Genomic DNA, 144179 nt, shown 5'->3' with positions numbered 1-144179 from the left:
ATCTATGACAAAAAAGAGAGCAGGGCACTGATTGGCTGGGCTCCGGCAGAGGCTGCTTAAAAACATAGCCTCTATTGAGCGGTATTGGCCGCACTAACTAACTTCAACTAAGAGACTTAAGCCACTGGGTGGCAGTCTCTAGCGGGCCTTCTTTTCAATGCTCCTAAGACATCCATATTGCGCAAAGGAGGGGGAGCGACTTACAGCTTCTCCTTCTTTGCACAATATGGATATGGAATCTTGCTATGCTGCTATAGTTAAGTTTATGTTTGCATGGTGGCGGTGGGGGGGGGATGGGGGGGGTACCTTTGGATAAAATATATATATATATATATATATATATATAAACGTAATTTTTTTTTTTAAACATTATGTAAAAAGTGTAATTATACACATAGGACAGGGGAGGCGCTGCCTCACCTGCCTCCTATGACAGCACGTCACTCACTGTACTCCAATGGCATCCACAGTCACCAGATCTTAATCCAATAGAGAATATGGTGGAACGGGAAATTTGCATCATGGATGTGCAGCCGAAAACTCTGCAGCAACTGCGTGATGCTATCATGTCAATATGGACCAAAATCTCTGAGGAATGTTTCCATTACCTTGTTGAATCTATGCCACAAATAATTAAGGCAGTTCTGAAAGCACTGCAATTGCTTTTTTTACCAACTGCAGAGTAAAAAATGTATGAAAATTAGCTTTTAAGGCTTATTTGTGAACATTGAAGCTCTGATTTTGTGTTTTGAAGCCACAACCTAATAAAATGGGTTGAGCTTGTAGGTATAATCAGATCTCATTACTGTATCACATTGTGCACATATACCTGCTTCTTTATCTTATATCTGTCCTTAAAACAATCACCAGTACTTTGAGAGAACAGTGGAAAATCAACATTGTATTACCTTATCTCTGCTATATCCCACTGGGAGTGTAATTTCTTCTGCTGGCTGTGTTTACAAAGCTTATCTATAGCTGGTACGCGCGGCCACAAACTTTCAGAATAGGTGGGGATACCACATGCTAAATCAACAATTTCAAATGCCAATATAAGGCTAAAGGAGCTACTTGTAAACAATTTAATACACTCCAGCAGGTAAAGTGGATCATTGGGAACAAATTAAAGGGGAGAACATTTTTGAGTAAACTGTCCATTTAAGCCTGTACTGAAGAATGGATGCATCTCTTGAAGGTAGCTGCATGGCAGATTACCTTCTTTACAAATTATTGAATTATAGAATACCTACAGATCGATTTTTTAAGCTTAAACCCCACCAAGTTAACAGGGCTTTATTCTTTTTAAATTAACTCTCATCTCTAACAGAGAGCAGGAAAAACTGATGCCTTATTACTTATAAATTACTTATAAATGACTATTATTCATTCAGCACCCCTGGTTCAATAACACTAGCTAGTAGTGATGTCGCAAATAGTTTGCTGGCGAATAGTTCCCTGCGAACATAGCATGTTCGCGTTCGCCGCGGCGGGCGAACATATGCGATGTTTGATCCGTCCCCTATTCGTCATCATTGAGTAATACTTTGACCCTGTACCTCACAGTCAGAAGACACATTCCAGCCAATCAACAGCAGACACTCCCTCCCAGACCCTCCTACCGCCTGAACAGCATCCATTTTAGATTCATTTGGAAGCTGCATTCTTAGTGAGAGGAGGGACAGTGTAGCTGTTGCTGATTTAATAGGGAAATTGATAGCTAGGCTAGTGTATTCAGTGTCCACTACAGTCCTGAAGGACTCATCTGATCTCTGCTGTAAGGACAGCACCCCAAAAAGCCCTTTTTAGAGCTAGAACACCAGTCTGCTTTTTTTTTTTTCCCTGTGTAATCTAATTGCAGTTGCCTGCCTGCCAGCGTGTGTGTCAGGCTCACAGCGTATACTATGCCCACTTGCCCAGTGCCACCACTCATATCTGGTGTAACAGTAGTGTAGATTTTAAAAAAAACAACACTTTTTTGACTGTGTTAAATAATAGCAGTTTCCTTCACACGTGTGCGTTTCAGTGCCTGCCTGCCAGGGCACAGTGTCACCCCAGTGCAACTCATATCTGGTGTAACAGTAGTGTAGATTTAAAAAAAAACAACACTTTTTTGACTGTGTTAAATAATAGCAGTCAGTTTCCTTCATACGTGTGCGTTTCAGAGCCTGCCTGCCAGGGCACAGTGTCACCCCAGTGCAACTCATATCTGGTGTAACAGTAGTGTAGATTAAAAAAAAACAACACTTTTTGACTGTGTTAAATAATAGCAGTCAGTTTCCTTCACACGTGTGCGTTTCAGAGCCTGCCTGCCAGGGCACAGTGTCACCCCAGTGCAACTCATATCTGGTGTAACAGTAGTGTAGATTTAAAAAAAACAAAAAACTTTTTTGACTGTGTTAAATAATAGCAGTCAGTTTCCTTCACACGTGTGCGTTTCAGTGCCTGCCTGCCAGGGCACAGTGTCACCCCAGTGCAACTCATATCTGGTGTAACAGTAGTGAAGATTTAAAAAAACAACACTTTTTTGACTGTGTTAAATAATAGCATTCAGTTTCCTTCACACGTGTGCGTTTCAGTGCCTGCCTGCCAGGGCACAGTGTCACCCCAGTGCAGCTCATATCTGGTGTAACAGTAGTGTAGATTTAAAAAAACAACACTTTTTTGACTGTGTTAAAAAATAGCAGTCAGTTTCCTTCACACGTGTGCGTTTCAGTGCCTGCCTGCCAGGGCACAGTGTCACCCCAGTGCAACTCATATCTGGCGTAACAGTAGTGTAGATTTAAAAAAAAAAAAACACTTTTTTGACTGTGTTAAATAATAGCAGTCAGTTTCCTTCACACGTGTGCGTTTCAGAGCCTGCCTGCCTGCCAGGGCACAGTGTCACCCCAGTGCAACTCATATCTGGTGTAACAGTAGTGTAGATTTAAAAAAAACAACACTTTTTTGACTGTGTTAAATAATAGCAGTCAGTTTCTTTCACACGTGTGAGTTTCAGTGCCTGCCTGCCAGGGCACAGTGTCACCCCAGTGCAACTCATATCTGGTGTAACAGTAGTGTAGATTTAAAAAAACAAAACACTTTTTTGACTGTGTTAAATAATAGCAGTCAGTTTCCTTCACACGTGTGCGTTTCAGGGCCTGCCTGCCAGGGCACAGTGTCACTCCAGTGCAACTCATATCTGGTGTAACAGTAGTGTAGATTTAAAAAAAACAAACACTTTTTTGACTGTGTTAAATAATAGCAGACAGTTTCCTTCACACGTGTGCGTTTCAGGGCCTGCCTGCCAGGGCACAGTGTCACCCCAGTGCAACTCATATCTGGTGTAACAGTAGTGTAGATCTAAAAAAACAACACTTTTTTGACTGTGTTAAATAATAGCATTCAGTTTCCATCACACGTGTGCGTTTCAGGGCCTGCCTGTAAGGGCACAGTGTCACCCCAGTGACACTGGGGTGACGCTACCTAATCGATACAACATCATACCTGATGTTTTAAAGCACGTTATTCCAAACAATATAGGAATGTTAGGTGATTTATGCCCTTTATGGCTTAAAACCAGACTCTGCATCAACTATGTAATTTTCCATGGGAGTTTTGCCATGGATCCCCCTCCGGCATGCCACAGTCCAGGTGTTAGTCCCCTTGAAACAACTTTTCCATCACCATTGTGGCCAGAAAGAGTCCCTGTGGGTTTAAAAATTCGCCTGCCCATTGAAGTCAACGGGGGTTCGCCCGTTCGCGAACTTTTGGGGAATTTCGCGTTCGCTGTTCGCAAACCCAAATTTTTAGGTTTGCGACATCACTACTAGCTAGCCTATGTCTAGAAGACCTACTCTTTAAATTTCAGAGTGGATAAAATATTTAATTTTTCATCCTACCTTCTATAAAGTGGGATGCATTTTTAATTTGTGCATTGTCCAAATCAGTCCTTACCTGCCTCCAATTGATTTCACCAAGTCTTTAATATATCTTTTTAAACCACTGATCCTTCCTAGTCCTTTTCTTGATATCCTTTCTAATATATATGTTGAAGGTAAAAAAGAGATGGAGGTAGAGTCAATCCTCTGCTTCAGCAGATATTTGAAGTAATTTATAATATTTAGTCAAAGGGGGTTGAGATGGAAATTATTCACATACTCGCTTAGACTCTCGGGCCTCAAGGTTCTAAAGCTCTCCACTTTGGCAGTATCATCTAAGTCTAAGGAGTAGATTCAGGTCCGCCTGAAACTTAAGTTGAGAAGCAGCGACCATAATGATTGGAATGATTGACACCACCTGCTAGCGTCCAATTGGCCGCGAATGTGCAGGGGGCGGCATTGCACAATGTTAAATGCCGGCAGCGTCCGCCTGACATATGATAAATCTACCCCCTATTCTTGTCAGTACTATGAGATTCCTCAAATAATTTTAGAAAGGAAAATGTTAGCTTGGGTTGTTTTATCTAGCTATGCAGGATTCTGGATGTGAAGGAGAAACACACACATTATAATATTATGCACAAAAACAGCCCCCAAAGATTTTGTACAGTTTCTCTCCATGCCGGCATTTTTTTGGCATTAGGCACTAGGCCATGTCTGGGGGCAATTATCAGTGATCTGATCTGTTTCTCATGGGTGTCTTGAATTGCATGGCACTCTTTTTCACTGTTGGCTTATGCATGCTAAATACACATAAAACACCTCTGAATTTGTCAAATGTGCCTTCTTACAAGAGCTATAAAGCTGCTTAGTTTCATATTTACTGAACTAGTCTGCATATTTAGATCCTTCATCTCCTGTCCTCCTTTCTTGACTAGATAAGGATTTTGATGACACCCTGCCTCTTGCTCTTAAATTAAAGATACATTTCTCCTTAGAGACATTAGACCCATACTTCAGGGGGGCTTCTTCACTAGCTTTAAAATGATATAAAACTAAAGATTTTGCTTTCATGATACAGATAGAGAATGCAATTTTAAACAACATTCTAATTTACTTCTATTATCAGTTTTTCTTCATTCTCTTCACATCTTTTGTTGAAAAGCAATGACATGTGCTTAGGAGCTGGCCCATTACTGGGGCACTATATTGCAGCAGTTTTGCAAGAATATTATTCATGTGCAAGAGCACTATTTGACAGCACTATTTCCTGCCATGTAGTGCTCCAGATGCCTACCTACAAATCTCTTCAACACTTACAGGCCCATATTTATCAAGCTCCGTACGGAGCTTGAAGGGCCGTGTTTCTGGCGAGTCTTCAGACTCGCCAGAAACACAACTTATGAAGCAGCGGTCTAAAAACCGCTGCTCCATAACCCTGTCCGCCTGCTCTGAGCAGGCGGACAGGAATCGCCGGAAATCAACCCGATCGAATACGATTGGGTTGATTGACACCTCCCTGCCGGCGGCCGATTGGCCGTGAGTCAACAGGGGGCGGCGTTGCACCAGCAGCTCTTGTGAGCTGCTGGTGCAATGTTAAATGCGGAGAGCGTATTGCTCTCTGCATTTAGCGAGGTCTTGCGGACCTGATCCGCAGTGTCGGATCAGGTCCGCAAGACCTTTGGTAAATTGGGGCCATAATGTCATTGCAACAAAGCAAATTTGAAAAATAGAAGAAAATGGGAAGCCTTTTTAAAATGGTATGCTCTGTCTGAATAACAAAAGAAAATGTTTGGGCTTCATATCCCTTCAAGGTGGAATTTAAAAAATTGACATCCTGTCGGATACCTTTGTATTGAACTTAAGTCTGGCAATTTTCTAAGCTTTTGTATTATTCCTGAGTGCTGATTTCTGTTTTGGTTTATCTGGTAAAGACCTTGATTTGTTCATAAACTCTGCATACTTTAAATGTCCTGCACATTTGGTTCTAGACAGCAAACAAGGTAAACCACTTATTGCCAGGGCCGTTTCTAGAGAATCTAGCTCTCAGGGCAAAATTTCAAAATGCGCCCCCTCACAGATTCTAAAGTCCCCCTCCTAGACCTTGCATGTCACTCTGTCATTTAGAGATCAGCTCCAAAGCAGCAGTGCACTACTGGGACCTAGCTGAACACACCTGGTGAGCAAATGACAAGAGACAAATGTGTGTTGCGTTCAACCACCAGTTAGCTCCTAGTAGTGCATTGGTGCTGCTAAGGATATGTACATATGCCTTTCAACAATGGATACCAAGAGAACAAGAATATTAGAACTGTCTTAAAATTTGTTGGTGTATCCTGAATTATGAAAGTTTAATTTTGACTTTCCTATCCCTTTAAATATGTGCTTTTTCTACTACAATGTTTTTTTTTCCAAATATATTAATATTATCTAAAAATATCTTTATATCTTTTACTAATTGCCATTATATTTATACTTTTCTTGTAGCTATGCATATTTATTTGTTTAATGCATATCAATCCCTTTAAATTCTTATTCAAAATGTATCTATAAAACTTTCAATAGACTTTAAAGTTGACCTTTGCAACAAAGTCATTAGGTAAGATTTTCTAAAGGATTGCAATATGTCACTTGGTGTATTTGTAAAATATTTAGGGGTCTATTACAATTATTTAGAAAAGATATAACAATTTTTTTTTTTTACAAAATTCACTATTAAAGTCTATGAGATTTTTGCACATAAATAATTTGATAAAGAACTCTAATAGCTGTTTATTTTTCAAATATATTATACACACAGGCAGTAATAGACAGAGACATGCACTCACAGACAGTAATAGACAGATACATGCACACACAGACAGTAATAGATAGACATGCACTTACAGGCAGTAATAGACAGAGACATGCACTCACAGGCAGTAACAGACAGAGATATGCACACACAGACAGTAATAGACAGCGACATGCACTCACAGACCTTAATAGACAGAGACATGCACTCACAGGCAGTAATAGACAGAGACATGCACTCACAGGCAGTAATAGACAGATACATGCACACACAGGCAGTAACAGACAGAGATATGCACACACAGTCAGTAATAGACAGCGACATGCACTCACAGACCTTAATAGACATAGACATGCACTCACAGGCAGTAATAGACAGAGACATGCACTCACAGACAGTAATAGACACATACATGCACACACAGGCAGTAACAGACAGAGATATGCACACGCAAACAAAATAGACAGCGACATGCACTCACAGACCTTAATAGACAGAGACATGCACTCACAGGCAGTAATAGACAGAGGCATGCACTCACAGGCAGTAACAGACAGAGATATGCACACACAGACAGTAATAGACAGCGACATGCACTTACAGACCTTAATAGACATAGACATGCACTCACAGACAGTAATAGACAGACATGCACTCACAGGCAGTAATAGACAGAGATATGCACACACAGACAGTAAGTAATAGACAGAGACGTGCACACATAGACAGTAATAGACAGAGACAAGCACTCACAGGCAGTAAAAGACAGACATTAACACACAGGCAGTAATAGACAGAGACTACCAAACACAGGCAGTAATAGACAGAGACATGCACTCACAGCAGTGGCATCACTAGGGTTGGTGTCACCCGGTGCAGTAAGTTATAGTGTCACCTCCCCCCAGAAAGCAGACACACACAAACACAAAAACACAGACACACATACAAATACTCAGACACACTTAAAAACACACTCAGACACACACACAAAAACACACACACAAAAACACTCAGACACACACACAAAAACACTCAGACACACACAGAAACACTCAGGCACACACACAAAAACACTCAGGCACACACACACACACAAAAACACTCAGGCACACACACAAAAACACTCAGACACACACACACACAAACACTCTGGCACACACACAAAAACACTCTGACAAACACACACACAAAAACACTCTGACACACACACACACACACAAAAACACTCTGACACACACACACACTCACAAACACTCTGACACACACACAAAAACACTGACGCACACACACACACACACACTCAAAAACACTCTGATACACGCACACACAAAAAAACACTGACACACAAACACTCTGACACACACACACAAAAACACTCTGAAACACACACAAAAACACTCTGACACACACAGACAAAACATTCTGACACACACACACACACACACACACAAACACTCTGACACACACACACAAAAACACTCTGACACAGACACACACACAAAAACACTCTGACACACACACAAAAACACTCTGACGCACACACACACACACACTCAAAAACACTCTGATACACACACACACATAAAAAACTGTGACACACACACACAAAAACACTCTGACACACAGACAAAAACACTCTGACACACACACAAAAACACTCTGACACACACACACTCAGGCACACACACAAAATCACTCAGGCACACACACACAAAAACATTCAGACACACACACATACAAAATATGTAAACTGCACTGCATTAATTATAAAGCTCATATCTAGAGCTGCTCCCTGACTCAGCAGCGCATCAAATGAAAGATAAACAGAGCACTCTAAAAATAAATCACTAAAGAAAAGGTTTAGGCACGCAAACTATGAAAATTCTGGTCTCTGACTCTGTTCCAAGTCTGTCAGTGCACAGCCCCGGGCCGCGTGCCAATCACCTCTGCACTCTGCCCACCCCCAGACCCTCGTCTGCCCTCCCCTCCTACCTCTTCAGTGTGAACTTAGTGTACCGTAACCGTACCTGTCTGGTGGGCATCATACGTGGCTCCTTCACTTTAGAGACAGTGTCAGACAGTAATGCGGTCAGGTGCCAGGCATCCCCCTCATGATTTCCCAGTTCCCGTTTAGAAAGACAGCACAGCAGTGAGTGACTCCACTGCTCCACACGTCACTGAGCAGTGAGCACAGATAGGCAGGCAGGTTTAGGCTAGCAGCGCAACTTTCGCAAGCCCCACAGCATGACCACAACATTCATAGTGAAATTGGGCAGGGGAGTAGCAAAGTACAAACAAGCAAAAGCAGCCGGGAAAACTATTTGTGGAAATTGCAGAACTGGCTCAAGGGGCAAATAAATTAAGTGTCTACAACTGCTGGCCCCTCTAATAAAAAAATCTATGCATCTCTACATTGTATTTCTTTGAATTTCAATAAAATTTAAAAAAATTAAAAAAAAATTATATATTTTTTTTAGTGGTGTCACCCCCTGGAGGGTGTTACCCGGGTGCGGCCCGCACCCCCCGCACCCCCTAGTGACATCACTGTCTGAAAATCCTCTCTTGGCTAAGACTAGGAATTCAATCTTCACGCAGTCAGCCTCAGAGAATCTAGATTTCAATGTTGAAAGGGGCCCTGTGACAGCAGATCTCTGCGACAGGGTAACCTACCTTTGAAGAGGATGACATCCCCACCAGATCCGCAAACCACGTCCTCTGCGGCCATGAAGGAGCAATCAGAATGGCTGGGGCCCGCTCCTGTTTTATGCGTGCCACTACGCGAGGTAGAAGTGGTAACGGTGGAAAAATGTAAGTTAGGCTGAATCCCCAAGGAACCACTAAGGCATCTATCAGCTCTGCCTGGGGATCCCTGGAACTCGACCCGTATCGAGGTAGCTTGCAATTGAGTTTGGACGCCATGAGATCTATCTCTGGCGCTCCCCATCTGTGACAAATCTCCGCAAACACTTTGGGGTGAAGAGACCATTCCCCCGGATGGAAGGATTGTCTGCTGAGAAAGTCCGCTTCTCAGTTGTCCACACCTGGAATGTGAATCACTGAGAGCGAAAAGTCGTGGGACTCCGCCCACTCCAGAATCCGAGACACCTTCCTCATCGCGAGGAAGTTCCTCGTACCCCCCTGATGGTTGATGTAAGCCACCGAGTTAATGTTGTCTGTCTGGAATCTGATGAAACTGACCGACTCTAGAGAAGGCCAAGCCTTCAGAGCATTGTAAATCACTTGTAGTTCTAGGATGTTGATCTGAAGGAGAGACTCCTCTCTGGACCAATTTCCTTGTGCCATCATGGCCCCCCTAAAAGCTCCCCATCCTGTCAGACTGGTGTCCATGGTCACAATCTCCCAGGACGGTCGCAAGAAGGAGGTCCCCATGGACAGTTGCTCAAGACAAATCCACCAAGAGAGGGAGTTCCGAGTCCGAACATCCATGGATATCAGCTGTGATAGATCTGAATGATCACCGTTCCACTGTCTCAACATGCACAATTGAAGAGATCTGAGATGGAACCTGGCGAATGGGATGACAACTATGCTTGACACCATGAGACCTATCACCTCCATACATTGAGCCACCAACGGCCTTGTGGAGGACTGAAGGGCAAGACAGGTGGACACAAGCTTCCTGCACCGCTGATCTGTGAGAAATATCTTCATGGACATAGAGTCTATTATCCTGCCCAGGAACTCCACCCTGTTGCTGGGAACCAGGGAACTCTTTCCTGCGTTGATCTTCCAACAGTGAGATTGGAGCAGAAGAAGAGGCCTCGAATGATCCTCTGCGAGGCCGAGCGACGGCGCCTGAACTAGGATGTCGTCCAGGTAAGGTGCCACTGCAGTGCCCCTGGACCTCAAACAGTGCCCCCAGAACCTTCGTGAAGACTCTCTGGGCCCTCACCAGACCAAAAGGAAGGGACACAAACTGGAAGTGTTGGTCCAGAAGTGCAAATCTTAGGAACCTGTGAATTAGCACATGAAGGTAAGCGTCCTTCAAGTCTACAGTCATCATGAACTGTCTCTCTTGAACTAGGGGCAGAATAGATCTGATTGTTTCCATTTTGAAATATGGAACACTCAGAAACTTGTTTAAACACTTTAGGTCCAGAATTGGGCGGAACGTGCCCTCCTTCTTTGGAACCACAAAAAGATTGGAATAGTACCCTAGACCCCTTTCTGCTAGGGGTACTGGTATAATAACCCAGAGAGAGGCGAGAACTCTCACACACTCTAGAAAGGCTTCTCTCTTCTATGGTCTTGAAGACAGGTTTGACAGGAGGAATCTGCCCTTGAGCGGATGGGATCTGAACCCTATCTTGTAACCCTGGGAGACCACCTCTAGAACCCAAGGGTCTTAAACATCCTGCAACCAAGCATCTGAGAATAGAGATAATCTGCCCCCTACGTGATTCAGAGACTGGATGGGGGCCGCCCCTTCATGACGATTTAGTCTCGGCTGGCTTCTTGCTCTGCTTAGACTTGTTCCAAGATTGAGCCAGCTTCCAAGATCCCTTGGACTGGTCCGCTTTTGTGGTGGGTTGCTGGCGCTGGGCCTTGTCCGCACGAAAGGGACAAAAACTAGATCCTTTAGGCTTAGCCTTCTTATCCTGCGGTAGAAAAGCTCCCTTGCCTCCCGTAACCGTGGATACGATCGAATCCAATTCTGGACCGAACAGGATCTTTCCTTGAAAAGGCAGGGACAACAGCCTCACCTTAGAGGTCATGTTCGCAGACCAAGATTTTAGTCACAGAGCCCTGCACGCTAAAACAGAAAAACCTGACACCTTAGCATTCAGGCAAATAAATTGCATATTGGCATCACAGATGAAATAATTGGCAATCTTCAGCACCTTAATTTTCTCCTGTATCTCGTTGATGGATGTCTCCCCCTCGACCATTTCACACAGGGATTCACACCAATATGTTGTAGCTCAAGCAACCGCCACAACGGCCGCTGCTGGCTGAAAAACAAACCCTGTGTGCTGAAACATCTTTCTCAACATGTTTTCAAGCTTTTTGTCCATGGGCTCCTTAAAGGACGAACTATCCTCAAGGGGAATAGTCGTCTGCTTCGCGAGCGTAGAGATAGCCCCATCCACCTTAGGGATGGTCCCCAACAGCTCAAGCTGAGAGTCCAGAATGGGGAACAGTTTTTTAAAGAAAGCAGGGGAAAAGAAAGAACCTAATCGCTCCCATTAGTTCTTAATAATATTAGCCATCTTAACGGGAACCGGGAAAGACTAAGGTACTACTCTGTCCTCTTATACCTTGTCAAGCTTAGGAATCGCAGGTTCCTCCGGTATTTTAGGTTCCAGAACCTCCAGAGTAGCAAGCACCTGCTGAAGCAGAAAGCGCAAATTCTCCATCCTAAACCTTTAACCAGGCTCCTCTGCCGCCGGAGGTTTAGATGACATGGACTCCGACCCAGAAAGGTCCTCCTCCGAAGAATCGTAGTGGGCCTCATCATTGTATAGAGCCTCTGGATCTTCCATCAGCGAGGACAAACCCTGGGCCGGGCCGCTAAGATAAACCCTACGCTTGCGCTTAGCAGAACGGGGTAAGGCATGGATCATTTTCGAAACCGCCGATTCCAGTCTGACGGCCAAAGAATCTCTCCCGAAGGACTAACGGTTGGACCCCAGGGCGCTGCATGTGCAATCGGAGATGAATCAAGGGAACACACTTCCCTTGACGAAGAACCCTCAGAGGTGGACAGCTCAGTAGTACTAGACATCCGTGTACATTTAGCTGTTGTAACTTTATCAAGGCATGTGGAACATAGTTGAGCAGGCTGATCTACCAGAACCTCCTCACAATAAACCCAGGAATGAGGCTTTATTAAGGAAGGAGAGCATTCCAACGCGTCAGAGTCCTCCATCGCTTGCGCGTTTGGATAGACTAACTTTATTTATTAAAAAGGCACCTTTATACCATCAATGGCTGGGGCACTCCTCACCTCCTAGGACCTGGACTACAGAAACCGCTACGTCTCCTGCACCACAGATCAACAGGAAGGATAGATAGCCACACCCAGGCACATGGAATGCCTGGCAGGATCCCCCCTGCACTAGGGAAAAACGCACCAAAAAAAGGCTACGCAAAGTTTCTGCAAGTAACCTGAAAGTTCCACACATTGCCAGAGCCTCATCACGCACATAATGCAGCAATGACACAATAAACAATATCATGTATAAACCCCCCCTGTTCAATAATCCCCCTTCCAGGAATAGTAACCCTCGATTCTGTAAAGATAAAAAGGCACCACACTGTGACCCTGTCTTCTATGTTATTGTTATTAAGAAAAAACGATCTTACCAGAATCTACACCGTGGAACAGGAACATGGCCCTTCAAGTGTGACAGGTTAGTAGCCTCGCTCCTGACATGGACTTGAGTGAAGAAAGCAGGCATCGAAACTCGTCAACGCTGATTACTTATGGAGCTGTTAATATGAGTCGGGATGGTTTCGCAGAAAGACTCTCCCTGCATCTTGTTCGCCCAGGCTCTAAAAGGCTGACAGGACTACTTAAAACTCCAGTCCCACTGCTAAGAGTAGTATCCTCCATAAGAGACTACTCTGAAACTCCAGCACTCCTCTGCCATCCTCCTCTGATGAAAGATAAAGAATGACTGGGGGATGAGGGAAGTGGGGGAGGTATTTAAGCCTTTGGCTGGGGTGTCTTTGCCTCCTCCTGGTGGCCAGGTTCTAAATTCCCAATAGTAATGAAAGAAGCCGTGGACTCTCTTCCCCTTTAGATGGAAAGTACATCTGTGAAAGACATTTTCTTTCCACTCACCTTGATGAACTAATTAATAGTATTTTAATATAGGTGGTCTACTCTTCACATTTTTAAAGATATTATTTTAAATAGTTTAGAATATGTTTTTATTCATGCCAAATATGTTTTTTTAAAGGAGATGCACAAATTGTGTTACATAAGTTTTTATTTGAGAAATACAAAGGAGACAGTGCAATCCTCAATTCAAGGTAATATTTATTCAAGTTGTATATATGTCACGCAAGTAGTATCATACTCACTAGACAGTTAAAAACATAAAGCCCATAGATAATTGTGGATCTAAATGGAATACAGGGTGATCGTACAAGTGATGTCTTCTGGTTAGGCACGGCAAGATGGCTCTGTTTCAAAATCCCCGCCGGCAGCAATTGCAGTGTAGCTGACGTCACACCAACACCTTCCTACGGATCCTCAACAAGGACAAAAGTAGACTCAATGCATTTCGCCGGTAAAACGCCCCGGCTTTCTCAAAATCTCTTTTTGTTCTTATCCATAAGTTTTTATTTATATCATTAATAGATGAAGTTAATGTGACAAGCCCGGAGGGATCCATCACCAATCCAGACCTGCCTTTGCAGGATGATGGTAAGTCCATTTACTCATTCATTCGTCATGAAAGGTGTATTAACAAACATTTTTCAGATCATGATTATGATGGAGCATTCCATTTGAATAAACCTTATAATGCATTCCTCTAATTATAAATATTTTTTGGATTAGTTTAAAATTAAAGTCTACACCTTTGTGCTTCAGAACATGGATAGCACACGGTGATATTTTGTAAAAATGTAGACAACAACAATCATCAAGCAATACACGCTTAATAAGCATTAAATGTTCCATGTACTATGCTTTTTTTCATGATATACAAAATTCATACGATTACATTTAAATCTTAATCATCGAGAAATATATATTTGATTTCAATTGCATGCTCCATATAAATTATGAAATGCATTACTTTTGTTCAGTATCTTTTTAATGCAACATTAATGTGTTTCCTTGAGCACCAGTATCACATGTTTTAAGATTTTATTTTAGCGTATACACAACATATTATGTTTTACAGATCTGGATGTTGTATGTATGACTGAGGAGAAGGATGTTCCTTTGGAGTCTGATGGTAAGTCAAATATATCTAACAACATGTTTATAATGTGTATTGATTCAAAATCTTATTTTGGAATCCAAAGAAAGTCTACAGCTTGGTCCTGTTCAAAAATATTATCGCATTAAGTTTCCAATACACTACTGCCCCCTTTCTATATCATGAAGCATGAACATAGAAATTAAGAATATATTTGCTTATTTATGTATAAATTGTCATGAATGACATCATGATATCACATGCATATTACATCCAATCACACAATAATCATCTTATAACAGAATTGTACAGACAGTCAATGCTAATCATCTGAGTGCCTAGATGCAGACCATCTCATTATGTCATCTTTGTTCTGAGCTTATCAGACATTTCTAAGCATACATAGAACATAATCATGTTGAAATTCCACAATTTAATTTAATGATGTATGATCTGTCAAGAGATTTTAACATGACTTATGTGTAGACTGTCCATTTCACAAAGACAAACATTAACATTCCTCTAACCTAAACAGTTTAATTATGAATGTGTCTATTAATATTGTGATGACATACATTTAATCCTAATATAAAAGATAGATTCATAAAACATACTCTGATATACAGGGAGTGCAGAATTATTAGGCAAATGAGTATTTTGACCACATCATCCTCTTTATGCATGTTGTCTTACTCCAAGCTGTATAGGCTCGAAAGCCTACTACCAATTAAGCATATTAGGTGATGTGCATCTCTGTAATGAGAAGGGGTGTGGTCTAATGACATCAACACCTTATATCAGGTGTGCATAATTATTAGGCAACTTCCTTTCCTTTGGCAAAATGGGTCAAAAGAAGGACTTGACAGGCTCAGAAAAGTCAAAAATAGTGAGATATCTTGCAGAGGGATGCAGCACTCTTAAAATTGCAAAGCTTCTGAAGCGTGATCATCGAACAATCAAGCGTTTCATTCAAAATAGTCAACAGGGTCGCAAGAAGCGTGTGGAAAAACCAAGGCGCAAAATAACTGCCCATGAACTGAGAAAAGTCAAGCGTGCAGCTGTCAAGATGCCACTTGCCACCAGTTTGGCCATATTTCAGAGCTGCAACATCACTGGAGTGCCCAAAAGCACAAGGTGTGCAATACTCAGAGACATGGCCAAGGTAAGAAAGGCTGAAAGACGACCACCACTGAACAAGACACACAAGCTGAAACGTCAAGACTGGGCCAAGAAATATCCCAAGACTGATTTTTCTAAGGTTTTATGGACTGATAAAATGAGAGTGAGTCTTGATGGGCCAGATGGATGGGCCCGTGGCTGGATTAGTAAAGGGCAGAGAGCTCCAGTCCGACTCAGACGCCAGCAAGGAGGAGGTGGAGTACTGGTTTGGGCTGGTATCATCAAAGATGAGCTTGTGGGGCCTTTTCGGGTTGAGGATGGAGTCAAGCTCAACTCCCAGTCCTACTGCCAGTTTCTGGAAGACACCTTCTTCAAGCAGTGGTACAGGAAGAAGTCTGCATCCTTCAAGAAAAACATGATTTTCATGCAGGACAATGCTCCATCACACGCGTCCAAGTACTCCACAGCGTGGCTGGCAAGAAAGGGTATAAAAGAAGAAAATCTAATGACATGGCCTCCTTGTTCACCTGTTCTGAACCCCATTGAGAACCTGTGGTCCATCATCAAATGTGAGATTTACAAGGAGGGAAAACAGTACACCTCTCTGAACAGTGTCTGGGAGGCTGTGGTTGCTGCTGCACGCAATGTTGATGGTGAACAGATCAAAACACTGACAGAATCCATGGATGGCAGGCTTTTGAGTGTCCTTGCAAAGAAAGGTGGCTATATTGGTCACTGATTTGTTTTTGTTTTGTTTTTGAATGTCAGAAATGTATATTTGTGAATGTTGAGATGTTATATTGGTTTCACTGGTAAAAATAAATAATTGAAATGGGTATATATTTGTTTTTTGTTAAGTTGCCTAATAATTATGCACAGTAATAGTCACCTGCACACACAGATATCCCCCTAAAATAGCTAAAACTAAAAACAAACTAAAAACTACTTCCAAAAATATTCAGCTTTGATATTAATGAGTTTTTTGGGTTCATTGAGAACATGGTTGTTGTTCAATAATAAAATTAATCCTCAAAAATACAACTTGCCTAATAATTATGCACTCCCTGTAGTAATGTCAGATACCATTATATTCTTAATAGTTAATGTGAAAGGTAGTATCTACTGTGTATATATTTTGAATAGTAATTGAATAAGATTTTATAAATGATATGTAAGATTACAAAGGCAATCATCTTAATCTATTTTTATATCAGTGATTACTTTTTTTCAAAGCCTATGTGGAGTGGCCATTTATAATAATTCATATTACACACTCTCATATTATCCAATTGGTGGACTCTCCAAAGTCAGATTAGCACATAATGTTGACATGAAACATGCTTTTAAATGTATTTATCAAACGTTCCATAACAAATACCAGTGAGCAAACAGAGTTTCAAGAATCAATTAAAAAAGATTCAAAATTTGACTTGATTCAAATCAATTAACACCTTTAAACATAGTCATTATTGTGACTTTTTTTCTAAATATTGTGAAACATCAAAATTTACAGATTTTAAATGATGCTATATATTAATGTTATGTTTAAATACAATGTTTTCATATAATATAAATATTTAAACAATTGTATTATATTTTTCAGATGGACCTTCCACTTCTGGGCATCACCCTGCTCCAACTTCCCAAACTCCGCCCCCCCCCTTGATCCCCCTCGCTGCTCTTCCCATCCTGCCCCTTCCCAAACCTACATCCCTGCCCCCCCTTGCCGCTCTCCCCGTCTTGTCCATCCTGTTCCACCTGCCCAAGCCCAACCTGTGCAGGCCCCACCGGAGCAGGACCCCCTTGAGCCACCTCCCCCACCTGAGCAGGCCCCAGCTTCCCCACCTGCACAGGTCACCCCACCTTGTCACCTTCCTCCTCCCCAACCACACCTTTTCCCTGATCCCCACCTTCCTTGTCCTGGGTTTCCTGTGCTCCTTCCTAGCCACCGATGTAAGTATCATTACAAATCAACATATGAACATACATTCTTAAAGGGACATTATACTGATCTAATTATTAATGCTTTTTTTTAAATATAAAATGTTATTCATAACAATTTTCTTTATTTTATTAATGTCAATGTTTAATGTTTACATTCTTTTAAATTATCATCCTCATTTCTTTATCTAAATTATATTGGCTAAATGTTGGATATCAGTTATGTAAATATGCTTATTTATGTTTTATTTTTAATCACAGCCCCTTTCTCTGTGTGTCATAAACCAAAAAAATGATTAGTCGTTAGGGTTTTTATTTTATTTAATATCTTAATGGTTTATCTATGAAGAATATATTTCATGTGTAATTATTCTTCTATATAGCATATTTTATTCTAATCCTGATTTGTATTTAAATTAGTACAATGTCCCTTTGCTATATTTTGATTCTGTTCTGTAATTAATATTAATTTTGAATTAATCATTTTTGTTTAGGTTGTGACGCTAGAGGCTCTAGCGCGATTAGAGCGAACCATGCTGGGTTGCCATCAGTTGCTGGCATGGATGCAGGACTCCATGGTTCTGCAGCTGTGGCTTAATCACCTCATGCTAACCCACCTCATCTGTATAGATGCAAGGCATCAAGCCGCAGCCTCAGAACCTCAGGCCGAGGAGGATGCCCCAGGAAGTGGAGGGTCCGGAGATGAATAATAATTCCTCCGTCCCTATAACATGTTTGTTTTGTTGCCTTTTTTGTTGTTGTTATGATTATTGTTGTGCCTGTTGCACTTTGTTTGCCCTTGTCAGATGTCCCCAAAGGGGCTTTGTTTACCCTTGTCAACTCCCTGAAATGACTGTGATTCACTATGTCACCTTGTCAGATGGCTCCTATGTTAAACCCTGATGCTTCCTAAATATTTCCTAATCTTACTATTCTAATGAAATATATATTTATTAACAACAATGGATTATATTTCACATATCACAGTATTATGTTATCTAGTGTTACATTATGTGAAGTAGTGCATTACATAAAACAAACACGCTTGCTAGTTAACAATATAGCACATGCTAGTTTTTGAAATAGAAATACATTTGTTATTGACATTCAAAGCTGTAAAATCCGTCATTTGATTGGATTACGTTTTTCTGCGATATTGGATGCGCTATGTTGTGTAAGACGTCACATTAAAAGGTGTAAAATCCGTCATTTGATTGGATTTTGTTGTTCCGCGATATTGGATGCACCATTTTGCGTAAGACCCACATGCAAAGGTGTAAAATCCGTCATTTGATTGGATTATGTTGTTCCGCGATATTAGGTGCGTCATGTTGCGTAAAACGTCACATGCAAAGGTGTAAAATCCGTCTGTCAGAAAAATGTTCATGTTTGCTGAGTCTATCAGAGTTCCCAGGAATGGAACTCTTGTCTGTGGAACTAGTGAACTTTTCCCTACATTCACTTTCCAACCGTGAGTTCTCAGAAATGACAGCACGATGTCTGTGTGAGATTTGGACAGATGATAAGTTGACGCCTGGATCAAGATATCGTCCAGATAAGGCGCCACCGTTATGCCTTGCGGTCTGAGAACCGCTAGAAGAGACCCTAGAACCTTTGTGAAGATCCTGGGAGCCGTGGCCAATCCGAAGGGAAGGGCCACAAACTGATAATGTCTGTCCTGAAATGCAAATCGCAGGAACTGATGATGGTTCTTGTGGATAGGGATGTGAAGATACGCATCCTTCAGGTCCACCGTGGTCATGTATTGACCCTCCTGGATCATAGGCAGAATTGCATGAATGGTCTCCATCTTGAACAATGGGATTCTGAGAAACTTGTTTAGACACTTGAGATCTAAAATCGGTCTGAAGGTTCCCTTTTTTTTGGGAACCATGAATAGGTTTGAAGAGAACCCCTGCCCTTGTTCCCGATCTGGAACTGGGCAAATTACACCCATGGTGTAGAGGTCTTTTACACAGCGTAAGAACGCCTCTACTTTTGTCTGGTCTACAGACAATCGTGAAAGATGAAATCTTCCCCTTGGGGGGGAAGTCCTTGAATTCCAACTGATACCCCTGGGTCACAATTTCCAATGCCCAGGGATCCTGTACATCCCTTGGCCAAGCCTGAGCAAAGAAAGATAGTCTGCCCCCTACTAGATCCGGTCCCAGATCGGGGGCTGCCCCTTCATGCTGTCTTGGTAGCAGCAGTAGGCTTTTTGACTTGTTTACCTTTATTCCAGGCCTGGTTAGGTCTCCAGACCGCCTTGGACTGCGCAAAGTTCCCTTCCTGCTTAGTGGAGGAAGAGGAAGCAGAGGATGTTCCTTTAAAATTTCGAAAGGAACGAAAATTATTCTGTTTACTCCTCATCTTGAGGGGCTTGTCCTGAGGTAGGGTGTGACCCTTACCTCCAGTAATGTCAGAGATTATTTCCTTTAGTTTAGGCCTGAATAGGGTCTTACCCTTGAAGGGAATAGTCAAAAGCTTAGATTTAGATGATACATCAGCCGACCATGATTTTAGCCATAATGCTCTATGCGCTACAATGGCAAAGCCTGCATTTTTCGCTGCTAATTTAGCAAGTTGAAAAGCAGCATCAGTCATAAAAGAATTTGCTAGTTTAAGAGCCTTAATTCTGTCTAAGATGTCCTCTAAAGGTGTCTCGACCTTCAGAGACTCTTCCAGGGCGTCAAACCAAAAGGCCACTGCAGTAGTTACTGGAACCATGCAAGCTATAGGCTGTAATAGAAAACCCTGGTGAACAAAAATTTTCTTTAGAAGACCCTCCAATTTTTTATCCATAGGTTCTTTAAACGCACAACTGTCCTCAATGGGTATAGTTGTACGTTTAGCTAAAGTAGAAATAGCTCCCTCCACCTTGGGAATTAATTGCCAAAAATCCTGCATGGAGTCAGATATGGGAAACATTTTCTTAAAATTAGGAGGGGGAGAAAATGGTATACCTGGTCTATCCCATTCCTTCTTAACAATTTCCGAAATTCTCTTAGGAACCGGAAAAACATCCGTGTAAGTAGGTACTTCCAAATATTTGTCCATTTTACACAATTTTTCTGGAGGAATCGTGATCGGGTCACAATCATCCAGAGTTGCCAGAACCTTCATGAGCAATAAGTGGAGGTGTTCTAATTTAAATTTAAACGACACAAAGTCTGAATCTGTCTGAGGTACTAAATTTCCTGACTCTGAAAGTTCTCCCTCAGACATGAAATCCCTAACCCCCAAATCAGAGCATTGGGAGTTTACATCGGAAATAGCCACTAAGGCATCAGAGGGTCCAGTATTTGCATTAATATCTGACCTATGGCGTTTACCCTGCAAACCTGGCAGTTTAGACAACACCTCTGTAAGGGTAGTAGACATGACTGCGGCCATATCTTGCAAAGTAAAAGAAGTAGACGCACTAGAAGTACTTGGCGTCGCTTGCGTGGGCGTTAAAAGGTTGTGACACTTGGGGAGAATAAAATGGCATATCCTGATTCTCTGCAGACTGAGAATCCTCCTGAGGCCCACTTTCTTTATTTAAAATGTGATCCTTACAGCTTAAGGCCCTTTCAGTACAAGAAGGGCACAATGTAAGAGGGGGTTCCACCATGGCTTCTAAACACATAGAACACTGACTTCCCATGTCAGACATGTTGTACAGACTAGTAATAACAGCACAAGTCTTTCCCAATCTTTATTATATGTGAAAAACAATTCAGCACAAAAACGGTTACTGCGCCTTTAAGAATAAAAAGTGTACACTGTTTTTGCAAAGTCGTTAAAACGATAATCAAAAAGAACAATTTTGTTGTTTTTAGAGCCTAATGTGACATCGGATGTTGCACCACAAGCAAAAGGACAATTTTTAACTTAATGACTTCTGCACCTCGCCACAGCTCTGCTGTGGCGCCTACCTGCCAAAACGATCCGGTCCCACTCCAAAGTACAGCCTCACAGTCTGGTTCCAACCGGAGCTAATGGCTGCTACCTCTCCAGAAAACTAACTGCGCACTGAAGCGTGAAATTAGGCCCTGCCCATCATGTCTGATGAGCCAAAACTAGAGAAAACCGCATGGGAAGCGTTTTTCAAATAACATATGTACACACTGCTTCATTTTGCAATAAAAATGCCATGTGAACCCCACATAAATTATTAAACACAGCCTCAATAAACCCCATAATCGTCTACCATAGGTTTCCTAGGCTGCCCCAGTGTCTAACCACATAGCCCATAAATATCCCATGTTATTTAGAATGGGATAATAATACACAGGTTACCACAGTACCACCCTGTAATAAGGAATACTGCTTACCCTTGCCCCACATGGGGAATATGTCAGCCAAGTTCTGATATATCATGTCTCCTCAGAATGTAAATGACTGCACATACCTTGAAATTGCTTGCAGCAATAAATCGTTCCCCCATACCGAAGACTTCTCCTGTACTTCCTCAGCAACACTTGTGGGAACAAACATCAATCTTAGTTACTACTGCTAAGATAATAGACTCAAGGCATTATTCTTCTTCTATATCATGCCAGAGTAAAAACAGTACACACCGGTACCATTTAAAATAAAAAAATCTTGATTGAAGAAAAACTAAACTATCTTTTTATCACCACATAAACTTTACCCTTCCTATTGCTATGCATAGGCAAAGAGAATGACTGGGGGGAGGAGTTATATAGCAGCTCTGCTGTGGTGCTCTTTGCCACTTCCAGTTAGCAGGAGGAATATATCCCACAAGTAAAGGATGAAATCCGTGGACTCGGTATATCTTGTAAAAGAAAAGGATACCAAAAGAACAAAGCAAATCAAATACTAGAAATTAATTTGAAAGTTGTTTATGACGCTTTCAATCTAATTTAAAAAATGTGACTTTACTATCCCTATCTATAAGCAACTAAAATTAGAGAAAACACTTTGTGAATTAGTGTTTTAATATCTTCTTAAAAAGGAGATTAAAATAGGTCTATTTTTCACCAACATGAGTATAACATTGTTGCAGTATGTTACTGATTAAAACCAAGCCTCAAATAAACATAATTCATTTCACTTGAATTGTCCAAGGAAGGCAAAACATATGTCAACAAGTGTAGCAGAGGGTTGCTTGGTGTGTCCATTGTCGCACCCCACTAAACACAATTTAAAAATGGCTTATGCTTAGATATGAGGAGCAAACATCTGGGGCACATCTGCCTCATTACCTCTATCCATATGCCTCTAAATAAACTCTGTACAATAGATAAATTCATTTGGCACTCTGGCAATAGCAACAGATATGCATGAAATCAAACATTTCTAGATGGTATGTAATTTATTTTGGATGATTACGATTCTGGTCCCCAGACCCCATAATATAAAAACAAAAAAACAAAAATGGTGCACTTCTTAGGAACATAATGACAAGAATTGAAGGAAAAAAACAACAAATGACACCCAAGCTGCTATTCACTACCGAACATTACATTGTAATTAACAAAGAACAGAAATCTTCCGCCCAGTTGTGAAATCAAAACTAAACAGTCTCACTAGCGGCTGTGGGCGGGACTTTTAGCCGTCAATCGGGAGTGCTGGCGGCGTATGCAGTCTTCAGAAGTCTGCTGATTGGTAGTTGAAGGTAACAGGAAGAAGCTGTGTAGCATTTGTTTTTGATTGGGTAGCTGGGTGCGTCCGTCTCTCCAGGGCTGTGGGCACTTCCGGATTTCTGGTGTTGGCTCTACGGGAGGGTTGCTGAAATGTTGCAGAATGGGAGTTTCTGAGTAGCTGTGCCCCCCGGGGTATACCCAGCGGCGGGCAGAAAGCCTAAGAGTGCGTAGGGGAACTGACTTTAGGCAGAACGAAGCCGCAGGTTCCCAGACACACCCGGTAAGCGCTGCCTGCTCAGCTGTTCTCCCATTGGGTTATGCTGCAGCATCAGAATCCCATATACACACACACACACACATACTGTGACCTGCTGACCTGGCTTATCACTTCCCGTTGGCCACTTGTTGCTGTATTAGACCCTTCAGGTGAAACCTGAGTTTAGCGTTCTACAGTCTTTTCTGAGACAATTATTATTATTCAAATTTAGTATGTGCTTTAAAGAGACAGTATTCGGTAACCACCCCCCCCCTTAATGTGTTCCCATTGGTCTATTTTACCTGCCGGCATGTATTACATTGGTTTCAAATAACCTTTTTATTTTGTTATCTAAATTAACTATTTTTGCTTGTTGAACCCCCAAATATTCTTAAATGTATTTCCCTTAATGTATAACCAATGGCTTTTTATGCCAACTGCAGAGTATAAAATGTATGATAAATTAACATTTTGTTTAGTTATCTCTTCTACACCCCATTGGGAGTGTATTTTCTTCTGCTGGCTATTTTTACACAGCTTGTCAATAGCCTATACTTAAAGGGACAGTCTAGTCAAAATTAAACTTTCACGATTCCAATAGGGCATGTCATTTTTAAACAACTTTCCAATTTACTTTTATCATCAAATTTGTTTTGCTCTCTTGGTATTCTTTATGGAAAGCTAAACCTAGGTAGGCTCATATGCTAATTTCTAAATGCATTATGACAGTTTTTCACAGTTATACACTGCTAGTTCATATGTGTCATATAGATAACTGTGCTCACTCCTGTGGGGTTATTTGAGTCAGCACTGGCTGGCTAAAAAGCATGCCTGTCATAAGAACCAAGATAAGGGTACAGTCTGCAGAGGCTTAGAAACAAAGTAATCTCAGATATAAAACGTATGCTAATATAACAGTGTTGGTTATACAAAACTGGGGAATGGGCAATAAAGGGATTATCTATCTTTTTAAACAATAAACATTCTGGTGTAGTCTGTCCCTTTTTAAGTATAGACACTTTTAGTATAAGTAGGGATACTACAGGTTAAATCAGCTATTTCAGTTGTTGAAACAAGAGTAAAGGAGCTACTTTTAAATAATTTAATACATTCTATCAGGTAAAATGGATCATTGGGAACAAATTAAAGGGGAGAACAATTTGGGTAAACTGTTCCTTTTTGTACTGGTTATAGAAAAGCTATCTAAACTAGTAACTTCCAAAGAATGTACACTCCCAGTGTCCATGGGATATTTTCTACTCTTTTTACAGCTATGCTGCACCATTTTCAATTGATTTAACATGTGGGTACATTTGGTTTAGGGTTGAAAATACATTTTAACTGCTTAGATAAATCCTTAAACACGATTTGAATGACAGTGTGTGTTCGACAAAGGCTATGTAAAGGGAAAAAAACTTAAAACCCCACGTTTTTACCTATTTATTGCTCCTGTAAGAAATCACTGAAATATAATTCATATTATATGGGGGTGTTTGTGACCCCTAAAAGTTGTCTCCATTTAAATTGTTTGCTGTTTCATTTAGCAAAAATAATTATTTTGTAAAAGGAAAAAAACAAAAAACCATAAAGGGACAGTTCACCCCAAAAAATGCTCCCATTTAAATTTTTCCCATTGATCCATTTTACCTGCTGGTGTGTGTTTAATTGTTCACAAGTGGCTCCTTTACCCCTATTTTGGCCTTTGAAATAGCTGATTTAGCTTGTGGTATCGCAACCTATACTAAAAATTTTTTATACTGGAGTCTCAGCTTTTGAATAGCCTTAGTAAACACAGCCAGCAGAATAAATTAAACTCAGTGGGGTGCAGGATAGTTAAGTAATGATAATTTTCCATTGTTCTCTCTATGTATGGAGCTTTAGTTTTCCAGACAAATATAAGATAAGGGAGCAAGTGTGTGTACACAAAGTGATAACATCATGAGGCATGATATTAACTGAAACTCAACCCATTGTAATAGGCAGTGGTTTAAAAGTACAAAACCAGCTACTTCATATAAACAAATAATGAAAACTCAATTTCTCATACATTTTATACTCTGCAGCTGGTATAACAAGGCATTAAAAAGGCATTTAATATAAAACAATTTTACAGTGTGCTGTCCCTTTTTTAAAGAAGCAATTTCCCATTCATTTATATATTCTGCAGCTGGTATATAACGTCTCAGGATTGAGGACTGAAATACTGTATTGATTTGCCGTCACGGGCAAGAGGGAGCAATGTTTTTGGGTTTAAAAGCCATTTTCTACCATAAACCTTCTCTAGGCAACAACATTGATAACTTGTTTCTAATGTTTGAAGAAAAAAAGTAGATTATTAATGTTTGTAACAATGTAATAAGGGGATATGAAATCTTTAGAGCAGGGCTCGACAAACCCAGGAGCCTGGGAGCCACTGGCTCCTAGAATTTTACCCATGGCTCCTAACTTTTTGGGTTATTCTCCATATATCTATATACAAATCCAACTGTCTGGCTCCTAAATATTCTTACTGGCTCCTAATTTTTGAACATATTTATCAAGCACTGCTTTAGAGCGATTCAGACAGAAATTTGCTTTCTTCCCATAGTACTCTTTGTTGAACAGATACCTAAGTAGGTGGCTTGAGCACTACATGGCAGGAAATAGTGCTGCGATCTAGTGCTCTTGCAAATGGGTAACATTGCAAAACTGCTTCCATATAGTGATCCAGCATGCTCCTGAGCTTACGTCAATGCTTTTCAACAATAAATACCAAGAGAACAAACATTTTTATAATAGAAGTACATTAGGAAGTTGTTTAAAATTGTATGCCCTATATCAATCATAAATGAAAACATTTGGGTTTAATGTCCCTTTAACATATATCTGATAATGTGATTTGTACAGCACCATTGAAGTTGCTACCTGAATCTAAAGGGAGAATAGCGCTTTTGCACCCCAATATTACTTCCCTTTTTGTCATTGGGGAGGCAAACATAACAGTAACAGTGCTAAATCAAACCTCCATACCATTTTTTGAGAAACTAATTTAGAAATCTAAATTGAAAATTCAGGTTGTATTTCTTAATTCTCTTTCCTCATAAATTTGTCATTGAAGTGTTTGTCACCAGGGATTTTACTAAAAAAACTTGCATATCCACTTCTTGATGTCTAACTTGGGCTGATATTTAGTTTAAGCAAAAATAAACCTATATGGAAGTGAATATAGGAGAGAGCTGTGCTGCCAACCAGGATGCTTGCAAAAGATCTACATAAAAATAAATGCTGTAAAACTGTGTTCACATTATAATTCAGTAAGCTAAAGTTGCAGTTTTGCAGTCAGACACACACCCCTTGAGAACTTTGCTGTTCCTGCTCATTTATCTTGCTCAGCTTATTTCTTATTGACTTGTTCTTTGTCACATAGTGACTTTGTTTTTTTTTTTCCTTTGAAGGATTTAAAGGGACAGTCTAGTCAGAAATAAACTTTTATGATTTAATAAAGGGAATGTAATTTTAAACAACTTTCCAGCTTATTTTTAATCAATTTTCTTTGTTGATATTCTTAGTTGAAAGCTAAACCTCGGTAGGCTCATAAGAAAATAGACGATTTTCTTAGCCTTTTGTGGGCCGCCTCTTATCTGAATACATTTTGAAATTTTTTCACAACTAGAGGGTGTTAGTTTGTGTGCCATATAAATAACATTGTGCTTATGCACGTGGAGTTACCAAGGAGTCAACACTGATTGGCATGGGCAATAAAACTCAGGAATGGGTAATAAAGGGATTATCTATCTTTTTATACAATAACAATTCTGGTGTAGACTGTCCCTTTTGATGGAAAATATAAAAAGCCTGTCTTGCAATAAAATCCAAACTGCTTCAAAGTCAATGTTTTCAGTGTTAAACATTCTTACTATGTTTGTTTTTTTACTTTTTTTTTTTTTTTCTTCTTCTCTATATATTTTTAAATAACGTGTGTGTGTGTGTATATATATATATATATATATATATATATATATATATATATATATATATATATACACACACACTATAAAAAGTCTACACACCCCTGTTAAAATGTCAGGTTTCTGTGATGTAAAAAAAAAATAGACAAAGATGAATCATTTCAGAACTTTTTCCACCTTTAATGTAACCTATAAACTACACAACTCAAACTGAAATTTTTAAGGTGGAGGGAAGTAAACGAAAACAAAAAAATGTGTTTGCATAAGTGTGCACACCCTCTTATAACTGGGGATGTAACTGTGTTCAGAATTAAGCAATCACATTCAAAACCATGTTAAATAAGTCATCACACACCTGCCATAATTTAAAGGCATTAGATATACCATGGAACACAGTGAAGACAGTCATCATCAAGTGAAGAATATATGGCACAACCATGACATTACCAAGAACTGGATGTCCCTCCAAAATTGATGAAAAGACGAGAAGAAAACTGGTCTGGGAGGCTACCAAGAGGCCTACAGCAACATTAAAGGAGCTGCAGGAATATCTGGCAAGTACTGGCTGTGTAGTACATGTGACAACAATCTCCCGTATTCTTCATATGTTTGGGCTTTGGGGTAGACGGCAAGAAGGAAGCCTTTTCTTGCGAAGAAAAACATCCAAGCCCAGCTAAATTGAGCAAAAACACATCTGAAGTCTCCCAAAAGCATGTGAGAAAAGGTGTTATGGTCTGATGAAACCAAGATTGAACTTTTTGGCAATAATTCCAAAAGATATGTTTGGCGCAAAAACAACACTGCATATCACCAAAAGAACACCATACCCACAGTGAAGCATGGTGGTGGCAGCATCATGCTTTGGGGCTGTTTTTCTTCAGCTGGAACTGGGGCCTTATTCAAGGTAGAGGGAATTCTGAACAGTTCTAAATACCAGTCAATATTGGCACGAAACCTTCAGGCTTCTGCTAGAAAGCTGAACATGAAGAGGAACTTCATCTTTCAGCATGACAAGGACCCAAAGCATACATCCAAATCAACAAAGGAATGGCTTCGCCAGAAGAAGATTAAAGTTTTGGAATGGCCCAGCCAGAGCCCAGACCTGAATCCAATCGAAAATCTGTGGGGTGATCTGAAGAGGGCTGTGCACAGGAGATGCCCTCGCAATCTGACATATTTGGAGTGGTTTTGCAAAGATGAGTGGGCAAATCTTGCCAAGTCAAAATGTGCCATGCTGAAAAACTCATACCCAAAAAGACTGATTGCTGTAATAAAATCAAAAGGTGCTCCAACAAAGTATTAGTTTAAGGGTGTGCACACTTATGCAACCATATTTTTTTTATTATTTTTACTTCCCTTCACCTAAAAGATTTCAGTTTGTTTTTCAATCAAGTTGTACAGTTTATAGGTCACATTAAAGGGGGAAAAAGTTCTGAAATGATTTATCTTTGTCTCATTTTTTTACATCACAGAAACCTGACATTTTAACAGGGGTGTGTAGACTTTTTATATCCACTGTATATAATTTTATTATATATATATATATATATATATATATATATATATATATATATATATATATATATATATATAATTTTTTTAATTTTTTTTTAATGTTAATAGTTTATCAATGCAAAGTGAGTAAACAGAAGAAAAATCTAAATCAAATCAATATTTGGTGTGACCACCCTTTGCCTTCAAAACGGCATAAATTCTTCTAGTTACACTTGCTCACAGATTTTTAAGAAACTCAGCATGTAGGTTGGAGGGCTAACCTCTGTGGATTTAGGGAGCCTCCGTTGCTTCTGTCTTTTCATGTAATCCCAGACAGATTTGAAGATGTTGAGATCAGGGCTCAGTGGGTAGTGGTACTATTCCAGCACTTCTTATTCTTCTTTACGCTGAGGGTAGTTATTAATGTCTTTGGCTTTATGTTTGGTGGTGGTGGTGTTATGCTATAAAATAAATTTGGGGCCACTTTGTGTGTGTGTGTGTGTGACAGGTAGATTTGCAGGATAGGTGAAATAGAGCACAAGTGAAATAATCATCTGATAAGTAACCATGGCTGTTAACTTCCTGTCAGCTGAGGAAATCCTGACATTCTGACCTGTTAGTGTGCCCTGAGGACTAGCATTGAGAAAACTGATACAGAAGACGCTTACCACATTGTTACATCCAAGGAAATGCTCACATTGAGATGCTTATGACCTAATGGGCTGTGTTTTTATAAACATTCTATTTTCCCTTTTATTCTTCTCTTTTTTTTTTTTTTTTTTTTTTTTTTTTTTTTTTTTTAGCTGGCTGTATCTGTGCAGGCAAAATGACTGAATACAAACTTGTGGTGGTTGGTGCTGGAGGCGTTGGGAAAAGTGCATTAACCATCCAGCTTATACAAAACCACTTTGTGGATGAGTACGACCCTACCATAGAGGTTGGTACATACAACACAGGCTTAACATAAACATATTATGGTCCAATATTCTATATGTAGAATTTTTAGTTTTAAGGCGATTGTTGTATTTTGCATTTTATTTTTTGTTTCACTTTATTGTTCTATGACTGTAGGATTCTTACAGGAAGCAAGTTGTGATAGATGGTGAAACGTGTCTCCTAGACATTTTGGATACTGCAGGTCAAGAGGAGTACAGTGCCATGAGGGATCAATACATGAGAACTGGAGAAGGATTTCTTTGTGTCTTTGCTATTAATAATACAAAGTCATTTGAAGATGTCCATCATTACAGGTCAGAATGTATTATCTTGGAGAACCTTTACGTTTTAACATTTTTTTTTATTTTTTTTTTATTTATTTTTTTACAATGTTTTAAGGACTGGGCATTTTCAGACTGAATCTTCCCCAAAAGACCAGAGCATGTTTGCCATCACTACATTTTAACAGAGATGGAGCCTTTTTTTATATTTACCTTTCAAAACTATATATTTTCTTTTAGTAGACAACCCAAAGTATTGATCTAGGCCTATTTTGGTATATTTCATGCCACCATTTCACCGCCAAATGCGATCAAATAATAAAAAAAAAAAAAGTTAACTTTTTCACAAACCTTAGGTTTGTCACTGAAATTATTTACACACAACTACTAAAGTCATAAGACAATTGGTTGTAAAAACTTCTCTGGGATCCCCTTTGTTCAGAAATAGCAGACCTATATGGCATTGCCATTGCTTTTTGGTAATTAGAAGGCCGCCAATTGCAACTGCGCACCACACTTTTATTATTCCCAGCAGTGAATGGGTTAATTAGGTAGACTGTAAGGTTAATTTTAACTTTAGTGTAGAGATCAGCCTCCCCCCTGATCGCTCTCTTCCCTCCCCCACCCCTCAATGGTCACCCCATCTTAAGTACTGGCATACAGTCTGCCAGTATGCAGTATTAGACTATTTAATTTTTTTTGTTATTATTATAATTATGTTCTTCAGTGTAGGATTATCCCCTTACCTTTCCATCTCCCTGATCTCCGCCCCCCCTCTAGCTAATTACCACCATCTTAGGTAGTGGCAGCTGTCTGCCAGTACCCAGTTTTCCAAAATTTGCCAACTTTAGTAAATAAAATAGTAGTGAAGCTTTCCCCCACCTCATTTACCCCCTCCCAGATCGATTTTCCCCCTCTCCCTGGTCCTGCCCCCTCCAGCGATGGGCCGCCCTCCCACGCCACCAACCGCTGCCTGATGCGTACTTCTGCCTATTTCTGCACTGCCCCACATGTGGGACATGCAGAAATAGTGCAATCTCGCTACTTTTAGTGAGATCGCGGCAGAGAGGCCAAGGGTATGGCGCTGGTCGTTAAGGGGTTAATAATTTTTCACAATAGAAACACTCAGCCAGGAAGTGGGCAATACCTAAGTATTGTAGCTTGCCCTTTGGTAAGTCACTACCCAAAGACTTTTTTAGCCCACTTTTTCTTTTCACAGGGGTAAACTTATCTGAAGTATTTAAGTCTGACCATGCCTATAAAGGGACTGTCTGAGACCAAATATCAGACATGCCATGATATATTATATTTGTATTATGTATTTATTTTGCGATTAGGTTTCCTATGTGTTCTAATTGTGTGTGTGTCTATATAGTGACTTAAATTTTTAAATATTCTACTGGACACCACTGCAGGCGACAGCACCATACAGATCTCAATATCTGGGACTAAAATGTCCCCAAACATCTTTCCACACCACTACTCTAGCCATGACTTGATTTATTTTTCCAACTGTTTGCTTCTTCAGAGTATGGTCAAAATATATCAAAATAAGGAACCTTTATATCTCTCACCTAACACTGCTTATTTTATCAACAAAGAAAATGATAGGCTTATATTTTCCCTGTCTTATTATATTGAAAAAAAATGTATGCTTACCAGATAAATTCCTTTCTTTCCTGGCAGGGAGATTCCACGACTTCATTTATTACTGTTGGGAATATCAACACCTGGCCACCAGGAGGAGGCAAAGACACCCCAGCCAAAGGCTACAAATATCCCTCCCACTTCCCCCATCCCACCAGTCATTCGTCCGAGGGAACAAGGAAAAGCAAGAGAAACATTAGGGTATAGAGGTACCAGAAAAAAAAATAACAGGGAAGCTGCCTAAAAAAATATGGACGGGGTCGTGGACTCTCCCTGCCAGGAAAGAAAGGAATTTATCTGGTAAGCATACATTTTGTTTACTTTCCAAAGGCAGGGAGAGTCCACAACTCCATTCATTACTGTTGGGAACCAATACCCAAGCTCCAGAGGACACTGAATGAATAAAACGGGAGGGCAAAAAGGAAAGGCGGACCCTAATCTGAAGGCACCACAGCCTGTAACACTTTTTTCTCCCCTGTCCATGGGATCTCTGAAAGAGGAACTATCCTCTAGACGGTCTAGAGGGATAATAGTACGCTTGGCAAGAGTAGAAATGGCCCTGTCTACCTTAGGGATAGAGTGCCATAACTCTAAATGAGTTTCAGGAACCAGAAACGGCTTCTTAACCCCTTAATGACCACAACACTTTTCCATTTTCTGTCCGTTTGGGACCAAGGCTATTTTTACATTTCTGCGGTGTTTGTGTTTAGCTGTAATTTTCCTCTTACTCATTTACTTTACCCACACATATTATATACCGTTTTTAAGTGGACTTTCTAAAGATGTCATTATTTTCATCATATCTTATAATTTACTCTAAATTTTTTTTTTTAGAAAATGAGGAAAAAAATGGAAAACCCCCCACACTTTTTCTAACTTTGACCCCCAAAATCTGTTATACATCTACAACCACCAAAACACACCCATGCTAAATAGTTTCTAAATTTTGTCCTGAGTTTAGAAATACCCAATGTTTACATGTTCTTTGCAAGTTATAGGGCAATAAATACAAGTAGCACTTTATTTCCAAACCACTTTTTTTCAAAATTAGCGCTAGTTACTTTGGGACATTTATATCTTTCAGGAATCCCTGAATATCCCTTGATATGTGTATATATATTTTTTTTTAGAAGACAATCCAAAGTATTGATCTAGGCCCATTTTGGTATATTTCATGCCACCATTTCACCACCAAATGCGATCAAATAAAAAAATTGTTCACTTTTTCACAATTTTTTTTCACAAACTTTAGGTTTCTCACTGAAATTATTTACAAACAACTTGTGCAATTATGGCATAAATGGTTTAAAATGCTCCTCTGGGGTCCCCTTTGTTCAGAAATAGCAGATATATATGATAGCAGACCTATATGGCTTTGGAGTTGCTTTTTGGTAATTAGAAGGCTGCGAAACACGTGTATTATGCCCAGCAGTGAAGGGGTTAATTAGGGAGCATGTAGGGAGCTTCTAGGGTTAATTTTAGCTGTAGTGTAGTAGACAACCCAAAGTATTGATCTAGGCCCATTGTGGTATATTTAATGCCACCATTTCACCGCCAAATGCGATCAAATAAAAAACAAATCGTTCACTTTTTCACAAACTTTAGGTTTCTCTCTGAAATTATTTACAAACAGCTTGTGCAATTATGGCACAAATGGTTGTAAATGCTTCTCTGGGATCCCCTTTGTTCAGAAATAGCAGACATATATGGCTTTGGCGTTGCTTTTTGGTAATTAGAAGGCTGCTAAATGCTGCTGCACATCACAGGTGTATTATGCCCAGCAGTGCAGGGGTTAAAGGGACACTGAACCCAATTTTCTTTTCTTTCGTGATTCAGATATAGCATGCAATTTTAAGCAACCTTCTAATTTACTCCTTTGATCAATTTTTTTTTCATTCTCTTGCTATCTTTATTTAAAAAAGAAGGCATCTAAGCTTTTTTATTAGTTCAGGACTCTAAACAGCACTTTTATATTGGTGGATTAATTTATCCACCAATCAGCAAGAACAACCCAGGTTGTTCACCAAAAATGGGCCGGCATCTAAACTTACATTCTTGCATGTCAAATAAAGATAACAAGAGAATGAAGAAAATTTGATAATAGGAGTGAGAAAGTTGCTTAAAATTTCATGCTCTATCTGAATAAAATTTGGGTTCAGTGTCCCTTTAATTAGGTAGCTTGTAGGGAGCTTGCAGGGTTCATTTTAGCTTTAGTGTAGAGATCAGCCTCCCACCTGACACATCACACCCCCTGATCCCTCCCAAACAGCTCTTTTCCCTCCCCCACACCACAATTGTCCCCGCCATCTTAAGTACTTACATATGCTGCTGTGTAGGCCCCCCCCCCAAAAAAAAACCAGCTCTCTAACACTCTACCTTATTGGGAGCCATCTTGGGTACTAGCAGCTGCCTGCCAGTACCCAGTTTACCAAAAGGTGGATTTTTTTTTTTTTTTTTACTTTTGCCGTAGTGTAGCTTCCCACCCCCCCCCCCCCCCCAGATCACGTAGATTTTATTTTCATCAATTCCCTCCCCCTCTCTCCCACTTCCTGCAAGTAAACTTTTCCGTACTGTAGCGGTTCCCACCCGTGCGTGCGTGCCTCCGGCGACCCGCCCCCCTCTTACTGTTTCAAACCATCGATGGCTGCCCACCCTCCTCCCACACCAGCTCCCACCCAGCAACGATACCGGCCATCGATGTCCGGTGCCTGCAGCGAACTCTTTGTGTTGATTGCTACGCAGGAACAAACTTCCGACCAGCCTGAGATGGAAACTGCGCCCTAGATATCGCCCCCAGCTAAGAGAAAACCGTGTGAAGCTGAATAACAGCTGTGCAATGGGATAAAAGGCCTCAGTGAGAAATATTTCCCAAACTTTCCTACAACGTCTGTCTGTGAATGTATGAGCCCAAAGAAAAAGAAACCCTTACACATGTGCTCCGGTTGGCAAGGAGCTAAGCCGCACACAAATTACTCCAACTGCTCAATAAATTAACCTCTTCATTATCAAAGGTATTAAATGTCCCCCTATCCTGAAGATAAGAAAAGTATCACACTGTGAGCTATGTTTTCAATGTCCCCATACCCTACTAGGCATAATCCATCAAATTAATATAAAGGACTTACCCTCCAGGATCAAAGCTGTGGAGCAGACACAGTGCCTCAAGGTCTGACAGTCTCACCAAACACATCTGACAGGGACCTGAAGATAAGGAGAAAACAGTGTAAAACAAGAACACTGATTTCCCAGAAGGTGATAGCTTTGTCTATATAGTGGTCAGAGATCGTTCCCTGCGACATCTAGAGCCAGCGCTCACCACAACTCTCACTGAGGATTACATGGTTACTCACACACCTCAGTCTACACTTGAAGGTAACATACCCATTAATGGACTAAAACTTCTCTGCGATCCTCCTTTAGTGCCGAAAGGCAAAGAATGACTGGGGGGGATGGGGGAAGTGGGACGGATATTTGTAGCCTTTGGCTGGGGTGTCTTTGCCTCCTCCTGGTGGCCAGGTGTTGATACTCTTAACGGTAGTGAATTAAGTCGTGGACTCTCCCTGCCTTTGGAAAGAAAAGTAAATTTTAAAAAAAGTTTTTTAACACAATACACTGTAATTACAATGGATAGCCTTGTTTTTTTTAGTAAGGACTCTGGATTATAATTAAAGGGACACTGAACCCAAAAATTTTCTTTTGTGATTCAGATAGAGCATACAATTTTAAAGGAACACTCAAGTCAAAATTAAACTTTAATTATTCAGACAGAGCAGCAATTTTAAACAACTTTCCAATTTACTTCCATAAAAAAAAAGTGCAGTCTTTTTATATCTAAACTTTTTCAGTCACCAGCTCCAAGAATTCACAGAATAAGCGTATATGCATTTGTGATTGGCTGATGACTGTCACATGGTACAGGGGGAGTGGAAATAGTCTGAACTTCAAATGAATAGTAGATTTTTTTTTCTGACAATTTTAAGTTATGTCTAAATGCTATTGCATTGTCTTATCTTGCATTTGATTATGCAAATCTACTGTTTTGCCTGGTCCGTTAAGCAACTTTCTAATTTACGCCTATTATCAAATTTTCTTCATTCTCTTGGTATCTTTATTTGAAAAGCAAGAATGTAAGTTTAGATGCCAACCCATTTTTGGTGAACAACCTGGGTTGTTCTTGCTGATTGGTGGATAAATTCACCCAGCAATAAACAAGTGCTGTCCAGGGTCTGAACCAAAAATTGTCTGGTTCCTTATCTTAGATGCCTTCTTTTTTAAATAAAGATAGCAAGAATTGATAATAGGAGTAAATTAGAAAGGTTCTTAAAATTGCATGCTCTATCTGAATCACGAAAGAAAAAAATTTAGGTTCAGTGTCCCTTTTAAAGTGGTGGAGGAGGTCGATCATTGAAAAGCAAGTGCGGCAAAAAGGTGTGTGTGGTTTTTTTTTTTTTAGAAAAGAAAAAAAAAACACACCCAGCTGGTATGTTTATTTAATTCAATTCTGCAGTTAAACACTTCTGAAATTACATGGTGTTTTATGGCACTTAACCTCAAAAACACTCAACCAGTTTACTTGGTTTTCAGCCTTTTTAGGGTGTCTACATAACTGCCATTTTCAATGAAAAGTTAATCCGATTCTAAGTTCATGAAAACCAAGGTTTAATAAATGTACTGTGTGTATGTATATTTAAAATTTGACGTGCATTCAGCGGGCAAGATTACGTATGCGGCGTTGCCAGCTTTTGCTGTTTTGGTATCACATATACAGTTCCGCATATAAATGCAGCACGTATATTTCACCCGTCACCCGCAATTTTTACTCCCGTAAGCTAAATTATAGAACCGCATTGCAAATCAGTATCACATATTCAGCGCAAGGACTTAGGCAGCGAAAATGAAGAAATTTTACTCAATTTTCTCTTCGCCACTCATAGGCAGGTGCAGCAAGCCTTGCGCTGAGTATGTGAGCACCGTAACTCTAACTGCCTGAAAATATTAACTAACACTTAACGCATGCCCAATATCTATCTACCTGTCAACCGCAATCCCCCACCACAGTAACTAATAAAGTATATGAACCCCTAATTCGCCATTAACCCACATCGCAATAAACCTAATAAAACTATTAACCCCTAATCCGCCAAACCCCCACAATGCAATGAAACCCCCACAATGCAATGATCCTAATAAAACTATTAACCCCTAAACGCAAATAACTAAATTACTAAGGCCCCTAACCTAACACCCCCTAAATTAACCCCAATTACCTAAATTAAAAAATACTAAGTTACAATTAAAATAAAAAAAGCTAACATTACTAAAAAATAATAATAATAAAAAAAATTAAATTAACATTACAAAAATAAAGTCTAACATTACATTAAATAATAAACCAAATTATCAAAAATAAACCTAATCCCTATGAAAATAAAAAAGCCCCCCAAAATAAAAACACCCCCTAATCTAATGCAAAACTACCAATAGCCCTTAAAAGCGCCTTTTGTAGGGCATTGCCATAAGTTAAACAGCTCTTTTCCTTAAAAAAATACTAAGTCCCCCCCTCTAACAGTAAAAACCCCCACCCCCCCAAACTAAAAAAAAAAACCTAAAACTAGTTTAGCCTTAGATTAGGGGGTGTTTTTATTTTGGGGGGCTTTTTATTTTCATAGGGATTAGGTTTAATTTTTTTATTTTTGATAATTGGGTTTATTTTACAGGGAGTGCAGAATTATTAGGCAAATTAGTATTTTGACTACATCATCCTCTTTATGCATGTTGTCTTACTCCAAGCTGTATAGGCTTGAAAGCCTACTACCAATTAAGCATATTAGGTGATGTGCATCTCTGTAATGAGAAGGGGTGTGGTCTAATGACATCAACACCCTATATCAGGTGTGCATAATTATTAGGCAACTTCCTTTCCTTTGGCAAAATGGGTCAAAAGAAGGACTTGACAGGCTCAGAAAAGTAAAAAATAGTGAGATATCTTGCAGAGGGATGCAGCACTCTTAAAATTGCAAAGCTTCTGAAGCGTGATCATCGAACAATCAAGCGTTTCATTCAAAATAGTCAACAGGGTCTCAAGAAGCGTGTGGAAAAACCAAGGCGCAAAATAACTGCCCATGAACTGAGAAAAGTCAAGCGTGCAGCTGCCAAGATGCCACTTGCCACCAGTTTGGCCATATTTCAGAGCTGCAACATCACTGGAGTGCCCAAAAGCACAAGGTGTGCAATACTCGGAGACATGGCCAAGGTAAGAAAGGCTGAAAGACAACCACCACTGAACAAGACACACAAGCTGAAACGTCAAGACTGGGCCAAGAAATATCTCAAGACTGATTTTTCTAAGGTTTTATGGACTGATGAAATGAGAGTGAGTCTTGATGGGCCAGATGGATGGGCCCGTGGCTGGATTGGTAAAGGGCAGAGAGCTCCAGTCCGACTCAGACGCCAGCAAGGTGGAGGTGGAGTACTGGTTTGGGCTGGTATCATCAAAGATGAGCTTGTGGGGCCTTTTCGGGTTGAGGATGGAGTCAAGCTCAACACCCAGTCCTACTGCCAGTTTCTGGAAGACACCTTCTTCAAGCAGTGGTACAGGAAGAAGTCTGCATCCTTCAAGAAAAACATGATTTTCATGCAGGACAATGCTCCATCACACGCGTCCAAGTACTCCACAGCGTGGCTGGCAAGAAAGGGTATAAAAGAAGAAAATCTAATGACATGGCCTCCTTGTTCACCTGATCTGAACCCCATTGAGAACCTGTGGTCCATCATCAAATGTGGGAGATTTACAAGGAGGGAAAACAGTACACCTCTCTGAACAGTGTCTGGGAGGCTGTGGTTGCTGCTGCACGCAATGTTGATGGTGAACAGATCAAAACACTGACAGAATCCATGGATGGCAGGCTTTTGAGTGTCCTTGCAAAGAAAGGTGGCTATATTGGTCACTGATTTGTTTTTGTTTTGTTTTTGAATGTCAGAAATGTATATTTGTGAATGTTGAGATGTTATATTGGTTTCACTGGTAAAAATAAATAATTGAAATGGGTATATATTTGTTTTTTGTTAAGTTGCCTAATAATTATGCACAGTAATAGTCACCTGCACACACAGATATCCCCCTAAAATAGCTATAACTAAAAACAAACTAAAAACTACTTCCAAAACTATTCAGCTTTGATATTAATGAGTTTTTTGGGTTCATTGAGAACATGGTTGTTGTTCAATAATAAAATTAATCCTCAAAAATACAACTTGCCTAATAATTCTGCACTCCCTGTATGTAATGTTAGACTTTTTTTTTGGAATCTTAGATTAATTTAAATTTTTTTTTTTATTTTTAAGTAATGTTAGCTTTTTTATTGCTGTAATTTTCCACTTTCTAAACATACCATTATTTTCATCATATCTTATAATTTATTATAAAAAAATATGCTGGAAAAAAAAAACCTTTTTCTAACTTTGACCCCCAAAATCTGTTACACATCTACAACCACCAAAAAACACCCAAGCTAAATAGTTCCTTCATTTTGTCCTGAGTTTAGAAATACCCTATGTTTACATGTTTGCTTTTTTTGCAAGTTATAGGGCAATAAGTACAAGTAGCACTTTGCTATTTCTAAACCATTTTTCCCCTCAAAATTAGCGATAATTACATTGGAACACTGATATCTGTCAGGAATCCCTGAATATCCCTGTAGATGTGTATGTATATGTGTGTGTGTGTGTGTGTGTGTATATATGTATATATATGTATGTATATATATGTATATATATATATATATATATATATATATATATATATATATATATATATATATATATATATATATATATATATATATATATATATATATATATATATATTAGTAGACAACCCAAAGTATTGATCTAGGCACATTTTGGTAAATTTAATGCCACCATTTTACCACCAAATGCGATCAAATAAAAAAAAAATTGTTCACTTTTTCACAAACTTTAGGTTTCTCACTGACATTATTTACAAACCACTTGTGCTCTTATGGTAAAAATGGTTGTAAATGCTTCTCTGGGATCCCCTTTGTTCAGAAATAGCAGACATTTATGGCTTTGGCATTACTTTTTAGAAATTAGAAGGCCGCTAAATGCAGCTGCGCACCACACTTATATTATGCCCAGCAGTGAAGGGGCTAATTTAGGTAGCTTGTAGGGTTAATTTTAGCTTTAGTGTAGAGATCAGCCTCCCACCTGACACACCCCACCCCCTGATCGCTCCCTGACTCCCGCCTCAAACAGCTCTCTTCCCTCCCACACCTCACAATTGTCACTGCCATCTTTAGTACTGGCAGAAAGTCTGCCAGTACTAACCCCCCCCCTTTTTTTTAATCTATAATGCAGTTTTAAATTTCCAGCCCCCCCCCCCAACAGCTCTCTAAGCCTCGACCTATTGGCCATCATCTCTGTCTGTCAGTACCCAGTTTACAAAAAAACAGAATTTATGCTTACCTGATAAATTACTTTCTCGTACGGTGTATCCAGTCCACGGATTCATCCTTACTTGTGGGATATTCTCAATCTTTACAGGAAGTGGCAAAGAGAGCACACAGCAGAGCTGTCCATATAGCTCCCCTCAGGCTCCGCCCCCCCAGTCATTCGACCGACTGTTAGGAGAAAAAGGAGAAACTATAGGGTGCAGTGGTGACTGTAGTTTTACAAAAATAAATTTGAACCTGACTTAATTGCCAGGGCGGGCCGTGGACTGGATACACCGTAATAGAAAGTAATTTATCAGGTAAGCATATATTCTGTTTTCTCTTACATGGTGTATCCAGTCCACAGATTCATCCTTACTTATGGGATACCAATACCAAAGTTTTAGGACACGGATGAAGGGAGGGAACAAGACAGGTACCTTAAACGGAAGGCACCACTGCTTGCAAAACCTTTCTCCCAAAAATAGCCTCCGAAGAAGCAAAAGTATAGAATTTGTAAAATTTGGCAAATGTATGCAGTGAAGACCAAGTCGCTGCCCTACAAATCTGTTCAACAGAAGCCTCATTCTTGAAAGCCCATGTGGAAGCCACAGCCCTAGTGGAATGAGCTGTAATTCGTTCAGGAGGCTGCTGTCCAGCAGTCTCATAAGCCAATCGGATGATGCTTTTCAGCCAGAAGGAAAGAGAGGTAGCAGTCGCCTTCTGACCTCTCCTCTTACCAGAATAGACAACAAACAAAGATGTTTGTCTGAAATCTTTAGTTGCCTTTAAATAGAATTTTAAGGCCCGAAGATTGTGTAACAGTCGTTCCTTCTTAGAAACTGGATTAGGACACAGAGAAGGAACAATAATTTCCTGGTTAATATTCTTATTAGAAACCACTTTTGGAAGGAAACCAGGTTTGGTACGCAAAACAACCTTATCTGCATGGAACACCAGATAGGTTGAATTACACTGCAAAGCAGACCATTCAGAAACTCTTCTAGCAGAAGAAATAGCTTCCAAGATAATAACTTAATATCTATGGAATGTAAAGGTTCAAACGGAACCCCTTGAAGAACTGAAAGAACTAAGTTTAGACTCCATGGAGGAGCCACTGGTTTGTAAACAGGCTTGATTCTAACTAAGGCCTGCACAAACGCCTGAACGTCTGGTACAGCTGCCAGACACTTGTGTAACAGGATAGACAGAGCAGATATCTGTCCCTTTAAGGAACTAGCTGACAAACCTTTCTCCAATCCTTCTTGGAGAAAAGACAATATCCTTGGAATCCTAACCTTACTCCACGAGTAACCCTTGGATTCACACCAACAAAGATATTTCCGCCATATCTTATGGTAAATTTTCCTGGTGACAGGCTTTCTGGCCTGGATCAGAGTATCTATCACTGATTCAGAGAACCCATGCTTAGCTAGAATTAAGCATTCAATCTCCAAGCAGTCAGTTGCAGAGAAACTAGATTTGGATGCTTGAATGGACCTTGAATTAGAAGATCCTGCCTCGATGGCAGTCTCCATGGTGGAACCGATGACATGTCCACTAGGTCTGCATACCAAGTCCTGCGTGGCCACGCATGCACTATCAGAATTACTGAAGCCTTCTCCTGTTTGATTCTGGCTACTAGCCGAGGGAGAAGAGGAAACGGTGGAAAGACATAAGCTAGACTGAATGACCAAGGCGCTACTAAAGCATCTATCAATGCCGCCTTGGGATCCCTGGATCTGGATCCGTAAAGGGGAAGTTTGGTGTTCTGACGGGACGCCATCAGATCAAATTCTGGAATGCCCCATAGCTGGGTCAGCTGAGCAAAAACCTCCGGGTGGAGTTCCCACTCCCCCAGATGAAAAGTCTGACGACTCAGAAAATCCGCCTCCCAGTTGTCTACTCCTGGGATGTGAATTGCAGATAGATGGCAGGAGTGATCCTCCGCCCAATTGATGATCTTGGTTACTTCCTTCATCGCTAGGGAACTCTTTGTTCCTCCCTGATGATTGATGTACGCTACAGTCGTGATGTTGTCCGACTGGAATCTGATGAATTTGGCCTCCGCTAGTTGAGGCCACGCCTGGAGCGTATTGAATATCGCTCTCAGTTCCAAAATGTTTATCGGGAGAAGAGATTCTTCCCGAGACCATAGACCCTGAGCTTTCAGGGAGTGCCAGACCGCACCCCAGCCTAACAGACTGGCATCGGTCGTGACAATGATCCACTACGGTCTGCGGAAACTCATTCCCTGGGACAGGTGATCCTGAGACAACCACCAGAGAAGAGAGTCTCTGGTTTTCTGGTCCATTTGTATTTGAGGAGACAAATCTGCGTAATCCCCATTCCACTGTTTGAGCATGCACAGTTGCAGTGGTCTTAGATGAATTCGGGCAAAAGGGACTACGTTCATTGCCGCAACCATCAAACCAATTACCTCCATGCACTGAGCCACAGAAGGCCGAGGAATGGAATGAAAAACTCGGCAAGTATTCAAAAGCTTTGACTTCCTGACCTCTGTCAGAAAGATTTTCATTTCTACCGAGTCTATTAGTGTTCCCAGGAAGGGAACCCTTGTGAGCGGGGACAGAGAACTTTTTTCTACGTTCACCTTCCACCCGTGAGACCTTAGAAAGGCCAGAACAATGTCCGTATGAGCCTTTGGCTCTGTGAAAAGACTCCTGTATTAAGATGTCGTCTAGGTAAGGTGCTACTGCAATGCCCCGCGGTCTTAGTACCGCTAGAAGGGACCCTAGCACCTTTGTAAAAATTCTGGGAGCGGTGGCCAACCCGAAAGGAAGGGCCACGAACTGGTAATGCGTGTCCAGAAAGGCGAACCTTAGGAACTGATGATGATCTTTGTGGATAGTACTATGTAAGTACGCATCCTTTAGATCCACGTTAGTCATATATTAACCTTCCTGGATCATCGGCAAGATTGTCCGAATGGTTTCCATTTTGAAAGATGGAACTTTGAGGAATTTGTTTAGAATTTTTAGATCCAGGATTGGCCTGAAAGTTCCTTCCTTTTTGGGAACTACAAACAGGTTTGAGTAAAATCCCAGTCCTTGTTCTGCAATTGGAACTGGGTGTATCACTCCCATCTTTAGAAGATCTTCGACACAGCGTAAGAACGCCTGTTTCTTTGTCTGGTCTGAAGACAAACGAGAAATGTGGAACCTTCCCGTTGGGGGAGAGTCCTTGAATTCTAGAAGATACCCCTGAGCAACAATTTCTAATGCCCAGGGATCTGGAACGTCTCTTGCCCAAGCCTGAGCAAAGAGAGAAAGTCTGCCCCCTACTAGATCCGGTCCCGGATCTGGGGCTACCCCTTCATGCTGTCTTGGCAGCAGGCGCAGGCTTCTTGGCCTGTTTACCCTTATTCCAGCCCTGCAAGGGTTTCCAGGTTGCTTTAGGCTGGGAAGCGTTACCCTCTTGCTTAGCGGCAGCAGATGTTGAAGCAGGTCCGCTCCTGAAGTTGCGAAAGGAGCGAAAATTAGCCTTGTTTTTGGCCTTAAACGGTCTATCCTGCGGGAGGGCATGACCCTTCCCCCCAGTTATATCCGCGATAATTTCTTTCAACTCTGGACCAAAAAGGGTCTTTCCCTTGAAAGGAATGTTTAGTAATTTTGTTTTGGACGACACGTCAGCCGACCATGATTTGAGCCAAAGCGCTCTTCGCGCCATAATGGCAAAACCTGAATTTTTCGCCGCTAACTTCGCTAATTGGAAAGCGGCATCAGTGATAAAAGAATTAGCCAGCTTTAAAGCGTGAATTCTATCCATGACTTTGTCATATGAAGTCTCCCTCTGGAGCGACTCCTCCAGCGCCTCAAACCAAAAGGCCGCTGCAGTAGTTACAGGAATAATGCAGGCAATTGGCTGGAGAAGGAAACCTTGCTGAACAAACATTTTCTTCAGCAAACCTTCCAATTTTTTATCCATAGGGTCTTTAAAAGCACAACTGTCTTCTATTGGTACAGTTGTACGCTTAGCAAGTGTTGAAACTGCTCCCTCCACCTTAGGGACCGTCTGCCACGCGTCCCGCCTGGGGTCATTTATGGGGAACAAAAGGTACACCCGGTCTCTCCCACTCCTTAGTTACAATATCCGCCACCCTCTTTGGGATCGGAAACGCATCAGTGTATACAGGGACCTCTAAAAATCTGTCCATTTTACACAATTTTTCTGGGACCACCATGGGGTCACAATCATCTAGCGTAGCTAAAACCTCCTTAAGCAGGACGCGGAGGTGTTCCAGCTTAAATTTAAACGCTAATGAATCTGACTCTGCCCGCTGAGAAATTTTTCCTGTGTCAGAAATGTCTCCCTCGGACAGACCATCCCTCACTGCCACTTCAGAGTGTTGTGAGGGTACTACAGATAAATCATCCAAAGCTTCTGATTGCTCATCCTCCGTTCTTAAAACTGAGCTATCACGCTTTTTTGGAAAAACTGGCAGTTTGGATAGAAATGCCGCAAGGGAATTATCCATGACTGCTGCTAATTGTTGTAATGTAATAGGGCACAATGTGCTAGAGGTACTAGGTAACGCTTGCGCGGGTGTAACTGGTGTAGACACATGGGGAGAGGAAGGAGGACTATCCTCATTACCTTCCGTTAAAGAATCATCTTGGGCTACATTTTTAAGTGTCACTGCATGGTCATTAAAATGTTTAGATACCTTAGCACACTTTAAACACAAATGCAATGGGGCTACCGCCATGGCTTTCAAACACATAGAACAAGGTCTATCTGTAGGCTTAGATAGCACTTAAATACAAAAAAATACACTTTTTTTAAAAAACGTTACTGTGCCTTTAAATAATAAAAACCACCCACTTTTTTACCAAATCTCAAAAAAATATCCGATCTTTATGAAATTTACACCACATGATCCTAATGCTTTGAAAAGATTGCACACCAAGTTTCAAGCCAATTAACCCCTTATTGCCCAAACTGGAGCAAATTGAAGCTGCCACTGGTTTAACACACTACAGCACAATGCCACAGTCTCTGCTGTGGCCCTACCTTCCTTGGGGATTAGTTTTGGAACGAAAACAAGCCTCCCTGAAGTCCTTCTGCAATCTCTGGACTCTACATGTGAAGCTGCATGAAGCTGACTTGCAAAACAACTGCGCAACTGAGGCGCGAAAATTAGGCCCCCTCCCTCTTCACTCCGAAGTTGTGGGGCCTTCCTGAGTCAATTTAGGTGTCCACCAGTGATTTAAGCCCTTTTAACTAAGCCATCCTTCTATACTGAGTCTGAGAATATGGCTTACCTTCCCACATGGGGATTTCTGTCAGTCTTCTAGCATTACCAAGTCTTGTTAGAAAAAAAGTGACTGAGCATACCTTAAGCAGTTAAGCCTGCAAACTGTTCCCCCGAACTGAAGTTCTCCGGTACTCAACAGTCCTGTGTGGGAACAGCAATGGATTTTAGTTACAACATGCTAAAATCTTTTTCCTCTCAGCAGAAATCTTCATCACTTTCTGCCTCAGAGTAAATAGTACAAACCGGCACTATTTTGAAATAACAAACTCTTGATTGAAGAAATAAAAACTACAAATCTAACACCACATACTCTTTACCCTCCCGTGGAGATGCTACTTGTTAGAGCGGCAAAGAGAATGACTGGGGGGGTGGAGCCTGAGGGGAGCTATATGGACAGCTCTGCTATGTGCTCTCTTTGCCACTTCCTGTAGGGATTGAGAATATCCCACAAGTAAGGATGAATCCGTGGACTGGATACACCATGTAAGAGAAATTTGCCCCTCTTTTATAATAAATAAATACAAAAAAATTAGTGTAGCTTTCCCCCTCCCGGATCCCTGTCCATAACATGTTTCCCTTTCCCCTCTCCATCCTTCAGCTAAATATTCACATCACTGTGTGATCTGACCATGCGCGCACACGCGCGCTCCTGCCTACGTGCATGATCACGGACAGGATCAGGAAGTCGCAATCGCGATGGGCCGCCCACCTGCCTCCCTGCTATAGCTCCCACCCACCAACGATCGGCACCACCACTGCTGGTCCTTAATGGCATAACGACCAGCGTTGTATAGGGTACAACGCTGGTCGTTAAGGGGTTAATTTAGGTAATTAGGGTTAATTTAGGGGGTGTTAGGTTAGGGGGCTTAGTAATTTAATTAGTTATTTGCGTTGTGTGGGTTTGGCGGTTAGTGGTTAATAGTTTTATTAGGTTTATTGCGATGTGGGTTAATGGCAGATTAGGGGTTGATAGTTTAGGCTTATTGCGTTGTGGGGGGTTGTCGGTTTAGGGGTTAATACTCTTGTTATAAGTTTCGATGTGGATTTGATGGCGGATGTAGGGGTTTTACGAGTCTGGTTTATTTTTGGGAGGCGGGTTAGACTTTTTACGGGAGATTTGACTTTTTTTTTTTTTTTCTTAGGCGCCAGCAGTTTCTAAAGTGCCGTAAGCAAATGGCGACTCCAGAAATTTGTATATATGCTCATTTCTGGACATCGCTAATTTATCCGACTTATGGCACTTTATGAACTGCCGGCGGGGTTTATATAATACCCCAATGTGCAAGGTGAAATTATGGGCGGCGTGGGTTTCAGCAGTTGCGCTGAAGCTTGCGGCGTATATGTAATCTCGGCCAGCGTCTTTTTTTTTTTTTTTTTTTTTTTTTTTAGACAAACGAATGACGAATCTTGCAGCAGTTAACAGCATTTGGCTTTTTTCAGAGCCAGATTTATTCATGTGGAAGTGCAGCACATGCAGATCTGGATGCCTCCCCTTTTGGTTTTTATACATATTCTCTCCATCTCTATTTTATTATGCTTTAAACATAATCTACTTTTTTTTACCTTCAACATTTTAGCTTGTTTTGCTTGCGTACAAAATCTTAGATCTTAATTTTTTGTAGTGTACTTTCTGTGTACCTCAGATTATGATTTGCTATCTTAGATATTTTTTATTTGTCTTAATTATTTAGAGAACAGATCAACAGAGTAAAAGATTCGGATGATGTCCCAATGGTTTTAGTTGGCAACAAATGTGATCTTCCATCAAGAACCGTAGATACAAAACAAGCACAAGAGCTGGCAAAAAGCTATGGCATTCCATTCATTGAGACATCTGCCAAAACAAGACAGGTTAGTGTTTTGTTATTTATGTATTCATTCACTGGCCACTTTATTAGGTACACCTTGCTAGTACCGGGTTGGACCCTATTTTGCCTTCAGAACTGCCTTAATTCTTCGTGGTATAGATTCAACAATGTGTTGGAGACATTCCTAAGAGATTTTGGTCCATTTTGACATGATAGCATCACGCAGTTGCTGCAGATTTGTTGCCTGCACTTCCATGATGCCAATCTCCCGTTCCACCACATACCAAAGGTGCTCTATTGCAGGGTTCTTCAAACCACGGGTCGGGACCCATTACTGGGTCGCAACACCATGTTTACTGGATCGCGACTTGTGTGTGTATTATAGAAGAGTGTGTTGTGTATGTGTGTGTGTGTGTTGTATGAGTGTGTGGTGTATGTGTTATATAATTTTAGTGATGAGTGTGTGTGTTGTATGATTGTGTAGGATTTGTGTGGATGTGTGTGTGTAGTATGAGAGTGCATGTGGTGTGCGTTTGGTGTGTAGTATGAGAGTGCATGTGGTGTGCGTTTGGTGTGTCGTATGAGAGTGTATGGTGTGTGTATTGTATGAGAGTGTGTGATGTTTGTGTTGTGTGTGGTGTATGTGTGAATGTGTGTGTTGTATGAGAGTGTGCGTGTGTTATTACCTTTTACAACACTTTCAAGTTTGACTACAATCAGGAATAAAAGTACGCACACATTTTAGTCACTTTGCCAAAACTTGCAGCTATTTTGTTGTATGTTACTTCAGAAATTTTCAGACTAAGCATAAGAATAGGACCGCAAATGTATGTGGCATCAGTGCTATGGGTCTTGGAAAAAAAAGTTTGAAGAACCCTGCTCTATTGGATTGAGAGCTGGTGAATGTGGAGGCCAATGGAGTACAGTGAACTCATCGTCATGTTCAAGAAACTGTTTTGAGATGATTTGAACTTTGTGATATGGTGCATTATCCTGCTGGAAGTAGCCATCAAAAGATGGGTACACTTTAGTCATAAAGGGATGGACATGGTCAGCAGCAATACTCAGGTAGGCCGTGGCATTTAAACGATGCTCAATTTAGTACTAAGGGGCCCAAAGTGTGCCAAGAAAATACCCCCCACATCATTACACCACCAGCCTGAACCGTTGATACAAGGCAGGATGGATCCATGCTTTTATGTTGTTTATACCAAAGTTTGACCCTACCATCTCAATGTCGAGAATCATCAGACCAGGCAACGTTTTTCCAATCTTCTTTTGTCCCATTTTGGGGAGCCTGTGCAAATTTTAGCCTCAGTTTCCTGTTCTTAGCTGACAGGAGTGGTACACAGTGTGGTCGTCTGCTGCTGTAGCCCATCTGCTTCAAGGCATGACATGTTGTGCGCTCAGAGATATTCTGCATACCTTGGTTGTAACGAGTGGTTATTTGAGTGACTGTTGCCTTTCAATCATCTCGAACCAGTCTGCTCATTCTCCTCTGACATCAACAAGGCATTGTTGTCCACACATCTGCCGCTCACTGTATATTTTCTCTTTTTCGGACCATTCTCTGTAAACCCTAGAGATGGTTGTGTGTGAAAATCCCAGTAGATCAGCAGTTTTTTAAATACTCAGACCAGCCCGTCTGGCACCAACAACCATGCCACGTTCAAAGTCATTCTAAACCCCTTTCTTTCCCATTCTGATGCTTGGTTTAAACTTCAGCAAATCGTCTTCACCACATCTAGATGCCTAAATGCCATTGAGTTGCTGTCATGTGATTGGCTGATTAGCAATTTGTGTTACCAAGCAATTGAACAGGTGTACCTAACAAAGTGTCCGGTGTGTATATGTATGTATGTATATTTATTATTATTATTACAGTTATTATGATTATTATTATTTGTTTTTACTTGTACTTTTGGAAACACTTTTGTAGCAAGCAGGTTACAGTGTGGTGATGTAATTTTATTTATTTTTAGATGTTCTATACATAATTAAAGATACAGCTATAGGGATCTAGCCAGTTGTGTACATGTTAAACAGGCATGAAAAAGCAGGGCAATTACTGGGTGCAGCTTTTATTTTTTAAAAATTCATTTAGAAATTTGAGTTCATTAAGCCCTATATAATTTGTGCAAGTAGAGAAACAACTGCATCTTTTTATACAAGAGCTTCATTTAGCAGAAGGTTCAAAATGTTTTAGATGGAACACAGTTTGCTTTGAATTTCCATTGACACAGCTAAAACCAGGCATTTCAAATTAAAGTTAGACATTAAAGAGGCATGAAACTGCTGAGCACAACTACAATATAATATATACTCCACACCATGTTATGTTATTTCCTTCTGTGCATCCAGTTCTCTTTTCGAAATAGTTCTCCTATTTCAAAAGATAAGTGTCTGATTCTGAAGCTCCGTCTCTTCATACTGGGTCACCGCCATCTTGAAGCTTGGGTATTTTCACACACTGTGACATAAGCAGTGCATATTCACACATCGGTGATGTTGCTGGCTTTCTGTCAGGGATATCATTTGCTTTGGGTTAGTGTGCAGAATACAGTGAGTTTTAAATTTACAAGAAAATAATTAAAACATTTTTATATATATTACTGTGCAAAAGTCTTAGGCCACCATTAGATTTATTGTTTTATCAATGGTTTAATGACAATATATAATTATTTCTCAGTCTCTATTAGAATACAATCAGAAAATACAGAATATTTGCATGCAGTATTAAACAAACAAATCAGAAAAAAACTGCTTCTATTGGCTAAAGTGGCAAGTATTTAGTTTGACCTCCCCTTACACTTGAGCAATAGCAGCAACCTGGCTCTTGCAAACCTAAATGAAATGGAAACCTAACTAATGTAATTGCTAACAACTGTATCTGTGCTACTATTTCATGTCAAAATAACTGCTGTGAAAAAGGTCTATTACACCAGGTTTGTGCAAGACATGCTTGAGCATTACATACACATGTGGTATGAGTTTAATTCATTGGAAGCTTGCTAATAAGACCAACTTTCAATCAAATCATTCCATTCAAAATGCCAAAGATCACCGAATTTGACAGACATAAAATCATACTTTTGCATCAGCGAGACCACTCTCAAAGGGAAATCGGCAAACAAACTAGATACTCAAGATGTGGTATTCAAGTTGTTATATGAAATTTGAAGAATTAGGAGAGGTCAAGGACAAAAAAGGACTGGTATGCCAAGAAAATTTTCAAAATCTGATGAGTAGTTTCTTCTTTGCGAGACCGGAAGAAGTCCAGCAAGGACCTGGCTCAGCATCTGGCAGTTTCATCGGGATGCCAAGTTGATCCTTCCACAGTTTGATCAGGAATGGCCTTTGTGGAAGGGTAGCAGCCAAGAAACTATTTTTTTGGCAGGTGACAAGGCTAAAATATGCTAAATGTTGCAAAAATGGGAATGAAAATCAGTGGAAAAGAGTATTATGGAGTGACAAATCAAAGTTTTAATTTTTTGGGTCCGATCGTTGACAATATGTGAGAAGAAGAGTTGGAGAGAGATGGAAGAATGAGTGCTTGTGGCCTTCAGTGAAACATGTCCTGGTTTGGGGCTGCATTTCTGCCAGTGGTGTTGATGTTGTCCGAATTGATGGGATAATGAATGTTGAAAAGACACAGGTTTTAATTCATCATAACATTACTTCTGGAAAGCGTCTGGTTGGGAATGTTTTTATTTTTCAGCATGTTAACGATCCCAAGCACACTGCTAATGCAGTGAAATCCTATTTGGAGAGAAAAACAGCTGATAAAACAGACAGGCATGGGCTGGTCTCCACAGATAGTAATAATTAATAGTATAGAGGCAGCATGGGATCACCTGGATAGAGAGAGAAATAAAAGAACCTAAATCTGGTATGAACTTGGGAGGAGTTCCGGGGGAGGAGTGGAAGAGTAAGGTCACGTGATCTTTCTCTCTGACTCCCAGCAAGAGCCATTGGCAGAGAATACCCGTGCCTAGAATCCCTGACCTGGGGAGGCTAGCTAAGCATACACCTGTGCTACCGGTGCTCTACCAGTGCCTGATACAACGCACTGAGCTGCTTGTTGCAGCAACCTTGAGGGACTGTTTTGACAACTCCTATTACGGCTTATGAGAAACTTAAGCCGGGTAAAGAACTTATCTGAATACAAGCGGAAAAAGCCAAACACCGCTAGACTCCTTACACCTTCCCCCCCTCCCACTGGTGCTGCGAGAGGGGGGTGAATTATTTGCTTGTCGGATTGGAAATCTGGCTCACGATTAAGGCACACAAATTTTACAGCCTTATACCTACTTTGCTACTTTGGACGTCGCTGCTGGAGGCTCAGGAAATCCCGGCCCCCGGGAGGCTGGGTGTGGGGAGGATCGTACTGGCTTTCCAAGTCACCGGCGTCCTGGGATCAGTTGGTTCAGCTGAGCAGCAGTGTGGCGCTGGAGGCTCTATCGGGTGGAGGTATCGCCCGCTTTCTTCAGCTTACTCCCCTCCCACCGATGCTGCGAGAGGGGGGCGACGGCTCCTTCTTCTGGCTGAGAGCATACAGAGGCTGTACTGTCAGACGTCTTGGGGCAGCTGGGTCGCGACTGGAACTTTCGGCAGGTACTGTGCTCTGTGAACATGAGCTGAAGCTTACATGCTATGAGTGTAAAAGGGATCTGGCCACGCCATATCTGACATTTTGTTTGCTTTCACATCAAGTATTGGAACTTAGACTCTTCCTACGGCCAAAGTCATAAAACCTTGGCGATTTTGTAATAAGAATCATAAGTATCCAGCTTGCAAGCACAGTAACAGGATCATTAACCTTTTGGTTGCTTGTCTCTTTTTAGCCTGTTTGGATTTTTTTTTTTTTTTTTTTTGTACATATCAGGCTGCATTCTGTTTTCTCTATTTAACCGTGATAATATGTGAAGATTATGTATCTAAAGCTACATTTTACTTTGGAAAACTAAAAATTTATACTTGTAGGTTGCTCTATTGAATTACCAATATTTTTCTACAGGTAGGGGGCATGAGGTTTCCCTTTTCAAATCTTTTGTAAAAGTTAACAGAATAGAATCGCTTAGTAGGGGTGGACATAAGAAAGGGGTCTTTCTATTACTAGCCCCCCTAAGGTGCTACTAAGAAGAGAGGTACCTTGACATGGATTTAACTTTGGTTCCCTTAATAATCAGGCAGCTGCCTAAATCTTATAAATAAGTGAACTTACTAAGGGTTAGGTTAAGTGGTATATAAGGTACCTACTGGTAGGAGGTGACTCAGTAAGTATCAATTCCCTTTGCTCCTTGAACATAGGGAACAACTGTGGGTAGGGTCAATAAGAGTACTGACTCTCCATCGTGTTTTATGCTGGGGTTTGTACCCACATCCTGAATTCACTCTCTGGTAGATAATACACTGGGTGAATTAAGATTATCTTTTTGTCAGCCACCATAACTGACCTCATACAGTGCCACGCACTCCATCACTTCCCTTCCCCCCGTGTGGTTCACTTTTTTCCTTTTTTTTCTCTTTTCCACTCACTTTATTTAATTACACAATTCTCCTGATCAGCACCAAGGTGCCCAATCTTTTATTCAAAAGGGAAAAGGGAGGGAGGAAACAGAGAAAGTTGTTTTTTACTCCGTTTTCCCCCTATGGGGGTTTCTTCATTGCTATCACTATTATAGCTCACTTTCACTTCACACGTAGTATTCGCCACTTTTTGGTCCACTTGCACATGGATAAATTCATCAACACGCAACCTTAAACTTCACCCTCGGCTATGGCGGTTCGACAAAGAGACAGGAAAAATAAGACCACCTTGGAGACCTCTGCGGAGGTACACCCAGCTGTTACTAATCCTTCACCATTAAGTGAGCCGCTTGATACCCATGTTTTGGTAGCAAGCATATCTGAAGCATTGGTTCCTAAATTTGATAGCCTTAGGAATGAAATTAAGCAAGACATATCACTACTAACTAATGAATTCAGACAATTTTCAAGCAGATTATCGGAGGCAGAGCAAAGGATATCGGACCTAGAGGATCTTATTCTAGGTCAAAACACTAAATTGGAAGCCTCTCTATCTTACCTTTTAAAAATTCAAGAAAAATTAGAAGACCTAGAAAATCGCTCTAGGAGGAACAATATTAGAGTGATTGGGGTACCAGAGGAGAAGCAGTTTGAGGACTTTAACAAATTTCTAACTATTACCCTACCACAGCTTCTACAAATACAGCAGTCTCAGCCCCAGATTGTGTTGGAGAGGGCCCACAGGTTAGGGTGGCCTTCAGCTGGTAAAGAATCAACTAGACCTAGACCAATTATCGCCATAATACTAAACTTTCAAGACAAAGTTATGTTATTGCAAATTTTCCCAAAAAATTAACCAATTTATATTGGAGACACACAGATTATGCTGTTCCAAGATTTTTCAGCTGAAACAGCTGCAAAGAGGAGGAATTTAGCTCCATTATGTGTGAAGCTAATTAACCAGGGACTTCGTGCCACCCTTATTTACCCTGCTAGGCTAAAGATTTGGATGGATAGTAAGGTATACTTATTTGATTCTGTAGCGGAAGCAGACAACTTTTTGGCCCAGTCAGGCTTTACAGCTTCTCAGAAAAGCTAGCTGTGTAAGATGAAGTGTATGCATTAGCTATCTTGCCTTTTTTATGTGTTTATTGATGTATATTAGGTATTATGTTCTCTATCTTTCCTTTTTAACTGCTAAAACAATTAAAACAGCCCTTGGAAAGGTTGGGGTTATGCCCCGTGGGTTTTTGTGGGTCAACCTGGGGAAGGGTATCAACGATACGTGTTGGGGGAGGGGGAAACTCCCCTTCTTTTTATCTTGGGTCCCACTTTTTTTTTTTTGTTCTTTCTCTGTACATCCTATTTACCTAAATGATTAATACGGCAGGCAGATACAAATTGGTATCGTGGAACATAGGAGGTATTACATCCCGTATTAAGCGGAAGCTAATATCTCATTTGAGGAAACTAAATACAAGTATTGCCTTCTTACAAGAAACACATCTAAAACCAGAAGAAGTGCTAAAACTTAAGTGTGCATGGGTCAAGGAAGTGGTTGCATCCCCCAGTGTAGAAAGGAAAGGTGGAGTAGCAATACTGCTAGGGAAAAAGATAAATTATGAAATAATACACATTAACACGGACACAGAGGGGAGATTCCTAATGGTTAAAATTAAACTGGAAAAAACTCTCTATACACTTTGCAATATCTATGCTCCAAATAGATTTAATCATGAGTTCTGGGAATCGCTACAAGCCAAAATACTTTCATATGCTGAGGGCTATATAATATTAGGAGGGGACTTCAACATGGCTCCGCAATACCCATTGGATAGATGTCGACAGAATTTTTCTGCTCCCAAAACCAAAAGAGACAATCTAGAAACTAAAATGTTTAAAAAGTTATATCGGAACCTCAGGTTTAGGGACATATGGAGAGTACAGAATCCGGATAGCAGCGAATTTACTTTTCTCTCCATGGCACATAAGACTCTCTCCAGGATTGACCTCTTTCTCTTAGACGAAAGATTTGCTAAGCAAAGAGTAGCATCAGGCATACTGCCTATTTGCATATCCGATCACGCCCCTATATTTTTGGATCTGCAGTTGGGGGACTTATACTTTGACAAGAGACGATTTCACTTTCCTATTTACTTAGCATCAGATTATAAATTTAAAAACTGGCTTAACCTTAAATACGAGGAATATTCCCATCTTAACCACGAACATTTAAATCAATCGGAGATCTTTTGGGAAGCCGCCAAGGCGGTCCTTAGGGGGGAAATTTTAGCCTATAGCATTTACAGAACTAAGAATTATAAATTACGAGAAAAGGAAGTGTTGAGTGCCGTATCTAGTGCATATAATCGTTATCTATTACAGAGATCAGAAGCTAAGAAGGAAAGGGACACTTTCCTCATTCATAGGACCACACAGAAAGAATTCAAATTTCAGGCCAAGATGTACAGATACGGCAATAAAACAGGGAAACTCCTTGCAAATCTCATCAAAAGGGACAAAGGGTCATCCATGATTGACTCCATCCAAAGAGGAGAAAAAATGGTTTCATCAGCAGAGGAGCTCTCAAAAGCTTTTACAGAATATTTTCAAGAGTTATATTCTTTTAAGAACTCAAACGTTGATCAACGTGAAGACTTCTGGGGTAAAATAGTGTTCCCAGTCTTAACACCTGAATTATTGGACATTCTGAATTCCCCCATTTCTGAGGAGGAAGTCACCAGAGCTATTAAGCATCTCCCTCTAAACAAAGCCCCGGGTCCGGATGCCCTCCCTAACGAATTTTTTATAAAATTTTGTCTCCACGACTTGCTCCACATTTAACTAGGCTTTTTAGCGACATCTATATTCAGGGCAAAACGATCTCCCCTAATTTTGCTGCTTCATATACTTCTCTTATATTAAAGCAGGGGAAGGATCCTGATCAAAAAGAATCTTACAGACCGATAGCCTTACTGAATACAGACTATAAAATACTTCTATCCTAGCACAAAGACTACAAATGCTTCTTCCAGGCATTATTCATAAGGACCAAGCGGGATTCCTGTTTAAGAGAAATTCCTCAGAAAAAATAAGAGAAGTATATGTCACAATAGACTATTTCAAAACATTAGAGAAATGGGGCAGCGGGGATAAGGAGGGCACTCCTGACTTAGCAATTGTTGCGATTGACACCGAAAAGGCATTTGATTCAGTCCACTTTGATCATTTGTTATTCTCCCTCGCCCAATTTGGATTCAGAGACAAGTTTCCTAAATTTATTCATAACTTATATAGTAAAGCCTCTACGAAATTAATAGTTAATGGTATGCTCTCTGCAGATATTGGATTAAAGAGGGGAACAAGACAGGGGTGCCCTCTTTCGCCTCTTTTGTTCGATGTAGCTATTGAACCCCTGGCCATCCTAATAAGACAGCAGCTGGAAGGTATTAAGATTGGTAAAAAAGAGCTCAAAATTGCTCTTTACGCCGACGATATTCTGATTTATATAAGGAACACCAGAACAAATGTACCAAAGCTTTTGGCAATTATCAAACAATTTGGATCCTTCTCGGGGTATAAGATAAATTCTTCAAAGTCTGAGCTTATATGGATTAAACAAACTAAAGAATTACTCGAGAAACTACCTTTTAGAGAAGTATCTCAGTCATTTAAATGTTTGGGTATGTCAATCTCCTCCAACCCTGACTCATGGTATAGTTTAAATATACTTCCAGTCTTAAACAAAGTCAGAGACAACTTGCTCAATTGGAAAAATCTTCAGATATCTATCTCGGGTCGTATAGCCCTCTATAAAATGATTTTTCTCCCTAAAGTACTTTATGTCCTTCAAAATATCCCATTAATTCTGAAGGGAAAAGATATTAGGTTACTTAACATGGCATTAAGAAACTTTATTTGGCAGTATAAAAAAACCTAGCATTGCATTATCTAAATTGTCGCTTCCTAGGAAATATGGGGGCATGGCTTTGCCAGACCTCCGAATCTATAACTATGTTTTCCTTGCACGCATAGTTACTGATTGGATACACTCTAGGGATTATGTTACAAATAATGACCTAGATCAAAATGTTACCTATCCCTTCTCTCCCACAGCAGTGAAAAAATATAGGTCTATTGTCAACCCGATTCATGCTTGGTGGCGGGTTTGTAAACTTATGGCGGTAGAAGGTAGGGTTTCCAAATACTTGCCATTAGTGGGAAATCCCCAGTTTCCAGCAGGGCTACAGTCAGCACTTTTTCTGAGGTGGCATAATTCGGGTCTAGATAACCTGTCCCTTTTGCTAGACAAGGAGAGGAAGTGTGTCAACTTTTGGTTCATTAAGGGGAGAATTCAATCTTCTTCAAAAAGACTTCTTTGCTTATTGGCAAGGGAGACATTTTGCATTAGAATTAACGAATGATTTTGGATGGAATTGGTCCCTTGGGAGCTTAGAAAATTGGTTGATATTAGTGAAGAACGGCTGCATGTCGATATCCTCAGTATACCAAAGCCTTACCACACTTAATGGCCCTCTTAATTTGGAAAAGATATCCTCTAAATGGCTTGTAGCGATCTCACACAGTAATGTTAATCCTGATCTTATCCAACAGTCCATTTATAAGGTTATGCGAACCACACTCTCTTCCTCATGGAGAGAATCACATATTAAACTATTGTTCATGATATACTACACCCCAGATAAAGGCTTTAGGTTTCGAAATCCTAATTTCAATAAATGTCCCGAGTGTTCGTTCCCTTCAGCAAACATGGTGATCTGGGACTGCCCAAAGATAAAACCCCTATGGCAAAGGTTAGAATATTGGATTAACAATACATTGGAAATCTCCCCCGTGGCCCTAACATTAAGATATATAGTGTTTCTTCAGTCTGACTCAAAACAAGCACAGATCAATAGTAAAATGATCAATCTGTCCATCCTTGCAAACCGGTATCTACTTTTTAAAAAATGGAAAGGAAAAGCGACACCTAGCATACCAGAGATTAAGAATTGTTTAAAGATACAATATATTCTAGAACAGACAGATATAAATCTCTATGAGGAGGAGGAGGATGTAAGGAAGTTATTTCAGAAATGGTCAGTATTTATTAAATCCTTCCCGCCTACAGAGAGAGATCATTTAATTTATCCTTTTAGGAATACAGACATTGTGGTTCTAGACTCCTGGTAACTTTTTCATTTAGATAAAAAAATCTCCCCCCCTCCCCCTTTTTTTTTTTCTTCTCTCCTCCTTTTTTCCCCTCCCTTTCTCGCCTTAGTTATTATTTAAAGCAATACTTTTTCAGGAAGTTGAACCCCCCCAAAAAATGGTGGATCATTATCTACATAGCTAGAATCATAAATAAATTATAATCAATATCGATCATTTATGTTGAATCTGGTTAGATTCGTAGGCCGGTCCGGTTTACAAATTTGAATTAGTTTTTTGAGCTGTGTACAAACTTTGTATTATCCTTTGCTCTTATTCTTTTGTTTTTTCTTCTCTTTGGCCTTACATGGCATGGATTATGTACTTGGATTAGTCCACCAGCTATAAATAAAAGAATAAAAAAAAAAAAAAAAAAAAAAAAAAGACAACCTAAATCTAAACAAGAACTCTGAAGTGCTGAAAGAAGCCTGGTGTATACCAGAAGATTACTTCAGGATAGTTTCCCCAAGAAAGTTCAAGATGTGCTTAGTGCCAAGGGAGGTCACGCTAAATACTTACTTTTGCCTGAAGTAGCCATTTTTTGTGTACGTATTTCCTGTATTTTCTATTTTGTATCTTAAAAGGGCCAGTAAACCCACCAAATAATGTTATATAATTCTACACATAGTGCAGACTTATATAACATTAGCCAAGCGCCATTTTACAGACCGCCGCTCCTTGCTCTACTGAGCGGGTCTGTTTCTTTCCTAAGCGCATCTGGGCATGCTGTCTAGTCACAGCCGGCCCAAACGCGTCATTAAACTAAATGTAGCTCGCTACCAGACCAGAGCAGGAGCGAGCTACATTTAGTTTAATGGCGCGATCGGGCCGGCTGTGACTAGACAGCATGCCCAGATGCGCTTAGGAAAGAAACAGACCTGCAAAGTAGCGCAAGGAGCGGCGGTCTGTAAAATTAGTTTCTTTCATGTAATTAACAAGAGTCCATGAGCTAGTGACGTATGGGATATACATTCCTACCAGGAGGGGCAAAGTTTCCCAAACCTTAAAATGCCTATAAATACACCCCTCACCACACCCACAAATCAGTTTTACAAACTTTGCCTCCAAGGGAGGTGGTGAAGTAAGTTTGTGCTAGATTCTACGTTGATATGCGCTCCGCAGCAAGTTGGAGCCCGGTTTTCCTCTCAGCGTGCAGTGAATGTCAGAGGGATGTGAAGAGAGTATTGCCTATTGAATGCAGTGATCTCCTTCTACGGGGTCTATTTCATAAGGTTCTCTGTTATCGGTCGTAGAGATTCATCTCTTACCTCCCTTTTCAGATCGACGATATACTCTTATATTTACCATTTCCTCTACTGATTCTCGTTTCAGTACTGGTTTGGCTTTCTACAAACATGTAGATGAGTGTCCTGGGGTAAGTAAGTCTTATTTTCTGTGACACTCTAAGCTATGGTTGGGCACTTTATTTATAAAGTTCTAAATATATGTATTCAAACATTTATTTGCCTTGACTCAGAATGTTCAACTTTCCTTATTTCCAGACAGTCAGTTTCATATTTGGGATTATGCATTGAATTATCATATTTTTTCTTACCTCAAAAATTTGACTTTTTTCCCTGTGGGCTGTTAGGCTCGCGGGGGCTGAAAATGCTTAATTTTATTGCGTCATTCTTGGCGCGGACTTTTTTGGCGCAAAAATTCTTTTCCGTTTCCGGCGTCATACGTGTCGCCGGAAGTTGCGTCATTTTTTGACGTTATTTTGCGTCAAGGATGTCGGCGTTCCGGATGTGGCGTCATTTTTGGCGCCAAAAGCATTTAGGCGCCAAATAATGTGGGCGTCTTTTTTGGCGCTAAAAAATATGGGCGTCATTTTTGTCTCCACATTATTTAAGTCTCATTATTTATTGCTTCTGGTTGCTAGAAGCTTGTTCACTGGCATTTTTTTCCCATTCCTGAAACTGTCATTTAAGGAATTTGATCAATTTTGCTTTATATGTTGTTTTTTTCTTTTACATATTGCAAGATGTTCCACGTTGCAACTGAGTCAGAAGATACTACAGGAAAATCTCTGCACAGTGCTGGAGCTACCAAGCTAAGTCTGCTATAAACTTTTGGTATCTGTTTTCTCCAGCTGTTATTTGTATTGCATGTCATGTCAAACTTATTAATGCAGATAAAATTTCCTTTAGTTCTGTTACATTACCTGTTGCTGTCCGTCAACATCTAATTTTCAGAGTGTTCCTGATAACATAAGAGATTTTATTTTTTAAATCCATTAAGAAGGCTATGTCTGTTATTTCTCCTTCTAGTATACATAAAAGTCTTTTAAAACTTCTCTTTTTTTCAGATGAATTTTTAAATGAACATCATCATTCTGATACTGATAATGGTTCTTCTGGTTCAGAGGTTTCTGTCTCAGAGGTTGATGCTGATAAATCTTTGTATTAGTTCAAGATGGAATTTATTCGTTCTTTACTTAAAGAAGTGTTATTTGCATTAGAAATAGAGGATTCTGGTCCTCTTGATACTAAATGTAAACGTTTACATAAGGTTTTTAAATCTCCTGTAGTTATTCCAGAAGTGTTTTTTCTCCCTGATGCTATTTCTGAAGTAATTTCCAGGGAATGGAATAATTTGGGTAATTTATTTACTCCTTCTAGACGTTTAAGCAAATTATATCCTGTGCCATCTGACAGATTAGAGTTTTTTGGGACAAAAATCCCTAAGGTTATGGGGCTGTCTCTACTCCTGCTAATGTACTACTATTCCTATGGTAGATAGTACTTCATTTAAGGATCCTTTAGATAGGAAAATTGAATCTTTTCTAAGAAAAGCTTACTTATGTTCAGGTAATCTTCTTAGACCTGCTATATTTTTAGCGGATGTTGCTGCAGCTTCAACTTTTTGGTTAGAAGCTTTAGCGCAACAAGTAACAGATCATAATTTTATAGCATTATTATTATTCTATAACATGCTAATAATTTTATTGGTGATACCATCTTTTGATATCATTAGAGTTGATGTCAGGTATATGTCTCTAGCTATTTTAGCTAGAAAAGCTTTATGGATTAAACTTGGAATGCTGACATGTCTTCTAAGTCAACTTTGCTTTCCCTTTCTTTCCAGGGTAAATAATCATTTCGTTCCTTTCCTCACAACAAGGAACAAAAGCCTGATCCTTCATCCTCAGGAGCGGTATCAGTTTGGAAACTATTTCCAGTTTGGAATATATCCAAGCCTTATAGAAACCTATAGCCAGCTCCTAAGTATCTATGAAGGTGCGGCCCTTATTCCAGCTCAGCTGGTATGGGGCAGATTACGTTTTCTTCAAAGAAATTTGGATCAATTCCGTTCTTAATTTCTGGTTTCAGAAACATTGTTTCAGAAAGGTACAGAATTGGCTTCAAGTTAAGGCCTCCTGCTAAGAGATTCTTTTCTTTCCCGTGTCCCAGTTGACACAGCAAGGCTCAGCATTTCTGAAATGTGTTTCAGATCTAGAGTTGGCTGGAGTATTTATGCCAGTTCCAGTTCTGGAACAGGGGCTGGGGTTTTATTTTATCTCTTCATTGTACCAAAGAAGGTCAATTCCTTCAGACCAGTTCTGGATCTATCATTATTGAATCGTTATGTTAGGATACCAACATTCAAGATGGCTACTGTAGGACTATCCTGCCTTTTGTTTAGCAAGGGCATTATATGTCTACAATAGATTTACAGGATGTGTATCTGCATATTCCGATTCATCCAGATCACTTTTAGTGTCTGAGATTCTCTTTTTAGACAAGCATTACCAGTTTTGTGGCTCTACTGTTTGGCCTAGCCTCAGTTCCAAGAATTTTTTTCAAAGGTTCTCGGTGCCCTTCTTTCTGTAATCAGAGAATAGGGTTTTGGTATTTCCTTATTTGGACGATATCTTGGTACTTGCTCAGTCTTCTCATTTTCGAAGAATCTCATACGAATCGACTTGTGTTGTTTCTTCAAGTTCATGGTTGGAGGATCAATTTACCAATCAGTTCATTGATTCCTCAGACAAGGGTAACCTTTTTAGGTTTCTAGATAAATTCAGTGTCTATGACTCTGTCCTTGTCAGACAAGAGAAGTTTAACATTGATATTAGCTTGTCAAAACCTTCAGTCACGATCATTCCCTTTGGTAGCCTTATGCATGGAAATGTTGGGTCTTAGGACTGCCGCATCAGATGCGATCTCCTTTGCTCGTTTTCACATGCGACCTCTTCAGCTCTGTATGCTGAACCAATGGTGCAGGGATTACTCAAAGATATCTCAATTAATATCTTTAAACCGATTTTACGACACTCTCTGACATGGTGGACAGATCACCATCGTTTAGTTCAGGGGGCTTCTTTGTTCTTCCGACCTGGACTATAATCTCAACAGATACAAGTCTTACAGGTTGGGGAGCTGTGTGGGGGTATCTGACGGCACAAGGGGTTTGGGAATCTCAGGAGGTGAGATTTCCGTTCAATATTTTGGAACTCCGTGCAATTTTCAGAGCTCTTCAGTCTTGGCCTCTTCCGAAGAGAGAGTTGTTCATTGTTTTCAGATAAGACAATGTCACAACTGTGGCATACATCAATCATCAAGGAGGGACTCACAGTCCTCTGGCTATGAAAGAAGTATCTCGAATTTTGGTTTGGGCGGAATCCAGCTCCTGTCTAATCTCTGCGGTTTTTATCTCAGGTATGGACAATTGGAAAGCGGATTATCTCAGTCGCCAAACGTTGCATCCGGGCGAATGGTCTCTTCACCCAGAGGTATTTCTTCAGATTGTTCAAATGTGGGAACTTCCAGAAATAAATCTGATGGCTTCTCATCTAAACAAGAAACTTCCCAGGTATCTGTCCAGATCCCGGGATCCTCAGGCGGAGGCAGTGGATGCATTTTCACTTCCTTGGAAGTATCATCCTGCCTATATCTTTCCGCCTCTAGTTCTTCTTCCAAGAGTAATCTCCAAGATTCTGAAGGAATGCTAGTTTGTTCTGCTGGTAGCTCCGGCATGGCCTCACAGGTTTTGGTATGCGGATCCTGTCCGGATGGCCTCTTGCCAACCGTGGACTATTCCGTTAAGACCAGACCTTTTGTCTCAAGGTCCTTTTTTCCATCAGGATCTGAAATCCTTAAATTTAAAGGTATGGAGATTGAACGCTTGATTCTTGGTCAAAGAGGTTTCTCTGACTCTGTGATTAATACTATGTTACAGGCTCGTAAATCTGTATCCAGAGAGATATATTATAGAGTCTGGAAGACTTATATTTCTTGGTGTCTTTCTCATCATTTTAGAATACCGAGAATATTACAATTTCTTCAGGATGGTTTAGATAAGGGTTTGTCCGCAAGTTCCTTGAAAGGTCAAATCTCTGCTCTTTCTGTTCTTTTTCACAGAAAGATTGCTATTCTTCCTGATATTCATTGTTTTGTACAAGCTTTGGTTCGTATAAAGCCTGTCATTAAGTCAATTTCTCCTCCTTGGAGTTTGAATTTGGTTCTGGGGGCTCTTCAAGCTCCTCCATTTTTGAACCTATGCATTCATTGGATATTAAATTACTTTTTTGGAAAGTTTTGTTCCTTTTGGCCATCTCTTCTGCCAGAAGAGTTTCTGAATTATCTGCTCTTTCTTGTGAGTCTCTTTTTCTGATTCTTCATCAGGATAAGGCGGTGTTGCGAACTTCTTTTGAATTTTTACCTAAAGTTGTGAATTCCAACAACATTGGTAGAGAAATTGTGGTTCCTTCATTATGTCCTAATCCTAAGAATTCTAAGGAGAAATCGTTGCATTCTTTGGATGTTGTTAGAGCTTTGAAATATTATGTTGAAGCTACGAAATCTTTCTGTAAGACTTCTAGTCTATTTGTTATCTTTTCCGGTTCTAGGAAAGGCCAGAAAGCTTCTGCCATTTCTTTTGCATCTTGGTTGAAATCTTTAATTCATCTTGCCTATGTTGAGTCGGGTAAAATTCCGCCTCAGAGAATTACAGCTCATTCTACTAGGTCAGTATCTACTTCCTGGGCGTTTAGGAATGAAGCTTCGGTTGACCAGATCTGCAAAGCAGCAACTTGGTCCTCTTTGCATACTTTTACTAAATTCTACCATTTTGATGTATTTTCTTCTTCTGAAGCAGTTTTTGGTAGAAAAGTTCTTCAGGCAGCGGTTTCAGTTTGAATCTTCTGCTTATGTTTTTTGTTAAACTTTATTTTGGGTGTGGATTATTTTCAGCAGGAATTGGCTGTCTTTATTTTATCCCTCCCTCTCTAGTGACTCTTGTGTGGAAAGATCCACATCTTGGGTAGTCATTATCCCATACGTCACTAGCTCATGGACTCTTGTTAATTACATGAAAGAAAACATAATTTATGTAAGAACTTACCTGATAAATTCATTTCTTTCATATTAACAAGAGTCCATGAGGCCCACCCTTTTTTGTGGTGGTTATGATTTTTTTGTATAAAGCACAATTATTCCAATTCCTTATTTTATATGCTTCGCACTTTTTTTCTTATCACCCCACTTCTTGGCTATTCGTTAAACTGATTTGTGGGTGTGGTGAGGGGTGTATTTATAGGCATTTTAAGGTTTGGGAAACTTTGCCCCTCCTGGTAGGAATGTATATCCCATACGTCACTAGCTCATGGACTCTTGTTAATATGAAAGAAATGAATTTATCAGGTAAGTTCTTACATAAATTATGTTTTTCGTAGGTAAATATTTCTGAAATACTTTTATTTAGAAAGCTGGCGCTAGGCTAATGTTATATAATTCTGCACATAGTGCAGAATTATATAACATTAATTGGTGGGTTTACTGGCCCTTTTAATAGAGAGACTGAAAAATAAATATGGATGGTCATTAAAACTTTGCTAAAACAACAAAGCTTGTGCACAGTACTCTGTGTGTGTGTGTGTGTGTGTGTGTGTGTGTTTTACTTCTTTTACCAGATATGCATAATTCTCTTGATATCCTTTGTTAAGAGAGCAGCAATGTACTACTGGGAGCTAGTTGAACACATTGGGTTACCATGAGGAGGCATATATATACTGTATATGTAGTCACTAATCAGAATTGCTGCTCCTGGGCCTACTTAAGTATGCATTTCAACAAAAGATACCAACAGAACAAAGTAAATTAAAAAAGTTGTAGTTTATCTTTAAATCATAAAATGCAGTATCAATTGTAGATTAACTATTTCTTATTTCTTTTTTTCGGAATATGTTAAAGGGGGTGGAAGATGCTTTCTACACTCTTGTTCGTGAAATCCGTAAACATAAAGAGAAGATCAGCAATGGGAAAAAGAAAAAATCATCCAAAAGGAAATGCGTTATTCTTTAGAGTGAGTGCCACACTAGGGGTTTTGAATTACAAGAACCTTTAATGCCATCCCATCAGCAATGTGTTCAATGCCAGCTTTTTTTTTTTTCTTGGACTTTTTTTTAATGCGCCGTTTAGAAAATTTACCATGAAATTGAAGATTTGTCATTTATTGTTTTTAACCAAGCAAATAACAGACTGAGGAGAAAGGATCTTCAGTTTCAGAGAACTTCTGTCATAATGTACAAATGGTTATGCAAAGGAGATTAATGAACACCCATGCAGTCATTTTCTTTTAAATGACACAAGTTCTAACCTTCCCTGTGTTTCTCTTCCTAGAAAGAGAAGTTTACTGTTGCTGAGTGAAATTTGCCTTGCCTTTCACTTACAAAACAATTTATATAAAGGTTTTAAGCATTCATCAGTATTTTTAAAGCCCTATTATAAAGAATGAAGAACTGCTTAAGGGTGTGTTTAAGGAAACCGTTGTTGTGGGTATTATCTGGAAATGAGAAACATACTAGAAATAAAGTAAAATTAAAAAGAAGGCTGTTTTTTATGTTTTATTAAATGTCGTACATCTTTTGAAAATTAGATTTGGACCACGTTAAAATACAGCATCTTGCATGTGGTTTGAAGTACAAAGATCTCTTCCAGAAATGTGACTAGGATTCTGCTGCTCACGTGTAAACTATGACGACAGTCATAACGTGCTGTGATGGTACATTGCAGCAAACACCACTGTGCTAAAATGTACAATAAATATTGTATCAACCTTTTAAGAGATTATTATATCATGACTCATTTTGTCTATTTGTTTTAACCACCAAATGCTTTCTTAAAAAAAGAAGATAGCAAACTAATTGAAAAGAGCAATTCTGAATGTTTTGTAACAGTTGGAGAAACCTATAATTCGATTATAGGCTAAATACATCACAACATAAAATCTGTCACATGCTATCATATTTAAAATAAACTAATTGGTTACATGTTTTGTATGTATCTGATCTATTTGTAGTTGAATATTTTATCAAATTAGCGTATAACTTTTTAAACATGTTTTAATTCTACATTTTAATATTTAAACCTAGGATTTGAAGAATGGATATATGTTCATAATACTAAATGTAATAATTTATTATTGAAAGGGACATTGTACTGTAAAATTGGCTCCTCTTTATGTGTTTCAAATTACTTGTTCCAGCTGCCAGGTATAAAATATCAAATTTCTCCTTTATGATTGTTTTACCTGAAACAGCAGGTTTTGCTAATTGAAAATGCAAAACATTTAAATGGTCTGGACTTGCAGAAAGAACAGATATCCATATCTCTCTACATACTCCGTATCATATATCTTTGTTTGTCTATAAAGGCTGATCCTGAGAGAGAGCAATTGAAAATTAACATATTATTAGTATTGGTATCTCCCCACCTTGGTTGCTGCAGATTCTTTTTTTCATATTCTTTTTTTAAAGAATACAACAGTATTCATATGTTTCATACAGGTGGTTGTTTTAATAGGAAAAAATAAAGGTAAACCAAGTTATTTGTGAACAATTGAATACTCTCCAGGAGGTAAAAAGGATCATTGGAAACATTGAAGGGGATACAATTTTACAGTATAATGTCCCTTGAAATAGTTACTTATTAAACAAGCTATGGAAATCCACTTAATACTGACAGTACTATTGTATATAATGGTATGGAAACATTTTAAATAAGTGGTTGAGTATTTTTAAATACATTTAGATTTTGTTTCTACTAATTTGCAGCAAAGAAATAAGGTATAAACTGGGAGGGTGAAGGATGTGGGGTTTTGGGCTAAGAAATATATTTCTGATGCAAACTAGGGCCTTTATAATGATAAAACTGTTGCTAAACAAATACTAAATATAAAAATGTACCGGAATCGCCTGTCTTACTTTAGCTAGGTTAAATGGTAGACACCATTTACAAACTAATCAGCTGATTTATGTTAATTATGTAAACCATTGTAAATGGTGTATATTGCTAGATTAACAGTTCTAGACTAATTTCTATTCTATGTATTCATTTAAAAAATTATTTAACTTAACAAATATCTTCGGTTTATAAATACTGAGCCAAACGCATTTATTACTTGGTAAAATCTGGTCATTGTTTCCCCTTTTATGTAGATCTTTTTGTATTGTATGGTTTTTAAACAGGCGGAGGCTTTAGATAATGCAACTGGAGGTGAGGCCACAAAATTTCCTTCAGAACTGTCCAGAAATGCTCCCCTGACCATATGGGGCAGAATAGAAGGGTGGCAAAAATAAGTATTAGGAGTAATCTAAACAATGAGAAGAGTTGTCTGAGCTGCGTCCAGAAGAGGTGCAAATGGCAGCCAATATCTCTGCAGAACCTAAAAAGAATAGGAATTATGAATACTGTAGTTAATCCGTGGGTAATAATAGTATTTTTTGTAATCTACACAATGTATTAAATCATGTGAAGGTTTGTATTAGAATGGCTGCTTTCTTTTGCCAGTTTATTTGTAGAACAGGGCTACAGCAGTTGTTTTAGATTCAGTTATGTAAAAATTATAGGCCATAAAATACCACCTTTTTTGAGTAATTTTAAAGGGACAGGAAACCTATTTCTTCTTTCAGGATTCAGATAGAACATACCGTTCTTAAACAACTCTCCAATTTACTTCTATTATCAATTTGCTTCATTCCCTTGATATCATTTGCAGAAGGAGCAGCAGTGCATTACTGAGAGCTAGCTAAATACATTGTCAGCCAATCACAAGAGACACTTTACAGTGTCTAGTTAAAATTAAAATTTCATGATTCAGATAGGGCGTGCAATTTTAAACAACTTTCTAATTCACTTTTAGCATCACATTTGCTTTGTTCTCTTGGTATTCATTGTTGAAAACTAAACCTAGCTAGGCTTCTTTGCTAATTTATAAGCCCTTGAAGGCTGCCTCTTATCTCAGGGTGTCTTTACAGCTAGACAGCGCTAGTTCATGTGTGAATATAACGTGCTCACTTCCGTGGAGAAAGAACTGAAATAAGGGGGCAGTCTGCAGAGGCTTAGATACAAGGTAATCACAGAGGTAAAAGGTGTATTAATATAACCGTGTTGGTTATGAAAAACTGGGGAATGGGTAATAAAAGGCATTATTTAGCAATAACAATTCTGGTGTAGACTGTCCCTTTTAAAGTAGTTTAGCACTGATTCAGCTTAGTTAATTAATACATTTAAAAAAATAAACATTTAACAAGTATTTAAATAGACATAATCCTTTTTAATCTTTATCCAATATCTAAATATAAATAAATAAAACTGTGTGCAGGTACCAATCACCAGCTAGCTTACACTAATGTAGGATATGTAAATATTTCAACTACAGATACCAAGAGAAACAAGTACATTTGAAAACAGAATTGAATTTAAGTGTTTTAAAATAGCATTCTCCATCTGAATCGTTCATGTTTAATTTTGGCTTTCCTACCCCTTTAAAGGATGTAATTTCTGTACTTTTTTCAGTTTGCTGGCTTTCAACAGTAGTATTTAACCCCTTCACTGCTAAGCCTTTTTCCCCACCCCTCTGATAAGCAGTTTTAAACTTCTTTTTCTTTTTTGCATGCCAACTCATTATGTGCATTGAAAAGGTTTAATTAGTTCTTAAATCAGTCTTCAAAAAAAATAATAATAAATTATATATATATATATATATATATATATATATATATATATATATATATATATATATATATATATTTTTAATTCCATTGAACTTTTTCTGTTCCAGGGCAACTTCACCCAGTGTCCTTCATTGACTTTAACCTTTTCCCGCCGTTAGGACGTTCCATGCCGTCCTAATTTCACTAAGCTTTAGCTCCATTAGGACGGCATGGAATGTCCTAGCTGTTTGGCTGTCCTGAAGCCATAGCTGCTTCCTAAATGGGATTGCGGGCTAGAGGGAGTGCCTAGCGCCATAGGCACTCCCCCTGAGCCGATCCCATTGTTTAAAACACACGATCGCATGAAAGATTGCGTGATTTACATTTTTACTTATTTGCTTACATCAGAACTTTGTTCCTATGTAGACTAATAAGTCCCAGCAGGAAGGGGTTAAGCGGAAGCACTACAGAAAAAAAGAAGTTGAGAGCAGGAGGGAAGGAGAGGGGATCCAAGTGGATGGAGATTTTGGCCCATGTACACAGGCTTTAGGACTAGTATATTTATATTTAGATATTGGATAAAGATTAAAAGGAATATGTATATTTAAATACTTGTTAAATGTTTATTTCTTTCATGTAATTGGCAAGAGTCCATGAGCTAGTGACGTATGGAATATACAATCCTACCAGGAGGGGCAAAGTTTCCCAAACCTCAAAATGCCTATAAATACACCCCTCACCACACCCACAATTCAGTTTTACAAACTTTGCCTCCTATGGAGGTGGTGAAGTAAGTTTGTGCTAAGATTTCTACGTTGACATGCGCTTCTCAGCATTTTGAAGCCCGATTCCTCTCAGAGTACAGCAAATGTCATAGGGACGTGGAGAGTATCACCTATTGAATGCAATGATTTTCCTAATGGGGGTCTTTTTCATAGGTTCTCTGTTATCGGTCGTAGAGATTCATCTCCTACCTCCCTTTTCAGATCAACAATATACTCTCATATACCATTACCTCTACTGATAACTGTTTCAGTACTGGTTTGGCTATCTGCTATATGTGGATGGGTGTCTTTTTTGGTAAGTATGTTTTTATTACTTAAGACCCCTCAGCTATGGTTTGGCACTTTATGCATTTATATATAGTTCTAAATATATGTATTGTACTTATATTTGCCATGAGTCAGGTTCATGTATTTCCTTTTGCAGATTGTCAGTTTCATGTTTGGGGAAAGTTAATATTAAAGGGACACTGAACCCAAATTTTTTCTTTTGTAATTCAGAAAGAACATGCAATTTTAAGCAACTTTCTAATTTTACTCCTATTTTCTCCTGTTAAGTGTGGTCAGTCCACGGGTCATCATTACTTCTGGGATATTATCTCCTCCCCTACAGGAAGTGCAAGAGGATTCACCCAGCAGAGCTGCTATATAGCTCCTCCCCTCTACGTCACCCCCAGTCATTCTCTTGCACCCAACGAATAGATAGGATGTGTGAGAGGACTGTGGTGATTTAATTAGTTTATTACCTTCAATCAAAAGTTTGTTATTTTATAATAGCACCGGAGTGTGTTATTCATTCTCTGGTAGAATTTGAAGAAGAATCTACCTGAGTTTTTTCTATGATTTTAGCCGGAGTAGTTAAGATCATATTGCTGTTTCTCGGCCATCTGAGGAGAGGTAAACTTCAGATCAGGGGACAGCGGGCAGATTAATCTGCAAAGAGGTATGTAGCAGTTTGTTATTTTCTGACATGGAATTGATGAGAAAATCCTGCCATACCATTATAATGTAAACTCAGCCTTAAATGCAGTAGATGTAGCTGGTATCAGGCTGTCATGTATGTATATTTTACACTTCAGTATTCTGGGGAATGGTACTTCACTGGTTTTATACTGTATGCATAGATTTTACCTAATTTGCAGGGACTTGCAATAGGTTTTAAATAACAATTGATTTATTGAGGTTAAACGTTTTTTTGCTGGCATGTAAAAACGTTTATTTCTCTGAGGTACTGGGTGAAAAAAATGTTGTGGGCACTATTTTTTCCACTTGGCAATAGTTTTGTTTAATCTAAAGCAGTTCACTGATCTCTCTCACTGTTATGTGTGAGGGGGAGGGGCCATTTTTGGCGCTTTTACTACGCATCAAAAAATTCAGTCAGAGGTTCATTTTCTTCCTGCATGATCCGGTTCATCTCTTCAGAACTCAGGGATCTTCAAAGCCTTTTTTTGAGGGAGGTAATCATCACAGCAGAGCTGTGAAGAGTGTAGCTGACTGTGATAAAAAACGTTTATTTGTGTATTTTTTTCTGCTGACAGGGTTAGTTATCCTTTGCTAATGGGAACAATCCTTTGCTAAAATTGTATATTTCTTACAAAGATTTGATGCTATAACTTAATTATTTTCAACTGTCATAATTTTTTTCTGTGCTTCTTATAGGCACAGTTCGTTTTCATACAATTGTAAATTACTTGAAAAAGCATTTCCAAGTTGCTAGTTAATTGCTAGTGTGTTAAACATGTCTGATTCAGAGGAAGATACATGTGTTATATGTACTAATGCCAAAGTGGAGCCCAATAGAAGTTTATGTACTAACTGTATTGATGCTACTTTAAATAAAAGTCAATCTGTACAAATTGAACATATTTCTCCAGACAACGAGGGGAGAGTTATGCCGACTAACTCGCCTCACGTGTCAGTACCTGCATCTCCCGCTCGGGAGGTGCGTGATATTGTAGCGCCGAGTACATCTGGGCGGCCATTTCAAATCACATTACAGGATATGGCTACTGTTATGACTGAAGTTTTGGCTAAATTACCAGAACTTAGAGGCAAGCGTGATCACTCTGGGGTGAGAACAGAGTGCGCTGATAATATTAGGGCCATGTCAGACACTGCGTCACAGGCGGCAGAACATGAGGACGGAGAACTTCATTCTGTGGGTGACGGTTCTGATCCAAATAGATTGGATTCAGATATTTCAAATTTTAAATTTAAGCTGGAAAACCTCCGTGTATTACTAGGGGAGGTGTTAGCGGCTCTGAATGATTGTAACACAGTTGCAATACCAGAAAAAATGTGTAGGTTGGATAAATATTTTGCGGTACCGGCGAGTACTGATGTTTTTCCTATACCTAAGAGACTTACTGAAATTGTTACTAAGGAGTGGGATAGACCCGGTGTGCCGTTCTCACCCCCTCCGATATTTAGAAAAATGTTTCCAATAGACGCCACCACACGGGACTTATGGCAAACGGTCCCTAAGGTGGAGGGAGCAGTTTCTACTTTAGCTAAGCGTACCACTATCCCGGTGGAGGATAGCTGTGCCTTTTCAGATCCAATGGATAAAAAATTAGAGGGTTACCTTAAGAAAATGTTTGTTCAACAAGGTTTTATATTGCAACCTCTTGCATGTATTGCGCCTGTCACGGCTGCAGCAGCATTTTGGTTTGAGTCTCTGGAAGAGACACTTCAATCATCTACACTAGATGAGATTACAGACAAACTTAAAGCCCTTAAGTTAGCTAACTCATTTATTTCAGATGCCGTAGTACATTTAACTAAACTTACGGCTAAGAATTCCGGATTTGCCATTCAGGCACGCAGAGCACTGTGGCTAAAATCCTGGTCAGCTGATGTTACTTCTAAATCTAAATTGCTTAATATACCTTTCAAAGGGCAAACCTTATTCGGGCCCGGGTTGAAGGAGATTATCGCTGACATTACAGGAGGTAAAGGCCATGCCCTGCCTCAGGACAAAGCCAAACCTAGGGCTAGACAGTCTAATTTTCGTTCCTTTCGTAATTTCAAATCAGGAACAGCATCAACCTCCTCTGCACCAAAACAGGAAGGAGCTGTTGCTCGCTACAGACAAGGCTGGAAACCTAACCAGTCCTGGAACAAGGGCAAGCAGGCCAGGAAACCTGCTGCTGCCCCTAAGACAGCATGAATCGAGGGCCCCCGATCCGGGAACGGATCTAGTGGGGGGCAGACTTTCTCTCTTCGCCCAGGCTTGGGCAAGAGATGTTCAGGATCCCTGGGCGTTAGAGATCATATCTCAGGGATACCTTCTGGACTTCAAATCCTCTCCCCCAAGAGGGAGATTTCATCTGTCAAGGTTATCAACAAACCAAATAAAGAAAGAAGCGTTCCTACGCTGCGTACAAGATCTTTTATTAATGGGAGTGATCCATCCAGTTCCGCGGTCGGAACAAGGACAAGGGTTTTACTCAAATCTGTTTGTAGTTCCCAAAAAAGAGGGAACTTTCAGGCCAATCTTGGATTTAAAGATCCTAAACAAATTCTTAAGAGTTCCATCGTTCAAGATGGAAACGATTCGAACAATTTTGCCCATGATCCAAGAGGGTCAGTACATGACCACAGTGGATTTAAAGGATGCTTACCTTCACATACCGATTCACAGAAATCATTACCGGTATCTAAGGTTTGCCTTTCTAGACAGGCATTACCAGTTTGTAGCTCTTCCATTCGGACTGGCTACGGCTCCAAGAATCTTCACAAAGGTTCTGGGTACTCTTCTGGCGGTACTAAGACCGCGAGGAATTTCGGTAGCTCCGTACCTAGACGACATTCTGATACAAGCTTCAAGCTTTCAAACTGCCAAGTCTCATACAGAGTTAGTACTGGCATTTCTAAGGTCGCATGGATGGAAGGTGAACGAAAAGAAGAGTTCTCTCTTTCCACTCACAAGAGTTCCCTTCTTGGGGACTCTGATAGATTCTGTAGAAATGAAGATTTACCTGACAGAAGACAGGTTAACAAAGCTTCAAAATGCATGCCGGGTCCTTCATTCCATTCAACACCCGTCAGTAGCTCAATGCATGGAGGTGATCGGCTTAATGGTAGCGGCAATGGACGTAGTACCTTTTGCACGCCTACATCTCAGACCGCTGCAATTGTGCATGCTAAGTCAGTGGAATGGGGATTACTCAGATTTGTCCCCCACTCTGAATCTGAATCAAGAGACCAGAAATTCTCTTCTATGGTGGCTTTATCGGCCACACCTGTCCAGGGGGATGCCATTCAAATTCTCTGAAGGCTCAGGGACTATGGAATCAGGAGGAGAGTCTCCTTCCAATAAACATTCTGGAATTGAGAGTAGTTCTCAATGCCCTTCTGGCTTGGCCCCAGTTAACAACTCGGGGGTTCATCAGGTTTCAGTCGGACAACATCACGACTGTAGCTTACATCAACCATCAGGGAGGGACAAGAAGCTCCCTAGCAATGATGGAAGTATCAAAGATAATTCGCTGGGCAGAGTCTCACTCTTGCCACCTGTCTGCAATCCACATCCCGGGAGTGGAGAACTGGGAGGCGGATTTCTTAAGTCGTCAGACTTTTCATCCGGGGGAGTGGGAATTCATCCGGAGGTCTTTGCCCAGATACTTCGACGTTGGGGCAAACCAGAGATAGATCTCATGGCGTCTCGTCAGAACGCCAAGCTTCCTCGCTACGGGTCCAGATCCAGGGATCCGGGAGCGGTTCTGATAGATGCTTTGACAGCACCTTGGACCTTCGGGATGGCTTATGTGTTTACACCCTTCCCGATGCTTCCTCGATTGATTGCCAGAATCAAACAGGAGAGAGCATCAGTGATTCTAATAGCACCTGCATGGCCACGCAGGACTTGGTATGCAGATCTAGTGGACATGTCATCCTGTCCGCCTTGGTCTCTACCTCTGAAACAGGACCTTCTGATCCAGGGTCCATTCAAACATCAAAATCTAACTTCTCTGAAGCTGACTGCTTGGAAATTGAACGCTTGATTTTATCAAAACGTGGGTTTTCTGAGCCAGTTATTGATACCTTAATACAGGCTAGGAAGCCTGTTACCAGAAGGATTTACCATAAAATATGGCGTAAATACTTATATTGGTGCGAATCCAAGAGTTACTCATGGAGTAAGGTTAGGATTCCAAGGATATTGTCTTTTCTACAAGAGGGTTTAGAAAAGGGGTTATCCGCTAGTTCTTTAAAGGGACAGATTTCAGCTCTGTCCATTCTTTTACACAAACGTCTGTCAGAAGTTCCGGACGTTCAAGCTTTTTGTCAGGCTTTAGCTAGGATCAAGCCTGTGTTTAAAACTGTTGCTCCGCCATGGAGTTTGAACTTAGTTCTTAATGTTTTACAGGGTGTTCCGTTTGAACCCCTTCATTCCATTGATATCAAGTTGTTATCTTGGAAAGTTCTATTTTTAATGGCTATTTCCTCGGCTCGAAGAGTCTCTGAGTTATCTGCCTTACATTGTGATTCTCCTTATCTGATTTTTCATTCAGACAAGGTAGTTCTGCGTACTAAACCTGGGTTCCTACCTAAGGTGGTCACTAACAGGAATATCAATCAAGAGATTGTTGTTCCATCTTTGTGTCCTAATCCTTCCTCGAAGAAGGAACGTCTGCTACACAATCTAGATGTAGTCCGTGCCCTGAAATTTTATCTACAGGCAACTAAGGAGTTTCGTCAAACATCTTCCCTGTTTGTCGTTTATTCTGGCCAGAGGAGAGGTCAAAAAGCTTCGGCTACCTCTCTCTCTTTTTGGCTTCGTAGCATAATACGATTAGCCTATGAGACTGCTGGACAGCAGCCTCCTGAAAGAATTACAGCTCATTCTACTAGAGCTGTGGCTTCCACTTGGGCCTTTAAGAATGAGGCTTCTGTTGAACAGATTTGCAAGGCTGCAACTTGGTCTTCTCTTCATACTTTTTCCAAATTTTACAAATTTGACACTTTTGCTTCTTCGGAGGCTGTTTTTGGGAGAAAGGTTCTTCAGGCAGTGGTTCCCTCCGTATAAAGAGCCTGCCTGTCCCTCCCGTCATCCGTGTACTTTTGCTTTGGTATTGGTATCCCAGAAGTAATGATGACCCGTGGACTGACCACACTTAACAGGAGAAAACAAAATTTATGCTTACCTGATAAATTCATTTCTCCTGTAGTGTGGTCAGTCCACGGCCCGCCCTGTTTTTTATGGCAGGCTAAAAAAATTTTTGGATTATACTCCAGTCACCACTACACCCTTGGGCTTCTCCTTTCTCGTTGGTCCTTTGGTCGAATGACTGGAGGTGACGTAGAGGGGAGGAGCTATATAGCAGCTCTGCTGGGTGAATCCTCTTGCACTTCCTGTAGGGGAGGAGATAATATCCCAGAAGTAATGATGACCCGTGGACTGACCACACTACAGGAGAAATGAATTTATCAGGTAAGCATAAATTTTGTTATCAATTTTTCTTTGTTCTCTTGCTATTTTTATTTGAAAAAGGCATCTAAGCTTTTTTTTTGGTTTCAGTCCTCTGGACAGCACTTTTTTATTGGTGGATGAATTTATCCACCAATCAGCAAGGACAACCCAGGTTGTTCACCAAAAATGGGCCGGCATCTAAACTTACATTCTTGCATTTCAAATAAAGATACCAAGAGAATGAAGAAAATTTGATAATAGGAGTAAATTAGAAAGTTGCTTAAAATGTCATGCTCAATCTGAATCACGAAAGACAAATTTTGGGTACAGTGTCCCTTTAAGAAATATTTTTTTCTTACCTGGAGTTTAGTCTTTTTTCAGTTGACTACTTTGTTTCAAATTGCGGGCCGACTTAGGCTCGCGGGTGCGCCAAATGCTACACTTTATTGCGTCATTCTTGGCACGAGAATTTTTTGGCGCGAAAGGCACGTCCGTTGACGCAAGTTCGTCATTTCCGGCGTCGTAATTGACGCAGAGGTTTCACACAGGGTTGCGTCATTAGTGACGCGAGTGTGTCATTTCCAGACATGGTTGGCGCCAAATTTTTTTCATTATTTATTTGCCCTATTGCTGTTTGCCTCTTGCCTTTTTCTATGTCAGATGGCTATGCTATTTGCATTTTTTCCCATTCCTGAAACTGTCATATAAGGAAATTGATAATTTTGCTTTATATGTTGTTTTTTCTTTTACATTCTGCAAGATGTCTCAATCTGATCCTGCCTCAGAAGTATCTGTTGGAACTTTGCTGCTTGACATCGGTTCTACCAAAGCTAAGTGCATTTGTTGTAAAATTGTGGAGATTATATCTCCTAATGTCATTTGTATTAGTTGCCATGATAAACTTTAACATGCAGATAGTGTGTCCATCAGTAATAGTACATTGCTGGTTGCAGTTCCTTCAACTTCTAATGTACATGATATACCTATGAATTTTAAAGAATTTGTTACTGATTCTATTCAGAAGGCTTTGTCTGCATTTCCGCCTTCTAATAAGCGTAAGAGGTCTTTTTAAAACTTCTCATAAAGTTGATGAAATTTCAAATGACCGACAACATAATGAATTATCCACCTCTGATGAGGATCTATCTGATTCAGAAAATCCTTCCTCAGATATTGACACTGACAAATCTACTTATTTATTTAAAATGAAACATATGCATTCTTTGTTAAAAGAAGTGTTAATTACTTTGGATATTGAGGAAGCTAGTCCTCTTGATATTAAAACCAGTAAACGTTTAAATTCTGTTTTTAAACCACTTGTGGTTACTCCAGAGGTTTTTCCTATTCCTGATGCTATTTCTGATATGATTTCTGATTTCTTCTGCAAGGTTTAAAAAATTGTATCCTTTACCAGCAATTTCAATAGAGTTTTGGGAAAAGATCCCCAAAGTTGATGGGGCTATTTCTACTCTTGCTAAACGAACCACTATTCCTATGGAAGATAGTACTTCCTTTAAAGATCCTTTAGATAGGAAGCTTGAATCTTATCTAAGGAAAGCCTATTTATATTCAGGTCATCTTCTTAGGCCTGCAATCTTTGGCTGATGTTGCAGCTGCTTCAACTTTTTGGTTAGAGAATTTAGCGCAACAAGAATTGGATTCTGACTTATATAGCATTGTTCGTTTACTACAACATGCTAATCATTTTATTTGTGATGCAATTTTTGATATTATCAAAATTGAAGTTAGATCCATGTCTTTAGCTATTTTAGCTAGAAGAGCTTTGTGGCTTAAATCTTGGAATGCTGATATGACATCTAAGTCTAGATTACTATCTCTTTCTTTCCAAGGTAATAATTTATTTGGTTCTCAGTTGGATTCTATTATTTCAACTGTTACTGGCGGGGGAAGGGAGTTTTTTGCCTCAGGATAAAAAAACTTAAAGGTAAATCTAAGGCTTCTAATCGTTTTCATTCCTTTCGTCAAAATAAGGAACAAAAACCTAATCCTTCCCCCAAGGAAAATGTTTCCAATTGGAAACCTTCCTCAAGTTGGAATAAATCCAAGGCTTTTAAGAAACCAAAGTCAGCCCCTAAGTTCGCATGAAGGTGCGGCCCTCATTCCAGCTCAGCTGGTAGGGGGCAGATTAAGGTTTTTCAAGGATGTTTGGGCAAATTCTGTCCAAAATCAATGGATTCAGAGCATTGTCTCTCAGGGGTACCGAATAGGATTCAGAGTTAGATCTCCTGTGAGAAGATTGTTTCTCTCACGCATCCCAGTAAATCCAGTAAAAGCTCAGGCTTTCCTGAAGTGTGTTTCAGACCTGGAGGTTTCAGGGGTAATCATGCCGGTTCCTTTTCAGGAACAAGGTCTGGGGTTTTATTCAAATCTATTCATTGTCCCAAAGAAAGAAAATTCATTCAGACCAGTTCTGAAAATTTTGAATCGTTATGTAAGAGTACCAACTTTCAAGATCGTGACTATAAGGACTATTCTGCCTTTTGTTCAGCAAGGACATTATATGTCTACAATAGACTTGCAGGATGCTTACCTTCATATTCCGATTCATCCAGAACACTATCAGTTCCTGAGATTCTCTTTTCTAGACAAGCATTACCAATTTGTTGCTCTTCTATTTGGTCTAGCAACAGCTCCAAGAATCTTTTCAAAGGTTCTGGGTGCCCTACTCTCTGTAATCAGAGAACAGGGTATTGCGGTGTTTCCTTATTTGGACGATATCTTGGTACTAGCTCAGTCTTTACGTTCTGCAGAATCTCACACAAATCAACTAGTCAATCAATTTACCAAAAAGTTTCTTGATTCCTCAGACAAGGGTCACCTTTTTAGGTTTCCAGATAGATTCAGTGTCCATGACTCTGTCTCTAACAGACAAGAGACGTTTGAAATTGGTTGCAGCATGTCTGCACCTTCAGTCTCAGTCATTCCCTTCAGTGGCTATGTGCATGGAAGTTTTAGGCCTCATGACTGCAGCATCGGAAGCGATTCATTTTGCTCGTTTTCACATGAGACCTCTCCAGCTTTGTATGCTGAATGAATGGTGCCGGGATTATACAAAGATATCACAATTAATATCCTTAAATCCCAATGTTCGACACCCTCTGACGTGGTGGTTAAATCACCAGCGTTTAGTTCAAGGGGCCTCCTTTGTTCGGCTGACCTGGACTGTGATCACAACAGATGCAAGTCTTTAAGGTTGGGGAGCTGTCTTGGGGATCTCTGACAGCACAAGGGGTTTGGAAATCTCAAGAGGCGAGATTACCAATCAATATTTTAGAACTCTGTGCAATTCTTAGAGCTCTTCAGTTTTGGCCTCGGTTGAAGAGAGAACCGTTCATTTGTTTTCAGACAGACAATATTACAACGGTGGCGTATGTCAATCATCAGGGTGGGACTCACAGTCCCCAAGCTATGAAAGAAGTACTTGTTTGGGCAGAATCCAGCTCCTGTCTAATTTCTGCGGTATATATTCCAGGTGTAGACAATTGGGAGTTGGATTATCTCAGCCGTCAGACTTTACATCCAGGGGAGTGGTCTCTCCATCCGAATGTGTTTTCTCAGATTGTTCAGATGTGGGGTCTTCCAGAAATCGATCTGATGGCTTCTCATCTAAACAAGAAACTTCCCAGATACCTGTCCAGGTCCAGGGATTCTCAGGCGGAAGCAGTGGATGCGTTGACACTTCCTTGGTGTTATCAACCTGCTTATATCTTCCCGCCTTTAGTTATTCTTCCAAGTGTGATCTCCAAAATCATCATGGAACAATCATTTGTGTTGCTGGTGGCTCCAGCATGGCCCCACAGGTTTTGGTATGCGGCTCTTGTTCGGATGTCCAGTTGCCAACCTTGGACACTTCCGTTAAGGCCGGACCTACTGTCTCAAGGTCCGTTTTTCCATCAGAATCTCAAATCATTAAATTTGAAGGTATGGAAATTGAACGTTTAGTGCTAAGTCATAGAGGTTTCTCTGACTCAGTAATTAATACTATGTTACAAGCTTGTAAATCTGTCTCTAGGAAGATTTATTATCGAGTTTGGAAGACCTACATTTCATGGTATTATTCTCATAAATTCTCTTGGCATTCTTTTAGAATTCCTAGAATTTTACAGTTTCTTCAGGATGGTTTGGATAAAAGTTTGTCTGCGAGTACTTTGAAGGGACAAATCTCTGCTCTTTCTGTTTTATTTCACAGAAAGATTGCTACTTTTCCTGATATTCAATGTTTTGTTCAGGCTTTAGTTCGTATTAAGCCCGTCATTAAATCAATGTCTCCTCCTTGGAGTCTTAATTTGGTTTTGAGGGCGTTACAGGCTCCTCCATTTGAGCCTATGCACTCTTTGGACATTAAACTACTTTCTTGGAAAGTGTTGTTCCTTCTGGCTATCTCTTCTGCTAGAAGAGTTTCTGAGCTTTCTGCTCTTTCTTGTGAATCTCCTTTTCTGATTTTTCATCAGGATTAGGCGGTTTTGCGGACTTCATTTAAGTTCTTACCTAAGGTTGTGAATTCTAACAACATTAGTAGAGAAATTGTTGTCCCTTCCTTGTGTCCTAATCCTAAGAATTCTTTGGAAAAATCCTTACATTCTTCGGATGTGGTGAGAGCTTTGAAATATTATGTTGAAGCTACTAAAGATTTCGAGAAGACTTCTAGTCTATTTGTTATATTCTCTGGTTCTAGGAAAGGTCAGAAGGCTTCTGCTATTTCCTTGGCCTCTTGGTTAAAGCTTTTGATTCTTCAAGCTTATTTAGAGTCGGTTCAGGCCCCGCCTCAGAGAATTACAGCTCATTCTACTAGATCAGTCTCCACTTTGTGGGCTTTTAAGAATGAAGCTTCAGTTGATCAGATTTGCAAAGCGGCAACTTGGTCCTCTTTGCACACATTTACTAAATTCTACCGTTTTGATGTTTTTGCTTCTTCAGAAGCAGTTTTTGGTAGAAAAGTTCTTCAGGCAGCTGTTTCAGTTTGATTCTTCTGCTGATGTTTTAAGTTTTTCTTTTCTTTATGAGAATAACTTATATTTTGGGTTGTGGATTAATTTTTCAGCATATGGCTGTTTATTTCTTTCATGTAATTAGCAAGAGTCCATGAGCTAGTGACGTATGGGATATACATTCCTACCAGGAGGGGCAAAGTTTCCCAAACCTCAAAATGCCTATAAATACACCCCTCACCACACCCACAATTCAGTTTTACAAACTTTGCCTCCCGTGGAGGTGGGGAAGTAAGTTTGTGCTAGATTCTACGTTGATATGCGCTTCGTAGCAGGCTGAAGCCCGGTTTTCCTCTCAGAGTGCAGTGAATGTCAGAGGGATGTGAAGAGAGTATTGCCTATTTGAATACAATGGTCTTCCTCTAGGGGATCTATTTCATAGGTTCTCTGTTATCGGTCGTAGAGATTTCTTCTCCTACCACCCTTTTCAGATCGACGATATACTCTTATATACCATTACCTCTACTGATTCTCGTTTCAGTACTGGTTTGGCTATCTACTATATGTAGATGAGTGTCTTAGGGTAAGTAAGTCTTATTTTATTTATGACACTCTAAGCTATGGTTGGGCACTTTATATGTAAAGTTCTAAATATATGTGTTTAAACTTATATTTGCCATGATTCAGGATAATCAGTATTCCTTCATTCAGACTGTCAGTTTCATTATGCATAATGCATATGAATAATTTTTTTTCTTCTTACCTTAAAATTTTCAATTGACTTTTTTCCCTGTGGGCTGTTAGGCTCGCAGGGGCAGAAAATGCTTTAATTTATTAAGTCATTCTTGGCGCGACCTTTTTCGCGCAAAATTTTGTCATTTCCGGCGCCATAAGTTGACGCCCGAAGTTTGTTCGTGGTTGCGTCATTTCTTGACGCATGTGTGTTGCAGACGTTTTTTTGCGCCAAAAAATGTGGGCGTAGTTTTCGGCGCCAGAGGATGTGGCGTCATACTTGGCGCCAAAAAATATGGGCGTTGTTCTTGGCGCCAATAATGTGGGCGTCATACTTGGCGCCAAAAAATGTGGGCGTCATACTTGTTTCCACTTTTTTTCACATTATTTAAGTCTCACTTTTTTGTTGCTTCTGGTTGCTAGAGGCTTGTTTATTTTGCTTTTTTCCCATTCCTGAAACTGTCATTTAAGGAATTTGATAATTTTGCTTTATATGTTGTTTTTTTCTATTACATATTGCAAGATGTCACAACCTGACCCTGGATCAGAATCTACTTCTGGAAAGACGCTGCCTGATGTTGGTTCTACCAAAGCTAAGTGCATTTGTTGTAAACTTTTGGTAACTGTTCCTCCGGCTGTAGTTTGTGTTAGTTGTCATGATAAACTTTTTAACGCAGATAGTGTCTCCATTAGTAATAATCCTTTACCTGTTGTTTTTCCTTCAACATCTAATGTTCAGGATGTCCCTGTTAATGTAAAAGAATTTGTTTCTAATTCTATTAGGAAGGCTCTGTCTGTTATTCCTCCTTCCAGTAAACGGAAAAGGTCTTTTAAAACTTCTCATATTTCAGATGAATTTTTAATTGACCGCCATCATTCTGACTTATCTGTTTCTGATGAGGATCTATCTGGTTCAGAAGATTCTGCCTCAGATATTGACACTGATAAATCTTCATATTTATTTAAGATGGAGTTTATTCGTTCTTTACTTAAAGAAGTGTTGATTGCATTAGATATGGAGGAGTCTAGTCCTCTTGATACTAAATCTACTAAGCGTTTAAATTCGTTTTTTAAACCTCGTAGTTATTCCAGAAGTTTTTCCAGTTCCTGATGCTATTTCAGAAGTAATTTCTAGGGAATGGAATAGTCTGGGTACTTCATTTACTCCTTCTCCAAGGTTTAAGAAATTGTACCCTGTGCCATCTGATAGATTAGAGTTTTGGGACAAAATCCCTAAAGTTGATGGGGCTATCTCTACTCTTGCTAAACATACTACTATTCTTACGGCGGATAGTACTTCCTTTAAGGATCCTTTAGATAGGAAACTTGAATCCTTTCTAAGGAGAGCTTATTTATGTTCAGGTAATCTTCTTAGACCTGCTATTTCTTTGGCTGATGTTGCTGCAGCTTCCACTTTCTAGTTGGAGGCTTTAGCGCAACAAGTGTCAGACCATAATGCTTATAGCATTGTTAAACTTCTTCAACATGCTAATAACTTTGTTTGTGATGCCAGGTATATGTCTTTAGCTATTTTAGCTAGAAGAGCTTTATGGCTTAAATCTTGGAATGCAGATATGACTTCTAAGTCAACTTTGCTTTCTCTTTCTTTCAAAGGTAATAAATTATTTGGTTCACAGTTGGATTCTATAATTTCAACTGTTACTGGGGGGGAAAGGAGCTTTTTTGCCTCAGGACAAAAATTCTAAAGGTAAATATAGGGCTGCTAATCGTTTTCGTTCCTTTCGTCAGAATAAGGAACAGAAGCCTGACCCTTCCCCTAAAGGAACGATTTCCGTTTGGAAACCTTCTCCAGTCTGGAATAAATTCAAGCCTTTTAGAAAGTCAAAACCAGCTCCCAAATCCGCATGAAGGTGCGGCCCTCATTCCAGCACAGCTGATAGGGGGCAGGTTACGATTTTTCAAAGATGTTTGGATCAATTCGATTCACAGTCTTTGGATTCAGAACATTGTTTCACAAGGGTACAGAATAGGTTTCAAGGTAAGGCCGCCTGTGAGAAGATTTGTTCTCTCACGCATTCCAGTAAACCCAGTGAAGGCTCAGGCGTTTCTGAAATGTGTTTCAGACCTAGAGTTGGCTGGGGTAATTGTGCCAGTTCCAGTTCTGGAACGGGGTCTGGGGTTTTATTCAAATCTATTCATTGTACCAAAGAAGGAGAATTCCTTCAGACCAGTTCTGGATCTAAAAATATTGAATCGTTATGTAAGGATACCAACATTCAAAATGGTGACTATAAGGACTATTCTGCCTTTTGTTCAGCAAGGGCATTATATGTCTACAATAGACTTACAGGATGCATATCTTCATATTCCAATTCATTCACATCACTATCAGTTCCTGAGATTCTCTTTTCTAGACAAGCATTACCAGTTTGTTGCTCTTCCGTTTGGCCTAGCAACAGCTCCAAGGATCTTTTCAAAGGTTCTCGGTGCCCTTCTCTCTGTAATCAGAGAACATGGTATTGCAGTATTTCCTTATTTGGACGATATCTTGGTACTTGCTCAGTCTTTACATTCTGCAGAATCTCATACGAATCAACTTGTGTTGTTTCTTCAAAGACATGGTTGGAGGATCAATTTACCAAAGAGTTCCTTGATTCCTCAGACAAAGGTAACCTTTTTGGGTTTTCAAATAGATTCAGTGTCCATGACTTTGTCTCTAACAGAAAAGAGACGTCTGAAGTTGGTTTCAGCTTGTCGAAACCTTCAGTCTCAATAGTTCCCTTCGGTAGCTTTGTGCATGGAAATTATAGGTCTCATGACTGCTGAATCGGACGCAATCCCTTTTGCTTGTTTTCACATGAGACCTCTCCAGCTTTGTATGCTGAACCAGTGGTGCAGGGATTATACAAAGATATCACAATTAATATCCTTAAATCCCAATGTTCGATCTTCTCTGACTTGGTGGTTGTATCACCATCGTCTAATTCAAGGGGCCTCTTTTGTTCGTCCAACCTGGACTGTGATCTCAACAGATGCGAGTCTTTCAGGTTGGGGAGCTGTATGGGGATCTCTGACAGTGCAGGGGGGTTGGGAATTTCAGGAGGCGAAATTACCAATCAACATTTTGGAACTCCGTGCGATTTTCAGAGCTCTTCAGTTCTGGCCTCTTCTGAAGAGAGAATTGTTTATTTGTTTTCAGACAGACAATGTCACAACCGTGGCGTATGTCAATCATTAAGGTGGGACTCGCTATGGGCTATGAAAGAAGTATCTCGGAGTATCTCGGATACTTGTATGGGCAGAATCCAGTTCCTGTCTAATTTCTGCGGTTCACATCCCAGGTGTAGACAATTGGGAAGCGGATTATCTCAGTCGCCAGACGTTACATCCGGGCGAATGGTCTCTTCACCCAGAGGTATTTCTTCAGATTGTTCAAATCTGGGGACTTCCGGAAATAGATCTGATGGCCTCTCATCTAAACAAGAAACTTCCCAGGTATCTGTCCAGATCCAGGGATCCTCTGGCGTAAGCAATGGACGCATTGTTGCTTCCTTGGAATTATCAACCTGCTTATATCTTTCCGCCTCTAGTTCTTCTTCCAAGAGTGATTTCCAAAATTCTAATGGAACGTTCGTTTGTATTGCTGGTGGCTCCAGCATGGCCTCACAGGTTTTGGTATGCGGATCTCATTCGGATGGCAAGTTGCCAACCTTGGACACTTCCGTTAAGGCCTGACCTTCTATCTCAAGGCCCATTTTTCCATCAGGATCTCAAATCATTAAATTTGAAGGTATGGAGATTGAACGCTTGATTCTTAGTCATAGAGGTTTCTCTGACTCAGTGATTAATACTATGTTACAGGCTCGTAAATCTGTGTCTAGGAAGATTTATTACCGAGTCTGGAAGACTTACATTTCTTGGTGTTCTTCTCATAAATTCTTTTGTCATTCTTTTAGAATTCCTAGAATTTTACAGTTTCTTCCAGATGGTTTGGATAAGGGTTTGTCTGCAAGCTCTTTGAAATGTCAAATCTCTGCTCTTTCTGTTCTCTTTCACAGAAAGATTGCTAATCATCCTGATATTCATTGTTTTGTACAGGCTTTGGTTCGTATCAAGCCTGTCATTAAGTCAATCTCTCCTCCTTGGAGTCTTAATTTGGTTATGAGGGCTTTACAGGCTCCTCCGTTTGAACCTATGCATTCTCTGGATATTAAATTACTTTCTTGGAAAGCGTTATTCCTTTTGGCCATCTCTTCTGCTAGAAGAGTTTCTGAGTTATCTGCTCTTTCCTGTGAATCTCCTTTTCTGATTTTTCATCAGGATAAGGCGGTGTTGCGGACTTCATTTAAATTTTTACCTAAGGTTGTGAATTCTAACAACATTAGTAGAGAAATTGTTGTCCCTTCATTGTGTCCTAATCCTAAGAATTCTCTGGTGAGATCTTTACATTCTTTGGATGTAGTAAGAGCTTTGAAATATTATGTTGAAGCTACTAAAGGTTTTAGAAAGACTTCTAGTCTATTTGTTATCTTTTCTGGTTCCAGGAAAGGTCAGAAGGCTTCTGCCATTTCATTGGCATCTTGGTTAAAGTCTTTGATTCATCATGCTTATGTAGAGTCGGGTAAGTCCCCGCCTCAAAGGATTACGGCTCATTCTACTAGGTCAGTTTCTACTTCCTGGGCTTTTAGGAATGAAGCTTCTGTTGATCAAATTTGCAAAGCAGCAACTTGGTCTTCTTTGCATACTTTTACTAAGTTCTACCATTTTGATGTTTTCTCTTCTTCAGAAGCAGTTTTTGGTAGAAAAGTACTTCAGGCAGCTGTTTCAGTTTGATTCTGCTGCTTATTATTTCATTTTTTTTATTTGGGTTGTGAATTATTTTTTCAGCGGAATTGGCTGTCTTTATTTTATCCCTCCCTCTCTAGTGACTCTTGCGTGGAAGTTCCACATCTTGGGTATCTGCTATCCCATACGTCACTAGCTCATGGACTCTTGCTAATTACATGAAAGAAAACATCATTTATGTAAGAACTTACCTGATAAATTCATTTCTTTCATATTAGCAAGAGTCCACGAGGCCCACCCTTTTTGTGGTGGTTATGATTTTTTTGTATAAAGCACAATTATTCCAATTTCTTATTTTTGATGCTTTCGCTCCTTTTTTTTCACCCCACTTCTTGGCTATTCGTTAAACTGAATTGTGGGTGTGGTGAGGGGTGTATTTATAGGCATTTTGAGGTTTGGGAAACTTTGCCCCTCCTGGTAGGAATGTATATCGCATACGTCACTAGCTCATGGACTCTTGCTAATATGAAAGAAATGAATTTATCAGGTAAGTTCTTACATAAATTGTTTTTTATCCTTCCCTCTCTAGTGACTCTTGCGTGGAGTTCCACATCTTGGGTATTTGATATCCCATACGTCACTAGCTCATGGACTCTTGCCAATTACATGAAAGAAAACATAATTTATGTAAGAACTTACCTGATAAATTTATTTCTTTCATATTGGCAAGAGTCCATGAGGCCCACCCTTTTTCTTATGGTGGTTTTGATTTTTTTGTATAAAGCACAATTATTTGCAGATTCCTTTGTTAATGCTTTTTACTCCTTTCTTTATCACCCCACTACTTGGCTATTCGTTAAACTGAATTGTGGGTGTGGTGAGGGGTGTATTTTATAGGCATTTTGAGGTTTGGGAAACTTTGCCCCTCCTGGTAGGATTGTATATCCCATACGTCACTAGCTCATGGACTCATGCCAATATGAAAGAAAGAAATGTATCAGGTTAGTTCTTACATAAATTATGCTTTTTTTTTTTTTTACTAATTAACTAAGCTTAATTAGTGCTAAACTACTTTAAAGGGACAGTCTACACCAGAATTGTTGTTTCCCCAGTTTTTCATAACCAACACGGTTATATTAATACACATTTTACCTCTGTGATTACCTTGTATCTAAGCCTCTGCAGACCGCCCCTTATTTCAGTTCTTTTGACAGAATTGCATTTTATCAGTGGTGACTCATAAATAACTCCACGGAAGTGAGCACGTTATCTTCACACATGAACTAGCGCTGTCTAGCTGTAACAACTGTCAAAATGCTGAGATAAGAGGAAGCCTTCAAGGGCTTAGAAATTAGCAAATCAGCCTAGCTAGGTTTAGCTTTCAACAATGAATACCAAGAGAACAAAGCAAATGTGATGCTAAAAGTGAATTGGAAAGTTGTTTAAAATTGCATGCTCTATCTGAATCATGAAATTTTAATTTTAACTAGACTGTCCCTTTAAAGGGACACTGAACCCAAATATTTTCTTTCGTGATTCAGACAGAGCATGCAATTTTAAGCAACTTTCTAATTTACTCCTATTATCAATTTTTCTTCATTCTCTTGGTATCTTTATTTGAAATGCAAGAATGTAAGTTTAGATGCCGGCCCATTTTTGGTGAACAACCTGGGTTGTCCTTGCTGATTGGTGGATAAATTCATCCACCAATAAAAAAGTGCTGTCCAGAGGACTGAAACCAAAAAAAAGCTTAGATGCCTTTTTCAAATAAAAATAGCAAGAGAACAAAGAAAAATTGATAATAGGAGTAAAATTAGAAAGTTGCTTAAAATTGCATGCTCTTTCTGAATTACAAAAGAAAAAATTTGGGTTCAGTGTCCCTTTAATATTAACTTTCCCCAAACATGAAACTGACAATCTGCAAAAGGAAATACATGAACCTGAGTCATGGCAAATATAAGTACAATACATATATTTAGAACTATATATAAATGCATAAAGTGCCAAACCATAGCTGAGGGGTCTTAAGTAATAAAAACATACTTACCAAAAAAGACACCCATCCACATATAGCAGATAGCCAAACCAGTACTGAAACAGTTATCAGTAGAGGTAATGGTATATGAGAGTATATTGTTGATCTGAAAAGGGAGGTAGGAGATGAATCTCTACGACCGATAACAAAGAACCTATGAAAAAGACCCCCATTAGGAAAATCATTGCATTCAATAGGTGATACTCTCCACGTCCCTATGACATTTGCTGTACTCTGAGAGGAATCGGGCTTCAAAATGCTGAGAAGCGCATGTCAACGTAGAAATCTTAGCACAAACTTACTTCACCACCTCCATAGGAGGCAAAGTTTGTAAAACTGAATTGTGGGTGTGGTGAGGGGTGTATTTATAGGCATTTTGAGGTTTGGGAAACTTTGCCCCTCCTGGTAGGAATGTATATCGCATACGTCACTAGCTCATGGACTCTTGCTAATATGAAAGAAATGAATTTATCAGGTAAGTTCTTACATAAATTGTTTTTTATCCTTCCCTCTCTAGTGACTCTTGCGTGGAGTTCCACATCTTGGGTATTTGATATCCCATACGTCACTAGCTCATGGACTCTTGCCAATTACATGAAAGAAAACATAATTTATGTAAGAACTTACCTGATAAATTTATTTCTTTCATATTGGCAAGAGTCCATGAGGCCCACCCTTTTTCTTATGGTGGTTTTGATTTTTTTGTATAAAGCACAATTATTTGCAGATTCCTTTGTTAATGCTTTTTACTCCTTTCTTTATCACCCCACTACTTGGCTATTCGTTAAACTGAATTGTGGGTGTGGTGAGGGGTGTATTTTATAGGCATTTTGAGGTTTGGGAAACTTTGCCCCTCCTGGTACGATTGTATATCCCATACGTCACTAGCTCATGGACTCATGCCAATATGAAAGAAAGAAATGTATCAGGTTAGTTCTTACATAAATTATGCTTTTTTTTTTTTTTACTAATTAACTAAGCTTAATTAGTGCTAAACTACTTTAAAGGGACAGTCTACACCAGAATTGTTGTTTCCCCAGTTTTTCATAACCAACACGGTTATATTAATACACATTTTACCTCTGTGATTACCTTGTATCTAAGCCTCTGCAGACCGCCCCTTATTTCAGTTCTTTTGACAGAATTGCATTTTATCAGTGGTGACTCATAAATAACTCCACGGAAGTGAGCACGTTATCTTCACACATGAACTAGCGCTGTCTAGCTGTAACAACTGTCAAAATGCTGAGATAAGAGGAAGCCTTCAAGGGCTTAGAAATTAGCAAATCAGCCTAGCTAGGTTTAGCTTTCAACAATGAATACCAAGAGAACAAAGCAAATGTGATGCTAAAAGTGAATTGGAAAGTTGTTTAAAATTGCATGCTCTATCTGAATCATGAAATTTTAATTTTAACTAGACTGTCCCTTTAAAGGGACACTGAACCCAAATATTTTCTTTTGTAATTCAGAAAGAGCATGCAATTTTAAGCAACTTTCTAATTTACTCCTATTATCAATTTTTCTTCATTCTCTTGGTATCTTTATTTGAAATGCAAGAATGTAAGTTTAGATGCCGGCCCATTTTTGGTGAACAACCTGGGTTGTCCTTGCTGATTGGTGGATAAATTCATCCACCAATAAAAAAGTGCTGTCCAGAGGACTGAAACCAAAAAAAAGCTTAGATGCCTTTTTCAAATAAAAATAGCAAGAGAACAAAGAAAAATTGATAATAGGAGTAAAATTAGAAAGTTGCTTAAAATTGCATGCTCTTTCTGAATTACAAAAGAAAAAATTTGGGTTCAGTGTCCCTTTAATATTAACTTTCCCCAAACATGAAACTGACAATCTGCAAAAGGAAATACATGAACCTGAGTCATGGCAAATATAAGTACAATACATATATTTAGAACTATATATAAATGCATAAAGTGCCAAACCATAGCTGAGGGGTCTTAAGTAATAAAAACATACTTACCAAAAAAGACACCCATCCACATATAGCAGATAGCCAAACCAGTACTGAAACAGTTATCAGTAGAGGTAATGGTATATGAGAGTATATTGTTGATCTGAAAAGGGAGGTAGGAGATGAATCTCTACGACCGATAACAAAGAACCTATGAAAAAGACCCCCATTAGGAAAATCATTGCATTCAATAGGTGATACTCTCCACGTCCCTATGACATTTGCTGTACTCTGAGAGGAATCGGGCTTCAAAATGCTGAGAAGCGCATGTCAACGTAGAAATCTTAGCACAAACTTACTTCACCACCTCCATAGGAGGCAAAGTTTGTAAAACTGAATTGTGGGTGTGGTGAGGGGTGTATTTATAGGCATTTTGAGGTTTGGGAAACTTTGCCCCTCCTGGTAGGATTGTATATTCCATACGTCACTAGCTCATGGACTCTTGCCAATTACATGAAAGAAATATAGCAGATAGCCAAACCAGTACTGAAACAGTTATCAGTAGAGGTAATGGTATATGAGAGTATATTGTTGATCTGAAAAGGGAGGTAGGAGATGAATCTCTACGACCGATAACAGAGAACCTATGAAAAAGACCCCCATTAGGAAAATCATTACATTCAATAGGTGATACTCATCCACCAATAAAAAAGTGCTGTCCAGAGTATTGAAACAAAAAAGAAGCTTAGATGCCTTCTTTTTCAAATAAAGATAGCAAGTGAACGAAGAAATATTGATAATAGGAGTAAATTAGAAAGTTGCTTAAAATTGCATGCTCTATCTGAATCGCAAAAGAAAAAAAATTTGGGTTCAGTGTCCCTTTAAGGAAATATAAGAGGGCTGGCTACCCCAGTTTATTTTCTTATATTCACATGTGCAAATAGTTCATGCTATATCTGCGTATTAGTTTGTTATTACCAAAGGGTTGTTTTGTTCTGGGGGCACAGGGAAATCCGTGAAAAGAAAAAATATTGACCAACATGCTCATATGACAAAATAAAGCAACATTATTCATTGCAAAATTCTCAGATATAAAAGGTTCACTGTTATGCAGCTTACAATTTGTGTTTAATGTGCCCTTAAAGTGAATGTAAATTTTGATGCTAAAGTGCCCGTTTTTTAAAAATTCTATTAAAAACAGGGGCACTTTAATTCATCAAAATTTACATTTCACTCCTGTTGTGAAAAAAAAACTTACCTTTTTAAACTTGATAGCAGCTCCAGCTTCCTCCGGTCGTCGCAAGCCATTTCTGATGTCAGAAATGATGGATAGGTCATCATCCAATCACGGCTCCCCCCCCCCGGGGGAATCAGTGTCTGATTCAACGCTGTGATTGGAGGAAGCCGAATTCCTCATTTTAGACTCAGGAAGAGGCTTTGCAGTGGGTGGAGGAAGCTGGAGCTGCTGTCAAGATGAAAAGGTAAGTTTTTTTTTTTTCACAACAGGAGTGAAATGTAAATTTTGATGAATTAAAGTGCCCCTGTTTTTAATTGAATTTTTAAAAAACAGGCACTTTAGCATCAAAATTTACATTCACTTTAACCTTAAAAAGTCCGCAGGGTGCATTTCAAGTATTAGAAATTGCTACATTTTAGAGCTATGAAATGGGGGAAACAAATAATGAAAATATATTGCCACTTTCCTATAAATCTTCAGCCATACATATGGCCAAGAGAAAAGAGTAAAACAGAAAAGTAGGATAGATAATGCACAGGAAGTCAAGTGCAAACCAGTACTGCCATCAACTGCACCAAAAAAGCTGAGTTGTGTGGACTCTCACCATCATAAAATGAATTAATTTATTAGGTAAGCATATATGTTTATTTCTAATGGCAGTGAGAATCCACAAATTCATTCATAACCTATGGGAAATACTTCACTTGGCCACCAGGAGGAGGCAAAGACACCCTAATCAGAGCCTTGAAATATCCATCCCACTTCCCCTACCCTCTCAGTAGTTCTTTGCCTCGTTCATGGAGGTAGGCAGAGAGAGGTGCTCTGCTGAAGAATCTGAAGTTATTGTCCTCAATGGATTGTTTCCTGCAAGAGAGGACTGGGGAGTTTTTGAAAGCCATGTCATTCTGTTAGTAGAGTTTTGCTATGTATTAGCTGCTGGATTTTGCTGGGAAGTTCCTATGCCCCTTCCAGATAACTATGCTACCTCCCTTTATGGCAGTGTTGGTTACACTGACTTTCCTTGTGTTCCAGGTCTCCTCAGAATGAACTGAAGCTGGGTAAGTCCTGATTTTTATTCTTTATCCCCTTTAATGGCTTGTTGCCTGAAAGAGTAGGAGATATAGCCAGATAGCCTGCAGCCTAAAACAGTCAGGGGTTAGTTACTCCTTTATTGCGGCACTCATTTTAGGGCAATTCTGGGCATTATATGGGACCTCAGGACTGAGGTTATTCCTGAAAATGGCATTTACATATGAATTTATTAATATTTCATGCTCACACAGTGTGTGTGTGTGTGGGGGGGGGGTAGTAGCCTACTTGGAGGGATACCATAGCGCTCTTACTCCGTTATGGAGACTGAAGTGACTTAGCTTGCATGTACATACATGATCACTCAGTGTGTGAAGGTGCTAGTTTGGGTTGGCTTTATTATTGCACCTTCTGAAGGGATACTTAGTGCTCCATTAAAGGTCCAGTTAGTGACTAAAAGATGGGACCGTCGGTGGTGGGGTTAACGATTTTTATCCTGCTGCAGGTCTGTTTTTGCAGACACTTCGTTAGCTCCGTTATGGGATTATACAGAGTTATCAGTGCTAGACTGATGTTATTGTACATCTTCAAGCGCTCAATTTCCTTTGATTCTTATACTAGAACAATGTTACTAAGTTAGAGAAGTTAAAATATAACTTATTTCGATAATTAAAAAAAATGTTAATATTAAAAACACAAGGAAACTTTGGATCATGAAATATATGTGCTTAGGCTAATGGATTCAAGAGTGGATAAGGATACGGTCTCTTTAACAGGCCTAGGATGGGGTTTTTAATCCACAGTCTGTCAATGTGTTAGTATATTTGTGGCCTTCTAATATTGTTTCAAATAACAGTTGTGATATAACAATAAACTGTCTAAACCAAGCTTATAAAATCATCTACTTGTAAATACATCAATCATTATATTGTTAAGATTAAAGGCAGATATTGTCTTATGTATAAATGCGCTGCAGCTATGGAGAACAATAAAAGTGTGTATATACACTAAAGCTCGATGTGACCTTCTGCCACCTTGATTTTCCTACGTTTGCCAAGCAGCAAATGCATTAAGGTAATCTTTTCACAATGTTATGAGACAATCAGTAATGAACCACACTATCTTAGAGTTAAAGGGACACTGAACCCAAATTTTTTCTTTTGTGATTCAGATAGAACATACAATTTTAAGCAACTTTCTAATTTACTCCTATTATCAATTTTTCTTTGTTCTCTTGCTATCTTTATTTGAAGAACAAAGGCATCTAAGGTTTTTATTTGGTTCAGAACTCTGGACAGCATTTTTTTTTATTGGTGGATGAATTTATCCACCAATCAGCAAGGACAACCCAGGTTGTTCACCAAAAATGGGCCGGCATCTAAACTTACATTCTTGCATTTTAAATAAAGATACCAAGAAAATGAAGAAAATTTGATAATAGGAGTAAATTAGAAAGTTGCTTAAATGCTCTATCTGAATCACAAAAGAAGAAAATTGGGTTCAGTGTCCCTTTAACTGTTATGCATTCAGATCACACTATAATTTAAGAGGTGCTATCGATGGATTAACATTGTATAGTATTCTAATCTTAACCAGCGTTAGCTTGCTATTAAAAACAATCAGAGAGCTCATTAATACTCCACACCCTCCCCCCTTTTTTTATTTTTATTTTTAAAATGGGAAGGTGAGGAGTATTAATGGGCTCTCCGACTGTTTTTTTAATAGCAAGTTTTTTTTTTTCTTTTAAATTATTTTTATTGATAGTTTTACATGTAACATAAACAAATAAGCAGGTTCTTGAGACCACAAATTATACATCTACAGGTAAATTTACTGCATTTCTTAACTAGTCGTTTTAGATAACTCTATAAGAAAAAAAGGGGGGGATGAGGGGGAAGGGAATCATAGAGAGGGTCAACGGGGCAAGGGATAGAGGGGCAAATTAGCAGAAAAAGGAGAGTGATATAGAAGAGCCTCCTTGCACTTAATTTGGTTGAAGATAGTAGAATATGTCCAGGGTAATTATAAAATCTAACATTATATAATTAGTGAAGGGATAGCACTATAGATTCAGGATGGTCTTTGCTCCCACAAAAAAATATCTAGTATAAAGTCTTTCTTTCCCAAAAAACAGTAATGTCTTTTTTCCAGGGCTAGAATATGTGTTATTTCAGTTTCCCACTGGTTAAAAGGGGGGGATGTTTGTTTCCAAAATCTAGGTATAATACGTTTGGCACAAGTGAGCATCAATTGTAGGAGTTTTTTGCGGTAAATACATTGTATTTTAGGAACTATGTTTAGTAAGATGATTGATGCTGAGAGAGCAAGTTGTGTGCTTAAAGTAAGGTTAATGCAACGCTCAATTTGAGCCCAAAAATCTGAAAGTTTGTTACAGGACCACCATATATGAGTCAGTATGAGTGAGGTTGAAGATAAGTGGGTCATGCGAAAGCTTCGCAACCAAGCGTCATTCGGGATCTGGACTTGAAGTTCAGCTTCCCATTTAGAAGTATAGGAGGGTAATCTAATTGTGTGTGTAGCCCTTAGTAACTTATGTGTAATGGAGAGGTGAGACTTATGGATATCTTTTGTAAGGCATAGTTTTTCAAAGGGATTAAGTGGGTGAATGCAATCATTTCTGTGGGGGCCTTTAAAGATCGCTTGTCGGATTTGAAAGTAGAAGAACCAGCTGTGGAAAGGGGAGCCTATTGAATCCCTCAGAACTATTCTATCTTTCATTAGTGATGAGTCTATAAGAATAGCAAGTTATTTTTTATAGCTTTTTACTTTTGAACCAGACGCACACCAGAAGTTGAAATCGAGCAGAGTTAACGTGCGAGCAGGAACGCAAACTACAGCTCCACTCGTAATATAGCCCTAAGATGGCTAACGCACATCAGAAACAGGAGGGTGTGTTAAAAACAAAATGTATGCTTCCATGATAAATTTAATTATTTCATGATGGTTAGAGTCCATGAGGCATTACATGTGTGAAATTCCCTTCCTGACCACTCGGAGGAGGCAAATGATACCGCAACACATACATATAGCCAAAGATATGTGAAAACCCAAAACTGCAGGAAAGATTAAGAAGGGCAAGTACTGCCACCACCTGAACTAAAATAAAGGGCAGGGCTCATAGACTATCAACATAATAAAATAAATGAATTTATCAGGTACACATAAATGTTGTTTTCTTTCATCAGATGGTGAGAGTTCACATGTGGAAATCAATGACCAAACAGTGAAGTATACGGGATCACCATGAAATATGGAGTAACAGTGAAGGCAGATATTTACTAATCAGGCACTATGGCCTGCAAAACCTTCCTGCACAAAGCAGCTTCAGAAACGGCATACACATAAAAGTGATAAAACTTCAAAAAAGTGTGCAAAGAAGACCAAGTAGCTACCTTGTAAATCTGCTCAAAATAAGCCTCATTACAAAAGGCTCAAGAAGTGGCAACTGCTCTAGTAGAATGAGTAGTAATGCACTCAGGAGGAATTATCCCTGCAACCAAATAAGCCTTACACATTAAGGATTTAAAGGGACATAATACTCATATGCTAAATCACTTGAATGATGCAGCATAACTGGAAAAACCGGACAGGAAAATCACCTGAACAACTCTATGTAAAAAAGGAAGATATTTTACCTCACAAATTCCGCAGCTCACCAGAGTAAGTGCTGTGTAAAAAGTTATCTTTCAGTCTTTTCAGCCCAGCTTCAGGTAAAAAAAAACAACTTAAACTGAATAGGGAAATAACATGAGTGTGCATGAGGCACACTCCCTTGTAAGTCCCGGGGCAGGCATACTGATTTGCTGCTTAAAATCCTATACAATGCAGTGTGAATACTTAGGACATTTTGAGGTAAAAATATAATTTATACTTACCTGATAAATTCTTTTATTTCCTGGCATGGAGAGTCAACGAATCCATTCAATTACTACAAAACAAGAGAGAGACAGATGCGCCACATGGCCCAATATTGTTTGTTCAACACAATGTATATGATCTAGTCGTGCTAATGCAAACTCACAATTCAGGGAGCACTTCAATCAGTGCAATAGAAGCAGCCTGGGATCAATCACAGTCACCCAGCAGACCGACCTCTAGGATAAAGTGGAGTAATCTGTAGTGGATATATAGAGAGACACAGAGGTGCCTATATGGCCTAGTACAGTTTGGACCCAGGATATATTACAGTGTTTAAAGTAATATACTCACATTTGATATAGCATCTACAGTGATGCTATTCAAGCAGGATGGGATCAATGTAGTCACCCAACAGACTTTAGACAGGGTATCCACAGGAAGCTAATGGGAATTAAACTCTTGACCGCCAGGTGGAGGCAAAGAACACCCCAGCAAAGCTTCAAGTATCCTCCCACTATCCACAATCCCCAGTCATTCAGCCGAGGAATTATAGAAAGAAAAGAAAAAACAAAGGGTAAAGTGGTGCCTGAGGTTTAGAAAATGACAAAAAGCTGTCTTAAAATAAGGGTGGGTCATGGACTCTCCATGCCAGGAAAGAAAATAATTTATCAGGTAAGTATAAATTATGTTTTCTTTCCAATGGCATAGAGAGTCCAAGAATCCATTCAATTACTAGTGGGAACAAATACCAAAGCTAGAGTCCACAGAATGGAAGATACGGATACACAAGACAGGCGAACCTAAACAGAAGGCATCATTGCTTGAAGAACTTTCCTCCAACAGAAACCTTAGCTCAGGCAAAAACATCAAATTTGGAAAAAGTATGCAATGATGACCAAGTGGCCGCCTTGCAAATCTGTTTCATAGAAGCATCATTTTTAAAGGCCCAAGAGGAAGCGACAGCCCTTGTGGAGTGAGCTGCAATTTTCTCTGGAGGCTTCTGTCCAGCTGTCTCATAAGCCAATCAAATAACACTTCTCCATCAGAAGGAGAGAGTAGAAGAAGTGGCCTTCTGACCCCTTCGTTTACCAGAAAAGACAACAAAAAGCAGAAGATTGACAAAAATCTTCCGTAACCTGTAAATAGAACTTCGAACCACGCACAACATCCAGATTGTGCAACAACCGTTCCTTCTTAGAGGAAGAATTAGGACAAAAAGAAGGAACAACAATTTCTTTGTTAATATTGCGTTCCGAAACCACCTTAGACAGAGGCATAACTAGAAACCACAGGGCCCAGGTGCAAGAATCTAAGAAGTGCCCCCCACCCCCCAAAAAAACATAATTTATGCTTACCTGATAAATTCCTTTCTTCTGTAGTGTGATCAGTCCACGGGTCATCATTACTTCTGGGATATTACTCCTCCCCAACAGGAAGTGCAAGAGGATTCACCCAGCAGAGCTGCATATAGCTCCTCCCCTCTACGTCACTCCCAGTCATTCGACCAAGGACCAACGAGAAATGAAAAGCCAAGGGTGAAGTGGTGACTGGAGTATAAATTAAAAAATATTTACCTGCCTTAAAAACAGGGCGGGCCGTGGACTGATCACACTACAGAAGAAAGGAATTTATCAGGTAAGCATAAATTATGTTTTCTTCTGTTAAGTGTGATCAGTCCACGGGTCATCATTACTTCTGGGATACCAATACCAAAGCAAAAGTACACGGATGACGGGAGGGATAGGCAGGCTCTTTATACAGAAGGAACCACTGCCTGAAGAACCTTTCTCCCAAAAATAGCCTCCGATGAAGCAAAAGTGTAAAATTTGTAAAATTTGGAAAAAGTATGAAGCGAAGACCAAGTTGCAGCCTTGCAAATCTGTTCAACAGAGGCCTCATTCTTGAAGGCCCAAGTGGAAGCCACAGCTCTAGTAGAATGAGCTGTAATTCTTTCAGGAGGCTGCTGTCCAGCAGTCTCATAAGCTAAACGAATTATGCTACGAAGCCAAAAAGAAAGAGAGGTAGCGGAAGCTTTTTGACCTCTCCTCTGCCCAGAGTAAATGACAAACAGAGAAGACGTTTGTCGAAATTCCTTAGTTGCCTGTAAGTAAAATTTTAGAGCACGGACTACATCCAGGTTGTGCAGTAGACGTTCCTTCTTTGAAGAAGGATTTGGGCATAAAGAAGGAACAACAATCTCTTGATTGATATTCCTGTTAGTAACTACCTTAGGTAAGAACCCAGGTTTAGTACGCAGGACTACCTTATCCGAATGAAAAATCAAATAAGGAGAATCACAATGTAAGGCTGATAATTCAGAGACTCTTCGAGCCGAGGAAATAGCCATTAAAAATAGAACTTTCCAAGATAACAACTTTATATCAATGGAATGAAGGGGTTCAAACGGAACGCCCTGTAAAACATTAAGAACAAGGTTTAAACTCCATGGTGGAGCAACAGTTTTAAACACAGGCTTAATTCTGGCCAAAGCCTGACAAAAAGCCTGGATGTCAGGAACTTCTGACAGACGTTTGTGTAACAGAATGGACAGAGCTGAGATCTGTCCCTTTAATGAACTAGCAGATAAACCCTTTTCTAAACCTTCTTGTAGAAAAGACAATATCCTAGGAATCCTAACCTTACTCCAAGAGTAACCTTTGGATTCACACCAATATAGGTATTTACGCCATATCTTATGGTAAATCTTTCTGGTAACAGGTTTCCTAGCCTGTATTAAGGTATCAATAACTGACTCAGAAAATCCACGTCTTGATAAAATCAAGCGTTCAATTTCCAAGCAGTCAGCTTCAGAGAAGTTAGATTTTGATGTTTGAAGGGACCCTGTATCAGAAGGTCCTGTTTCAGAGGTAGAGACCAAGGTGGACAGGATGACATGTCCACCAGGTCTGCATACCAAGTCCTGCGTGGCCACGCAGGTGCTATTAGAATCACTGATGCTCTCTCTTGTTTGATTCTGGCAATCAATCGAGGAAGCAACGGGAAGGGTGGAAACACGTAAGCCATCCTGAAGTCCCAAGGTGCTGTCAGAGCATCTATCAGGACTGCTCCTGGATCCCTGGATCTGGACCCGTAACGAGGAAGCTTGGCGTTCTGTCGAGACGCCATGAGATCTATCTCTGGTTTGCCCCAACGTCGAAGTATTTGGGCAAAGACCTCCGGATGAAGTTCCCACTCCCCCGGATGAAAAGTCTGACGACTTAAGAAATCCGCCTCCCAGTTCTCCACTCCCGGGATGTGGATTGCTGACAGGTGGCAAGAGTGAGACTCTGCCCAGCAAATTATCTTTGATACTTCCATCATAGCTAGGGAGCTTCTTGTCCCTCCCTGATGGTTGATGTAAGCTACAGTCGTGATGTTGTCCGACTGAAACCTGATGAACCCCCGAGTTGTCAACTGGGGCCAAGCCAGGAGGGCATTGAGAACTGCTCTCAATTCCAGAATGTTTATTGGCAGGAGACTCTCCTCCTGACTCCATTGTCCCTGAGCCTTCAGAGAATTCCAGACGGCACCCCAACCTAGAAGGCTGGCGTCTGTTGTTACAATTGTCCAGTCTGGTCTGCTGAATGGCATCCCCCTGGACAGATGTGGCCGAGAAAGCCACCATAGAAGAGAATTTCTGGTCTCTTGATCCAGATTCAGAGAAGGGGATACGTCTGAGTAATCCCCATTCCACTGACTTAGCATGCACAGTTGCAGTAGTCTGAGGTGTAAGCGTGCAAAGGGTACTATGTCCATTGCCGCTACCATTAAGCCGATTACCTCCATGCATTGAGCCACTGACGGGTGTTGAATGGAATGAAGGGTGCGGCAAGCACTTTGAAGTCTTGTTAGCCTGTCCTCTGTCAGGTAAATCTTCATTTCTACAGAATCTATAAGAGTCCCCAGGAAGGGAACTCTTGTGAGTGGAACGAGTGAACTTTTCTTTTCGTTCACCTTCCATCCATGTGACCTTAGAAATGCCAGCACTAACTCTGTATGAGACTTGGCAGTTTGAAAGCTTGAAGCTTGTATCAGAATGTCGTCTAGGTATGGAGCTACCGAGATTCCCCGCGGTCTTAGTACCGCCAGAAGAGCACCCAGAACCTTTGTGAAGATTCTTGGAGCTGTAGCCAATCCGAATGGAAGAGCCACAAACTGGTAATGCCTGTCTAGGAAGGCAAACCTTAGGTACCGATAATGATCTTTGTGAATCGGTATGTGAAGGTAAGCATCTTTTAAATCTACAGTGGTCATGTATTGACCCTCTTGGATCATAGGTAAAATTGTCCGAATAGTCTCCATCTTGAACGATGGAACTCTTAGGAATTTGTTTAGGATCTTTAAGTCCAGGATTGGTCTGAAAGTTCCCTCTTTTTTGGTAACCACAAACAGATTTGAGTAAAACCCCTGTCCCTGTTCCGATCGTGGAACTGGATGGATTACTCCCATTAACAAGAGCTCTTGTACGCAGCGTAGAAACGCCTCTTTCTTTGTCTGGATTGTTGACAATCTTGACAGATGAAATCTCTCTCTTGGAGGAGAGTATTTGAAGTCCAGAAGGTATCCCTGAGATATTATCTCTAGCGCCCAGGGATCCTGAACATCTCTTGCCCAAGCCTGGGCGAAGAGAGAAAGTCTGCCCCCCACTAGATCCGATCCCGGATCGGGGGCCCTCAATTCATGCTGTTTTAGGGGCAGCAGCAGGTTTCCTAGTCTGCTTGCCCTTGTTCCAGGACTGGTTAGGTTTCCAGCCTTGTCTGTAGCGAGCAACAGCTCCTTCCTGTTTTGGTGCAGAGGAAGTTGATGCTGCTCCTGCTTTGAAATTACGAAAGGAACGAAAATTAGACTGTCTAGTCTTGGCTTTGGCTTTGTCCTGAGGCAGGGCATGGCCTTTACCTCCTGTAATGTCAGCGATAATCTCTTTCAACCCGGGCCCGAATAAGGTCTGCCCTTTGAAAGGTATATTAAGCAATTTAGACTTAGAAGTAACATCAGCTGACCAGGATTTTAGCCACAGCGCCCTGCGTGCCTGAATGGCGAATCCTGAATTCTTCGCCGTAAGTTTAGTAAGATGTACTACTGCCTCCGAAATGAATGAATTCGCTAGTTTAAGGACTCTAAGCCTGTCCGTAATGTCGTCCAGAGTAGCTGAACCAATGTTCTCTTCCAGAGACTCAATCCAGAATGCCGCTGCAGCCGTGATCGGCGCAATGCATGCAAGGGGTTGCAATATAAAACCTTGTTGAACAAACATTTTCTTAAGGTAACCCTCTAACTTTTTATCCATTGGATCTGAAAAAGCACAGCTATCCTCCACCGGGATAGTGGTACGCTTAGCTAAGGTAGAAACTGCTCCCTCCACCTTAGGGACCGTTTGCCATAAGTCCCTTGTGGTGGCGTCTATTGGAAACATTTTTCTAAATATCGGAGGGGGTGAGAACGGCACACCGGGTCTATCCCACTCCTTAGTAACAATTTCAGTAAGTCTCTTAGGTATAGGAAAAACCTCAGTACTCGTCGGTACCGCAAAATATTTATCCAACCTACACATTTTCTCTGGTATTGCAACTGTGTTACAATCATTCAGAGCCGCTAACACCTCCCCTAGTAATACACGGAGGTTTTCCAGTTTAAATTTAAAATTTGAAATATCTGAATCCAGTCTGTTTGGATCAGAACCGTCACCCACAGAATGAAGTTCTCCGTCCTCATGTTCTGCCACCTGTGACGCAGTGTCTGACATGGCCCTAATATTATCAGCGCACTCTGTTCTCACCCCAGAGTGATCACGCTTACCTCTTAGTTCTGGTAATTTAGCCAAAACCTCAGTCATAACAGTAGCCATATCCTGTAATGTGATTTGTAATGGCCGCCCAGATGTACTCGGCGCTACAATATCACGCACCTCCCTCTGAGCGGGAGATGTAGGTACTGACACGTGAGGCGAGTTAGTCGGCATAACTCTCCCCTCGTTGTTTGGTGAAATTTGTTCAATTTGTACAGATTGACTTTTATTTAAAGTAGCATCAATACAGTTAGTACATAAATTTCTATTGGGCTCCACTTTGGCATTGCAACAAATGACACAGGTATCATCCTCTGAATCAGACATGTTTAACACACTAGCAAATAAACTTGCAACTTGGAAATACAATTCAATTAGAATAATATTAAAACGTACTGTGCCTTTAAGAAGCACAGAAGATCTATGACAGTTGAAAATTAATAAATTGAAACAGTTATAGCCTCAATCCTTGTAAACAACACAACTTTAGCAAAGGTTTAATCCCATTAGCAAAGATAACAAATTCTGAAAGCAGGAAACAAATTACAGAATAAACGTTTTTTATCTCAGTCAAACTATAATTCTCACAGCTCTGCTGAGAGAAATTACCTCCCTCAAAATAAGTTTTGAAGACCCCTGAGCTCTGTAGAGATGAACCGGATCATGCAGGGAATACAATGAGTTGCTGACTGAAATATTTGATGCATAGTAAAAGCGCCAAAAAACGGCCCCTCCCCCTCACACACAGCAGTGAGGGAGAACAGAAACTGTCAGAAAAACAGATTAAGCAACTGCCAAGTGGAAAAATAGTGCCCAAACATTTATTCACACAGTACCTCAGCAAATGAAAACGATTTTACATTCCAGCAAAAACGTTAAACATAATCTCTAGTTATTAAACAGCTTTATGTATTTCTTACAGTGTAATTCTAGTGAAGTACCATTCCCCAGAATACTGAAGTGTAAAGTATACATACATGACATTATATCGGTATGGCAGGATTTTCTCATCAATTCCATTGTCAGAAAATAAAAACTGCTACATACCTCTATGCAGATTCATCTGCCCGCTGTCCCCTGATCTGAAGTTTACCTCACTCCTCAGATGGCCGAGAACAGCAATATGATCTTAACTACTCCGGCTAAAATCATAGCAAAACTCTGGTAGATTCTTCTTCAAACTCTGCCAGAGAGGTAATAACACACTCCGGTGCTATTTTAAAATAACAAACTTTTGATTGAAGATATAAAACTAAGTATAATCACCATAGTCCTCTCACACATCCTATCTAGTCGTTGGGTGCAAGAGAATGACTGGGAGTGACGTAGAGGGGAGGAGCTATATGCAGCTCTGCTGGGTGAATCCTCTTGCACTTCCTGTTGGGGAGGAGTAATATCCCAGAAGTAATGATGACCCGTGGACTGATCACACTTAACAGAAGAAAAAGTGAATTTTATACATCTTTTTTAAAAAAAAAACAAACAAACATTTAACACAGAAAAAAAAAGTGAATCAGATTACATGTCTGTAAAAGGAGGTACCCTGTGCCCACAGTCTGTGAGATGGTCTGACCCCCTATTACTGTATATAGTGACACTGTTTAACCCACCGGTACTGTATATAGTGAGTCAGTGACACAGTCTGTAATCTGCCGGTGAGATGGCTGGCCTGACCCTACCCGCCCCACTACAGTAGTCTGTGACATGGTCCAAACCCCCCGTACTGTATATAGTGGTACTGTATAGTGACACTGTTTACCCCAGCCCCTCCATGCTGTAGTAACAAGGTCTGTAATTTGCTGGTTCCACAAACATATACACACACACACACACACACACACACACAAATACACACTCAGTCACATACACACACACACACACACAAACACCAATGGGTAAAACAGAAAGACTAACCCCTGTAGTCAGTGACACTAGTAAAGCATCATGTCACACTCACATGATATCAGTGCAGGCAGTGGCAGGTCAGCGTTTTTTATAAAAACAATATTTTGTTTGTTTTTTAAGCTGGGCAGTCACAATTGCGACCTCTTCACCCCCTGTAGTTTTGTCCCTGACCTTAGGTAGGAATCCTAATTTAATACAGAGAACCGCCTTATCCGCATGAAGAATAAGATAAGGAGAATCACACTATAGAGCCGAAAGTTCCTGAAACTCTACGAGCAGAGGAAATTGCCAGCAGAAACAAAAACCTTCCAGGACAATATCAACAGAATGCATAGGCTGAAATGGAGCCTGCTGCAGAACCTTAAAGGGACAGTTAACACCAGCATTTGTGTTGTTTAAAAAGCTAGATAATCCCTTTATTACCCATTCCCCAGTTTTGCATAACCAACACTGTTATATTAATATACTTTTTACCTCTGTGATTTACCTGTATCTAAGCATCTTCTGACATCCCCTGATCACATGACATTTTATTTATTATCTATTGACTTTCATGTTAGCCAATTAGTGCAGTGTCTGCTACAAGCCACGGGCGTGATCACAATGTTATCTATTGGGCTGACATGAACTAGCTCTCCCCTGTTGTGAAAAGCAAATAAAAAAGCATGTGACAAGAGGCGGCCTTCAAGGGCTTAGAAATTATCATATGAGCCTTACTAGGTTTAGCTTTCAACTAAGAATACCAATTTGGTGATAAAAATAAATTGGAAAGTTGTTTAAAATGAAATGCCCTATTCGAAACATGAAAGATTGTTTGAATTTGACTGTCCCTTTAAGAACTAGATTAAAGGGATAGGAAAGTCAAAATTAAACTTGCATGATTCAGATAGAGCATATAATTTTAAGGCACTTTTTAAATTCACTTCTATTTTCAAATGTGCTTCGTTCTCTTAGTATCCCTTGTTAAAAAATGAATACGCACATATCATACACTAGTGGGAGCTGCTGCTAATTGGTGCCTGCACACATTTGTCGTTGTGATTGACTAAATAGATATTTTCAGCTTCCTGTCAGTAGTGCAATGCTGTCCCTTCAGCAATGGATAACAAGAGAATAAAGGGTTGGGGTGGACAAGATTTAAATCCTATCCTATATCCCTGGAAACTACATCCACTGCCCTAGGATCTGGAACGTCGTGAATTGAAGGCTGCTGAAAGAAGTAAAGCCTGCCCCCTACCTGATCCAGAACTGGATCGAGGGCGGCCCCTTCATGCTGACTTAGCATCAGCGGAAGGCTTTCTGGACTGCTTACTCTTATTCCAGGGATGGCTAGCTCTCCAAGAAGTCTTGGCTTGCTTAGATTTAAAAGAGGAAGATTTCTGTCTCTTAAAGGGACACTGAACCCAATTTTTTTCTTTCGTGATTCTGATAGAGTATGAAATTTTAAGCATTTTTCTAATTTACTCCTATTATCAAATTTTCTTCTTTCTCTTGGTATCTTTATTTGAAATGCAAGAATGTAAGTTTAGATGCCGGACCATTTTTGGTGAACAACCTGGGTTGTCCTTTCTGATTGGTGGATCAATTAATCCACCAATAAAAAAGTGCTGTCCAGAGTTCTGCCTTCTTTTTCAAATAAAGATAGCAAGAGAACGAAGAAAAATTGATAATAGGAGTAAATTAGAAAGTGGCTTAAAATTGCATGCTCTATCTGAATCACAAAAGAAAAAAATTGGGTTCAGTGTCCCTTCAAAGTTACGGAAGGAACGAAAATTAGAAGTCTGACGACCCTTGGGTCTATTCCTCTTATCCTGTGGTAAAAAGACTCCTTTTCCACCAGTAACCGTGAAAATGATCTCTGCCAGACTAGGACCAAATAAAGTCTTACCCTTTAAAGATAGAGACAGAAGCTTGGATTTGGAAGTCACATCCGCACACCAAGACTGTAACCAAGGGGCTCTGCAGGCTAGTATTGCAAAACTAGAAATCTTTGCTCCCAGCCTGACAACATGCATACTGGCAACACAGATAAAAGTATTAGCCAACGGAGGCGGGGCTTGGCCGCACAGTGTAATGGCCGCGGTGTAGAACAGCTCTCAGGCCCTTATCCCTCAGATGGGCTTAATAAGTATAATTAGCAGGGACACATAAACAGATTTGGCGGCTGAGAGGTGCCTAACAGCTGGGGAAGCAAAACAGACAAGGAGCGCTCTTTTATTCAAGCCGTAGCGCCGGATAAATATGTAGTGGCGCGCTCCTGAGCAGATACAAAAAGAGCTACGGAGGCCACGTGGAGACTCTCAGGCAGCAGAGAACAACGAGAGCCATCACCGGAGCACCACAGAACACAGGAGACAACGCTACAAGCTGTGCTGAGGTAAAGACACATACCCTAGAAGCAGCTGAGAGCAGGGTTTAGGGGAGAGGTGTCGTAACATCAAAGGGCTGCTGAAAAGCGAAGATTACTGCAGGGCCTCCGTGGGACTTAACATAGCACAGGAGCTAGAAAGTACAGTAAGAAGGAAAACGGAGCACAGAGCAGCAATGGGGTTTTTTTTTTAAACAAGAAAAAAAGGGAGATAATCTTAACTAAGCAAAGGGGCAAAGCTAAGTAATAAGGAGCCATATTTTTTTTTTTAAACCCAAGCCAACAAAAACTGTGTATGACCACATTATAGGAGAAACTTATACCACAAAACCAGTAAACTGCCACAACCCAAAAAAAAAAGAAAAAAAAATATAATAAGCTATTAACATATTATTACTGCACTCAAGAAGGCACAACATTGATCGCATAGATTAAGCTCAGAGACAAACATTGCTCATTGGGTAAAGCAGCAGCTAGATATCGTCTGTAACATAACACTAAGCAAAGGAGACACCTATATGAGTGGTAGAAAAATAAAAGACTAAGCACATTCACTGCATAAAAACAGGCCCCAAAATAAGACAAAAACAGGTTATTGGGCATGCCAGCAAAAAAAAAAAAAAATCTGACACTCCAGCAAAAGCAAAAAAAAAAATCAACCACTACCTAAAACCTCTAGAGAGTGAAGCTACTAAGAACATTAACACTGCAGACATGGCACAGCCAACCTCACAGCCATCAGGACTTCAGTTGGAAGGTCGCCCTGGAGAAATTACCAAAGCTGACCTCCTACTACTAGCAACAAAAGAGGATATAAAGACGGCTATGACAGACATGCGGGACATGTTTAGTGAACTTAAAAAAGATATCAAAAAGGTAGAGCGCAAAGTCTCCACACTAGAAGAAGGTCACAATATAGCGACGCAAGACATTCAGCACTTATCCCAATTATCATATAATCAAGATGAAATCATCCATAATCTTATGGTAAAGGTAGAAGACCTAGACAACAGGGTCGCCGAAACAACCTGAGAATCAGAGGAGTACCAGAAAGTATCCAACCACAGGCGATCCCAGGTTGTCTACAAGATCTTTTTAGAACTGTAAAAGGCAACAATACATCACCAGACATAATACTGGAACGTGCCCATAGAGCACTAAGACCTAAACCACCCGCAAAGGCACCACCAAGGGACATAATCGTGAAATTCCTCAACTTTTTAGAGAAAGAAGAGGTGCCGAAGCATGCACGCCAAAAAAGCCAACTCACACATGCATAGTCATACAAATCTTCACAGATCTGAGCCCTACCACTCTGCAAAAGCGCAGGGATCTGCAATTTGTAACCTCTGTATTAAGAACACACAAGATACCATACCGATGGGGATTTCCTGTGAGTATCACAGCCACAAAAGGAGACACAATACCATACCGATGGGGATTTCCTGTGAGTATCACAGCCACAAAAGGAGACACAATACCATACCGATGGGGATTTCCTGTGAGTATCACAGCCACAAAAGGAGACAAAGCAGCAACACTCAGCAGCATTGATGACCTACAGTCATTCTGCGAGACCCTACAGATTCAAATCTCTATGCCCACTGACCGCCCACAAATGAGAGCACAGAAACAACAAAGCCAAAATGCAGAAGACCCCAGCGAAAGCACATCAACCCAGCAGGCAGCTTCTTTTACTAAGAACATTAATTTGTAGAGGACTCTGATGAATGAAAGCTGATGCTATTTGCATCTGACAGATAAGTATATTATGTAAAGGTTCATGTATATTAATTACTGTATTTAATTGTAGTAAAAAAACAGATCCCTTTCCCCATGCTTTGAGTAACACTGCTCCCAGCACTAATATACAAAGCAATACCCTGCTACCAATTTTGACTTTTATGTTCATAATGAATGCCCCTGGGGGAAAGGGCCACAGCCTCCAAACGTTATATTAGATTCGTGCCAGTTTGGCATTTACTTGATAGCCAGTTTTAAGTTCACAATATTTGATACGTATTGTTTCTTGTACATATACTGCCACTAAGCATTGTTATATTACTTGTTTTAATTATACTATTTTCAATTGCTTACCTGTTCTCCCTTTTCCCTTTATCCTTCCCCCCTGATACCTCAACCCCAAAACATTCAGTACATAACACAAATAACAAGTCCAAGCAAAAATAAGATTTTGTTGAATACCTCAGGTCCACACAAATTACTATATAGAACTAGCACAAGGGTGTTAACACACCCACAACCCAACTCACTAAGTGAAAATGAATAAGGCACCCTCTGTACTTCCAATAAACTTGGTCACAATTAACGTAAAGGGGTTCAATATACCTCAAAAACGGTCAATAATTTTAAATGATTTACACAAACAAGAGCGATATAATCCTACTCCAGGAGACACATTTTAAAAAAGGAACAGAACCAAAATGGCACCACCACGTCTATACCACAGCACACTTCTCATCTGGCCCTACAAAAAAAAATGGGGTGGGTATCCTAGTGAGACAAAACATTCCACTAGAAATAACACACGTAGAAAAAGATACAGAGGGGAGATTGCTAATTTTGATGGGCCTACTTTATGGACAGCCCATCACGATAGTAAATGTATACTTCCAAAACAAGCAACAATCAACATTCATGCGCAAACTTTCAGGGAAACTATTGGATTGTACTGGGGGCAGAATGTTTTTTGGCAGAGACTTTAACGTCCCTCTCAATCCAGAAATGGATACATCTGAAAGATCCACAAGCATATCAAAAAGAGACATTAAGCACATCAACAATCAAATACAATCTCTAGCACTACATGACATATGGTGCACACTACACCCTATAACACGAGATTTCACCTTTTATTCCCACCCGCATAAGCTATACTCCAGGATTGACTATATACTAACAGACTCAATAGGACTCTCACTCATCGACTGTGTGTCGATACGACCAGCAACATGGTCAGATCATGCTCCGGTCTTTTGCCAAATCATATGGCCTAGTAGCCCAGTAACCCCATATATATGGAGACTAGAGGATGGTCTTTTAGACCATCCCCTCATTCAAATAGATATAGAAAAGGCATTAGTGGAGTATTTCAATATAAATGACACGCCAGACACAACATGGGTTAACATATGGGAGGCACATAAATGTGTTATAAGAGGGGAGCTACTAAAACACAAAGCAAATCTTATTAAGCAACACAAAGTCAAATATAGCACCCTACTTAAGGAACTTCAGCACCTAGAATCCTCTCACAAACAAGACCCAAAAAATGCTAAACTTGGTGCACGGCTACTAGAAGCCAGATCAGAACTTAATACATATCTGCACAAAGAAAAACAAAACAGGGCTTTAAAACTACAACAAAAGTATTACGACCAAGGAAACAAGGCGGGGAAGTTACTCGCCAGAGCACTTAAGCGCAAACACCTTAAAACTCACATATACAGGTTAAAGACTAAATCAGGCCTGACCAAATCTGATAGCCCTTCCTTATTAGAGGAATTTCGCTCTTACTACTCATCACTATACAACATATCTCATAGTGAAGATGGCATTAACACACTGAGCAACAAGAGGCAAGCTATACTAGATTATCTGGCTAAAATAGACCTACCCAAGCTACATGAGAACCAATCAGAAACGTTAGACTTACCGATTAGTGTCACAGAAATAAAAATAGCAATTAAATCACTGCCCACAGGGAAAAGCCCAGGCCCAGACGGATTTAGCACAAAATACTACAAAAAATACATCCACATCTTAGCCCCAAGACTAATGAAACTATTTAACTCAATAGAGAGCGTGAACGGTTTCCCAGAATCAATGCTAGAAGCACACATAACAGTACTACCGAAACCAGGTAAAACACCAGACATCCCGGAAAACTTTCGGCCAATATCCCTGCTAAATTCTGATGTCAAGATCTATGCAAGAGTTCTTGCAAATAGACTGAACGCCTTCCTCCCACAGTTAATAGCTCCTGACCAGGTAGGTTTTATACCAGGCAGGGAGGCAAGGGACAATACCATTAAAATTCTACAACTAACTGCCTTGGCCCAGCATACACATCAAGAAATGGCGCTAGTCTCAACTGACGCTGAAAAAGCCTTCGACAGGGTGGACTGGGATTTTCTCAGGGCCACTCTGCAAGGAATGAATATAGGTAACAATTTCATAGAAAAGGTCTTTTCACTCTATGCAAACCCAACAGCTAGGATAAAAGCTAATTCAACCCTCTCAGACTCCTTCAAAATAAAAAATGGCACAAGACAAGGCTGCCCCTTATCACCCATACTGTTCGCCATTTCAATAGAAGTGCTTGCATGTAAAATAAGAGCAGATGGTGAAATCAAAGGCATATTTACCAAAGAACATGAATATAAGCTAGCAATATATGCCGATGATGTACTACTCACACTAACAAACATCGACAAATCACTACCATCTTTATTACAAACACTTGAGGAATATGGCAGAGTTTCAAATTTTCACCTAAATCTAAATAAATCTGAACTCCTTAACATAACTGTCCCAACGCGGATTTTAAACGAAGTGAGAGCCACATGTCCCATCAAATTTCAACCAACACATATAAAATATTTAGGAATACTACTCACACGCAACCCACAAGACTTATTCACAGCAAATTATCGCCTTCTGCTTAGAGAAGTAACAAATGACCTTTCAAACTGGAAGAACAAAACTATATCATGGATAGGGAGGATACATGCAATAAAAATGAACGTGCTCCCTCGCATTCTATACATTCTACAGACATTGCCTATCACATTGACAAAGGACTATCTCTCTCAACTACAAAATAATATAGAAAAATTCATTTGGAATGGGATTAAGCCAAGAGTACTCAGAAAAACCCTACATATGCCAAGAGACAGAGGGGGATTGGGGTTACCAGATATAAAACAATATAGAGTGGCAACATTGATACAACGTATAATAGATTGGAGTCATAATTCGGACTCCAAACAATGGATCCAAATAGATAGAGAAATACTACAAGTTCAAAATGTAGGGTGGTTGGCTTGGCTACAGGCGAAGCACAGACCAGACATTATCCAGAAGTTCCCACTGCTGGATGAGCTTTTCGCACAATGGGACACACTGATAAACACTAGCACACACATCACCACTAGACCAGCCCCTTTGACACCGCTAGTGGCGAACCCAGACCTGCCCTTTTCACCCCAGATTAAAACAGAAGAAGGGAAAACCCCACATTTAAAAGAATATATAGTTAAAAGCATAATATCAGGAAATAAGGTGAGCTCACGTGAGGAAATAGCAAGTATAACAGGGGATACCCCACTAACATGGTTTTTACATACCCAAATATCACACTTTCTGAATACGCACAAAAAGAAACAAAATATGATAAGGCAATTAACCCCCTTTGAAACAATGTGCACATCCTCAAACTATCCTCGACACACCATCTCTGCGTTATACAAAATACTTGTGGCATCTGATGGAGAGCAGCTCCCTTCCTATTGCCATAAGTGGCATAGGGAATTACACATAGAAATTGACCACACAGAATGGTTAAGGATATTCCGAAACCATAAGAAAGCATCAGTGTCAGCCAAGATACAGGAAACAAACTTTAAATTTTTGTCCCGGTGGTATCTTACTCCAATGAGACTCCAAAACATATATAAACATACCAGTAACCACTGCTGGAGGGGTTGTGGAGAGGTAGCAGATATGCATCATATATGGTGGGAATGTGACAGACTGGGATCCTTTTGGGAGAAAGTAATAGACACTATCAATAAAACATTAGACACGAATATCCCCAGAAGTCTGCGCCTACTCCTTTTTCACGATATACCAAACCTCAAAGACGAATCAAAGCAAACACTGCTATTCATCATGCTCAATAGCGCCAAAACACTCATACCCTTAAAATGGAAATCCCCTGAGGTGCCTGATATAGAAATGTGGAAAAGACAGGTGGATCACCAACTCACCATGGAAAGGTACCACTTTCTTAAAACTAGCAAGATAGACATTCATGAATATATGATAATAAGATGGAAAGCACATAGAAACAGCAGTTAAATACAGGGATAGACCTGAGTATCGATATTACAGCATGTTACAGACTTGTAATAAATATCATTTTAAAGATATAACCAGTAAGGGTGTTTGAAACGCGAGCACCCAAGATACGCGAATGGATCCCTAGGAAGCAGTGGAATTGACATTAAGTCTAGAAAGCTAAGTACACACCTTCCCCTTCCCCCTTTTTTTTCCTCCCCGCCTACCCTTCTGTTCACTAACAAAGCTATCTTGTTGAGACCAGTTCTATATGGAATATATAATTGTAAGTAATTGCTGATTTGATAGATAATGTTAGATATGATCTGTTGTGTATCTGGACTCAATAGCACTAATTTAAGTACTTTGTAAAAAATGTCTATATGTTTGCCAAAATACTCATATCCATCCCTTCCACCTGTTCTCATAACAAGGAAACTTGAACATTGGTCCAAAAGCGGCCAGATCATATACCAACGGGTATGGAAAGGGATATCCCTTGGCTCCACTCAGAGCTGCAGAACTAAGAAAGACTTGGCACAACTTGCTACTTAATTGCTAACAAGCACTTGCATATATTTCAACTGTTTGACCATAGCAAGGCTCAAAATGTAACCAGAGCCGAGTTTGTATGTTATATTGTTTTACAATAAAGCTCTTTTAAAAAATTAAAAAAAAAAAAAAAGTATTAGCCAACTTTAGAGCCTTGATCCTATCTTGGATCTCCTCTATAGTAGTCTCCTCTGAAATTAGAACAGATATGAGTCACACCAATAAAAGGATGCACCAGCAACTGTAACAATACTAGCAACTGGTTGCCACTGCAAACCCTGATGAAGAAACCTTTTTCTTAAATATCCAGTTTCTTATCCATAGGGTCTCTTAAAAGAGGAACTATCCTCAAGAGCAGGGGTATCAAACTCAATGTATCTGGGAGCCACTGGCCAGGTTTCTTTCTTCACCCATGGGGGCTGCTTGAACTGAGTAAGTGATAGATATACTAGGAAATGCAAGTGACGTTTAACCAAGTTGTAGTGCATGGTGAGAGTTGTGGCCCACAACAGACATACACAGTTGTCTATATTTATCTTGTGAGTGCCAAGTGAAGTGATCATTCTAGAACTGTAACAATATAAAAAATGACATTTATCCAAGCAGTTCATGGTGAGAGTCTACACTGGACTCTTGTCTTTATATTTATCTTTTAAGTGCCTATATAGAACATCAACCAGTTACACCTCTTAGAAGAGCGCAAATTAATGGTTTAACTTAAACAAGGGAGGGCCACATATGGCCCCAGGGCCTGTACTTTGAGACCACTGCTCAAGAGGAATATTAGTTCTCTTGGCTAAGGTAAATATAGCGCCCTCTACTCTAAAAACAGTGCGTCAACAGATTTCGCGCTGAATTAGCCACAGGAAACATCCTTAAAAACACAGGAAACGGGTTAAAAGAAACACCCGGCTTCTCCCATTTCTGAGATATGTCAGATATGCGATCTGGGACAGAAGAACTCCACAGATTTAGGTTTGACATCAAAAACTGTTTATTTTTAGGAGCCTCATACAAAGTAGCTAAAACCTCCTTCAAAAGTAAACAGAGATGCTCCAGTTTAAATCTAAAATTAGCCTCCTCAGAATGTACTGTACTAGGAACAGCAGATTTTGAATCAGAGATCACGTCCTCAGAAGCTGCAGAGGAATGATCCTCGCTAGATAACTGAGAAAGACTAACCAAATCAGTCTTGGCGGAAACAGAACCCATAGAAATGTTCTTAGATTTCCTCTTTTACCAGAACTAGGTAAAGCATGTAGGTCTGCAGAAACTGCAGAACTCAACTGTGCAGCAAAAATCTTTAGGCAAACAAACACTCTCAGAAACTGACTTAGAGGAACCACAGGGCACTGCATGTGAATCTGTCAAAAACTATGACATGTTAGAGGAAGGCGGATACAACCCCTGAACAGCATTATCCTGAGAAAAAGAAGGCTCAGATAAGGAATCCTTATCCTTAGATAATAAAACCTTATAAGGGCAAGGGGAACAAAATTGCACAGGAGGAAAAACCTGGGCATCTGCACAATAAAGACATTTATCAAATGACAGAGAAAGCTTGGGATCGGCATCCATAGTAAAAATAAAATAGACCTTTATTTTCCTTATACTTTAGGCATAGATATTAAATAATTATTAAAACCGGCACCTCTACACCCCAGCCACGCTGGAGAGACTCACCCAACCGGTAACCAGGAATCCAATCCACACCAGCAGATGAAACAATCTTGTTCAAACTGCAAATCCTAGAAAGCTGCAACCATCAGAGAGAAGCGACAGGCAGGAAAACCACTCTGACTCCTTGAAAATTCGGCTTCCAAACAGCCGGCTGCAAACAAACTGATCAGCACTCAGGAAGTAACTGAGCGGTCACATGATCGCAAATTAAAAAGTAAGGTGCGGTCCAACTTTCTTAAAGAGATATTACACAAACAAAATAAAAGGTAACTTTGTGCAAACAAATCCCCATAGCCAAACTCAAAAAAGCCTTCACATGACAGAACAGTTCCCTGAACTGCTGCCCAATAAATCCCCAAACTTTAAAAGGGATGTTCAGTCCCATAAGGATCCACCTTGTCCTCAAACTATCCTTTTTTTTTTTTTAAGCAAGTGCTGCATCCTTCTCACCTAGAAGGTAAAATCACTTACCTGTGGATCCGCTATAGGGCAGGTACAGCAAACAGGTGTGACAGAATCCTCACTGACATAGACCTGTAGATAAAGAAAAAACAGAGTAACCCTGGTTTTCTATATAGGGGTAGCAAAAATGTTGGAAGGTTTGCAAAGACCACCTTGCCGTCTTCCAACTGCTAAAAGTCACCATTACTCTTACTGAAGAGAATTACATGGACACAGCATAACCCAAATCCTTGCTTGCAGGGAAAGGTACCCATGAAAGGATTAACAACTTGATTTCTTCAGACACCTTCTTCGCACATCACCTACAATGTTACGCAGGAAAAGAATGACTGGGGATTGTGGGTAATGAGAGGATACTTGAAGCTTTGCTGGGGTGTTCTTTGCCTCCACCTGGTGGCCAGGAGTTTAATTTCCACTAGTAATTGAATGGATTTGTGGACTCTCCATGCCATTGGAAAGAAATATCTTTCTTTTTTACATAGAGATGTTCAGGTGATATTCTCTAGTCAGCTTTTTACAGCTATGCTGCGTAACGTTCAAGTGTTTCAACATTTGGTTATCATGTCCCTTTAAGCCAAGCAGCTAAAGTAACAGTCATAGCTTCTGTTCCTTGCAGGGCCCATAAAAATGAACAAAAAGATAAGAAGAAAGTCTGAAATCTTTTGTGGATTATACATATCTAAGAGCTCTCACAACATAGATATTGTGAAGATGTTCCTTAGAGTTCTTCGAAGCTGAACAAAAAGAAGGAACCACAATTTCCTGATTTATAATAAAGAATGGAATAGCTAGTGCAAAGAACAGCCTAATTCTGGTGAAAAGTCAGAAAAGAAGGTTTCCATGACAGCTGAAAGCACAGAAAATCGTTTAGTCGAAGAAATAGCTAGAAAAAAAACAGGATAAAAGCTGAAGGTCTAAACCATTCATAGGCTCAAAAGGAGGAGTTTGAAGAACCCTCAAAACCAGATTAAGATTCATAGGAGGAGAAACTGAATGAATGACTGCTTTGATTCTTATAAATATTCTGAAAACCTGGATTTTTAGCAATCTTATAGAACAATACAGAAAGAGCTTAAGGGCTCCATGTACTAAGCAGCTTAAGCTGCTCCGGGGTCCTTGCGGGGCAGGTTCGCACATGCGAGCCTGCAATTTAAGAAGCAAAGGTGATTAGACCACTGCTTCTAACACTTTTCGCCACCTCTGAGGTGGTGAAGATAAATCACCCCAAACTCACTCGGTGTGATTGACAGATCCTACTCTCGCATGAGAGAACGGGCGGACATTGCACCCAGATCTGCTGGCCGTAATTTTCAAGTTGAGAAGCTTGTCCACACGCCGCTTGATACACAGGGCCCTAAGTCCGAATCTTCAGAGAAATTGCTGATAAACCCTTATCCAAACCTTCCTGCAGGTACTTAAGAACCTTAGGAATTCTGAAAGAATTCTAGCAGTAATCTTTGCAAGCACACCAATAGGTAAATACACCTAGTAACACTAAGCATTCAATTGCTAATTATGTTAAAAGAAAGGACCTTGAGAAAGAAAATCCCTTCTTAGCGGAAGCCTCAAAGGTGGGCATGAGAATATTTGAACTAGATCCACAAACTAAATATTGTGAGGTCACACTGGAGCAATCAGAATTGTTCTTACTTACATTCTGGATATCACTATGGATAGCAACACAAATGGAGGAAAAATGTAAATCAGGTTGAAGGACCAGGAAACCCACTAGTGCATCTGTCACGTTTCCCTATGGGTCTCAAGACCTGGCACAATACTGGGGAAGTTTGTGATTCAACCAAGAAGCCATGAGATCTATCTCTGGTAGGCCCAAAGTCTCATAATCTGGTCAAATGCTTCCTTATACAGAGACTATTCTCCTGGGTAAAACTGAAAACTGAGAAATTCCCCCAACAAATTGTGCACATCTGTAATGTGGATGACAGAAATGACAATGATAATGTTTTGTCCAAATGCGGGACAGTTTCCTAATTGCTAAGGACTTGTGGGTTCTCTTCCCCAGCACTCCCTACTATAGCGCTCAAACAGTGTACGATAGTGCGGGCATAATCTGCAAAGAACAGCAAAGGGATACACTGCAATACAAACAGTCACTCCTGTATGGCATCACAGTACCTCTTAATCCACCGGTCGTCTTCTGTTAACACAGCACAAACAAATCCCGGTCCCGGTCTGTTTCCTCATCGGGTGTCTCCTCCCCTTGCCTTTACGTCACCACCAGGTGTGACCAATAGGAACTACTCCATACACAGCAGCTGAAATTGGCGCTCCCCACAAACCACCTGCAGACCTCCTGTAAGTCTGCAAAAATATCCAAAACGACCAAGAAGAAGAAAAGGCGAGTCGGGCCACAGGTTAAAAAATTAAAACATAACATTTATTGCCATACAATCAGTATGAAAAGTAAAAATTACAATCCATAGGTAAAATCAAAGAGAGCTAGGACAGCAGCGGTCTGACATGTTTCAGCTCCTGCCTTATTCATAGACCGTGCTGTCTCTAGCTCACAGCCCTCTTAAATTAAGAAATTACTCTGACGTAAAATGCAGCTACAATAAGATTAACCGTTTAAGTTCAGGAACAAAGAAAGCTTTAGTAAGCCTTAAAGGATCATACAAGAGAATGCAGTATTGATTGAATGCAATTATACTTTGTCATAACAATAGTAAATACGAGAAAATGCAATGCTGGATAAATTGAATACAGAAAAATAACTCACTGTTAATTGTTATTTAAACATTATACATAACACAGCACTAAAATTGTATTAATATTACCTGCCCTGTATTGTATCATAAATTTTAGAACTTAGAGGTATTTTAACCTCACAGTAAACTCATTAAGTAAATGACACACGTAAAAAGACATTTCCTATATTGAAAGAAAATACTTAAACTCAGCTCTGGCTGTTTTTAGTTTAAGTATTTTGTTTCAATATAGGAAATGTCTTGTGACATTTTGTTCATTAATGATATTAACATGTTAAGTTTTTAACCATGTACTCCATGCATTAACTCTTTCAACTTATTATCATGCTCTATTAATGAGATTTTTACGTGTGTCATTTACTTAATGAGTTTACTGTGAGGTTAAAATACCTCTAAGTTCTAAAATTTATGATACAATACAGGGCAGATAATATTAATACAATTTGAATGCTGTGTTATGTATAATGTTTAAATAACAATTAACAGTGAGTTATTTTTCTGTATTCAATTTATTCAGCATTGTATTTACTCGTATTTACTATTGTTATGACAAAGTATAATTGCATTCAATCAATACTGCATTCTCTTGTATGATCCTTTGAAGGCTTACTAAAGCTTTCTTTGTTCCTGAACTTAAACGGTTAAACTTATTGTAGCTGCATTTTACGTCAGAGTAATTTCTTAATTTAAGAGGGCTGTGAGCTAGAGACAGTACGGTCTATGAGTAAGGCAGGAGCTGAAACATGTCAGACCGCTGCTGTCCTAGCTCTCTTTGATTTTACCTATGGATTGTAATTTTTACTTTTCATACTGATTGTATGGCAATAAATGTTATGTTTTAATTTTTGAACCTGTGGCCCCGACTCGCCTTTTCTTCTTTTTGGTCGTTTTGAATTGTGGGTTCCTCCCTGGTGATTGAGGTAAGCCACTACTATGACATTGTCTGACTGGAATAGAAGAAAAGATTCCTGTATGAGGTGGTGCAAACTCTCAAGAGCCCTGAAGATTGCACAAAGTTCCAGAATATTTATGGTTAACCTTTGTGCTCTCCTAGACCCACAGACTGCACCCAAAACTAACAGGCTGGCATCTGTGGAAATTACGACTCACACTGGCTGAAGAAGAGAGGCCCCTGAAACAGGGAATGGTGTGTATACAACAAAGTGAGGGAGTGTCTTGTACTGATACAGATCCTCATGGTCGCCATTCCATTAATGCAGCATCTGCAATTGGATGGAATGAAGATTAAATTTGTCACATGTAACTGCATCTGAGGCAGTCACCTTAAGACCCAAAATTTCCATGTATAGCTATATAGAGAGAAAATGATTGAGTGCAGTCCTGTTGTAACTTTCATCTGCACTGATCAAACATTGATTTACCCCGAAAACGAAGATAAAGTAATTTGCATTTAGAAACTATATCAGCTGACCAAGATTTACAGTTTTGCTGTTCTTAGGATATGTATGCAATCAGGCCAGCAAACCTGCAATCTGAAAGTATTGTCTATGAAACCACTTTTTCTATCTAAAGGATCTTTAAAAGAGGAAGTCTCCTCCTAAAGAATAGTAGTATGCATGGCAAGAGTAGAAATAGCTTAGCAAATCTTTATACTAGAAGAAGGGAGAGGAAACTTACACCTAGATTTAGAGTTTGGCGTTAGCCATCAAAAGCAGCGTTAAGGGGTCCTAACGCTGCTTTTGGCCGCCCACTGGTATTTAGAGTCAGGCAGGAAAGGGTCTAACGCTCACTTCCCTACCGCGATTCCAGGCTACCGCAGATCCCCTTACGCCAATTGCGTATCCTATCTTTTCAATGGGATCTGCCTAACGCTGGTATTTGGAGTCTTGGGAGAAGTGAGCGGTAGACCCTCTACCGACAAGACTCCTACCGGCAAAAAAGTCAGTAGTTAAGAGCTTTATGGGCTAACGCTTGAATATAAAGCTCTTAACTACTGTGCTACAAAGTACACTAACACCCATAAACTACCTATGTACCCCTAAACCAAGGCCCCCCCCACATCGCCGCCACTATAATACATTTTTTTAACCCTTAATCTGCCGACCGGACATCGCCGCCACCTACATTATACCTATGAACCCCTAATCTGCTGCCCCTAACATCGCCGACCCCTATATTATATTTATTAACCCCTAATCTGCCCCCCCAACATCGCCGCTACCTTACCTACACTTTTTAACCCCTAATCTGCCGACCGGACCTCGCCGCCACTATAATAAATGTATTAACCCCTAAACCGCCGCACTCCCGCCTTGCAAACACTAGAATAAATAGTATTAACCCCTAATCTGCCCTCCCTAACATCGCCGCCACCTACCTACAATTATTAACCCCTAAACCTAAGTCTAACCCTAACCCTAACACCCCCCTAACATAAATATAATTTGAATGAAACAAAATAATATTCCTAAAAATAACTAAATGAATACTATTTAAAACTAAATACTTACCTATAAAATAAACCCTAATATAGCTACAATATAACTAATAATTACATTGTAGCTATTTTAGGATTTATATTTATTTTACAGGCAACTTTGTATTTATTTTAACTAGGTACAATAGCTATTAAAGGGACACTGAACCCAAATTTGTTCATTTGTAATTCAGAAAGAGCATGCAATTTTAAGCAACTTTCTAATTTACTCATATTATCAATTTTTCTTCGTTCTCTTGCTATCATTATTTGAAAAAGAAGGCATCTAAGCTTTTTTTTGTTTTCAGTACTCTGGACAGCACTTTTTTATTGGTGGATGAATTTATCCACCAATCAGCAAGGACAACCCAGGTTGTTCACCAAAAATGGGCCGGCATCTAAACTTACATTCTTGCATTTCAAATAAAGATACATAGGCCTAGATTTGGAGTTTTGTCGGTAAAGACCCGCGTAGCTAACGCCGGCTTTTTTCTGGCCGCACCATAAAAATAACTCTGGTATTGAGAACTCTAACTCTGGTTAAGCTCCAAAAAAGGAGCGTAGAGCATTTTTAACGCAGCTTCAACTCTCGATACCAGAGTTGCTTACGCAAGCGGCCAGCCTCAAAAACGTGCTCGTGCACGATTCTCCCATAGAAAACAATGGGGCTGTTTGAGCTGAAAAAAACCTAACACCTGCAAAAAAGCCGCGTTCAGCTCCTAACGCAGCCCCATTGTTTGCTATGGGGAAACACTTCCTACGTCTGCACCTAACACTCTAACATGTACCCCGAGTCTAAACACCCCTAACCTTACACTTATTAACCCCTAATCTGCCGCCCCCGCTATCGCTGACCCCTGCATATTATTATTAACCCCTAATCTGCCGCTCCGTAAACCGCCGCTACTTACATTATCCCTATGTAGGTATAAGGCAAGCGGCCGCTCCAAACTCCCATGCCGGTCCGGACTGTGGCTCAGGGTGATGACGTCACAGACGCCGCCGTACTGATGGCAAAGTTAAACAGGAAGGTTATGCAGTGACTGGGTGCAGTGCCTGAAATTGGCAATGAATCGATTGCCACAATGCAGCATATAAAAATAGAAAAGGCAGCACCAGCATTAAATTAAAAAAAAACTCACTTTATTCTCTTACAGGCAAAACAGGTGTGACATGGAAAGAATGTCTGACACGTTTCACGCCCCCTAGTGGCGTTTCATCAGAGACTACAGGTGTTCCTAAACATGGCCCTCTTATACTGGGACATATTAATTGCATATTTAACCCCTTAATGTGAAACAAACAAACATTAAAAGTATATGTGTTTAACATAAAATATGCTACAGTGTACATTATCCAATATCCATTAAAACTGAATCAAATAGAAAGAACAATTATTGTATTTTATTTTATTTGCAGAGCTATTTTGGAAAATGACCTTTAATCATGTTGGTATCTGAGTAATTAATTATTTCTCATATCCCCTATACATAAATTCTGGGGAATTATATTTGATACATTTTTATAGATGGTATTATAAATATTATGATACATACAATAAAGATCTACAACAGACTAGAACTATTTTTGATACTAAAATGTGTCTAGATAATTTTTCATAATAAGCTACATATTTGTGTAGGAAATTTTTAAACAATTCTTTACATGTGGGACTAAAAGGTACTTGTCAAATTGCTACATGATTCCTTCTTATAATATCTTTTATCTTTTATTTATTGTAACTATAGTAAGACAGTCCTTATGCAAAATACTAGCTTTTTAATAATTATATGAAGTAGCTTATGTCCCATTCAAGGTTTAGGCCATCAGGAATTCTGGTTTTAAGTTGGTAAATCCAGTATAACTCCTTCCTGTCCAAAATTTTGTACCTATTCCCACCTCTGAAAGGGACCTTTGCCACATCAATAATTTTAACCCTAAAATTTCCTTCGTTAGTAAAATGAAATAGGTTAAAATGCCTTGCCACTGTGGAGTCTTTGCAATAGTTTTTAATATCATTAGCATGTTCTCTTACCCTCACATTGACCTCCCTCGTTGTTTTTCCTACATATTGGATTTTGCAAAACTTGCATTCCAACAAATACACTGCAAATTTGGTTTTGCAGTTGGCATAAAATGAGATATTATACTCCTGTCCATCTACTGTAGATCTAAATGTAGTGGCCCTTTCCATAATATCACATGTCAAACATTTTCTTGCTCCGCATTTGAAACAGCCAGATTTCTTTAGCCAATTCTCTCCCCTATTAATATCACTACTCGTGACCATACTGGGAGCTAGCTTAGTAGCCAAAGTTACAGGCTTTTTGGACACAAACCTGCAATTCGAAACATAGTTTTGCAGAATGTTATCACCACTTAATATTGACAAATTCTTCTTCAATATTCCAACTATATCAGAAAACTGATTGGTGTATTCTGTCGTAAAAACAATGCTGTTATCGAATTGCAAAGAAGAGTCTTTACTTCCCATGGTTAAAGTCCTCATTTTCAACAATCCTACATCATATTTTGTTTTTTCCAATTTTGTTGGGTCATAGCCTCTGGCGGTCAATCTCTCAGTGAGTTCATCTGCCTGCTGGGAATATATATGGTCATCATTAGTATTCCTTCGTAGCCTGATGTACTGTCCTCTTGGGATTGCCTTAATCAGATGGGGGGGATGGCACGAGCTCGCATGTAGAATGGTGTTACCAGCTTTTGGTTTACGAAAAGTTTTAGACACTACCATTCCGGTCTCTGCCACCCCCTCCAACGTTATATCCAAAAAGTCAATACATCGGCTGCTATGACTTCCCACAAACCTTAGGCTCAACTCATTATTGTCAAGAAAATTTATGAAATTCTGAAAATTGTTATCATCCCAGGGCTCATCAATGATCATAATCAGGTCATCAATGAACCTTTTATAGTGGCGTATATTACCAGTGAACGTTGCATTTTCACTGTTATAAAGATATTTGGCTTCCCAATACCCTACATATAGATTGGCAAAGCAGGGGGCAAATTTTGCCCCCATTGCCGTACCACAACACTGAAGGTAAAACTTGCCATCAAATGTCAAAAAATTATGGGTGAGTACAAACTCCAAAATTGCACAAATGTAAACCTTTACTTCTTCTTCATATGCTGTATATTTGTCCAAAAAATATCTCACAGCCAAAATCCCCATGTTATGTGGGATTGCTGTGTAAAGGGATACAATGTCAACAACTACCCAACAGTAATTTTTACCCCATCTAATGCTTTTAATACCTTCCAACAAATGAGATGAGTCTCTTAAATAACTAAACAACTTTTTCACTTTCGGCTGAAGTATTGAATCCAGCCACTCAGAAAGGGGTTCAAGCAAGGACCCAATACCCGATACTATCGGTCTTCCTGGTGGCCGTATTGGATTTTTATGCAATTTGGGCAGATAGTGAAAAAGTGGTGTAATAGGGAATTCAGGTACAAGCACTTCCACATCTTCACGCTTGAACACTCCTAGACAGATACCATCATCCAACAGTGATAGTAATTCTCGTTTGAAAATAACAGTTGGATTTCCACTTAGAGGGGTGTATGTGCAAGGGTCATTTAATTGGCGCTGGGCTTCATCCAAGTAATCAGTCTTATTCAAAATTACAATATTCCCTCCCTTAACAGAGTTTCTGATGACAATACTTTGATTCTCTTTGAGGGAGTCCAGCGCCAACTTTTCTGCCCTAGATAAATTATTTTTGACCTTCTTTTTTGACCGTGATAGACTCAGGATCTCACGTTCCACTGTCTTTTGGAACAAATTTACTGCACCTCCCCTGAACTGTATGGGGTAAAAATCAGACCCATATTTTTTAGGTCCTTTAGGGGCAGTTTCCTCAGACAATACATCATGGGAGCTCTGTAAGTCTATCATGGTGCTTAACATACACGCATCCTGAAAGGATACACAGCAATCCCACATAACATGGGGATTTTGGCTGTGAGATATTTTTTGGACAAATATACAGCATATGAAGAAGAAGTAAAGGTTTACATTTGTGCAATTTTGGAGTTTGTACTCACCCATAATTTTTTGACATTTGATGGCAAGTTTTACCTTCAGCGTTGTGGTACGGCAATGGGGGCAAAATTTGCCCCCTGCTTTGCCAATCTATATGTAGGGTATTGGGAAGCCAAATATCTTTATAACAGTGAAAATGCAACGTTCACTGGTAATATACGCCACTATAAAAGGTTCATTGATGACCTGATTATGATCATTGATGAGCCCTGGGATGATAACAATTTTCAGAATTTCATAAATTTTCTTGACAATAATGAGTTGAGCCTAAGGTTTGTGGGAAGTCATAGCAGCCGATGTATTGACTTTTTGGATATAACGTTGGAGGGGGTGGCAGAGACCGGAATGGTAGTGCCTAAAACTTTTTGTAAACCAACAGCTGGTAACACCATTCTACATGCGAGCTCGTGCCATCCCCCCCATCTGATTAAGGCAATCCCAAGAGGACAGTACATCAGGCTACGAAGGAATACTAATGATGACCATATATATTCCCAGCAGGCAGATGAACTCACTGAGAGATTGACCGCCAGAGGCTATGACCCAACAAAATTGGAAAAAACAAAATATGATGTAGGATTGTTGAAAATGAGGACTTTAACCATGGGAAGTAAAGACTCTTCTTTGCAATTCGATAACAGCATTGTTTTTACGACAGAATACACCAATCAGTTTTCTGATATAGTTGGAATATTGAAGAAGAATTTGTCAATATTAAGTGGTGATAACATTCTGCAAAACTATGTTTCGAATTGCAGGTTTGTGTCCAAAAAGCATGTAACTTTGGCTACTAAGCTAGCTCCCAGTATGGTCACGAGTAGTGATATTAATAGGGGAGAGAATTGGCTAAAGAAATCTGGCTGTTTCAAATGCGGAGCAAGAACATGTTTGACATGTGATATTATGGAAAGGGCCACTACATTTAGATCTACAGTAGATGGACAGGAGTATAATATCTCATTTTATGCCAACTGCAAAACCAAATTTGCAGTGTATTTGTTGGAATGCAAGTTTTGCAAAATCCAATATGTAGGAAAAACGACGAGGGAGGTCAATGTGAGGGTAAGAGAACATGCTAATGATATTAAAAACTATTGCAAAGACTCCACAGTGGCAAGGCATTTTAACCTATTTTATTTTACTAACGAAGGAAATTTTAGGGTTAAAATTATTGATGTGGCAAAGGTCCCTTTCAGAGGTGGGAATAGGTACAAAATTTTGGACAGGAAGGAGTTATACTGGATTTACCAACTTAAAACCAGAATTCCTGATGGCCTAAACCTTGAATGGGACATAAGCTACTTCATATAATTATTAAAAAGCTAGTATTTTGCATAAGGACTGTCTTACTATAGTTACAATAAATAAAAGATAAAAGATATTTTAAGAAGGAATCATGTAGCAATTTGACAAGTACCTTTTAGTCCCACATGTAAAGAATTGTTTAAAAATTTCCTACACAAATATGTAGCTTATTATGAAAAATTATCTAGACACATTTTAGTATCAAAAATAGTTCTAGTCTGTTGTAGATCTTTATTGTATGTATCATAATATTTATAATACCATCTATAAAAATGTATCAAATATAATTCCCCAGAATTTATGTATAGGGGATATGAGAAATAATTAATTACTCAGATACCAACATGATTAAAGGTAATTTTCCAAAATAGCTCTGCAAATAAAATAAAATACAATAATTGTTCTTTCTATTTGATTCAGTTTTAATGGATATTGGATAATGTACACTGTAGCATATTTTATGTTAAACACATATACTTTTAATGTTTGTTTGTTTCACATTAAGGGGTTAAATATGCAATTAATATGTCCCAGTATAAGAGGGCCATGTTTAGGAACACCTGTAGTCTCTGATGAAATGCCACTAGGGGGCGTGAAACGTGTCAGACGTTCTTTCCATGTCACACCTGTTTTGCCTGTAAGAGAATAAAGTGAGTTTTTTTTAAATTTAATGCTGGTGGTGCCTTTTCTATTTTTATATTATCCCTATGTACCCCTAATCTGCTGCCCTAACATCGCCGACCCCTATATTATATTTATTAACCCCTAATCTGCCCCCCACAACGTCGCCTCCACCTGCCTACACTTATTAACCCCTAATCTGCCGACCGGACCGCACCGCTATTATTATAAAGATATTAACCCCTAATCCGCCTCACTAACCCTATAATAAATAGTATTAACCCCTAATCTGCCCTCCCTAACATCGCCGACACCTAACTTCAAACATTAACCCCTAATCTGCCGACTGGAGCTCACCGCTCTTCTAATAAATGGATTAACCCCTAAAGCTAAGTCTAACCCTAACACTAACACCCCCCTAAATTAAATATAATTTAAATCTAACGAAATTAATTAACTCTTATTAAATAAATTATTCCTATTTAAAGCTAAATACTTACCTGTAAAATAAATCCTAATATAGCTACAATATAAATTATAATTATATTATAGCTATTTTAGGATTAATATTTATTTTACAGGTAACTTTGTATTTATTTTAACCAGGTACAATAGCTATTAAATAGTTAAGAACTATTTAATAGCTAAAATAGTTAAAATAATTACAAAATTACCTGTAAAATAAATCCTAACCTAAGTTACAATTAAATCTAACACTAGACTATCAATAAATTAATTAAATAAACTACCTACAATTACCTACAATTAACCTAACACTACACTATCAATAAATTAATTAAATACAATTCCTACAAATAAATACAATTAAATAAACTAGCTAAAGTACAAAAAATAAAAAAGAACTAAGTTACAAAAAATAAAAAAATATTTACAAACATAAGAAAAATATTACAACAATTTTAAACTAATTACACCTACTCTAAGCCCCCTAATAAAATAAAGCCCCCCAAAATAAAAAAATGCCCTACCCTATTCTAGATTACTAAAGTTCAAAGCTCTTTTACCTTACCAGCCCTGAACAGGGCCCTTTGCGGGGCATGCCTCAAGAAGTTCAGCTCTTTTGCCTGTAAAAAAAAACATACAATACCCAAGCCCCCCAACATTACAACCCACCACCCACATACCCCTAATCTAACCCAAACCCCCCTTAAATAAACCTAACACTAAGCCCCTGAAGATCTTCCTACCTTGTCTTCACCTCACCGGGTTCACCGATCTGTCCAGAAGAGTTCCTCCGATGTCCTGATCCAAGCCCAAGCGGGGGGCTGAAGAGGTCCATGATCCGGCTGAAGTCTTCATCCAAGCGGGGCAGAAGAGGTCTTCCATCCGATTGAAGTCTTCATCCAAGCGGGATCTTCTATGGTCATCCATCCGGAGCGGAACGGCAGGATCCTGAAGACCTCCGACGCGGAACATCCATCCTGGCAGACGACTGAACGACGAATGACGGTTCCTTTAAATGACGTCATCCAAGATGGCGTCCCTCGAATTCCGATTGGCTGATAGGATTCTATCAGCCAATCGGAATTGAGGTAGGAAAAATCTGATTGGCTGATTGAATCAGCCAATCAGATTGAGCTCGCATTCTATTGGCTGTTCCGATCAGACAATAGAATGCGAGCTCAATCTGATTGGCTGATTGGATCAGCCAATCGGATTGAACTTGATTCTGATTGGCTGATTCCATCAGCCAATCAGAATATTCCTACCTTAATTCCGATTGGCTGATAGAATCCTATCAGCCAATCGGAATTCGAGGGACGCCATCTTGGATGACGTCCCTTAAAGGAACCGTCATTCTTCAGTTGGACGTCGCCGGAAGAAGATGGGTCCGCGGTGGAGGTCTTCAGGATGGAGCCGGTCGTCATCGGATGAAGATAGAAGATGCCGCTTGGATCAAGATGGTTGCCGGTCCGGATCGCCTCTTCTTCCCGGATAGGATGAAGACTTTGGAGCCTCTTCTGGACCTCTTCAGCCACCGGATGATGGATCGCCAGCCCCCGCTTGGGTTGGATGAAGATTTTGGAGCCAGGACGGATCAGTGATACCTGGTGAGGTGAAGACAAGGTAGGATGATCTTCAGGGGCTTAGTGTTAGGTTTATTTAAGGGGGGTTTGGGTTAGATTAGGGGTATGTGGGTGGTGGGTTGTAATGTTGGGGGGGGTATTGTATGATTTTTTTTACAGGCAAAAGAGCTGAACTTCTTGGCGCATGCCCCGCAAAGGGCCCTGTTCAGGGCTGGTAAGGTAAAAGAGCTTTGAACTTTAGTAATTTAGATAAGGGTAGGGCATTTTTTATTTTGGGGGTCTTTGTTATTTTATTAGGGGGCTTAGAGTAGGTGTAATTAGTTTAAAATTGTTGTAATATTTTTCTTATGTTTGTAAATATTTTTTTATTTTTTGTAACTTAGTTCTTTTTTATTTTTTGTACTTTAGCTAGTTTATTTAATTGTATTTATTTGTAGGAATTGTATTTAATTAATTTATTGATAGTGTAGTGTAAGGTTAATTGTAGGTAATTGTAGGTAGTTTATTTAATTAATTTATTGATAGTCTAGTGTTAGGTTTAATTGTAACTTAGGTTAGGATTTATTTTACAGGTAAATTTGTAATTATTTTAACTATTTTAGCTATTAAATAGTTCTTAACTATTTAATAGCTATTGTACCTGGTTAAAATAAATACAAAGTTACCTGTAAAATAAATATTAATCCTAAAATAGCTATAATATAATTATAATTTATATTGTAGCTATATTAGGATTTATTTTACAGGTAAGTATTTAGCTTTAAATAGGAATAATTTATTTAATAAGAGATAATTAATTTCGTTAGATGTAAATTATATTTAACTTAGGGGGGTGTTAGTGTTAGGGTTAGACTTAGCTTTAGGGGTTAATACATTTATTAGAATAGCGGTGAGCTCCAGTCGGCAGATTAGGGGTTAATAATTGAAGTTAGGTGTCGGCGATGTTAGGGAGGGCAGATTAGGGGTTAATACTATTTATTATAGGGTTAGTGAGGCGGATTAGGGGTTAATAACTTTATTATAGTAGCGGTGCGGTCCGCTCGGCAGATTAGGGGTTAATAAGTGTAGGTAGCTGGCGGCGACGTTGTGGGGGGCAGATTAGGGGTTAATAAATATAATATAGGGGTCGGCGGTGTTAGGGGCAGCAGATTAGGGGTACATAAGTATAACGTAGGTGGCGGTCGGCAGATTAGGGGTTAAAAAAATTTAATCGAGTGTCAGCGATGTGGGGGGACCTCGGTTTAGGGGTACATAGGTAGTTTATGGGTGTTAGTGTACTTTAAAGTACAGTAGTTAAGAGCTTTATAAACCGGCGTTAGCCCAGAAAGCTCTTAACTACTGACTTTTTTCCTGCGGCTGGAGTTTTGTCGTTAGATGTCTAACGCTCACTTCAGATACGACTCTAAATACCGGAGTTAGAAAAATCCCATTGAAAAGATAGGATACGCAATTGACGTAAGGGGATCTGCGGTATGGAAAAGTTGCGGCTGAAAAGTGAGCGTTAGACCCTTTTTTGAGTGACTCCAAATACCGGAGGTAGCCTAAAACCAGCGTTAGGAGCCTCTAACGCTGGTTTTCACGGCTAACGCCAAACGCCAAATGCCCCGCAAAAGCCCTTTTAAGGGCTGGTAAAAGAGCTGATTACTTTGGTAGTTTAGAATAGGGTAGGGAATTTTTTATTTTGGGGGGCTTTTTTATTTTATTAGGGGGCTTAGATTAGGTGTAATTAGTTTAAACTTCTTGTAATTCTTTTTTATTTTTTGTAATTTAATGGGGGGTTTTTTGTATTATAGAATAGTTTATTTTATTGTATTTTATTTTAGGTAATTGTAGGTAATTTATTTAATTAATTTATTGATAGTGTAGTGTTAGGTGTATTTGTAACTTAGGTTAGGATTTATTTTACAGGTAATTTTGTAGTTATTTTAACTAGGTAGCTATTAAATAGTTATTAACTATTTAATAGCTATTGTACCTAGTTAAAATAAATACAAAGTTGCCTGTAAAATAAATATAAATCCTAAAATAGCTACAATGTAATTATTAGTTATATTGTAGCTATATTAGGGTTTATTTTATAGGTAAGTATTTAGTTTTAAATAGGAATAATTTTGTTATTTTTAGGAATATTATTTCATTTCATTTAAATTATATTTATGTTAGGGGGGTGTTAGGGTTAGACTTAGTTTAGGGGTTAATACATTTATTATAGTAGCGGTGACGTTGCGGGCGGGAGATTAGGGGTTAATAATTGTAGGTAGGTGGCGGCGATGTTAGGGAGGGCAGATTAGGGGTTAATACTATTTATTCTAGTGTTTGCAAGGCGGGAGTGCGGCGGTTTAGGGGTTAATACATTTATTATAATGGCAGCGAGGTCTGGTCGGCACATTAGGGGTTAATAAGTGTAGGTAAGTTAGTGGCGACGTTGGGGAGGCAGATTAGGGGTTAATAAATATAATATAGGGGTCAGCAGTGTTAGGGGCAGCAGATTAGGGGTTCATAGGGATAAAGTAGGTTGTGGCGGTGTCCGGAGCGGCAGATTAGGGTTAATAATATAATGTAGGTGTCAGCGATAGCGGGGGCGGCAGATTAGGGGTTAATAAGTATAAGGTTAGGGGTGTTTAGACTCGGGGTACATGTTAGGTTGTTAGGTGCAGACTTAGAGAGTGTTTCCCCATAGGAAACAATGGGGCTGCGTTAGGAGCTGAACGCTGCTTTTTTGCAGGTGTTCTTTTCAGCCCAAAATGCCTCATTGTTTCCTATGGGGATATCATGCACAAGCACGTTTTTCCAGCTTACCGCTACCGTAAGCAACGCTGGTATTGAGGGTTGAAGTGGATCTACATTAGGCTCAACGCTCCCTTTTTTGAGCCTAACGCAGCCCCTCAGACAACTCTAAATACCAGCGTTGTTGGAAGGGTGCGTTGGGAAAAAAAGCAGCGTTAGCTACGTGGGTCTTTATCGACAAAACTCTAAATCTAGCCGTTAGATTTAAACTTATCAGACGGAACAAAATAAATGAGTTCAGGAACTGAACCAGGCACAGGAAAAAAAGAAGGCTGCTCAGGAGCTGCCTTTAAAAAACTAGCAATCATTTTAATTATTTGCTTAGCTGTAGCAGGAAAATATTATACTTCTAAAGTAATTAAAACTTCCCATAAAGCATCAATATGATAAAGCTTGAATTTAAAGGACACATCCTCTGTCACAGCAGCGGGGTCCCGAGACTCAGAAAGACCATCCTCATCAGAAGAATCCTCAGAATCATAAACACCCCTATCATCAATTGGTAATCACCTTCCTGTACTTGCAAGCATCTGCGCTTAACAGCCGTGCTCAGCTATGTATTTTCTTTCATATAGGTGGCAAGAATCCATGAGCTAGTGACCTATGGGATATACATTCCTACCAGGAGGGGGCACAGTTTCCCAAACCTCAAATGCCTATAAATACACCTCCCACCTCACTCATACCTCAGTTTTACAAACTTTGCCTCCTTAGGAGGTGGTGAAGCATGATGTGCTTGATTTCTTCTGTAAAAGGCGCTTCTAAGCATATTGAAGCCCAGTTTCTCTCTAAGTACAGTGTTTGTCTGAGGGATGTGAAGGGAGTATTGCCTGATGATACCATGTTTTCGCCTATGGGAAATCTATTCTAGGGCTCTCTGTTAATTCGGTCGCGGGGATTCATCTGCTGCCTCCCTTTACAGATCGACATTATACTCCTCTACTATTATCTCTGCTGATATGTTTCAGTACTGGTTTGGCTCTCTTCTATATGTGGATGGGTGTCTTCTGGTAAGTATATATCATTTTTAAGACATTCTTAGCTATGGAAAGTACTTTATGTTATAAAGTTCTTAATGTATATTGCATATATTAGCCATGAGTTAGGTCTGTTAATATTTCCCTTTGCATTTACACAGTTTCAGAATGGAAATGATGTTTATGGGAGAATTCAGGTATTTTTTTTCTTACCTAGGTTTCCGGTTAGCTGTTAACATGGAGTCTGTTTCTAAAATTTCCGCAGGCAAATTAGGCTCGCGATTACGCAAATTGCATCATTTTATTGCGTCATTTTTTATGTGAATATTTTTGCCGCAAAATCTCGCCTGCTGTGACGCGAGTTGCGTCATTTCATTGTATCATTTTAAGCACAAGGTTGCGTCTGTTGTGACGTGAGTTGTGTAATTTCATTGCGTCATTTTTGGCGCAAAGTCGCACCTGTTATGATGCCAGTTGCGTCTTTTCAGTGTGTCGTTCTTGGGCCAACATTTGTTATATTAAGCCTCTCCCTCTAAAGATCGCTACTCTCATTGTATTATAGAAAGCTATGATGCTTGCGCTTGATTTTACTTTTTGTATAAGAATTTTATCATAAGCATTTTTTCCCATTCCTGAAACTGCTATATTGAGGAAATTGGATATTTTGTTTAAATGTTATTTTTTTCTTTTTTGTTACATTTTGCAAGATGTCTCAAACTGATCCTGCCTCTGATGTTACTGTAAGAACTAAGCTGCTTGAACACAATTCTACCAAAGCTAAGTGTGTTTGTTTTAAACAAGCTGATCTTATTCCTTCAGCTCAATTATGTGGCATTTGTTATGACAAATTATTACATGCTGATCATGTTTCTATGAGTACAAATACATCTACTGTTATTCCTTCTCAGTCTAATGTACCTGATATTCCTGCAGATATGAATTTTTTTATTGCTGCAGCCATAAAGAAGACTATGACTGCTATTCTGCCTTCAAATACACATAAAAGGTCTTTCCAAACTTGTCATAGATCTAATTAATTGTGTACTGACCGACAGCATACTAAAATATATCCTCTGCTTGTGAGGGTTACTCTGACTCAGAAATTGACAAATCGTTTTTATTTAAAATTGAACATATTCGTTCTCTATTAAAGGAAGTATTGTTTACTTTGGGTATTGAGGAGTCTAGTCCTCCTGATAGCAAAGCTAATAATTGTTTAAATTCTGTATTTAAGACTTCTGAGGTTACTCCGGAAGTTTTTCCTATTCCAGATGCTATTTACAATATGATTGCTAAAGAATGGTCTAAACTTGGTACCTTTTTTAACCCTTCTTCTAGGTTTAAGAAGTTGTATCCTTTACCTGTGGCTAGTCTAAAGTTTTGGGAAAAGGTCCCTAAGGTTGATGGGGCTATTTCCACTCTTGCCAAATGTACTACTATTCTTATGGAAGATAGTACTTCTTTTAAGGATCCTTTGGATAGGAAGCTTGAATCTTACCTAAGAAGGTCATATTTACACACTGGCTTTATTCTTAGACCAGCTATTTTTATGGCTGATGTTGATGCTGCTTCAACTTTTTGGTTGGACAGTTTAGAGCAGCAGTTATCAGATCCTGAACTATCTAGCATTGTTCTTTTACTTCAACATGCAAATCATTTAATTTGTGATGCTATATTGGATGTCATTAAGATTAATGTCAAATCTATGTCTTTAGCTATTCTAACTGGAAGAGCTTTATGGCTTAAATCTTGGAATGCTGACATGGTGTCTAAATCTAGATTATTATCTATCTTTTCAGGGTAATAATTTGTTTGGTTCTCATTTGGATTCTATTATTTCCACTATCACTGGGGGTAAGGGAGTTTTTCTGCCCCAAGACAAGAAATCTAAGGGTAAATTTAAAGCTTCCAATCGTTTTTGTTCCTTTCATCAGAATAGAGAACAGAAAACATCTCCTTCCCCTAAGGCCTCTGGCTCTAATTGGAGACCATCTCAGAATTGGAATAAATCCAAGCCTTATAAGAAACCAAATCCAGCCCCTAAGACTGCATGAAGGTGGGCCCTCAAACCAGTTCTTCTGGTGGGGGGCAGACTAAAGTTATTTTAAGACATTTGGACATATAATGTCCAAAAGCAGTTGATTCAGAATATTGTTTCTCAAGGGTATTGAATAGGTTTCAGAATAAGACCTCCCATGGGAAGATTCTTTCTTACTCATGTTCCAACAAACCCTGTGAAGGCTCAGGCTTTTCTGAAGTGTGTTTCAGACCTAGAGCTTTCAGGGGTGATTGTACCAGTTCCTCAGCAGGAACAGGGGTTGGGTTTCTATTCAAATCTATTCATTGTCCCAAAGAAGGAAGATTCTTTCAGACAAATCCGGGATCTGAAAACTTTAAATCGTTTTGTAAGAGTCCCAACTTTCAAACTATTTGGCCTTTTGTTCAGCAAGGTGATTTCATGTCCACAATAGACTTACAGGACGCTTATCTTTACATTTCGATTCTATCGTTTTCTGAGATTCTCTTTTCTAGACAAGCATTACCAATTTGTCGCTCTTCCATTTGGCCTAGCAACAGCACCAATAATTTTCTCGAAGTTTCTCTGTGTTCTTCTTCTATCTGTAATCAGAGAGCAGGGTATTGTGTTGTTTCCTTGTTTGGAAAATGTCTTGGTACTGTCACACTGCTCCACTCTAGCCATTGCTAGGGACGCGGCACAACCTGTCTGCTCATTGCCTAGGGGGGAGTCGGCTCCTCTCTGCGTGCAGCGGTGACGTCATCGCTGCATGCTTTCTCCTTCAGAAGCCAGCTAGGATCTCCTGTGACCCGAATCCTGCGCCTATGTAAGTAACTTCAGTCCTACCTATCACTGCCCAAGTATAGGTGTTACTTACTCTTCTCCTGAGTTTTGCTTATTTGTATGCTGGATTGATATATTGCTGCTGAACCTTGCTTGTCTGACCACTCTGCCTGTTTAACCCTTAACTGCTGGATTGATATATTGCTGCTGAATCTTACTTGTTTGACCACTCTGCCTGTTTAACCCTTAACTGCTGGATTGATATACTGTTGCCAAACCCTGCCTGTCTGACCATCCTAGTGGTTTACCTCTGGACTGCCGTACTGTTGCCAAACCTTGCCTGTCTGACCATCCTAGTGGATTACCTCTGGACTGCCTTACTGTTGCCAACCCCTGCCTGCCTGACCATCCTAGTGGTTTTCTCCTGAACTGCCTTTCTCTGGTATCCTGCCTGTGGTAAGTGCCACTTTTCTCATCTTACAAACCTTCTCTGCTCTGGGATACTCCCTATCATTCCGGCTCAACGCTGGGATAACTAGACTACTGGCCGAGTTCGGTCTGATAGAGGAGTATCCCACGAGCATCACATTATACTTGGGCCATGGAGCCAGATGAGGTGGCACGAGTAGTTTATCTTCAGGGACAGATGTTGGGAACCCATACCACACAGTTGCAGAATATGAATTCCAAGCTAGAGGCTAAAACCGCTCAACTCTCCTTACTAGTTACAGTGAGGAATACCGCTCCTGTTGTTATACCGCCAGTCTCTACTCCTAGTACTGCGGCTTCTTCCTCTGCTTCTGGAAGTATACCTCGGATACCATTACCCAACAAGTATGAAGGTACTACTGATTGCAGGTGTTTTCTCAGCCAATGCAGGCTTCACTTCCGCAATGATCCTCACACCTTTCAATCTCACCAGTCAAGGGTTACCTTTATCATTTCCTTACTGAAAGACAAGGCCCTAGCCTGGGTCTCTCCCCTTTTGGAACAAAACGCTCCACTCCTGCATGATGCTGATGATTTCATTTCTGCCTTATCTTCTCTGTTTGGGACTTCTGGCCGTAACTCTGCTGCAGAATTTTCTCTCATGGACCTCCGCCAGGGCAATAGAACTGTGGCACAATTTGCCATCGAGTTTCGCACCTTGGCACTTGAAACCACTTAGGATGGCAGTGCTCTCAAGGCAGCCTTCAGGAGGGGTCTGCATGAACGCTCAAAGATGAACTCACTTATCATGACATTCCTTCTTCTTTGGATGACTTTATAATGCTTTGTATCAGTCTGGACTCTCGCTTCCAGGAGAGACAAGCCGAAAGAGACAGAACTAGGAGGCTCCTTCCCTTTCGTCCGGTTTCGGCAGTATCCTCTACTCCTTCAACAGCTCCAGTTACCCCAGTGGAGGAACCCATGGATCTCTCCTCCTTCAAATTTTCAGAATCTGAAAGACAGAGAAGAAGGAGGTTGAGACAATGATTTTATTGTGGATCTAACACCCACCAACTAAAGGACTGTGACATTTGGCCAGGAAAAGCCAATGCTTAGGGGATAACACTGGGGTACCTCTAAGCATGATCACTACTAAATCCCCTTATTCCACTCAGATTATGGTACCTGTAAACCTTACCTTCCTTCAGAATACAGTTCCCACTCAAGCCTTCATTGATTCAGGGGCAGCTGGAAACTTTCTGGATCAAAGTTTTATGATTCAAGCTGGCTTGCCTCTTCTGCAGAAAATACATTGTCTCAAAATAAGTACTCTGGATGGCACCCCCCTTGGTTCAGGGTTGATCCATTTTGAGTCAACACCCCTGAACCTGACTGTGGGAGTCCTTCATACTGAACAGCTGCAGTTTGAGGTCATTCATTCCCCAGCACAACCTGTCATCCTTGGCTTCACATACACAATTCACAGTTCGACTGGGCTGAAGGACAACTGGCCTCCTGGGGTACCTCCTGTTTCTACTCCTGTCTTGCTAAAGTCACTCCTCTGCTCCGCATCCCCATAGCCAGTTTCCAGACTCCTCCAAACCTTCCCTTAGTATATGCAGATTTCGCAGATGTGTTTGAGAAAAAAGCAGCCAACGTACTGCCACCCCACCGTCCTTATGACTGCAAGATCGACCTCTTTCCCGGACCCCAATTCCTAAAGGGAGGACTTATCCACTCTCCAAAGCCGAAACCAAATCCAAGGAGGAGTACATCCAAGAGAACCTAGCTAAAGGCTTAATTTGCCCTTCCTCCTCTCCTGCTGGGGGAGGCTTCTTTTTTGTCAGTAAGAAGGATGGTGGGCTCAGACCCTGCATCGACTACAGGGCCTTGAACAACATAACTATCAAGAATCACTTTCCCATTCCTTTGATCAACGAACTGTATGACTCACTTCCAGGATGCTCGCTTCTTCACCAAGCTGGACTTACGTGGGGCATACAATCTGATTCGTATCTTTCCAGGCCACGAAAAGAAGACCGCCTTCAACACAAGCTCTGGGCATTACGAATATCTTGTAATGCCCTTTGGGCTGTGTAACACCCCTGCAGTCTTCCAGGCATTTGTCAACGATGTCTTCTGTGACCTCAATCGCACTGTCATCGTCTACCTGGATGACATTCTTATTTTCTCTTCCACTCTGAAGGAGCATCATAAGCACTTGAGATAGGTACTTCAATGTCTCAGAGACAATTCTTTGGTAGCCAAACTATAAAAATGTGAGCTTGACCAAGTTCAGATCCAGTTCTTTGGTTATGTCATCTCAAAAGAAGGTTTTGCCATGGATCCTGCTAAACTCACCACAGTTTTAGAGTGGCCTCAACCTACTTCATTAAAGGAATTGCAGAGATTCTTGCGGTTCTCCAATTATTACCGCAAGTTCATAAAGAACTTTTCTCAAACAGTCGCTCCGCTCACTGACTTGACAAAAGAGAACAGAGACTGTAAACATTGGCCCCCTGAGGCCATATATGCCTTTACTCGTCTTAAAAAGGCTTTCTGTTCTGCTCCTGTGCTCCGCCACCCTGATCCTGACCTACAGTTTTCTTTGGAGGTTAATGCATCTGATATAGGGGCTAGAGCAGTTCTAACCCAAAGGGGTTTTTTAACCTCCAAGTCGCACCCTGTAGCTTTTTTCTCCAAACGCTTTACTCCTGCAGAAAGGAATTATGATGTGGGTAATCGTGAATTCTTAGCCATTAAGATGGCCTTGATTGAGTAGCGTAATTGGTTGTAAGGCACTGCTAATCCCATTCAGATTCTCACCGACCACAAGAATCTGACTTACCTAGAGACTGCTCATCGGCTCAATCCTCGACAGGCCAGGTGGGCCTTGTTCTTTTCCCGTTTTAACTTTGTGGTCTCTTATCTTCCTGGGACCAAAAACAAGAAGGCGGATGCCCTTTCCCGTCAGTTTCCTCACTCAAACGATTCCTCTGAAGCTCCTATTGAACACATCATACCTCCCTCCTGTGTGGTTGATCAATTGAATACCACCCTTCTTCAAAGACTGCAACGTGCTCAGTCTAGTAAACCTCCTGAAGACCCCATGGCTTCCGATATCTTTTTTGTACCTCTGAACCTACGCACTCCTGTACTATCCTGGGCTCATGACAGTAAACTCTCAGGACATCCTGGTTTGACAAGGACTTTTAAGCGTCTTTCCCAACATGTATGGTGGCCTACTATGAAGTCTGATGCTCAGGATTATGTAAAAGCCTGCACAAATTGTGCTGCCAACAAAACTCCCCGATCCTTGCCTCCCGGCTTGCTCCAACCATTGTCCATTCCCAAACAACAATGGACACACATAACAATGGATTTTACTGTGGACCATCCTCCTTCTGACCCACCATACAGTTATCTGGGTTGTGGTGGATCGCTTTTCCAGACTGGCTCATTTTATACCCCTAACAAAACTGCCTTCTGCCCAAGAATTATCCTCTCTTTTTCTCTTGCATGTGGTACGACTTCATGGCATTCCTGCGAATATTGTTTCCGACAGAGGTCCACAGTTCATATCTACCTTTTGGAGAACCTTTTGTAAGTTGATTGGAACCACTGTTTCATTGTCTTCTGGCTACCATCCTCAGACCAATGGACTAACTGAGAGAATAAATCAGGATATTAAGGCCTATCTTAGAGCCTTTTTCAACGCTTTCCATACCAACTGGTCTGAGTTGTTACCCTTAGCTGAGCTGGCGAAAAACACTCATTGACACTCTTCTCTTCGATGTTCTCCATTTCAAGCCACAGCAGGGTATCAACCTTGTGTCTTCCCTCTTTCTGCTCAGTCCACTGGGGTTCCTGCTGCAGACCGACACGTTACTGAACTCACCACTCATTGGCAATGTATTCGCTCTCAGCTATGTTCAGATGTCTCTAGATATAAAACATTTGCTGATCATCATAAAGCTTCTATACGTGCCATCTCAATAGGTGAACGTGTTTGGGCCTCTACTTAACATATTCGTCTATGTCAACCCTGTCACAAATTGGGGCCTAGGTTTATTGGTCCTTACAAAGTCCTGAAAAGTCTCCTGTGGCCTTGCTCAAAACCCTGCGCATACACCCTGTCTTTCATATCTCACTACTCAAGCATTACATCAAGAATAGATTCACCCGTTTCAGAGCTCCTCCTCCTCTGCTCCTGGTCCTTGGTGAACCCGAATATGAGCTAGCTAATATACTGGACTCCAGATACAGGCACAGACAACTGCAGTATCTGGTACATTGGAAGGGTTACTCTGTGGCGGATCGTTCCTGGGATCCTGCCCGTGATGTGCATGCTCCATATTTGGTCTCTAGATTCCATGCTACTCATCCTTTGAGACCGACTCTGGTTTCCGGAGCTTGTCAGACCACTCTGCCTGTTTAACCCTTAACTGCTGGATTGATATATTGCTGCTGAACCTTGCTTGTCTGACCACTCTGCCTGTTTAACCCTTAACTGCTGGATTGATATACTGTTGCCAAACCCTGCCTGTCTGACCATCCTAGTGGTTTACCTCTGGACTGCCTTACTGTTGCCAAACCTTGCCTGCCTGCCTGACCATCCTAGTGGTTTACCTCTGGACTGCCTTACTGTTGCCAAACCCTGCCTGCCTGACCATCCTAGTGGTTTGCCCCTGAACTGCATTTCCCTGGTATCCTGCCTGTTGCCGTCAAGGACTGTCCTGCCTGTGGTAAATGCCACTTTTCTCATCTTACAAACCTTCTCTGCTCTGGGGTATTCCCTATCATTCCGGCTCGACGCCGGAATAACAAGACTATTGGCCGAGTTCGGTCTGATAGAGGAGTATCCCACGAGCATCTCAGGTACTAGCTCAATATTTTCATTTAGCAGAATCTCACATGAAACAACTAATGTTGTTTCTTCAAAGACATGGTTGGAGGATCAATTTACCAAAGAGTTTCTTTATTCCTCAAAGGTCACCTTCTTAGGTTTCCAGATAGATTCAGTGTCCATGACTCCTTCTCTAACAGAAAAGAGACAAATGAAATTGGTCTTAGCTTGTCTAAACCTTCAGTCTCTATCATTTCCTTCAGTGGCTATGTGCATGGAAGTTTTAGGTCTCATGATTGCAGCATCAAACGCAATCCCCTTAGCTTGTTTTCATATAAGACCTCTACAGCTTTGCATGTTGCACCAGCGGTGCAGGGAATATACTCAGGTGATATCTTATATTTATATACTTAAATCCCAACACTCAACTCTCTCTGACTTGGTAACTAAATCATCACCTTATTGTTCAAGGGGCCTCATTTGTTCGTCCTTCCTGGACTGTGATCACAACAGATGCAAGTCTTACAGGTTGGGGAGCTGTCTGGGGGTCTCTGACAGCACAAGGGGTTTGGAATCCTCAAGAGGCGAGGTTACTAATCAATATTTTAGAACTCTGTGCTATTTTTTAGAGCTCTTCAGGCTTGGCCTCTATTAAAGAGAGAACTTTACATTTGTTTTCAAACAGACAATATCACAACAGTGGCATATGTCAATCATCAAGGGGGGGGGGGCATGCAGTCCTTTAGCAATGAAATAAGTTTCTCCTATACTTTCTTGGGTGGAATCCAACTCTTGTCAAATCTCTGCCATTCATATCCCAGGTGTAGACAATTGGGAAGCGGATTATCTCAGCCGTCATTCTCTACATCCGGGGGAGTGGTCTCTCCATCCAGATGTGTTTTTTCAACTTGTACAGATGTGGGGTCTTCCAGAAATAGATCTGATGGCCTCTTGTCTGAACAAGAAACTTCCCAGATACCTTTTCAGGTCCAGGGATCCTCAGGCGGAAATAATTGAAGCTCTAGCAGTTCCTTGGTTTTACCAACCTGCATACATTTTTCTGCCTCTAGTTCTTCTTCCAAAGGTGATCTCCAAGATCATAATGGAATAATCTTATGTGTTTCTGATAGCACCAGCATGGCCTCACAGGTTTTGGTATGCGCACCTTGTCCGAATGTCCAGTTGCCAGCCTTGGTCACTTTCTATAAGACCAGACCTTCTGTCTCAAGGCCCATTTTCCATCATGATCTCAAATCTCTAAATTTGAAGGCATGGAAATTGGTTGCTTAGTTCTTAGTCATAGAGGTTTCTCTGATTCAGTAATTAACACGATGATACAGGTTTGTACGTCTGTTTCAAGGAAGATTTATCATAGGGTTTAGAAAACCTATATTTCATGGTGTTCCACTCATGATTATTCTTGGCATTCTTTTAGAATTCCTAGGATTCTACAGTTTCTTCAGGATGGTTTGGCTAAAGGTTTCTCTGCAAATACTTTAAAAGGAGAAATCTCTGCTCTTTCTGTCTTATTTCATAGAAAGATTGCTAAGCTTCCTGATATTCACTGTTTTTTCAGGCTTTGATTCATATCAAACCTGTTATTAAATCAATTTCTCCTCCTTGGAGTCAATTTGGTTTTAAAGATTTTGCAGGCTCCTCCTTATGAGCCTATGCATTCTTTGGATATTAAACTACTTTCTTTGAAAGTGTTATTTCTTTTGGCTATCTCTTCTGCTAGAAGAGTTTCTGAATTGTCTGCTCTCTCTTGTGAGTCTCATCTGATTTTTCATCCAGATAAAGCTGTTTTGTAGACTTTGTTTTTACCTAAAGTTGTGAATTCTAACAACATCAATAGGGAAATTATTGTTCCTTCCTTGAGTCCTAATCCTAAAAATACTCTTGAAAGGTCTTTACAGTCTTTGGATGTGGTAAAAGCTTTGAAATATTATGTTGAGGCTACTTAAGATTTCAGAAAGACTTCTAGTCTATTTGTTATTTTTTCTGGTTCCAGAAAAGGTCAGAAAGCCTCTGCCATTTCCTTGGCATCTTGGTTGAAACTTTTGATTCACAAAGCTTATTTGGAGGCGGGGCAGTCTCCGCCTAAGCGAATTACAGCTCATTGTACTAGATCAGTCACCACACCTTGGGCTTTCAAGAATGAAGCTTCAGTTGAACGAATTTGCAAAGCAGCAACTTGGTCTTCTTTGCATACATTTACTAAATTTTACCATTTTTATGTGTTTGCTTCTTCGGAAGCAGCCTTTGATAGAAATGTTCTTCAGGCAGCTGTCTCAGTTTGATTCTAGTGCCTATGATTTGAGGTTTTTTTTTTTTTTTTTTTAAGAAAACTTAATTATTTTTTGGATTTCATTTCTCAGTGGAAATAGCTGTTTTTATTTTATCCCTCCCTCTATAGTGACTTGTGGACTTCCACATCTTTGGTATTATATCCCATACGTCACTAGCTCATGGACTCTTGCCACCTATATGAAAGAAAACATAATTTATGTAAGAACTTACCTGATAAATTAATTTCTTTCATGGTGGCAAGAGTCCATGAGACCCACCCAATCTCTTTGGGGGGGGGGTATGATTTTTTTTATATAAAGCACTTTATCCTGTTCCTCTTTTTATGCTTTTACACCTCACTAACTTGGCTATACGTTAAAGGTATGAGTCAGGTTGGAGGTGTATTTATAAATAAAAACACAAAATAAAAGTTAACCACTCTCAGATGTGTAAAGCAGCTTAAAAAGGTAAAATGTCTCTACATCCTTCCCAAATAATGAATACTAGTAAACCACAAAAGATGTGCTAAATACAGAAACACATCGGCCAGGGTAGGAATATATCAAAATTTAATTGTTATCATTTTTAAAACAATGAATCCATAAAAATAAATACAATCTCAACCACCGGTGGTAAAATTATAGAATTCTAAAAAAAAATGCCTATTTAACACATAATACCAATAAAATGAATAAATTAATAAATTATTTAAACTGCTATGCATATAATCAATAAAACAATTCTCTTCTGAAAAAGAGAGAGCTGATAAATGCTGGTAAATGCTGGATTAAAGGCCAAGACAACTAATATTCTTGATAGAAACAAGTATTATCAGTTCATCCAAGTTGCATGCAAATATCCTCTAATTTGGAACAAAGTGTGCCACTCGTATCCGTTCTTTATATTAGTGGGGCCCCTAATGTTCTTCAAAAGTTTGGTATATATTACTTGCCTTTCTTCACTTTGTACAGTCCTTTAGGGGCTAAAGGTAATCTTACCCCGCAGTAGAAATTGCTCATTATGGCTACCTTCCACCTCCAAGTGACTTCCACAAACCACTTGCGGCGGCATCCATCTTGTGTGTATCGTCTCTCCTTCGATAATCACACTTCCGGGTTCTGGTGTCACACGGGTAAGTTAAGCCAATCACAGAGTTTCTTCAACTGTAATCCTCCTGCAGTACCTGTGCAGTGTTCAAATGTATCCCTTCTTCACAGAATGCTCTGAAAATAGGGATTTGTAGATTGCAGGTTTCAATCAGGTAACATCTACGCGTTTCAGCTTCCTTAGAAGCCTTTATCAAGATGACCTGTATGGTGTAAGGCTTAC

At 39.9% G+C, this 144179-nt stretch overlaps 1 protein-coding gene across 1 annotated transcript; it reads left to right on the top strand.

Moving 5' to 3' along the window:
- Positions 1-23284: 23284 nt before the first annotated feature.
- Positions 23285-66112, top strand: LOC128638658 (GTPase HRas). Its single transcript, XM_053690763.1, has 5 exons — positions 23285-23480; positions 29701-29834; positions 29969-30147; positions 47181-47340; positions 65231-66112. The coding sequence occupies exons 2-5, from the start codon at positions 29724-29726 to the stop codon at positions 65339-65341; spliced, it is 561 nt and encodes a 186-aa protein (XP_053546738.1). The 5' UTR covers positions 23285-23480; positions 29701-29723; the 3' UTR covers positions 65342-66112.
- The last annotated feature ends 78067 nt before the right edge of the window (positions 66113-144179 follow it).

The sequence above is a fragment of the Bombina bombina genome, chromosome 8 (assembly GCF_027579735.1).
Source record: "Bombina bombina isolate aBomBom1 chromosome 8, aBomBom1.pri, whole genome shotgun sequence".
Classification (NCBI taxonomy): domain Eukaryota; kingdom Metazoa; phylum Chordata; class Amphibia; order Anura; family Bombinatoridae; genus Bombina; species Bombina bombina.
The sequence above is the reverse complement of the archived record's forward strand: the minus strand, read 5'-3'. Positions and strand labels throughout refer to the sequence as shown.

Bases quoted from the DNA above. Each gene is read 5' to 3' on its own strand.
- LOC128638658 (XM_053690763.1), top strand. From the start codon at position 29,724: ATGACTGAATACAAACTTGTGGTGGTTGGTGCTGGAGGCGTTGGGAAA. The intron at 30,148-47,180 runs GTCAGAATGTAT...TTAATTATTTAG, and splicing joins GAAGATGTCCATCATTACAG to AGAACAGATCAACAGAGTAA. The intron at 47,341-65,230 runs GTTAGTGTTTTG...AATATGTTAAAG, and splicing joins CATCTGCCAAAACAAGACAG to GGGGTGGAAGATGCTTTCTA.